Source organism: Leptonotus elevatus, chromosome 1 (assembly GCF_054856555.1).
Source record: "Leptonotus elevatus isolate MCC_2025b chromosome 1, RoL_Lele_1.0, whole genome shotgun sequence".
Classification (NCBI taxonomy): domain Eukaryota; kingdom Metazoa; phylum Chordata; class Actinopteri; order Syngnathiformes; family Syngnathidae; genus Leptonotus; species Leptonotus elevatus.
In genome coordinates this window covers 26,881,861-27,026,039 of record NC_141239.1, presented here as the reverse complement: position 1 = coordinate 27,026,039, position 144,179 = coordinate 26,881,861, and the positions used below count along the sequence as shown (strand labels likewise).

The window sequence follows — 144,179 nt, the reverse complement described above, 5'->3', positions numbered from 1 at the left end:
CTAAAAGTGAAAATAAAAACAGATAATATATATATATATATATATATATATATATATATATATATATATATATATATATATATATAGTTACACAAAGTTTTTAAAATTAATATATTACATGAATACTGTCCATGAATATGAAAGACAAATATTAAAAATATTTTTTTAAACTAAATAAATTACCTAATTTTTTTAGAATAAACAAATCTGTCACCTGTAACACAAAAAATGCAAACATTACATAAATAAATACCCTCCCTCCAAAAAAAAGTAGTAAAATGTAATATTCTCTATCATTTTTTATGAAAAAGATGACCTTGCCAAATATATTGGGAAAAATACAAGCATATTAAAAAATATATGAAACTATCATTCAAAAATTCTTGCAAAATGAATAAAAAGACTACTTTTGCCCGCTCTTCCATAAAGCGATGTTAATATGCCCTACACATGTCCAATTGGATTAAGTTCTGGGCTTCCAAGAATGTCCATTTTGTCCTTTATCAACAACTTGTCCCTTTCGCTGGAGTGTGATCGCTCTCTAAATATTGTAGGCACTGTACAGGTATAGCCGTTGAATTTGTAGCACAGCGCATGCATGCCATTTGCACAAATTAGCCTCTCCAACCATTTTGCCTCTTTGCGGTGTGAAAAAGATGACTATCAAAGCAAAGTTCATGTAAAAATGCTTGGAGATGCCACCTGCGCTGGCAGCCAGCCCGCAAACGTGGACGCGCAAACCCAACATGTGGCCACTGGAGTTTAAACCATTAGTGCAGGTGTGATTCCGTCAGATCAAACAAGAAGGGCTGCTCCGAAAGAGGCCCGGCAAGGCACAGGTGTGTGTGCGTGCGTAGGGCTCGGGGGCTGAGTTTAGCCTTTGGATGGCTTCCAGCGTCAGCCATCCACACTGAGCCAGCATGTGCATACACAGTAACGCATGCAGACTCACCAATGCCGCTGGATTACAGCAAGGATTAGGATATGTGGACTAAGATTACATTTAGATGTAGGGATTCAAGTATATTTTTCTTATACTATGGCTGTAATGTAACATTTACATACAGTATACAGTTGCATCGCAATAAATTATATATAACCATACAGTTGATTGACATTCATAAAAACAAAAAAAACCTCAGAAAATATTTTTTAGTAATCCAATTTCTGCCTACTTTTTTCAGTAAGAATCATTGAGATTTGTATGTCATGTTTAAATTTATTGAAATTGTGATTCATTAAATATCTCACTCTACGGGTAGTGAATCTATACTGTATAATAGTATTTAAAAAATACTTGCCTATCCAAGTACTGTGGTGCCTTAAAGATATGAGTTTAATTTGTTCCTTTACCACTCTCGTAACTCAAAACATTCCTATTACAAATCATTTTCCCCATTGAAATGTATGGAAATGCCAATCATCCATTCCTAATATTGTATATCCAAATTTTATATCTATAATTCTAAGTTACTCAGTAACTGTAGTGATATTTGTAATGTTTGGCCTGTCACTGTGAGTATTGTTATATTGTCTGTCTATGTCCGTTGCTTAAAGTGTATGATATTTTTTTATGACCACTTAAGGTCTCTTTATGCTTGCGCCGGGAACGACGGATGTCATGGTGGAGTGCAGCGCGGGGTTGTTGCTACGGCTGGTACTGACTAGGACGCCACAAAGTGGAGTTTCCACTGCATTTTATGGCCATTTTTCATTTTCCGGAACAAGGAACAAAGCTGCCATTTTTGTGTTTATGTTGCTTGCATCATACGCATGCATATTGTAACGTTTGAAAAATTATCAAGCCAGGCGACAAGCTAGAAACAATTCTTTAAGGCTAATTTGCAACGGTTACTGTCACCCGTAACCACGCCAAAACTTAACATCATGCTACCTGCTTAGCTTATGAGCAAAAAGTCTGTGTTGCCTTCACGGAAACTAGCCAGGGAAAGCTGAGTACGTCATCATAGCATGTGACTAAACAGACCAATCATGAGCGATGCTACGCCCAACCATCTACGGCGTACAAGAATTTGTGATGTGCGCGCAGCACGCGTAGCAGAGGGCCGCGAGCTACGGCGCTCATCGCGTGATGCACGGCGGCAGTTGAGTATAACGCAGGCTTTAGGCCTACAGGCTACAACTATATAAGGTTGGCCATGATGCTGGCGCTTGGAGAGATATTTTTGGAGGTGTAAAAGAGTTTGAGAACAACAGATCTAGCGTGGGTTAATAATGTACGTTTCGGAGTTGCTGTAATACACAAACTGAGCGACAGCAGCCTCCAAGATGTTTGATATACAGCGAAATTGAAAGCAGTTGAAAAATGTCTTCTCGATACTTTGAAGTGAGTGCGAGAAGCAACTCCGTCTGCTCCAACTGGAATGTGCTGTTGGCACTCTGCCTACAAACATCAAATAAGTTCGCTTTCCTTTTTTTTTTTTTTTTTTAGATGATTAGCCTCTGCATCTTTGTCATCAACGCAACAAAAAAGCCTCAGCGGGTTCTCCATAACACACTTAAAAAAAAAGAAGTTACATATGTACACACCGAGGGGTATTGTATGGAAAAGCTGGGTTTTCCCCCCATTTTTTCACAAGTGCTGTAGTGGAACTTTAAAAAAAAAAAAAAAAGAGCAGCTGAAAGGTGCATTGTGAACGATATTCTTCTGGGAGTTTTGGTCTAATAACGTTCCTTGCTTGTGTGGTTTATTTTTTAACAAGGAAATCAAGGGGCATTAATCACAGGGCCGTGTAACCCTGTTGCGCTGGAAAAACCTTACTTGTGGTCGCAAAAACGTTTTTCTTTTTTTTTTTCAGTTCAACGCTCATGTTTTGAAACCCCTCGTGGTCTCATGTGCACCGCTATGCAGGGACGCGTAAAAACATCAGCCTCTACATTTAGACCTCTGCGAGATAGCAACAGGTAGACTCACACAGGTCGATGTGTTCCCCAAAGGATTGAGGACTGGAGTTACCTAATCGCTGTGAATGGAGCTTTTGTGAGGATTTTGGGGGGAATTTTTTGTGTGGGGTGGGAGAGGCGTTACAAATGCCATCATCGAATAGTTGGAAGGTACAGTGGTAGGCCCACAAAAGTCATGTGATACTTCAACAATTCTCATGAGACATCACCCTCAAATATATATATATATAAAAATTTATCGTAATTGCATGACTTCAATAGTTAGTTTTCATACTCTCGTTAACATAAAAGTGGAAACAAATGTTAAACTAATAGAAATATGACTGCATCTTTTAGTCATTGATACAGTAATTTCATAATAATTCATAAAATTGAATTAAAATTAAAAAGATGTACTGTACTGTAAAAAACGAGTGTGATACTATTGATTTGTGTTGGTCATTTTTCTGCCACTAGATGGCATAATTGCATTTGTAAGACGTTGGTGACAGCTCAGTACATTTTTCTTTTCATGTCAAGAGCTATCTAATCTTTAACATGAAGTAACTTGTGAAATTCTGCAAATTTTTTAAATTGTAAAATACAACTTGACCCCGGTCTCCACAAATATATGCATTATTGTTAAATTTATTACTGCTAAATTTTGACTGCTGCGTTGCGACTGGAATTCCTCCAGTACAGGCTTTCCAAGTAAGGGTCGGTCATTAAGTGCGCGTTAAAAAATGAGTGGCATTAAAGGTACTTTAGATTAACTCAAAATGAACGCACTAATTTTGACACCACTAATATAAATATATATATATATATATATAAATAACCAGTGCTCTAGATGTTGAGGCATATATGCTAACCACTGGGGTACCGTGCTGAGGGTGCAGAGCTAAATTAACGAGTCGTGAAGGAACAAAGAAGCCGTATAATAAGTGATTTCCTTTTTGTGCAACCGTGTTCCAAAACATGACGCCGCATCAGCCTCTCGACTTTTTGTTTATCATCGAGCTGTGACGTTTCCGGCCGGCCCGAGCCAGACGTGTCAGCCGGGGCCGCAGGCTCCACGGCCGGACAAGAGGCCTGCAATTATAGCTCACTTCAAAGACGGCCGTCAGTCAAAGACGGCATTCATGCATTTATTTTGGCAACCCCCCCTCCTCCCTCGCCGCCTTCCCTTGCCTCATCACCTTTCGGCCCCCCTTTTTCCTCTTCTTCCTCCTTTTCCCACCAGCTTGTTTAGATGAGCCATTAAGGAGAGAAACAAGTGCAAAGCACGTTTAGCTTGGCTCCACTCGCTATTGACATAGCGCTCACCGAAATATCTGCTGCACGTAATTTTCCTCTCACCTAAATATGGATGCGGTGCGTGTCAGTGAAAGATGAGGGGAGGGAACAGAAAGGCTTTTGAGACCCCCGGGCTGTTTGAGGCGCAGTGTCATCAACATCATCATCATCATCATCATCATCATCATCAGGGCACCGGAGGAAGGAAAAAAATGTTTCACCGCAGGAGTGCAAGGTATTAGATGTTCAATTAACACGGTCAAGCATTTAGTTTTGCCCCCAAATATCCACCCCCGCCCCTTCACAGCAATTCTCAGTTAACCACAAAGTAGGCCAACTCTAACTGTCAAAAGACAAATTTAGGGTGTGCTTATTCGCTGTCCACTTCAATTTCTACCACTGAGGAAGGGGAGTGCAGTGTATTTCATAGGTCAGTTATGCTCAATTCCAGTGAAGTTGGGCCGAATGCAATCATTTGCAAATCCTTTTCAACATATAGTCAATTCAATACACACCTGATTCAAATGATCAGGCTCATTATCAGGCTTTTGCAGAGCTTGCTGATGAGCTGATAACATGAATCTGGTGTGTTGGAGGAGGGAAACATCCAAAACATGCTGGATAGGTGACCTCGAGGACCGGAGTTGGTGACCCCTGGTTTAATTGTATGTGAGTGGACAGACAGGTGCTGGCTGTTACATTCTTGTACCTATACTTGGATTTCATGGAATATGACAAATGACTTTGCATGTCTTCTTTTCTTTGCCATTTAAAAATGTACATCAGCGCCACCCGGTGGTCTGGTGTGGAACAATATCGAGTATGACTCAGTTCAACTTTACGATCAGCTGACTTCTTGGTTTCAGAAGGGAATGTTTATGTTCGATTCTTGTCCTACACAAGCTCCGCTTTGTGACAGTTATTGTTCCGCCAGTGTACAAGTGTCGCCAGGTGTGTATGACAAATGTGACAGGAGTGATTTAGCACTCTTTTAACGAGCCATAGGGCGCAAGTCGGACCCAAGGGAGACATGGGTGTCTGGACTGCTCCACTCTGGAACCCACAGATGGGGTAGCAACCGGGGGGAGCGTGGCCGGTTGTCGGTCCAGGTTCGGGCCGGTCTCCAGTGTGACGAATGAGACATCTGAGCCAAACTGTAACACCAGCAGCGCGGTGGGTCCCCCGAATCATTCCGTCGCTGCAGCCCCCAGGGTTAGGTTTCAGATTCTTTGGAGAGGTGATGAGGGGGTGTCGAGTTCGCTTTAACAACCAAACTCATGAACATAGCACTCAGGGACTGGCAACACACATACTAATATAAGCTAATAACGAACAGAGTTGATAAGCAAGATTTGTTTTAAATGGTCGTGAGTGAGCCAAGATTTGAACACAGAAGATCCAAACTGTGAAGCAGACATGCTAAACATTTACTGAACGAAATGTAGGCAACTAATTCATTGTGGTGACCCCTAAAGGGAAAAGTTGAAAGGAAAAGAAGAATGTGCCAACTCATAACTACAAAGTGAAACCAATCAAAGGCCACATCTAGACGAGATTCAAACCCTGAATCCCAGCACTGTGAGTCAGATACGAAAAACCAGTAACCCACTATTCTGCCCATTTTTACAATATCTATTCTTTAGTCGGCAGAAGTGGCAAAAGTACTCTAACTCTGCACAATTAGAAGCACAGTTACCTAAAACAATCTACTTTGGTACAGCAGAATCTTGATTCAACACATGCTGGATTTAACAGACAGAAAAATGTATCCAGTTCGTTTACCCCCATTTTTATTTAGTCCATTTTTAGTCGACTATAAATCTAGCATTTTAGTCTTTATTTTTGTCCAAGAAAACAGAATTTTATTTGTCTAGTTTTTAGTCAACAAAAACTGTCCAGTTTTAGTCAGGACAATCATTTAACCCCCGTATTTGGGGGGCATCCGATTATGTTGAACATTTCGGATCTAAAACTATTTCACATAAAATGTTCTCATCTTTTTGATGAAAAACAACTTCACACACAATTACGGTATATCAACAAGTAGCTACTATGGCTCCATTCAATGAGCTACTAAATTAGCTAGCATTAGTTAGCGGTCGGATTAGCATTATTATTGGAACGTTATAGTCGTTGGATTAATATTACGTTATAACTATAATTTACTCTTTTTTTTTTCAACCTTTCACTGTGAATCCACCTCGTGTCTATCCCATGCACTCGCCAGCTGCAGGTTTGAAAGCGGGTGTGCCACTGTGTGTCACATGACAGTGTCACAGTGACAGATTAGCAGAGGCAAGATTTTACAAAATCATATCGTTTTCGTCTCATTTTTGTTCATGAACTAAAGTGTCCATAAATTTAAGTTTTTATCAGTACATTTTCGTCTTGTCTTTATTAGAACAATCGAAGGGCAGATGTGGCGTTTTGATTTTCAAATTGTTCACCAGTGTATTTAACGTGTTCTATGTTTTGTTTTTGTTTGTTTGTTTGTGGGGGGATACATACTACGACCTACTCTAAAAACTTAAAACTAACGGAATTTAAAAAAACAGGAGTCAAAATGGAATAAAAACTAACTGTAATGAAAAATACAAAACTACAAAACCTTTGCATCCCTTCCTGTCGCAGTTGTGCCATGAAGCTCAAGGCTGGTATGCAGAGAGCGTGTATGACACACACACAAAATAGAAGTAGAAGAAACATGATGCGGCGCGGCAGACACCTAGGTGGTCCGCGGAGATGGAAGGGAGACGCGGGAGTGGACGGGGAGGACAGGAGTTATGTGGGAGGGAGACTGTCAGCTTGTCTGTGTCAACAATAAGGGAATAATTGGCCTCTCAGAGCCGAAGGAGAGGTGCGGGGAGGTGAGGTGAGGGGGGCTGGGATGGATGGGGGGAGAGGGTGGGGCATGACACTGGCATTACATACAATTAGGCCAACAAGGGGGTCAAATGGGAAGGCAGGGAAGGGAGGTCCCAGCCTTGTCATTCACGAAAGGGAGGAGTGGCGGTGGAGGGGTGTTCGGCGTGCCTCCAGGCGTGGCCCAAGCAGATCACAGGGCCTCAACTCGGCCTCAAGTGAGGCTGCAGATTAAAGAGGAGGAGAGCCGCTACTGGACATAAACTTAACGGAGGCGCTCATAATAAAGCGCCGTTGACTCGTTGCCGAAATTTACAGCTGGACAGGTTCCTGCGCCTGTGGTCAGGTTCTGGATAGCATCACTGGTCAGACCCCCCTCTCATGAGACCACCCCTCCTCCTCCTTTGACCTCTCCCTAATGTGATAAACATTCCCAATCAATGGAGGAAACAGGGTGGAAGTGTGGCCTGGGATGTGAACGTGACCTGGTGGTGAGCTTCAAACAAGCCGCTGATTCTGTTTACACCCACGCCGCGCCTTGATCTTGTCATCTCAAACACCCCCAATTCCAAAAAAGAAACATTGGAAAAATGTAAGCACAAATGTAAAAATATATTCATATATATGCACATACTATGTACTAATATATTGTGTTACTAATAAACTTTATAAAAATCTTTATGAAAGTAATACTGATTTTTATTGGGGGGGGGGGGGGGTTAACTATACTATAAAACTGTTAACAACTAACAGAAATTTTAATATACACATGACACAATACAAAAATGAATAAAATATAGATTATATATTTTATTAATTTCTATTTTTACGTACCACATTTTGCTTATATAATTCACTTTTGGGGGTTTATAATATGTTATAGTATATACCATTTTAATGTGATATTAATCACAATATATTAAAATATTACAAAAGGTATAAATATATCAAATAAATACATTTGATCTGCTTCATTTCTTGGACTGAAGATGACTAAACTCGAATGCCATATGTATATATATATATATATATATATATATATAAATATATATATATATATATATATATATATATATATATATATATATATATATATATATATATATATACATACATACAAACAAGTGTTGCTGTACAAGTGTTTCAAAAGAAGGTAGCCATGTAAGTCACCCTGTCGCCTCGCAGGAATTCACGACTGGATGTAATAGAATATATGTCAGGCCCTTTTACGCCCTTTCTCTTCATCGTCTCACAGCGTGTATGGATCCTACAGCCCGGGGGCCACATACAGCCCATAATAACATTTGATGTGGCCCACCATGTAATCCTAAAAGCAAATACCCTCGGAGGAATTGATAAACTCCCCTCCAACATAAAGAAACTGTGGACCCTGATAGAAAAAAGCTGCCGTCAACATTGGGGTCTCAGGGGACAAGACGGGGTTGGGGCCCCTGAGGAGCGGTCAGGGCCGCTGCCGAGACGAAGAGGGGCTCGGATTTTGTCAACGAGCATCAATCTCTCATGTCTGTCAGCCCCTTTAAGCTCAAACTCCTGACCCTTGCCCCGCCCTGCTGAACCTGCACCCCCCCCCCCCCCTTCCCATCCAAATGAATCCTCAATTAACACATTTTGCCTCTTTCATCCTCTCTAATATGCTTTTTATTGCTTTTCTTGTAGCCTCTTGCCTGCATTCTCTCTTATCTCCGGCTCCTATCAGTTCACTTCCCCTCCCTCTCTTTCTTTCTGTCTCTCTTGAAGGTACAAAGTGTCTTCATCCGTCTCTCTCGTGGTGACTGAGTGCTCTGTCAGTGAGCGACCTTTCTGAAATGAAGGATGGATTGGTCGTCGAACAAAGAGGCCCACTTGTTGCCCACCACATGTGTCGCACCTCCAGTCATGCTAAAAAGAGATCGAAGCCAGTCAGTCAGACGTACTCTATGGCTCACATTGGCTTGCGTTACTCCCTGCGCTAGGACAAATGAAGAATATCGGAAACTGTTGTCACATGTAGGGCACATCCAATTGATGTAGACCTCTTTGCAAACTCCCTCACAAGTTTGATTCTCATCTTTTTGGAGGGACGTCCCATAATTTTTTTACCACACTGCCCGTAGCATAGACATAAGACGGAAAATTGTTGTCAGGTGTTGGACACACCCACTTCTTGCAAGAAAACCTTTACAGCTCCTTTCATTTTGCTCCGGGACAGTTTTCTTCATGACACACACAGACACAGCTTACCATCCTAAGCCATAAACTGCTTTTGGAGATTGTTGTCACATGTAGGACGTAACCACTACTTGCCACAAATTCCTGATGCTGCTCTTATGTTGCCTCATTACATGACCAGTTTTCTCCTTGTCTTTTCATCAATTCTGCAGGTTTTAAATTGTATTTTTACCTTAGAAACGTACCTTGTGGCATTTTTGTCAGGGAGGTCCAAACAGAAGGCAAGCAGGGGTACATCGGGCACACTGGGGGGTAGGGGGGGCATGCTGATGCACACCAGCTGGAGTGCTCTCCTTCAAGGTATTCCGCTCTATCTTGTGTCCCCTCCCACTTCCTCCCATCATCCTTCACTGTCCCTTGTCCGTCAGCGTCCTGCGGCTTTCCGATTAAAAGGAATATCTCTTTTAGCTCCCTCTCTCATCCCGTCTCACTCCATCTTCATCTATCCTTTTTTTGTTTGTCATCAGAATCCGGTATGCACCACAACATCCTCAACTTTAGTTTTAGTAGACCATTTTGGATTTTACCATGGATGGGTCATACATTTGGTACCACCATTATTAGTATGTTGCAATAACAGGAACCATCATTACTATACAGAGAGGCAATATAATAGTATGCAATTGTGCTACGTTCATCATGTGGAGCAATTCAGAGTTTTTTTTTAAAGTTTTTTTTTAAATCCATCATATTCACCAGAGATGGTGATTTTTGAATGTATCAATGCATACAAATGATGTGCTTTGCTAGTCTAAGTTGGGTGCAACAAGTTTGACTCTAACCAACCAAGCAAAGGATGTAAAAATGCTGATGTCATCAAGTTACACAAGCGCTACTGGTTCTGAAGGCCCTGGGTAGTTTAAGCAACGGATGGAGGCCCAAATCTGATTGTATTAAGCAACGAAGCCAAGAGAGACACTACGAAATAAAGACAATCGACCTTCCTCTTCTTTTCTCAGTTGACACCTGTTTAACCCAACCTTTTTGTGTCTTGAGAATGTGCAGCTGACATCAGCGCCACCGCGGCACTTAACCAAATACGCCAATCAGAAGCGGGGTTAAACCTCTGCAGCGGTGCTTTGAAGCAGGAGGAGGCCCTAGCCCCTACCCTCATGCAGGGCAAATCATCCCATCACTCAATCAACGCGGCAGCTTTGATGTGCCATCATTTAAAGGCCTATTGTGGCGATGGGGCCCATTCAACGGCACCTGGGCCAACGGGCACTGCTGGTTCATCAAAAACAAGAATGTGAATGTCAACAAGCGGCTCAAATGCATTTCTGACAGAGCACAATCAAAATACAGTGAACCCTCGCTATAGCAAAAATTCCCAAACAATGGACAACTCCCTTCCTACACACAGTCACATCCAACATGAACCCGAAGCGATGGGAAAAATGCTTGAGTGCAACCGTGGGCAGGCAGTGGGCAAGACATGCTGGCACCGCAGCTTTGAGAGCAGCCTCGCCAGGCAGGGTCTCGTTGTCGGCCATGTGAACGCAGCCTCAGACGCCAGCCGCCGTGTCCCCTGAGTGCCTCCTCACCTCTGTGTGGCTCATGAAGGACACAACCTCCCTTCATCACCTCCGTGTGAGGACGGGATCAGTGCCCGTAGAGGCCATGCCCGGCCAAATCAGTCCTATGCGGAGGCGCACCGCCAATGGGCCGGCTTCTGTATGTGATAAGATACTGATGCAAGTTCAAGTGTAAAAATTTGTTTGGGCCTGGAAAACAGTAGTAGTTTTCTAGGTTGAATGTGTAGTAGCAAGAGTGGAAAAAGTTTTTACGAGTAAGAGGGTTCTTAGTTGTTCTACTAGTTCAGTGAATTGTAGGACAAAGAGGACGCGGAGGATTCACACCAACTTGGAGACTTTTCTGTTTGCCTTCACATCGCTCCGTCTAAAAATGGGGCAAGCACGAGAGGAGCTCTTCACCTCTGCGTCTTTGATGCTCCGTTGTTCCGCCGCTTTCCTCAATGGCCGCGGGTCACGGCTGCCCAATGTAACCACCGCAGTCTTTAGCCCGCGTCAATATTGGTTTGGGGATTATTTCTGGAAGGATAAAATCCCTTATGGGATTACCGAGAGAGGTGACATAAAATAATGAGGAAGAATGTGAGGAACTGTGGAGGAGACATTAATGAATATTTAGTATTTGCTGGGTAAATAATGGTGATTTAACTCGGGCATGGTGCGGAACAGCTAAATTGGGAGCAAACCTCAGCCCGGAATAGCACAGTGGTCCTTTTTTTTCTTCCATCCGGAAGGAAGGCTTTTGGATTTGTCAGCCAAGAATGAACCAGGGGGTCCCAATGCTGGCTGGGTGGTCAAAAGAAGACATGGGTTGGGGGGTAAACGCTGTAGCGGTAATTCCACGATCTCTCAATTATTATTCCCAGGTGGAAGGACCTGGCTCGAAGCTGGGGACTTTCTGATTGCTTTGAAGCACTCACAGATTAGTCACGCTCTTTTTTTTCTTCTGGATAAATTACAACCATGGGGATCTCAAGCATATCTTCTTTTTCCGACTATGGAATGCCCCCCCCCCCACACACACACACACCCCGAACCCCTCTCCACACCCCACCGCCTTTTTTTAACCTGTCCTGTTCAGCTTCTTGGTCATGCAGAATGGAGGATCTGTATGCCTTGATATACCCAAATAGTTTTTCCTATGCAACAGGGGAGTTTGATATACTCCAGGGATGTCCAAACTATGGCCTGGGAGCCATCTGCAGCCCACATACAGTTTACTAAAATTAGCATTTTGTCATGACCTGTGTCATAATCCAGTATTTTACTTAGTTTCTAGCCTGCATGGCAAGGCAGGAGAAGGGAGATTCTTCCTCACGTCTTTGCTTGCCGCTAATCACAATTCATTAGCGCCTTGACTATTCTTGACTACGACTTTCTAATCGTTGTCAAGAGTAGTCAAGGCAAGTGAGGCTGTTGCTATAAGGATTGTGCATAGATTGATTAGGACAAGATCTGAGGACCGCTTCCCTGTCGACATTGCTGTAGAGGATTCTTCATTTCTGCATCGGCTAACCGGGACAGGTTTTGAGGAGAAGCACATCCCCGGAGGGACCTACAGTGCTTCCTTTCATTAATGGACTTCGTGCTGTTTAAACTAAGATTGGACATTATCAAAATATGTGATAAATGTTGACCACTGTGCATGAATTGCAGCCTCTTCATTCTGAAAGAGTTTTTATCCTTCAATTTTTTTTTTTTTTTTTGGGGGGGTAAGTTTTCCTTGCTTGGATGGTGAGTTTAGACCAGGTGTCGAGCTTTGTGAAACGTGGGTCTATGAAGCCCTTTGAGATTCTTCTTTTTAATGGCTACAGAAATAAATTAGATATGACTTGAAATACTTGTCATTGACACAATGCACACACATAAATCTTGAATCTCAAGACGAACCAAACCAAAGCTCCAGAAATAAGTCAAACTGAAGTCTTGAACCTTGGATTAGATCCCTTGGCAAGTGCAACAAGGTTGTGTTAATGAACAGAAATATGGATGCTTCAAAGTATTTTGACCTGATCTTTGAACTGATGAATGTAATTATACTTTTTCAGAGGAATTTACGTATGCATACGGTATCAGATGACACACGTGCAAATAAAGTGAAGCGTCCATCTGAAAAATTCACACATTGAGCTAGGCAACAATTAATCTATATAACCTGGACTGGGTCACAACGAGAAAATAGGGGGGGGGGGGGGGGGTCACAGGACAGTGATAGTAAGCCAGGGCTATGAAACTTAAACGTCAGAACAACTTGAGCACAAATGTATCGCCTGCAGGCCACTCAGCTTCGTTTCCTCATTGCGGAGCAATAAGTTAAATGAAGAAGAATGGACAAAAAGCGTCTGGGGATTCGCTCGGTGTTGACTCTGGCTGTGTCAGAGTCTTTGACATGGGATCAGGGCTGTAATTAATGGACTTCTTCCTGTGTAAATCCATTAATATTACAGTTACTAAAGTGCATCTTCCTTTGAAATCCTTCGGGAGGACGTGCTGATGAATCACTGTTTGCCAAAGCCAATGAATGAAAGAGTGGAAGAATGAATGAAGTAGTGATGCAACAAACTCAACTTTTCAGGTAAGGCGTTGCAGGGGAATGGAATGCATCATTCAAGTTCAAAAGTTCATGTGACATTTAGTCCTGTCAATCAGCGCAGTGGCCTAGTGGTTAGCACATCTTCCTCACTGTTCTGAGGTTCTGGGTTGGAGTTTTTAGCCCACCGTGAGTTTTTACTCCAGATACTCTAGCGTCAAGCACAATCTTGAGCATTCCAATCCACTATTAATTTCTAATGTTGCTCAGTGAAAAAGTGGTGAGCACATCTGCCTTACAGTCAAGAGGTTCTGGGTTAAAATTGTGTTTGCTCTTTGCTCGTGGGTTTTCTCTGATGTCCTACCACGTGCCAAAAAACACGCAAGGTTCATTAGCATTCCAGTAGACGCTTATGTGGCGCTGCATCCATTTTTAAGTAGTGGGGAGTCACACAACTATGTAAAAATGACCTCTGTTTAATTATTTTAAGGAAAAACTTTCCAGGTGACTACAGTGTGGCCGCTCCACAATGTTGTGTGCAATCATGTGTATGTTTTGGGGTGCCTCACAACTATATTCAGTTCAATTATCTCACATGAGGCCATGGAATCTCTGATGCCAATTAACATTCCAGTAGACTCTTGCATGTGGTCACTACACAATGTTGTGGCATCCTTGTTTATATTGCGGAAAGCCTCACAACCACATAACGATCACCTCAGTTCAAATATCTCATATAGAGGCAAGAGATGGCGTCTTTAATGCCAATGAGCATTATTGTAGACTCTGACATGGTGCTTGCTCCACAATGTTATGTCTAGTTATCATCCTTTCCAACCAGAGAAAGGGAGAAGATATGACAATGGCACCTGGACTCCTTAAGGACATTCCAGCGTGTGTGTCTGCACTATTATTACAGCACCTCGGTGCCAACGCTTGTCCTTTTACACTGTGCGGTAGTGTGGAAAAGTCCAAATGGAGAAGTTGGAAAGTACAACCACAAGGATCCGATGCACAGGACACTTATTCATAGACTTTGTCTCTCACACACATGTGGAGGTGGTGGTGGTGGGTTGGTGATGGGTGGGGGGGATTGGGGGTACAAGAGAGGCAGTAGTGGCAGTAGCAGTAAATTGGTACAGGCGTCCGTCAGAAGCCCCATGAGTCACCGCTTGGAAAACTCTCACAAGCCAAAGTCGATATCCATCAAATGTGATTGCGGCAGGGCGCAAGGCCCATTCCAAAACACAAAGAGATACACACACACACACGCATGAACATGCACACTCACACACATTGTAATTACAGTTTGCATGCGCGCCAAGAGCGAAAACCAGTGTGCGTGTGTGTGCGTGTGCGCGTGTGTGTGTGTGTGCGCGCGGCGGATAACGGCGTGCAATGCGGAGAGCCTCAACGAGCCGTGCGTGACCATCCATGGGATTTTTTTTCTTCTTTTTTTGTCACCTGACAGGGGAAAATACGACCGCTTAAATCTCTACTCTAATCTTTCAATAATCTCTTTGTCAATTCCAAACCGCATGGAGCTGACACCTGCGTAGCAACAGTCGCCGCACATGGAAAAAAATGGCCAACTGCTTCCTCGCAGCAAAGACTAACTCCGCTGGGGTCAGTTTGGCACCTCTCCTTGCCCACATGCGAGGGCATTACAGTATCGTAATTGCGCCGTTTAGTATTTCACTTCACTTGAGCGGCGACATATCGTTAGCTTGGCAACAGAAATCAAAAACTTGACCAAGCAACGGCTTGCAACTCAAAAACTTGTAAATCGGCGCATACGCAAGTCAAGTAGCTTCTGTAATAAGTATAATGTTCAATGTATATTCCAATTTATATCAAGTGACAGTGGAATTTTAAAGAGCCAATATGGAGAAACAACACTTTAATTCACCTGGAGCTGGGAATTTGTTAACTCGGTAGGTGCTGCTGTTTTGGTTAGCAACCGTGTTCAAATAGGCTTTTTATAATGTTGTGACCAAAGATATCATAGTTTATGAAAACTAAAATTTAAAAAATTAATTCATGAACGAAATAAAAAACAGGAGTGTTTTTCGTTTTTGTTTTGTTTTTACAAACAAACTAGGGAAAAAAGCTAACTAAAACTAACCCTAAATAATAAAACTGCCCTTTCCTTTCCTCTGCCAGTTAAGTTCATATATGAGCTTTCAGTGTTGATTTCAAATGTACTTCGGCTGTTTTTAAGACATTCGTTACAAGATCCTGCATATACAATACTTTTTGTGACCTTTTTGTCATTATGAACCGGTGGCGGCGGTGGCTCAGGGTGTAGAGACGGTCGTTCAGTAACCGGAAGGTCGACTGTTTGATCCCCGATCTCCCCAAGTCATGTGTTGTTGTATCCTCGGGCAAGACACTTCACACACATTACCATATGAATGGTGCGAATGTTTTGGTGGTGGTAGCCACGCTTCCGTCAGCCTGCCCCAGGGCAGCTGTGGCTACTTAAGTAAATTACCGCCACCAGAGTGAGAATGTGTGAGTGCATAAATAATGTATCCATTCCATTGTAAAACGTCTTTGAGTGTCTAGAAAAGCGCTAAATATATGTAATAAAACTAATAATGACGACAAACTCGCTGTAAAAACGTATACAAACTCACTAAAATGAAAAATCCCCAACTATTGCAACCATGGTTACTAGAGTAAACATTAGGTTCACTGAGGACTCGAAAAAGGTCACAGGGGTGAACGGTTGTCAATCTAGGGTGGAGGCTAGAACTCCTTGACGTGATGAAAGTAAGTACCGGAATTTGACTTTCAGTGTGTGTGATGTGTTTTTGCACGCGTAGGGTGTGCTGCATTGAATTGTGTGCGTGAAAAGAAAACGCACGTAAGAGTGAATGTGATGAATCACTGGTGTCGTCAAACCCCAAACCGCACTGTGTAATCTTCATTTGGAGTTGTTAGGGTGTCTTCCCCGACAACTTATTCTTTTTCACAACGCTAAGCTTCTCTCCGTTTGCAGGCGTTGGCAGGTGGCTTCCTACTTATGAAGTTTTGCAGTCGTAAGCGAGTACAATTTGTCCCCGAAGGCCCACACACACACACACACACACACACACACACACACACACCCCCCCCCCCACACACACACACACACACACACACACACACACACACACACACACACACACACACACACACACACCTGCAGCAGATCTGCAGAGAGCATCTGGAGAGGTGATAACACGGACAAAGAAGAAAGAAGGCGAGATGAAACGGAAAACAGGAGGCTCTCCCTCGGCCTGCAGCCCTTGTTGTTTCATGCTTTTCCCATCATGTTGAGGAGGAGGGAACAATACGCTCGCAGGGAGAACGGCACCGTCAGCTCTTTTAGCGGGCCGACAAGGGAAGGGAGTGGGAGAGAAATATCAGTGAAAGATATTTCACGAGTATGATGCAAAACATGCGTCGACATGATCTGAGCATGAGGCTGCTTTTTCAACTTGCTCATTAGGTCCCCCCACCCACCGCCCCCTGCTTTGGAAGCCGCCCAGACGCTAGCGTGCAAAAAAAAGTATTAGGACATAACTCTTCTTCAGTGTTAAGCCAATTCAGGTGGACTCGTTACGATGAGGAAAAAAGTCATAGCTTCCACATCCCATGGTATGTTAATTGGACACGCTAAATTGTTCCTAGGTGTGATTGTGAGTGTGTGTGGTTGTTTGTCTGTGTGCCCTGAGATTGGCTGGCGACCAGCTCAGGGAGTACCCCGCCTACCGCCCGAAGACACCTAGAATACGCTTCAGCATGCCCGCGACCCTAATGAGGATAAGCGGTGAGGATAATGGATGGATGGATGGAAAAGGGCCAGTTTGTTGCAATAAATTAATCACATTTTTATTATGTTAGTACAAGATTTTCTTATGGTTTCTACAGTCTTTTTTTTTTTTTTTTTTTTTACTTGTACTTTTATGCAGCATTTTGTCTACTGGAAATATTTTTGACATTTTGTCTTAACTCATTCACTGCCATTGACGGCTATAGACGTAAAACATTCATTTGTTTCACATTTTTTTCCCACTTTTGTTAACAAGAGTATGAAAACCTAGGGGGGGGGAAATTATTGTACATTTAGAACAGATATACAATTTGTGATTAATCTTGAGTTAACTAGTTGTCATGTGATTAATTACAATTTTAAAAAATGATCGCCTGATGCCCCTAATTCAAAAAAAGAAAAGATTAAAGATTAGGGACGTCAGACAATTTAATTTTTTAATTGTAATTAATCACATGACTTCAATAGTTAACTCACAATTAATCACAAATTGTATACCTGTTCTAAATGACCAATATTTTTTTATACTCTTTTTAACAAAAGTGGGGGGAAATGTGAAACTAATGTAAATAGTTTAAATTAATTTTTGACGTCTATAGCCGTCAATGGCAGTGAATGAGTTAATGTCAAATAATTGAGTTTTTTCCTTCTTCTTTCTAATACTTTTTAAATATGTTTGTATTTTTCAGCCAATCTTTTTTCTAATATCTGGATTTTTTTTAAATAGATATTTGTGTATTATTTTCTAATATTTTCACACGTTTGAATATTTCACATCTACTTTTTTCCAGTGTCCTTATATTGCATTTATCAATTAATTTTATTCAAATTTTTGTTTTTCTTGAAATGTTCATTTTGACAATTTTTACTAAAATGTGTGTACTTTGTTCAATTTTATTTTTGTATTCAACATTCTATTAGTTTTTTCTTTATTTCAAATAATGCGATGTGTATTTTTTGACACTTTTCCTTAATTTCCAAAATTTGTCCTTAATTTTGCATTTTTCAGTCAATCTCTTTTACTGATATCTGTGTATTTTTAAGAACATACTTTCATTATTTTTTTTTCTATTACCCCCCCTAAAAAATATTTGTGTATTTATCATCTAATATTTTTCTATGTATAATTGTCCGTGTAATAATAGTACTACAATTGTTTTTGTTTTGTGTAGTTTTCTTCATATTTGCTTTTATTTGTTTATTTATTTATTTCCGCTGATATCAACGAGTGATGGGAATAGCCAAATCTAGTTATTATTTTCGCACTCTCTGATCCATGCAGACGTGTGAAGACTTGTGACACCTGGCTGGAGCTGAAGTCTTCCTTAAATTGGCCAATGAGAAAACAAGATTTCAAAAACGTGTGATTATGACTTTATAAATTAAACGTTGATGCACAGTAATGTTGACTCATCAACTAGCTGCCGAATCGGTTCAACCACTATGACAGACTGTTGCAAATCCTCTCCACCACACTTATCTTACTTTTTATGCTTGACCAATGAGCACCCATCTGGTATTGTTTAGCCAATAATAATGCACCAATAAAGTGGTCCAACACATTTGTACCATACGTTCTTGGTACATATTTGTGTACCAGTTACAGTATATGTGTGTGTGGCTCCACAGCAATGGAGACACCGGGACACATGGCACCAAACTGATGTGACCCCCCCACACACACATGACCCCGCGAGTGACAGTGGCATGAAAGATGATGCACAGAGCCAGACGTCAACTTGGGGGGCACCAGACCAGTTTAGCTCATTGCTGTCCTGGCACAACAGAATACGCCGTTATAAAAGAAAAAAAGAGGTGATTTGATGTTAATTAAAGCCAGTAGCAACAGATGAATGGAGGTAATAGTGCAACAGACAAGAAAGAACTTGATACATGTCTCTATCAAAACTATGTATTGGCACTGGGGATGATAGGCAAGAAGCCATTGATTGGCTTGTGTGGCGTTTGCACGCCCCCTACAGGAGAAAAACGTATTGCAACCAAACCTCTCCTCTCCAAACCTCCTCTTCCCAGGACAAACTCACCCTTTCCAAGACTTTTGAGGATACACACCCCCTTCAGAGTAGGAATATAGTGGTTTGTCCTTTGAAAATCATATTTTTTATGAGTAAAAAAAAATACTTTGAGAATTTCTTTTTACATTAATAACATTTACATTTTACAATAAAAATATTATGAGAACTTAACAATTATCATTTCATGGGACAAAATATTAAAAAATTGCAATTTTCCAAGACAAAATTATTTTATTTATTATTTTTTATAACTATTATATTATGTGAAAACAAGCATGTAATTTTGACTGACTAAAATTCCAATTTGAAAAGAAAAAATTATTACAATATGACAAAAAAACTACCTTTTTTTTTATACACCAGTATCTGTACCGATTCATGATGAAAAAAAGGTCACCAATATGGTGCCCACGGGATTCAGGTGGCCCCCAAGGTCGACACAAGCAGCCTACAGGCCTATTCTAAAAATAGCTCAGCATGATGGGTCATTGGGATTTTCTAGAAATATTGAAAATGCAAACACTGGGATTTATAGAAATTAAGTGTCGTTATGAGAAATCGTTTACATAATCAGTGTTGAAGTAGCTCTCAGTTTCAAAAAGGTTTGCGACCCCTGGTTTAGTGACATTGTTTAACGTAAAATTGTCCAAATAATCGGAATGTTAGCCTCTCAACAGTAAGTATCCTCAGATTTATCTAGTTCGTCTCAGATTTATATAGTCCGCCATGATAGCAGACAGTGTGTTTTTTCCCAAAATAAAATAAATAATAAAATAAAACATTAGCAAACATTTGTTTTTACTTTGCCTATTTTCTGACGTTACAGACAAAACCAATGACTGAATCGGTCAGTTTATGTTTGTGCATTTTCTGTATGAATGGAATTGTCTTTACTCAAAAAAAATGTTATCGATAGATGAATCAATTATTCAAATAATCATTCGTTTCTTCTAAGTTCAGTGTGTGAGTACTTTTCCCACTTGGGCTAATTTGTGCATTGAGTGGTGGATCCTGTCTTAAAAAGGCTTATTTAACGATGCAGGAACTGAGGTCAGGTAGAGGGAGGCAGCTCAGCCACATGTTAACAAGTCGGGTGGGCCGCACCAGTACAGCAAATATTGACGCTAACCTGCGGGCTCTCCTTTTTGGACTGAGGACCTTCTACGCGCACGCACTAACGAAAGACAGCGTCTCTCTGCTTTGACCGACGGTGCCATACCTGTTTAGTTTTCCGCGAGGTTCCCATGCAACTGCCCTGCAGGGGGATAAACAAAAAAAGGAAGCGTGGAAAGCGGTTCGAGTCAGCTGCTCTTCCTCAAAGTCTTGTTCTGTTTGTGAGGAAACCTTGAAGGAGGATCCCAAACACTGCCGCTCTTTAGTGCCACAGTCCGATATAGCTTTATTATGTTTGCACTTGTCAGAAGAGTGAAAATTATTTAGCAGACATCCAAGCCTGGAAATAGAGAAGGGATTGAGCCTCGTGTGCAAGCTATACAGGCTGTAGGGGAAAATGAATATTTTGCCTCATTCTGTAAAGTCAAATGATACATTTGTTTCTAAATACATGATAAAAGATGACCGTTTCAGCTTTCGTTATATTTAAAAAAAAAAATAATAATAATAATAAATACAAAAAAACTGTATTTTCAGGGGGAAAAGAAATAGGGCCCATCATTCCCACAATAAAGCTGTAATAATGAAACCCTAGGAAAGATACATCAAAGCATATTACAAGAAATTAATTAATTAATTAAATTAAATAAAAACTGTGCCCAGTGACACACTTAGGCATCCGCATGAGTTGCAATGAGATTAAAACAAACAAAACAAAAATTATACAAAAACAAAACAACAAAAAGGCTAAGACTGAGAAAAAAAAATAACTCAATAAAAATGTTACTAGAAAGATAAGTTTTTTACACAGAAATTTTACATAAAAAAAAAAAAGGTTGCAATATTTTGAGGATTAACATTAATTCGAGAAAAAAGATTACATTTTACAAGAACAAGTTAATATTCGGAGGGGGGAAAAGAAATAGGGCCCATCATTCCCACAATAAAGTTGTAATAATGAAACCCTAGGAAAGATACATCAAAGCATTAAATTACAAGAAATTAATCGTTAAAATTGATTTCAAATCCCCATTAAATCAGATGAATGAGTCCAAATGTGAGAAATTCAGTGAAAACACACAAAACATTCAATGACTTGTAATCTTGCACCCCCTGTAGGTCACACAAGTTGCTAAACTGCTACGTTCCCCTTTGAAGTCTTCAATGAGCACTCTATATACTTCCAATCGGAGCAGCCGTTGAAAATAGCACTAAACGATGGTACGTTGCAAATGTAGCGTGTATGTTTGTGTTTGGCGTGTCAATGAGGAAAAGGGTGGCGTCACGCTTAAATTTAATAGTTCCTGAACATACGCACGGAAAGTTGGAAATAAACATAAACACGGCCCATTAAAGGAGGATTTCTATGAAGTTCTTTTCCATATGCCATCCTTTTACAACCTCCCCCTACACAAGTGTGAATGAATTCAGATTGGTTTTCAGTGTAAATGACAAGAGAGGCATGAATGGGCTTGGCAAATATTTGGCTAATTTGAAAACGTCTTCCACGGCCCTTTAAGAATGTTTGGACATCCGTGGATTGGCCTGCTTTGAATAGCTTTCAATGATGCATCACATAACAGGAGGGGAGGGGTGGGGAGGGGGGGGGGGGGCTGTGTTACCTTCCATTCATCCATTCCAACTTCATACTGTATATCATCTGAGGTTAATGCTGTATGCCAGAGGTGTCCAAACTATGGCCCTGGGGCCATTTTTGGCCTACCATCCATTTTTCAGCGACCCGCGTCATATACTAAAAAATTATATTTGATGCGGCCAACAAGGCTAGTTTAAAAAAAAAAAAAGGTGGAAGTTGGCAGAGTGACAAGAGAGTGTTTTGAAGAAAAAAAATGGGTTCACATACTACACAGGTTTTCGATATGCATTAGTATTGTACAAATAAAGTACTTACGACTGTGATAATTCATAATTAATTGCATTTTAGAAGCAAACCCCGTTTCTTCCACTTTCTGCTCTGTGTAAAGGTCCGATTTATGAACATTAATAATCTTCAAGTAACTGCTCTTGTTTTGGTTACGATACGATACGATATACTTTTATTTTCCCCGTGGGGAACTTTTTCCTGGACTCCATCCAGCTGCAGTTACAGTAAGGAAGAAACAACAGAATAGAAAGAGATAAAATTAAAGTTAAATAAGAAGTGCAGCAATAAGAAATCTTCACAAAAGTATACATGTGTAGAGAAGTACATACATGAGGACTGCACACACCCATGGTTGTCAGTGTGGAGTTGAGATTTGGTCGCTGTTCAGTGCAGGGGTGGATCTAGTCTAGTAGGATACAGGACTGACGATGCCGCACCAAAATCAAGAAAATCCGTAACGATTTGCTTTATCATCTTTAACAAAAAGTTGTAAGCAGCATTTTTTTTAAATAATAACTCAAAAATATAAACAATAAATAATTGCATGTAGTTGTTGTGTTTTGTGTTTTTACTAAAATGCTTTAATTTTTACAAGAACAAAGAATATGACAAGAAAATAAATTGTTAAATAATGAGGAATAAATTTTGCAACGTAAAATTTTTATATTATGAAAGAAAAGCTGCAATATTGCAAGAAAAAAACTCATGTCATTAGATTACTTATTTATGAGGGGCAAAATTACAATAGTACCAGAGAATTACCATTATTTTAGGAGAAAAAACATGAATACAATAATAGCAAAGAGTATTAATTGTAATTTTGCATGAATAAAATTAAAAAACAGTATTAATATGCATTTTTATGAGGAAAAGAGATTTGTAATACATTGCAATACGATACACAAGGAAACAGGTGTAATTTTACATCAATAAAACAATCATATTAAAAGTAAAAAAGTACAGTTTAAAAGAAAAAACTATTTTCTACCGATGAATGACGTTGAGAAAAAAATCAAAATGTTATGAGATTAAATTTGAGTCCAGAATGTTTCAAAAACCCTACTGCCTGGAATACAATGAAAAGATAACATTTAATGTGCACTATTAATAGCTACAGTCTTATTAATGGACATACACAGTTGATGGTTAAACAAATGTGTGACACACTATTTTGTTTCCAAAACTCCCAGGAAGGAACTCGAACCACTGCACCTGTTCCTCTCCTTGTTTTACCTTTCACACTCTGAAGCTCAGAATTAAAATTGAGTGCCAATTATAAAAAAAAAAGAAAAGAAAGAAAACGAGAACCAGAAAAGAGACGGCTGGTATCATAAGACTCCCCCCACCACCCTAAAATTCCATGCAATTAATCAGGTATATTATGAGAACTAAGTCAAGTTTGGAGGGGTGACCTAAAGCGACACCTACTCTAGATACATCATCATCATCATCATCATCATCGTGGGCGGCGTAATGCGACATCACGGATGAGAGCTGACGTCCTGCCAAACACGGGAAGTCTTGCAGAAATAATCCAACGCTAATCCATTCCACATTTCCTTCCGCCATATACAAACGTCATGTGGGAAAGCCGTCCCCTGAGGAGGGACAGCTAATGGTTCCCCCAAAAGTCATACAATTTGCACTTTAAAAACAACATTTCAAAACTCAAAAGTCAATCAGGAAATGAAATGCACCACAACAAAGAGTCTGGGTGCTCAATGCAACATGAGAAATATATGATAGGCAGTTAAATAGTTACAGAAATCCCCCCTCCGTCGCAGGATATACATTCCAAATTTTAACCATGCACCACTCCTGCAACAAGTGAAATCTGCAATACAAAAATACACTTGTGATGTTTTTATGGCACTTATTTTTTTAAGCCTATGGAAACACATTTTAAAACGTATTGAGATGTAATATATTGACAGGGGTGCAGTGCACTGATCCCGTGTTTACAGTAAACGAATCGCGACTTTTTTCCAAAACTAACAAACTTCTGTTTTCATCTCACAGCATACATCAATAATCTTGCCCAAAGATGTACAGTCCATCATAAAATGAGCCCAGTGCGGTCACTTTCCGTAGGCATAAAAAGCATAGCCTAGCAAGCCACACCCACTTTCTTGAAAGACAAAAAGTGGGTCTGAACATTTGCTGCTCTTCAGAACTTCAAAACGAACCGCGCAATCAAAGTAGTTTATTTGCTGTGAGTGACATCTTCAACGTCACTCTTCGGAGTTTGCCCATTCTGCTTGGCTGTGGCTCAAATAGAAAAGTCCCTCCATTTATGTCTGGTGTGAAAACAAGAGCTCTGTATTCATGAGGCGGTGGGGTGTCACGTTGAGAGGGAAGAAGAGAGCAGAAGAAGGTTTGATGTGGGAATAGAGGGAGGGAGAGAGAGAGGGGATAGAAGAAGAGCTGCAAGAAAAGGCGGCAGTGTTTTCTTTCCCAGAATCCCACGGGATGCAGTCGTGAGAGCGCTTCGGCCAGCGCCGTCGACATTAGGGAAAAGAGAGCTCACCCTTTTCAAAGTGGTTGATACTTAGTTTCCTATTCAACAAATGAATGAAACACAAGCTAGCACGAGGCAGACTGAACTAATAAAGGAAAACTTGGCTCACAAGTACATCAATGTGGATTTTCTTTAGTGTTTACCGCATTTTCTGTTGCTTAAAAAGTTATTTAAATGGTTGAGCATGTAAAATAGATCCATTAAAGTTACCACTCTGTCTGTCCGTCCATAATAAAATAAAATATCTAGAAAATGTTATGCTCAATAAATAAAACTTAATTACAAAGTAGCCTAATTTTTATCTAGATAAACATAACCCTGGTGAGGATAAGCGGTTCAGAGAGTGGATGGATAGATGTTGACAGGTGGATATTGCATATATATTTTTTAAATCCATCTAGATTCTAGATGGATTTAAAAAATATATATTAAGAATATTTTTTTTAAGTTCTAGATTCTAGAACTTTAAAAAAATATTCTTAATGGAAGATCCAATCTAACATCAATTTTTATCACGAAAATAAGACTGGTATGATGACTTTTTTTCTCCAACACTGACATTTATCTTGAAAATAAGAGACTAATATTAGACTATCTTGAAAAAATGAGACTAATATTACAATTTGCATCTAATAAATTAAGACTTTTGTAGAAAACTACTGTGCAATTTTGTATTATAAAATGTACATTTATCTAGAATTTAAAAATAAATTAGTTACAAAATAGAATGTAATCTAGAAGACGTGCAGTGCAACCTTTTATCTAGAAAAAAAGACTAGAATGAATATTTTTATGTAATTTTCCCATGTTTGTCTTGAAAACTATTTAGAAAATTATGATTATTTCTTTTTTTTCCCTCAAAAATCATTACTTTTTGTCTGAAAAATAATACAATTTCAAAAATTACTTTTTATTCACAAAAATAAGACTAACACAACATTTTCAAATACCCAATCATTTCCAAATACACTAAAATTTTGCATATATAAATATTTGCTTCCTATTCATTTAATTATTCTTTTTTCTTCTTTTTTTTTGCTTAACTGTTATATGGTAATAGAGATTTGATTTTGAAAACAAAATTCACAATGTAAAACTAAAAGTTTGTTTTAGGCCTTTGGTCTTGTTGCTAGGAAGCAGTTTGTGTTAAAAAAATAAAAATACAGCAGCGTTACTAGGCCTGGAAGGAGAGGGGATGATGTGGGGGGGATCGCCCGGCGGCGCCGTCCCCCGGAAGTCCGAAACCCCATAACGCATCGCCGAAGCCTGGCAACCTACAAACAACCAAACTCTATACGACTCTTAGCGGTGGATCACTCGGCTCGTGCGTCGATGAAGAACGCAGCTATCTGTGAGAGTTAATGCAGAAACTGCAGGGACGAGGTGGAGCGGCACCTTGTGCCATCTATCACTTAGCATCACAGCCTTTTATGGTCCACAAGTGGAGGGCGAGACAAAAGGAGGGAAGAGTCACGGGAGAACACAGAGGGTGTCAGGTTGGTTGTGTTTGGTTACCGGGTAACAAATGAAGATCACAATCTCCTGGATAGTCAAACATCACAAGCGCCGCTCATTTATTCGGCAAGAGGCAGTGTTGAAGAAAAAGACGTTCAATTACAAACTTGAAGCAAAAGGATGATACTAAAAGTCATATAATGTCAGCTTGTGGTAACTGCGCAATACGTTTAACTTATAATGAAACACGAAATCCCCAACAACTCAGCTCCAGGGCCCATCACCCCCATTAGTAGTTTTAGTCACATTCCACTACGTGTTCATCAGTAAATAATTTTTTTAATTGACTTTGCAGTTAATTTCATCATTTATTCTCGTTAGTTGAAATAAAAACATACACATTGGAAAAGCAATATCAGTAGGCGGACAACATCAACAGCACAAATATATGTTAGCTATATGGGATACATTTGTGTTTATGTCATTATTTGTTTGTATCTAAGAGTGGGGCCTGCAAACCTCCATTCATATCAAGACCCTGTTAAATGTTGGTGTGGATCTAAATAAAAGGTGCAGATCCCTTTACAAACACGTTTTCCTAATTTTTCCGTGAATTATGCTAAATCTCAATCCCAAAAATGAAGCATAGGCAGTAAGTGGGTATCGATGAGGCTACTTTATGTTTGTTTTCTTTTTGTCTTTTACTCTGTAAAGGGGCATAAGGCCACATGTTGCACTTCTGCAAAAAACACCATAAAATTATGAGAAAAGAACAACAGTTTATGAGAATAAAGTGGTTGAATACTTCATTTAATGTTTACATCCCCCATATTTCTACTCTATAACTGAATGACTCGACAGGACAGTGATGATGAAGCTGTAATAAAGTGAATTTGTGCCAGTGTGTAAACAAATACATTCAGATTTCGCTTGGTTTAAAATTTAAGACAAAATTTACACATCAATAAAAAGCTAATTCAATACCATTAAAAAAAGAAACGAAAAGACACTCAAAGCCCTTAAAAGCTGTGACAATATCAGTTGAAGTATCTCGAATTACAAATTGTGTGCTGTCACCATTAAACATCTGGATGATGGGAACACTCATTTCAGACGATGACAGATAATAAAGGCATTGTTGAATAGGCACATTTCCAACAGGATTTACATAGTAAGTCACTAGAACTGCTGCAAGTTTTGTTCAAAATCACACTTGTTGAAATATTTGGAAATGTAGTGAATACAGAAAATTTGTTCAGTATATTATTAAAAATGTGATGTGGATAACATACTTTTTTTTTCATTACATTTAACTAATTTTCATGATGCAAGCCGTCACTCGTATGATTTTTTTTTTGTTTTCAGTGGCAACAAATATTGACGTTTACCTTTTAACTAAACATGAAATCGAGAAAATTCCACAATGAAACTTACAAAAGTCCGCTAGCTTAATAACACACAATGCAAAATGCCACATATGGGCTAACAAAACGAGCATTGATATTGCGATACCCATATCGTGTTCTTTTTTTTTTTACGATTACTCAACTCTTGAGTAGTCACCGATACCGACACTGCTAGTACTTTTCATACATAAAATCGCCCCCCCCCAAAAAAAAAAATCAAAAAAACAATGACTGATACATTTAAAGAAACACAATTTCCAAATATAGTATTTTCCTTTCAAATGGCCTGAAATTAATAGCAATTTTATATTCTTCTAATATTTCATGTCTAGTTCCTGATCGTGAAACAGTCACAAGAGGGCCGCCGATAACAGTATCGGCCGCCATCACAAGTACCGATACAATAACACTTTAAGCATCTTGTATTTGAACAGAAACGGTGCAGCACATGTAGACAGATAATATATCAATACTAAGATGCATGTATTCTTTATCCTCTGGGAAAAACAAGTGTAATCATGGAACAAATTAAAATTGTAAGGCAAGGTACCACTGAATTCATCGCGTTCTACTTCCTTTTAGTGTCCATTTCAACAAAAGTTTTACTTACCAAATATAGTTCAACATCAGTTCTAAATCAACGTGGTGGTTTATGTGGTATTTCAGAATGATGTCAAGGGATGTGTTTGCCACCTGTTAGCCCAGAGAGTGTTGCTTCTTTAGGTTCTTCTGGTTGTCCGTGCGCTTCACTCTGGCTTCGGGGGTCTTTTTGTACCAGCTCCTGGCAGGAAACACCAGAAACCAAGAATCAGTGCTTTGATATCCATCCATCCATCCATGAATAAATGAAGTTGTAGATTGAGATACAACTGCAACATCACCAAAAATTACATTGAACTTTTTGATTTCTTCTTTGCGGTTTTGTCTAATATGCCATGGACTTTTAGTTCTTAGGTACTTGTTAGAACTAAAAGGTTCAAATGACAGACACTACAAACCTCACGCCAGCTTGGACCTCTTGAAAGCACTACCCTAGTTTTGCTGTGGTCCAAACACACAATGGTCCTTCTGGTGTTAAGTTCCTGCAGTCGAAAATGTGCTATTTGAAAAAATATAGGTTATACTGCCACTTGGCAACAATTTCAGTGGATATAAAATGGTTTGTGATGTCAAAAATGAGACCAAGATCAATACTTTTGCCACCTTTTAGTGACAATTATATATTTCCCCCCCAATATATTTGGGGGAAATGTTTATTACATGTAATTAATCACAATATTTTGTGAGTCTTGAAAGATCAATCAAAACGCTCGAAGAGATTTATATTTTATGCTGTATTGAAGTGTATTGTTATTATTAATTATTACAATTGAACACAATTAATATGGCAAACAAACTTGTGTTATTCCACAGAAAGCCTAAATCTGAAGGGGGGGGGGGGGCTGTGCGCAAAGGGATGTCTCCACAATCTGACACATTTCGATCTCTTTTGCACACAAATTAAATTACAAGTGTAAACAATATGAAATGATTAATGTGAGTCCCGTAGTATGACATCACTGAAAGCTGGCATTTATCATGGGATTCCCCGTCCACTGCACTACTTTTTATACCCACTGAGGCATGGAAGCCAAAAGTTAAGTACTGGACAGTGAATGAGACATGAACTCACCCCTGGCGGTTGAGCTGACTCGGGACACATTTTTGGACTTGGTTGGACTTTTGAACTCTAGGAAAGGAATAAATCAATACAGATTTCTAGGCATACGTAAATAATAATAAAGACGAAAACTGGGAAAGACAAAAGACAACAGTAAAAAGGCAGCATATACGCAAAGATTCTGGGCACATGGACTGAAAAAGCTCTGAGCGTAACCACACATTTCAAGTACCTGATGGGAGTGGGACTTTTTGGCTTCAGCATCACTTTTCGAGCCTGGCCCGGTGACTCCCCCTCCCTGAAAGAGAGCGTGCAGTGATGTCACCATGGTGGATCTCATTATTACTAACATAAACAGTTGGGAAAAATGTCCCATTCAGAGTAGATATTTTTTTTACTTTTTTTTTTGCTGCCCCTCCAACACCCACCCCTCCTCCGAACATTACCGCTTTTTTCGGTCCATAGATCTGTGCGTGGCAGCAGACAGCACCGCTTTCTCCTTTTCCTTCTTGGCTTTCTCCTTCACAATGGATACACCCAGTCACATAAACAAATCAAATTTTGAATGAGAAGTACTGATATTTATGGTTAAAGGCAACATTTGTGAATGTTTATTTGTGTACAGTTTTAAATTTATTTTCTCATATGCTTTTTAGGATTTGTATTTAAAAAAATAAAATAAAATCAAAAGGAACGTTCACATTCTATAACTTTGAGACATGAGAACAGTGTCAGCCAGTAGAAAAGTTTCATTTTTTTTTTTTCAAGGACATTAAGCTGCTGTGGTGTGATATTATTCAAGTAAATAGCAACACGTAGTCTTAGCTGATACCTGATTAACTACAGTAATTCCTGGACTATAAGTCGCAACTTTTTTCACTTGCATTCGACCCTACGGCTAATACAAAGGTACAGCTTATCCATCAGCTCACAAGGGGGCGCACTATAAAGTGCAAGAGCGTCAGGCAGAGCAAAACAAACCAAATGAGCCCAAATACAGTAGGAGAGACAGAACAAGAGCGAGACAATTTGCGCCCTCATTATGGAAAAGAAAGTAGCGGGAACCCAAAAGTACCACTATGTAGAAAACGTATACTCCATTAAGCTAGACATTTTCAAATCAGAAGCAACAAACTACCTTTGCTGATGATGTGTTATTTAATATTTGTGCCTGAATAAAAGTGCCACCGTTGAAGACTAGATAAATTGACTATTTTGGTCAAGCACCTTAAGATAGAAACATCAAAATGCACAAATGCAGTGAGGGCAACTTTAGGCTTAATAACAGCACCGCCGTGTGGCAAACTTGTATGGTTGAAGTTATATTTTTTAAATAGAAAAGTCAGCTAGACATGGCCTGACAAACTATTTTAACTTTAGGAATAATGTAGTGAAATGTACAGTAACTGCTATTAGCTACTAGGTTAACTAGAAACTTGCACAGACCCATGAGATCGTTTTGGTTACCATGTCTCTTTGCTTCTTCTCAGCACAGAGCTCCCTGTCCTGCTGCAGAAGTGCCAATCGATCCCCAAGAGGTATTTCAAAAAAGATTTCATGGAGGTCAAAGAGGGCTGCACGTAACTGAGAAAAAAAGTCAACAGCAACGTGTACAATGAAAGAGAACATAAAAGCAGTAGTGACTACTGTTGTTGCCAGCTGCTGGTTACGGTACATTCGTACCTGGGCTCGAACTCTGTCCTGCAAGGAGAAATCCTGTGCTGAGAACGTGCTTCTCTTCTGTGGACCTTCAGTCTGAAATGAACTAATGAACTCCTGAGTGTCCTGTAAGGAATTTTTTTTTGCCCCAGTTTAGTCCATGTTAGTTATATTTTAGAATTACAATAAACTGAACAAATTCCTGTTTCTGACTCTTTTTTTTTCTCTTTGATGTTTGTGAAATTTCAAGTCGGGCACACTGAAAGAAAATACTAAGAAGCTATTGTCTACAATACTTTGCAAAGCGATGGACCAAGATAAAAACGGAGTGATCTTGGATTGTCTTTTTTATAGTGGTACAGCAAATTGACTTGTCTTGTCAGCACTTAAAGCATCATAACCCAATTCTAGTGTTTGTGTGTAAAAGTGGTTTCCAACAAAATAAACATTTCTCTTTTTGAATACACTTGAGAAGAGCATGAGAAATGTCAAGGTAAATGACTACATGACTACTGAACTCATGGTCGTAACCGAAATCTGAATTCCAGTTCATGCTGCGAGCGTTTAGGCCTCACCATGACGGTCTGACGCAGATGTTGGACCTTGCGTGTTTTGAGAAGTCGACGCACGAGGAAGCCACGGGCGATGGCGCCGATTCGACACAATGCTCTCTGCTGTTCTGCTTTCAGAGCCTGCGAATAAAACATGGTGCTGAACAGATCGGAACATTGATGGAGTCCCGCTAATCATACACACGGGTCACCTGACTTAGCCTTGCTTGAGGTTTGTGAGCTGCCCAAGTGGGCCCTTGTACGGGGGACTGCACAGAGGGAGAGGTCACATTTGAACTAATGGGACTAGGAAAACCTGCAAAAAGAGAAAGAAGCGGTAAATCATCAAATTTAGTGTTAAAACTGAGTATGCTCATGTGGTACCTTTACTCTGACCTGGTGTTATGGCAGATGGACTAACAGCTGGAAGTCCGTCATTCCCAGACACACGCTTCCACTGACAAGAGTCTGAAGTCTGGAGCTTCATGCTCTTCTGCTCCCTCAGTCTTCTTTTAGTCTCTTCAAACTCCTTTCACAGTACAAACAAAGTAGTGAGTTGAGTCAGCACTGGCAATATTCTATTGCAGGAGATCCTCGTGGTTTTTGTACGTCATGCTTGTGAAGGTCAGGAATGAAGCACAATGAACTAGTTTGTGCATTCTGACTTGCAAACAAATTCGGGTCACATCATTGCCGAATCTATGTCGTAAACTAACAACTCCATGGACACAGTTCATTCATAAAATTAGTTGTGAAACATGTGCTCACCAGACAGAGGCGCTCTTGCTCTTTCTCCTGCTCGGCCAGGAGCAACGACATCTGTAACTCATGTTCCTCCTCCAAACGCCTTTGCATGTTGTCCAAAACCTGCACTCGTCTCTGGGTCTCCTCTGTGTGCCAAAACGTGGACTTAAATCTTTTATACAACTTTTGAAACTATTTGTATGATGTCATTCTTGATCAAATGATCACATACCCATGTTACTGGCATGTCTGAGGGAAGTTGGTGAGGTTTTGTCACAAGGCCCTTGAGGATCATCAGGCTCCTTCCTGAACTGCACTTCAGGGTAAATGTGAGGTCTCCGCAAATACGATGACGGATTCTCTACTTTGAATGAGTTGTTCAAGGGGGCAGCCGAGTTGCACCAGCTTGAGGGGCGCATCGTGACTCCCGCTACGAAGCGGGGTGCCCTTTCTTGACTGCGGTCAATGTGATCGGATCCAGTGTGATCAGTGTGCAGCTGACTGTCCATGGTTTGGCAACGCCGGCGGAATGTTGACGACAGATGGTCGTGTTGCCCAATTGGGCTGGGCAATGAGGGGCTCACGGGACTATGGGTTTCCCGCATTGGACTGATGGCGCAATGGCTCAACTGATGACTACCACGCCTGCTTAGACCACCTCCACCATTGCTCATTACTGGGCTCCAGTGATCCGGGGACCATGTGGCTCCATAGAGCGCTTCTTCCCTGTCCGACAGAATGACGCCTTCCCCTGGCATTCCTGGGAAGACGATGTGGATGTTCCCTGTGGAGAATGGGCGTGGCTTACGTCTCCAAACCTGAGGGCTAAAGTTGGACTCTGGGCTCGGCTGCCGAATGAACTGATTGGCTAGAGTTGGCGATACAGGCTGTTGAGACTTGGGATCATACAGATTTTCATGAAAGGGAATCTTAGGAGGGCCAACGGGACTGCGGTGCAAACTAAATCCAAACTCAACATTACTTTTTGGACTAAACATTTCTTTTTCTGAGACAGCCTCAGGTGAAGGTGTTGGGATGACAACTTTTGATGCCTCCTTACTCGGCTCCCTCTTTACATCCTCTTTTGCTTGCTTGAGAAGGCTGTCCATACTCATATCTTCCTCATCACTCTTCTCTTCCGTCTCCAGCTTCGCCTCATCCCCAGCGATAAGACCATTAAGGACAGGGGTAGTTGGCTGATTGCTAGGATGAAGTCCAATTCTAGGTTCTATGGGAAGTCCAGGCGAGTCAGTGATCAGTGTGTAACCATTGAGTGTTGTTGCTTTGGGACTTGGTGACTTTTCAGCCTCGCCACTTGGAACTTGAGGTTTCTGTTTTGGGATTAAAATTTTCAATGAACGACTAGTCAAGAGTTTACACAGGAAAAGCAATAGAAAAATAGCTGGTTGTAGCGATGGCCAAATGAAGCTTCATGAAGCACTGAAGATTTTCAGCCAATGGGTTGGCACATGGGTCAAAGCGTCATGGTACTTCATTTGCTCTATGGCGCCATCAAGTGGTCAAAAGACCAAACCGTAAAATATGCAGGATGAAAAAAGATTGTAGGCTAAACAGTGACAAGATGTCCATAAGTAGCAATATTGAAGTTTTAGCAGTGTAGGGCTAATATGACATACCGGTAAGTAATACATAGTACAATGTTTATGGGTGTAAATAACAATGAGTATGAGAAATGTCCAAATCTAAGAGAGGATCGAAACGAGGACCGAGTGAATAAAAGGGTAATGCTTTATCAACTGCGCCAAATGAACATGATGCATGACAACTTGCAACATGTGAAGATAATTTCATACAATGACTACACCGGTTGCATTTGAAAAGTGACTCCCTAACTCGCCAACTAATTTGAGGCTCACAACAAACGCTGACAACACCCGCAAAGCAGCACGAGGTCTCCAGTCTTATGAAGGATTGATACGTTGAATGAACCAATGACATCATCTGCACAAGCCGAGGCCTCGTTTGTCATCAATTCACGTGATTTTCATGTAAACGACACATGCTCCAAAACGGGCTTCTTTTGTCACGCCCACTCTTGCTCGATACACGCTCTGAAGCCTCGGAACATTTCGTCACATCACTAGCTAGATGGATTCTTTGAAACATAGCTGATACACAAACCCTGTGGAAGATAGTTTAAAACCATGTTCAGAGAAATCACTATCAGTAGCCAGAAACCAAACCAGCACATACTTAACAAAACTATAACTCACGTCACATCTGACTAGAAGTTGAATGTTAACCAAGACCTGAATTCCAACGTGTGTTTTACAGCCCTATGCATCATGTCTCTGTCAAACAACCAATGGCAGCGCAGTCTGATCTGAGAAAGGCTTAAAGTTTTCTACGAAAAGTATAACTTGCTGATAAACTGTATAAACTGGTGTTTACAAATGCTGTCTACATGTCCTGGTCATTATTTTGACATTTTACTACATGTTTGTTTAAAGCTTGAATTTGGGGCAAAAACCGTGTGTTTGATGCCATCTTAAGGTTAAACACTGAGATAAACACAATTTGGCTGTTTGTCCTCTCATTACACGAGACGATACGTTCTACGTCACTTGATCCGCAAGACGTAGCGCTCCCGCCAGGCTGCCACATTCTCGTACACGCCTCCTTACATGGCTTCTTCGTGAGTTGCTGCTGTCAATCACAGCCAGACCACGCCAAACCCTTTCCCCATTCGCAACCCAACGATCCTCCAAGCAACACCACCTTTGAGCGCTGATTTCAAATCTTAGTGAGGGGTGGAGCAAGTGTCTCACTTCCTGTTGAGTTATACTTTAAGGACCGATTGAAGTAACTGAACAGATATAGCAAGCAAATTAAACAGTTTTCGAAGAGTGGACAAAGCAGCGCCATCATCAGGTTGAGAATAGGCGAGTCTGTTGGGGAGAGTCTGGAGTCAGACAATCTGTAATTAAGTCTGCAAATGTCATCAGGGAAACCGGGATATACTGAGCTTGTACTATATTCTGTAGAAGAGTCTTCAAGGAGACAACTATACTTTAAAGTAAGATGTTTGAAATTCATCATCATTTGTTTTTGATTAATATACACATCCATCTACTTATAAACTAAATGTCTTGTTTAGCTGGAGCATACCTTGGGTGAATACATTTATGACAGTGTTGAAGTTAAGGACTGTTGAATATACATTGCAAACTAGTTTGTTGCATCCCTGCGACTGCACTATACAACTCACAGGTTTACTTTGAACTTGGGCCGAGGGTTTGTTCCTCTGCTGATTCTGCCGGTCTGTTTCCAGCTGGACCGCCCTCAGTCTGAGGTCACACATCTGTTGACGCTGCTCTGCATTCAACTGCAAAAAGAAAACACACAAGTCCAAAATTTGATTAATTGATCGTTGCGAATTTGGTCCATTGTAAAGACTTGATTGTTGATTAATCACATCTTGAAGTAATTGAGGCAAAGCAGAATGCACTAGCGGTACTTATTATTTCAACAAGAAGTAGTATTTTGTATGTTCTTTATATTGTCTGGGTGTTGTGTGTATGTAATGTTTGTTTCATGTAATGTTTTAAGGTATAGTTGGGAGTCAGCCAGGACTGATGTTACAGTTTCAGATGGGTCAAACATGGGTGAGTTTGATTATTTTTACTTTATTTTTTTTGGGGGGAGGGGCAGTTAAGCCGGTTAAGGTTTTGGGTTATGGTTTGGATTTATGGTATGATGAATGTTGCTGGTTAGGGTTAGTGTTGGGGATTTCAGGTTTTGATTTAGGATTTTGTTTAAAGTGACAGTATGTAATCTTTAGCGCCATCTAGTGGTGAATTAATAATTTATTCATTTTAAAAACACAGTATTGATTTCAATGATATGCAAAAAAAACAACAGTTCTATCACATCAACGTAAATTTTTTTCATATAATCGTAGGTAATCGGTAACAGTAATTTCTCGACGACAAGGCACACTTGACTATAAGCCACACTAGCTAAATTTGGGGAATACTACACATATAAGCCGCACCCGACTGTAAGCCGCATATGTTTTTAATGTTACTGCACCGGGTTCCGCCTACTTTATTTTCCATAATGAATTGTCTCACTCTCGTTCTTTCTCTTCTACTGTATTTGGGCTCACTTGGTTTGGTTTGCTCTGCTTGACACTCTTGCACTTCCTTTATAGTGCACCACATTGTGGTCTGATGGATAAGCCGCACCTTTGTATTAGCGCAGGGTTGAATGCAAGTGAAAAAAGAAATTACTGTATATTACATGGCTGGAGCCTCACCTTACAAGAGGCTGACATGTTTCGCCACCATTTACCGGCTACGGATACCCGAAGGGCAATTTCGCGAATGTAGTTAGCCCTGCAGGTGCTTGTACCTTTCACAGCTGGGGCCAGCAGGTGGTCGTCACTGAGTCCCATGATTCGGGCTCCTGCCGCTTGTCACCTTCTGCTTTGCCCTCTGAAGTGGTTACTAGCTTCTTCTTTTTTACCAGCTTCTCCCGCTAGCCACTCTTGTTAGCCACTCCGGCCGATGGCTCCGACTAACACACGCTAGCCGCTCTTTTTAGCTGCTCCAGCTAAATCCAGCTCGTTCGGTCTTTCGGCGTCGCTCGCTAGGGTTCACATCAGCTGCCAAGTCGCCGTCGCCTGCGAAATGGTCATTTGCTCACGCTAGTGTTGCACGTGATATCGGTACCAGTACCGTACCTCAATGTTTTGACGTCAAAAACGGCTTGGTATCAATTTTTCTTAGAACCGATACTTTAAAAAATAAATACGAGACAGCCCGCCAACTCTGTTTTAAAGGCAGGTATACATACACGCATGGCCACCTGTCTACCGATATGCGGAAAACGCCTTGATTAAGCGACACGCCTCTTTCAGCGTGTGTGCGAAAGGGCGCAGGAAGATGGCCGATGGGCGCTCACTGGCCGTCCACTCCTCGTTGAGAAGTATGACGCGCTAATTAAGGCTCCACGGGAGCGTGCAAGCAGTGTGGAAGCCACGCGACAGCATTGGCATTGCCTACACGTTTTTAATAAACACATGAAGAAGAACATGAGTGGTTTTCAATTTTTGAAACGTTTTGTAACAGGAGCAAATGTTTTTTGCGGAGAAGCAGAAGAAAAAGCAGCAATCATTCCGGCAGCGGACTCGAGGTGCGTTCAAGAACAGGCACACAGTAGGAAATCAAATTTATGCATAGAAAAAACTCAGACGATTGACAGAGCAACAGACAGAGGTTGTGACGCATTTTTAACACTTCCTTTCAAAATAAGTGGAGCGTGAATTATTTTGTTCCCAGTTTTTAGTATTTGATGACGCATTCGACTAATTGCGAGCGTAATGGAGAAGAGCAAAGACATGCACGCACACTCAAGCAACGTTACATTGAGTCATTGGAGTGCCATTGCATTGCCAATATTTAAAACAGATGACATCAAATGCAGTCAAATACAGTACTTCAAGAATATGGCATGCAATGTGAAAGCACATATATATACATAAATATATCGGTATCGAGGTATTATATGTAGGTATAGTATGGAAGTCAAAATAATGGTTTCGTGACAACACTAGTTCACGCAAAATAAGAATTGGTGGTTGGCTTGCGAAGTGTGGTCTCTCTGAACCACCGTGGTGTGCGTGCTTCGGAATGCATGTGCTTCGGTTTAATTCTATGATATAGCGACATCTAGTGGTGAACTTTTACACACTGTCACTTTAAGGTTTTTGGTGTGGTTTTGGTTTAGGATTCTGGGTTACGGTATTACTTTTGGTGAGAGTTAGGTGCCATGCTTTGAGGTTAGGGTTATGGGGATTTTGGGGTTAAGGTTCTGGAATCTGGGTTGAGTTTAGGGTTAAGTGTTGGATCAGTGTTTTTGCGATGGTTAAAGGTTTTGGGTTTGTTTTGAGTTATGGGTTTGCAATAGGGTTAGATTCATGTTACAGTTCTGTGTTATGGGTTGGAGCTTGGTTTTGGGATATGGGCTGGGATTTCAGTCAGGTTGATGGGCTAGGGTTCCTGATTAGAGTTGTAACTTAAGGATCAAGTTTAGGATTTTAGGTCAGAGTTCAAGGTTACTGCTCAGGTTTTTAATGAGGTTTTTGTACAATTTCCAGTTTTTCCCAAGCATCCATATCAAAAAATGACGGAGAGTGACACTTGATGACCATCTTTAACACTGATTTATGCCGTTTCCGTACTTTAAGTTGTGGTCAAAATAACACAAACTTGATGTTCCTCATCAATAGTTGCTCTTTCATTCCCTGCCAACTTCTGATCTGATTAAGGCTTCAGAGGTCACATGTCCAACAACATTTAGATGTGTTTTTATATGTTCAATTAATTTGGCTGCATATCAGATATACATTAACATAATAGCTGTTGAGGCCTCACAAGTGTACATTTGCTCCTTACCAGAGGTGACAGAGCAGCTTTCCCACAGTAGACGATGACAGATGAGTACGTCCCGATCGTCTCACATGTCGTTCTCTTGAATTTACCCTGCTCATGCAGCGTTGCCACACTTCGGAGGCAGAATTCCTCATAGCTTTCCATCCACATTGCCACTGTTGGATTGAATGGGCAGTTTAATGCACACTTTAGTCAATATGTGACTGCAGGGACAATGTAAAACAAAGGGAGGCTCTGTCTGGTTGTAGTCGTTTTCATCACATTCATCAAATTCCTGCCATTCCTAGCGTGACTCATCTCACATACAGAAACAATCTGCCAAAGACTATCTGATCCCCCCGCCCCATTAAAAAAAAGAAAGAAAGAGAGAGAGAGAGAGAGAGCATTACAGTGACCAAGGTCAATGGCACATGCAGTCAGTCAAGCAAACATGCAAGATGAAGTCCCACTGACCCACATTTATATGTGATCATATAAATTCGTTTAATTATGAAATGTGATATTTCTTAGTGTAGCTATTTCGGGATGCTGTACTACAGACGTTCACATGACACAGCTGATCCACCCAATGCCATCTCATTGCCTACCCACGCCACGAGGAAACCGCGACGCTTCTCCTCCTTTCCGCTCCTTTCCTCCTTATCCTTTCGTGATACCTACGGGGTGTGTCGGTGGGGGTTGGGGGGAGGATAAAGCAACAGCAGTCATCAGCACTCATCAAAAACCTCGCGTATGTCCTCGCAGTCCCGGCTTGCCCATCACCGCCGTCGAAGTCCCCTCTTCCGGGCTACAACAGCGCCTCCTAGCAACAGAGCGAGGGCTGCGTTCCATTACGTTTAACGCACTAACTGGTCGCCCCACGGCCCACAACATTGCTCGCTCATTGCGATGTAAATTGCTTAATAACAAAATACATTACAAAATAAGTTAAATAGATTATATTTTTGGGTCCAAATCACGAATTAAAGAAACATAGGGGAACTAGGAAAACAATAAGTGGTATAAGAGATAGAAATGGAACGAGGTCTTTTTGTTACCTTATCTACATGCCATTGAACACCAGCAAGTAGCTGAATTGGCTTCTCTAGATCAGACACATTTTATGCTAGTTTAACAATAATGCCTTAACAATAGGTATAACCTTAATTAGGAAAATGATGATGATGTCATAATCATTACAATAGCAATCTGTTTATCATATGTGGACTGTCAATGAAAAGCCTGGGCATATTATATTACATATTAGCGTATTATCAATATGAATCATATTAATATGGCTATGAAACTAACAACGTTCTTCCCTTATCATTTATTTATTTATTTTTATATTTTTGTTCCGATAAAGATTAAGGCAGCCAAAATGTAATATCCCGTTATTAGGCCTCTTGACACACACAATTAGATATTTGACTCAATGTAGGCCATTATATCACTGTGAGCATTCTACTTGCAGTGGCCTTATCTATGTCATTTTTGGCCCACTTAAAGTAGCACTAAGAAACTTTTAAACCTTACTAAAATATTTTCATAACTCTTCTGATGAAACATCGACTTAAAACTAATTGAATGGTACCTTTGCCTCAGGGGGTCTGTATCGTTTTTATTGGCACTAAGCAACTTTGAGGAGGATGATAGGAACACTGCCACACAAAAAACTACAAATGTGCTGAATGCTTTATGGTATACGTCACTTCCCCCTTTCCCCATTCGTCAAAAACGGAAGGCAATTTGAATGTCGATGCGCAATTACTGTTTTCCTGGCAGAAGCTACAAAACAACTGAAACGTTTTTGTGCTGAGAAAATAACAAAAAAAAGAAAAAGGGAAGCTACCCAAAAAAAAGGACAGTCAAGAATCAACATTGGCCCGGACTTCACTCGCTGGCGTGAGCTAAAAAAAAAACGATGCATTGCGGTTGTCCTCATAGGAAATATGGCCTTCCTTCAGACATAACAATACCGCTATTGTCCATATGGCGCCGCAATAATCAACGTAAACTGAAAGTTCCTTAGTGTTGCTTTAAATCAAGTGAAACTGTTGAGTCACACATTGTCACACGGGCTAGGCAAAGCCACCCTACAGCGTGGGCGCAGATAAAAACGACCATTTTGGATAGATTAGACCTTTTTCTTCATCTGGCAGAAAAGGCCACGGCCTTGTCTCTACCGCATCCAATAATTAGTTGGAATGACAATATACATTATTCTGGTATTGTTAATGTTGGGTTGGTATAAGTGACCATTGAAGAAAAACGGATCTGCGGAAGTTCCTTTAGAACTTTTCAATGACCAGATAAAAGGAGTCTTACCACATATTTTCACTAAAAACACTTTATTTATTCCACCACCAAAATCTTTAAAATATATCATATCTACAGAAGAAAAGAAAAAAGAAAAAAATATATATATATATCATATCCTAGTGAGAGGCGATCAATTGTTTCCATGACGACAGAGGTTGTAGTTTTCACAACTCATCTTTTGAGCTGGAATGTATAGGCTGAGTGATGCGTACGTTGTCCTTGTGGTTTCGGAGAAGATTCTCAATGTAGTCGTCTGTGAACGGGATTTTGGAATCCTGTGATAGGAATAAAGTCACATTGAAGTAGGAAAGTGGCAGAAAAAAAAATTGCCTTCAAAGTCAAAATAAAATTTTGTTAACCACCTCAAAAGAGTGTCGTTTTATCCCGACGCACGCTGTGGATTTCTCGTAGCAAAGCACGACGTCCAGTCGATCCGGTTCGTGACTCAGAAGAGCTGCATGGAACTGGTCGTAGTGAGAATCTGAACATGGGATCAATTGTACACGCATTAATGGTCAATATTTAAATGAATGACTGTCCAAACGGCGATCATACCAAAGAGTTGTATGCATGCAGTGTACAGCTTGTCTTTGGTAAACTGCTTGTGGGAGTTTAATCTGTTGCACACCTCACTGATCAGGTCGTCCACAAGCGCCTGTCGGCTTTCAACCGGAGCTTCCTGAATTTCTTTCTCAAACTCTAGAGAACAGAATATCAACATCGTGAAGAAATGCAAGGGGGGGAGGGGAAATCTGATACAATGGTACATCGACTTACAAGTGCACCAAGTCATGAGTTTTCCGTGCTATAAGTCGTCGCTTGGTCGATTTTTTTAAATTTATGGTCCAAGCAAGCTTCAGATACGCTGCCGCTCGATGGAACCAGTAAACCTCAAAACATCTGCCTAACATTACATGCCTTACTTACAATATTAGAAATTATAACCTATCCATTATTTTATTGTTATTTGTTAAAAACTCACCTGCAGTTATTTTCTTAATAAATCATAATAAAAGTATTGCTTTGGCACCAACTGGTGGCATCTTGGTGAGTTGAGGAGCTTCATTTAGATAAAATTATTGCCATCTGTACCAAAAGAAAGTGTTGAAGTGAGTTGAAAAGATTTATTTAGACAAAAGTATTGTTTTGGTGCCATGATGTTGCCAAACAACTATGTTGAGCCCTCTTGGTACTATAGAACTGTGCTGGAGTTAAGTAGCGTCATTTATAGAAAATTATTACTTTGAATCTACATGTGGCATCTAGGTGTCAAAGAGAGGGGAGGAGCCTTCTTTGCCGTAGACAAAGCAAAAGTATCATCTTGCCTTCTTGGTGCCAAAAAGCAATTTAAAGTGAGGTGAGCAGCTTCATTTACCTTTGTAGACAGCAGCAGCGTTTTTACGACTAACTTGTATCTATAAGCAATTATGAAGCTTTTAAGGCAGGTATCAATTACAGTAATCACATGTTTTTACTATTTGAGGCAAGGGTCAGAGCTAATATGGTTTTGGACTAAGTGAAAAGTAGTGTAAGGAAATACTTTTTCTAAAGGTGCAGAGAGTATGAATTATTGAGAAGCCTGATAACATATACTGTATAGACCAGGCCAAAGTGTTATCCATACAGTACCTTTGGCTGCTATTATGCAACTTTCGTAGTAGGCATCTGTGGAGGCACAAACAAATTACAATGAATCGGAAGGAATTAAAAATGTACTACAGTATTGCCTGTACTTACAGCGGTCTATGTTTTCAGTCTGGACATGCAGAAAGAAGCAGCTACACAGCGCAAAAAGAAGGATCTTCATGGTGTGTGGCTGCACAATAACCATGTTTACCGACAAGTGATCACGTAAAGGTATCATCTTGTGCATTGCGTGCAGTCACGTGATCTCACAAGACAATAGGGTCGCATCACCGTTGCGCCACACTTGACAGATTTCAGGTTTGTCTGGTTTTCTCCGAAAGAAATTACATGGAAGCCGAACCACCACTGGTATTTGTGGTCTATTGTGTCACTAAATGCATGCAAAACATTATTTATATGCATTGTTTTGTGTCTAATTCAAGTGTGTGCAAAGTACGACTTGCACATACACGACTCAACAATATATATATATATATATATATATATATATATATATATATATATATATATATATATATATATATATATATATACACACTCCTCTGTGAGTTATGCCCCTGGTAGGGTCACCCATGGCAAACAGGTCCTAGGTGAGGGACCAGACAAAGCATGGCTCAAAAGACCCCTATGATGAATGTAAATTTTGAAACGTGATTTCCCTTGCCCGGACACGGGTCACCGGGGCCCCCCTCTGGAGCCAGGCCTGGAGGTGGGGCTCGAAGGCGAGCGTCTGGTGGCCAGGCCTATACCCAAGGGGCCCGGTCGGGCACAGCCGAAAAGGCAACGTGGGTCCCCCTACCCATGGGCTCACCGGGTGCGCAGCCTTCGGGTGGGGGGGACGGTTTCCTGACTGTTGTTTGTATAGGCTGGCCAAGCGGAATGCAGCTTCGGCGGTCGCTAAGGCAAAACCTGGACATGGGAGAAGTTCGGTGAGGCCATGGAAAACGACTTCCGGACGGCTTCGAATAAATTCTTGTCCACCATCCGGCGTCTCAGGAGAGGAAAGCAGTGCGCCATTAACACTGTGTATAGTGGAGATGGGGTGCTGCTGACCTCGACTCGGGACGTCGTGAATCGGTGGGGAGAATACTTCGAAGACCTCCTCAATTCCACCGACACGTCTTCCTTTGAGGAAGCAGGGTCTGGGGACTCTGAGGTGGGCTCCCTATCTCTGGAGTCGAAGTCACTGAGCTGGTTGGAAAGATCCTCGGTGGCAGGGCCCCGGGGGTGAATGAAATCCGCCCGGAGTTCCTAAGGGCTCTGGATGTTGTGGGGCTTTGGTGGTTGACACGCCTCTACAACATCGTGTGGACATCGGGGACAGTGGCTCTGGATTGGCAGACTGGGGTTGTGGGGACCGGAGGGTGTGTTCCAACTATAGAGGAATCACACTCCTCAGCCTCCCTGGTAAGGTCTATTCAGGGGTGCTGGAGAGGAGGGTCCGCCTGGAAGTCGAATCTCGGATTCAGGAGGAGCAGTGTGGTTTTCGTCCCGGCCGTGGAACAGTGGACTAGGTCTACACCCTCGGCAGGGTCCTCGAGGGTGCATGGGAGTTCGCCCAACCAGTCCACATGTGCTTTGTGGACTTGGAGAAGGCGTTTGACCGTGTCCCTCGGGGAGTCCTGTGGGGGGTGTTTTGGGAGTGCGGGTTCCCCACTCTGATACGGGCTGTTCGGTCCCTGTACGACCGATGTTAGAGTTTGGTCCGTATTGCCGGCAGTAAGTCAAATTCATTTCCATTGAGGGTTGGACTCCGCCAAGGTTGCCCTTTGTCACCGATTCTGTTCAAAACTTTTATGGACAGAATTTCTAGGCGCAGCCGAGGCGTTGAGGGGGTCCGGTTTGGTGACCTCAACATTGCATTTCTGCTTTTTGCAGATCACGTGGCGCTGCTGGCTTCTTCAAGCCGTGATCTCCAACTATCACTGGAGCGGTTGTTTCGGTCACGAGCTGTGGGTCGTGACCAAAAGAACAAGATCCCGGATACAAGCGGCCAAAATTTGTTTCCTCCGTAGGGTATCCGGGCTCTCCCTTAGGGATAGGGTGAGAAGCTTGGTCATCCGGGAGGGACTCAGTGTCGAGCTGCTACTCCTCCGCTTTGAGAGGAACCAGTTGAGGTGGCTCGGGTATCTGGTTCAGATGCCTCCTGGACACCTCCCTGGAGAGGGGTTCCGGGCATGTCCCACCGGTGGGAGGCCCCGGGGACGACCCAGGAGACGCTGTAGAGACTATGTCCCTCGGCTGGCCTGGTAACGCCTTGGGGATGCCGTCGGAGGAGCTGGCTAAAGTGGCTGGGGAGAGGGAAGTCTGGGCTTCCCTGCTTAAGCTGCTGCCCCCGCGACCCGACCCTGGATAAGCGGTAGATGATGGATGGATATATATATATATATATATATAAAAAATTAATGACCTGGTCTACTTGTCTGTTTTAAAAAACCCAAATGTGGACGTTAAGCACAACACAAACCGACGTTTTAATGTGTACAAGTGTTGTATACAAATACAACTCATCAAAACCATTTATTTTGGTTTATTAAAAAATAAGAAACTCAAAAACTGGCTATGCTACTTATGTCGTTTCACCCAACCTTGACTCTATTGCGCCATTTTCATTCTGTTGGCAATTGGCATCTACGGTAGTGGAACCTCTAAATGTTTTGTGTGTTTTGCTTTTTCTTTGGAATGAGGGCACCAACAAATGCAAAGAGAGAAGGATTGCAATGACAACCATGCAAATGTAAACTTTCCACTGCACAGCAGTACGATGGGAAACTTGGGTAAAAAATGTGTAGCAGTGAACATCAGTTGGAATGTCAACAACAAACGACAAAAAGGCTCCCCTGTATTTACACCTCAGCATGTGGCTGCAGTCCGTGATGATGACAGTAGTGATGATGACAGTAAAAGGACTGCTACGTTAAAGTGGAGACTGCGGAGTCTGCAGCCTCCAGAGATAAGGCACAGCAACAGGATGCGCTACCATTAACATGCTTGCCTAAAAGTTTCGTGATTTCCTGCCATAACGGCTAAAGCGGGATACACTACACATACATTTTAAGCCAAATTTGAGCGTTTTACATTCCTTGCCACCAAAAGGCAGATGTTTCTAAAATATTATCCGGAGCAATTAGTTTGTGATGTTGAGGTATTGTTAGAAAAAAAAATATTTGCATTTATAACATGTATTCTGTTAATTATAAGCTCATACAAAGTTTTTTTTTTTAATTACCTTGTTCGCCTTTCTCTGATTTTGTATTATCACTTTGCCAAGAGACTCCTTGTTGAGAAAAGTGAAACCACCGGCGGCCATCTTACGTTGCCACTCCCAAAGACTGTCTAACTTGAATTCATTAATTTCTCCAAAGCGTTTTCATGTTATTTTCTGCGTCGACAGCGAAAAAGTCTGGGAGAAGCGCTACATGTACATTTCATTGCTAAGAAAGAGACTTTTAATTTTCTCTTATAAGATATACTATCTACGGGTGCTACTCAAAAGATTCGTCTGCATCATATTGTCAGAGCCATCAACAATCAAGTGAAAGTAAAGTCCATCAGAATTTTTTTTTTGCTGCGAAATTTAAACCTAACCTCTGTCCCTCACAATTCACAATATTGAGATAAACTCTGATCGATACAAACAGTAAAGTTCGCTCATTGCTAGGCTCTCATTATACCATAAAAGGATCCTAGCGTTCACCACACACAGTGTGTTTTTTTTTTAATAACAGAAGTTGTCAGTACAAGTGGTAACGTAAGAAGGTTGCCCTTTGGCTTCAGCCGCGAGGGTGACAGTCCAGCCATATTAAAGTCCATGGTAGTTATTACATAAGCTAACAGTTAGCCTAACTGCTTCTATTTCTTCATTTTTGTATTTTCAGGCAAACTTGATGACCTGTAGAGGCACACTGCCTTTCACAGCTTAGTACTAGTACTACAACGGCCATCTGTTTTGAGGAAGAGACTGGCAATTAACGGTGGAGATCAAAAATTATGTATGCGGTGGCACACTGCGTACACATGAAGAGCACATTGCACACTACAAAAAGTGTTGTTTTTTTCTCCTTGTCTTGTTGGGTGTCTCACCTTTCAGAAATTGGTTACGAAAAAAATCAGAAGGTTGTGTATCCCGCTTTAGTCGACATTTGTGGTCAAGGTTCAACTGTACTTAAGAAATAAATATGTTCTTTAAAAAACTACAATAAAAGCTGCAATACGCTAGAATCGGTCTAAGGTCCTTCGACTTTGATAATGTTGAGGTGTTGATCCTGCGTGGACACACTGCAGTCCTGAAGATTCCTCTCGGAGCAGCTCGTCTGGAAATCCGACGTCTTGCTTCGTGCCTCTCTAAACGCCTGAGGATGCGAGCGGTCATACGCGGGCACGTAAGATTGGGCATAGGGCGCCAAGAGATTCTGGCAGTTTTGCTGGGGGTATGCACCCGCGTACGTTTGTTGCGTCTGCGGGGGTGTGTGAGTGAGCGGGAGGTTCTCTGCGCTGCTACACGGTGGGAAGCCATTCATGCCATCAGGGCTCAGGGTGGGAAGTTTAAAGGCCTCGACGGGTTCCAGACTCTCGAGCGAGTCGTAGGCTGCTTGGGTTTGGCTGCACTGGTTGAAGGTGACTTGGTTAAAGTCGAAGGTGTCTTGGCTGAATGAGGAAGAGGAGGCGGGCAAACAGGAAGGGGACGGCGTTTTGTTTTGTGCTCGCTGAGTATTGCCGCAAGGTCCCGCTTTGAACGCGAGGCTCTGCAGGGTGCTGAGGATCTGCTTTTGGATGTGAGTCTGCTGCACCTGCTCCCTCTCCAAGCGGCTCTGCTGCTCCACTAGCATCTTCACAGCCAGGCCCAGGCTGCGTACCTCGCAGCCCAGTGTCTGGATCTGATCCTGAAGGCCGCCTCTCGTTCCGGCATCTTGGCTTGGCTCTCCTCCGAAAGTCTGCATGCGAAGGACGGCGCCCCCAGGAGCCGAGGATGCTAAAGGAGCCGCTGGACGATTGGGAAGCCGGATTCCAACTCGAGGCAGCGTGTGAAGGGAGCGCACGGACAGACCTGGTCTCTGTGGGAAAAAACGTCTGGTTGTGTTCGTGCCACCATCTTCCAATCTGGTCTGAGAAATTAGGAATTTATAGAATTCTCATTATTGAAGTCATACCACATTGTGACTAATTTAGCTATGGAATTGCTATATTTCTATGTATGGAAAGGAACAGCTCAGGACCCAAATCATACCACGTCATGCATCATCCATTTTCTCACCTTTTCTGTGGTCAGATCATAATGTGTTGGTACTGCTACTGCTGCTGATGGTGGTGGTTGTTGTGACATCGCAGCTAAATCGGATCTTTGGACGTTTGCGTGTTCTCTCCTCAAAAACGATGTCACCTGGTAGAACAAAACCACAATCTGTCAACTCAACTCAAACAACTGACAGGTAAGAATGCTAATAATCAGACCTTCATCCTGTGCGTCAGAGCTTTGTCCAAAATGCGTTTACGAGCCACCAGCATAGAGCTGATGGCGGGGGAGGGTGTCACTCTCTTCCTGGTGAAGGCCACAGATGCTGTTTCAGGAGATGAAGTCGCACTGGTCTCTGCTCTTTGCTGACTCTGCGCTAAAGAAGTGACGCTCACAATCTGGATGTCGTTATCATCCAAACACTGCTGCTGCTGGTCCACTTGACTCTCTGCGCTGCTTTCCCCATAGCCGGATGCTTTCACATTGCTGCCTGCTTCCATGGACGCCTGCTTGGCGAACTTGGTAAAGTTGGCGCGGTGGGACGAATCTCGTAGTAGGTGTTGCAGACGTATGTTGCTCCAGCTTTCCTGCAGCCCCCCGACGAGATTCTGCATAGGCATCTGTGCCGTGTTGCTCGCGGCCTCCAGGGGCCTAACCCTGCCCGGTCGCCTGCCTTGGAACTCCCTCAGGAACAGGTAGATGGCCTGCGCTGACACCTTGATGTTCTCTAGCTCCAGCACGGCCTTGATCTTGCGGAAACTCAGGCCGGCCTTCCTCAGCTCCACCACTTTGCGCTTGGCGGCGTCGTCCAGGCGACCCATGGCGTGGTTTGTATCTACGGAAAGGAACACATAATAATCCAAATAATATAGCCAAAATCCACAGAAGCTTTCACACAGGCAAAATATAAATTTACAGAGTTATAAGCGAGCACAGGGACACAACCACCCACCACGCACTGCCAAGCGATAGAACTATAAGTACAGTGTAAAACTCAATATGTGTACTGTAAAGCAATAGTCAACCATATTTATTTACTTTCATACGTACCTGTGGATAAACTAGTGAAGTTTGTGGTAATGTACACGAGCAGCGTACGTACCGCGCCGGTTCCATTCAAGCGAATGGGAGTGAGCCTCGCCTTTCATTAAATACCTTTTTTTATACCACATCTGGCACTTTCAAACTGTTTACACCAAATACTGTCTAAAAAAATACATACCAGTAGCTGTATTACATAGCTGTAGTACCTCAATCATGAGCATAATTAAAATAATTAAATTACATTAGTGTTGCAATCCCAAATGTTCATCAGAAATGAGGCAGAGGTTTTATTAAAAAAAAACCAAGTATATTTACTAAATAATTAAGAAAATGTTTTAATAAGTGTCTTTTATAAATTTTGAAACAAGCAGGTCTTACATTCAATGCAAATTGATTGTACAACTGAACTGTGCACTGTACTAAATTAAAAACAAGTTTAAGCATATTCAACAATGCATAGTTTTAACACTTAATTCAGCATCCGAGATCATCTGTACAGTGCAGTCAATCCACATGACAATGAACAGCTCTAACATCAGACCCAACCAAAATATACCATGTGCTATCATAATAGGACAGACACTGCACATTATAAAGAACACAAGAAATACATTTACTCCAACAACCATGAATCATAAAAGCAAATGTGTCTACTCAAGTGTTGGCTTATCCTCAAACAATGTTTTGATACACAATCATCGATACAAAACGATAGCTTTGCATCGACAAACACTAACAAAAAGTCGAGTGCTCACCTGGAGAAAGAAAAAAAAGACACTCGGTGACATTCGAGACACGCCTCGTTCGAAATCACTCAGTCGACAAGCTAACGTCTGTTTCTTTTTTTATGGAGGAGCGCATAAATAAACAAATGAGTCGTAAGTGGCGCTCAGGTAGTGACGCCACTTCCGGCTCTGTCGTCATCAGCCAGCGACTCTACTCGAGGCCCGTAGTCGCCCGGGACTCTACCACCTGTAACAAAAAACATGTAAGTTTGCTATTTATTTAAATAGTTACCGTTGAGATAATGATGTTATTTGGTAGTTTTTGTTGCATGCAACGATTTGCCATACAGCGTAAGGTTATATATGTTTCATATGTCGAGCATTTCACAATTTGACAAAAGCCCCGTGGTTTCCGTCTGCTTGAATGAAATTCAATGGCGGCGTGTTTTGTGTGTCCGTGTGTCCGTGTGTCCGTGTGTGTTTTTTTAAAACATATATATATAAATTGCTTTTGCATGTATTTAATTATATTGTTTTTCCGTAATGTCTCACTTGTATTTGTTTATAAATTCAGCTCGCTCGGATGTACAATATTTTCTTGCAATTTATACAGAAACCAAATAATGAAAAGATTTGCGGGCATTTTGGGAAGCTAACCAGCTAGCATGTACACCACTCGGCTACATTAATTCATATAAAGGCCATACGAAATTAATTTTATGAAAGCGCTGCGCGCGTAAACTGGAACAATCGCATTTGCTTGAGACTGCTGGCAATGTTTTTACGCAAGAACATGTTGTTAATTGTGTGCAGTACGTCATTCTGAGGTGGTCCTAATAATTTTGTTTTCTCACTTTCGATAGATGGATATTTTATTCAATCACAAAAACACGGTTCCTGTAGTCTCTACAATGAAAACAGATGATAAATTAGGGTTGCTGAGTAGCTAATAATATTAAAGAGTTAGAAATTATTAAATGTTCATTTGAAAATATTAAATAGTATCTAAAAATTCTTAAGATATTTATTACCATATTAATCATCTACACAAGTTCCAGTGCAGTCTGAAAGTCCGGAGTAACGTGCATGATGAGCACTTTGCCAGATGGTGATAGTACAGCACAGTTGTGGAAGTATAATTAGTGTTTCCCTCTCATAGTGCTTTCTATAAGCATGGAGGGGGATGCGAAAAACATTGAGATTATATTTCAAGACCTTATCGCCCAGCACTAATACCTTGTTTTTGTTTTTATTTTTATTTTATTTGTCTGTCTGTAGGGCACCATCTCCTACTAAGCGGAAGGAAGAGGAGAAAACTAAAGACCGAGCCAAGGACAAATCTGCCGCCAAGGACGGTGAAAAGGAGAGAGGGCGGGAGAAAACCAGGAAACGCCGTAGTGCATCCACCGGAAGCAGCAGCAGCAGGTCTGAAGCCCACAACTACAAATTATTGATGAACTAGGCATACAATATTACTTTTAAAAATGACAATGACATTGTCTTACAGCTGTGCAGCAAGTGCAAACATGCATGCTTGTCTGCCTTTGCCATTTGCCTTTGGCCGCACGCCACAGTAGGGAAACTTTAGTCCAGAAAGAAATTAGGCACCAAACATGTAATAAGCACATTCATAAACGAACTGCTACAACAGCAGCGGATGCCCACACACTCCGCTGACTGGCTGACGGTTACAGCTCTCAACTGTACGCTCGCACACGCCGATTCCCATTCACTCACCAGGGGCCAGGTCTCACTATTTAAATCCATACACACTCAGTCACAGATATTACAGTGTGGAACATTAGGATGGTGACCCAAAATGGACAACAATAGTACCCGCACCTTACATACATATTTTGATGTTGATGACTAGTCATTTGGATAATTGGTAGAATAATTTATTCCAAAAATATGCGATAGGTGGAACCCTACTTGCTGTACAAAGCAGTCAGCAGCATATGTTGCAATTCCTACATGTTTCCTCTTTGCCGTCCCTGGTACTTTTTCTATGGTGGCATCTAAAAAAAACTAAGACAAAGCAAAACGCACTTAAGAGATTTGCAAATGTCTCTAGCAGGTTGAGAAAATTCTGCTTCAAGTCCAAATTGTAGCAGTAGCGGGGCATCCCACGCTGGACATACCTGTTAAATGAGGCTAAAGCTGACCGGCACGTTTACAATCAGGTCCCGATCGAGCTCCTCTTCCAGCAGCAGCTCCGGTTCCAGCTCGGGTTCGTCCAGCGGCTCCAGCTCCTCCGGAAGCAGCCACTCGGGTTCCTCGAGCTCGCGATCCTCCTCCTCTTCCAGCTCCTCGGGCTCGCCCAGCCCAAGCCGCCGGCGCCACGACAACCGCCGGCGCTCCCGCTCGGCGTAAGTCCCTCTTGATATGCAGGCATAAATCGTACTTGTTTGTAATGATGATCAATGTTGTTGTTGTTGTTGTTGTGCAGGTCCAAAACACAGAAGAGGGGAGACGAAAAGGAAAAAGAGAAAGATAAGGAGAGGAGGAAAAGAACCCCCAGCCCTAAACCTACCAAGGTTCACTTGGGACGGCTGACAAGGAATGTCACTAAGGTCTGCCCTTTTGACACTAACAGTTCCTCTGAAGTTTTACATTGGTACTCGACTTGCAAGTGCCTCGAATTGCTAATTTTCTTTAGTTGAGAGTTTTGTGGATTAAGAATCTTGATGACCATGTTTTTCAGAACAGTCTCGTCATCTTGATCCATCTCACTGTGCCATCCTGTCGCGCTGAAGTTCACACCAATTCATTCTGCAATATTATCCCCCCTTTTGGGGGGTACTCAACCCCCAAATCAAACAAAAATGTTCCTTTTTAAAGGGGAAGTCAATTCAAATGTTTTAACTTTTTTTAAATTGTACAATATGTACCAATATTACAATAATACCATTGTGAGGCTAAGCAGTTCAGATAATGGATGGATTTTGTATGTGCCACCAGTCTAAACATAATGTTGAATTCGTGGCAAATCAATTGAGCAGAAAAATCCGCCCAAATGTTGTCACTTAGTGCCACTTGGTGTCAACTGAAAATGACATCACAGTGCCTGATGGATCAGCCCAGAAAATATGTGAGCCGTGACGGTCATTACTAGAGCCCTCGGCACGTGGTGTCACTTTCATTCGACAGCAAATCGCAGTACAGAGCAAAATGGCAGCCTCCTTAAATGGATAAAACGGGTGGGTTTCTCTGCTTAATTCCTATTTCACAAATGCAATATTAATCACAGTCAATTAATCAGTTAAGACTAGTGGGGGCGCATAGAACATACTATTGTAAAGATTTTTTTTCACATGACTTCCCCTTTAAGTCTACAGTGTCTAAATACAAGAAGACTAACATACACATCTGGTTGAGGATGTACAGTAGTAGCTACTGTACTTTGTCCTTTTATTTTAGTGCCTGACTTATATGGATTTTTTGGGGGGGGGGGCTGTTGAGCAGGTGGGACTCCTGATAAGGGGCTTCTTTCATTTTGATGACTTGGTGGCGGAATTAAACTCGGAATAATCTTTATTGGCCTAGTATGTTAAATACACAAAATTACTTTGTCTTCAGTAGTCCGAGCTACTCTAGTATTACAGCAACAAGCAACTTTAACAAGATAGGACCTAATTATTTGTTTTAAATATTGGCAAGTTTCTCCCATTTTTCTTCTTGCAAACAGGACCACATCCAAGAGATCTTTGCCACGTATGGGAAAATCAAAACGGTGGAGATGCCGATGGAGAGGCAGGTTCCGCACATGTCCAAGGGCTTCGCTTATGTGGAATATGAAAGCCCTGAGGAGGCACAGAAGGCCCTGAAGTACATGGATGGAGGTAGGGTAATGTTTAGTACAGTGTGCAAAATTATAAACTCATGTACAAGGGGTCTTCAGTTTAGTTTTGTCCATTTATAGTTTGTGTAGCAGCATTTTGTCATGCGGCTCAAAAAAGTACAACACTTTTTTTGGGGGGGGGGTGTAAGATTGTATTATTTGAAGAATACAATTTGTCTAGAAATATCCTTGTAAGATTTGTAATAATAAAAAAAAGGGGAGGGGATTTTATAGTTCTCATGATTATAATTCTTTTTCTCAAATACATCTTAAATGTAATCGTTTTTTGTTTTTTTTAGATTCAAACTCTTATTTATTTTTTTTGATTTTTTTTTTTCAGCTTTATTTTTTAGTTTACATTTGTTTTCTTGTAAATATTGTTAAAGTACAACTGATTGACTGTTTCAACATGTGTTCACAGGTCAGATTGATGGACAGGAGATCACAGCGGCTGCTGTGCTGCCCCAGAGGGTCCGTCCACCGCCTCGTCGACTGTCTCCCCCTCGCAGAATGCCCCCTCCGCCGCCCATGTGGCGACGCAGCCCGCCCCGCATGAGGAGAAGGTCCGTGTTCCATACTTTATCTTCCTTTCCTATTTCTTTCCACTCAAGGACCATTTTGTTAATAACCTTGCCAGCAAGCTGAATTCTCGCGGTATTTGTGAGTTCACAAACTCTGGAGAATACATCTTGTACCGCTCCCGCTGATACGTTTTCAGCTGACCTTTTTTAGATTGGAACAATCGGGCGTTGTTTAGGGCGGGACAAAACCAGTAAGCAAACCTAACAGATAGACGCTGCAATTAATTCTGTTCTTGCAGAATTACTCACCTTTCCTTGTTGAATTTGAACAGCGAGAGACGCTTCGTGCATTTTTATCTGGTAAAGATGTCCCCCCCCCCCCCCCCCCCAAAAGATGAGACGGAAGATGACATTTTTATTCGTTGTCTTGATTGGTGAAAACAAACGTGCAAAGATGCCGCATCATCCAATCCGCTCGAAATATTGTACAGCAAGCCCGACCTTTCCCGAACGGGTCTGCCGAGTGAAGAACTCCCTTGAGTGAATGACAATTATCAATCTGGTTTGTGAGGTTATTTTGTTAAGTCCTATGAGAGCCACACAGCGGATAAAAAATGCCGCACCTCGCTGTTTAGCCGTAACAACTTAATTGAGGGGAAAATGTAAAAATAAACACCTGAGATAATGTGGTTTCACAAATGTGCACACACTCTTATAGCTAGCTGGCTGCGTTCAGAATTAATCGCATGTAAAATTGCGGTAAGCACACAACTGTAAGCATTTCGTGCTTTTAATATACCTTCAAGCCCAGCTGTTCTCGTAGGCTTTTCCTGACATTTTCATTTTTCCAATGTCCTTTCAGGTCCCGCTCCCCAAGGAGGCGTTCACCAGTACGCCGCCGCTCTCGCTCCAGATCTGCCGGCCGCAGGCGCCACCGTTCTCGTTCCAGCTCTAACTCGTCCAGATAAACTAGTTTTCTGATTTGAGCCAGTTTCAACTTACTTTTTATTATTACACATTTCCAAAAAAAGGTTTTGTTGCCCTCATGTAGGATTTTTTTTTTTTTATGTCAGTGTAAGTTTTTTGTTTGTTCGGACGAGTCCACGCTGAAATTGTGACCCTTTTTACTCTATTGACTTGTAGAGAGTTAAAAAAAATAAAAAGAAAACTTGTGAAACATTATCACTGTCAAGTTTGTTTTGTTGAATAATGAGTATAACACAGAAGGTTGTTTTTAACTTTCTCCTAGCACCATCATACTGTAGTTGGGAGGCATAATACTGAATTCCTCAATTTTCTATAAGGGCTTATCGTGACCAGAGACAAGATTTGAACTGCGTTGAACCTCAGAACTGAGGCAGATGTGCTGCCAACCACTCCTGACTGCTGCTAATATTAAACCTAAATTTTGTTTTTACTAAAAGGGGAAAACTGTTTTATTACGACTCATATTTAGCATACATGTCATGTTTGCTTGTGCCATTCAATTTCAAAGTATATTTTGTAATGGTCAATGTGAAAATTTTCAATCAAACTTTATAAGAGTGCTTTACCTACATGACAAAGTAACTCAAATTGCTTTACACTTCATTAAAATCAAGCCACCGCCACTCAACAAGGACTCGAACGCACAATGCAAACAAACAAAAAGGTAAGAGAGAAGTAGATCGGAGGCTTTTACTCCACTATTCTTATTTTTTTAATCGTTTTTCTCATAAAACAACCCTGATCGCTAAAAAGGTAACACGCTCAATTACAACTAGACTTAACGTTTTTCATTTGTCCATTGGTCTGCTTTATTCAAATGCTTTTCAAACAAACATTTACATCGGCTTTTCGGCTTGCATACAAATTCTCGTTACGCCGCCATCGTAGAAACTCGTAAAACGGAGACGCCTGCCGAGTCGATGCAATACACGACAATGACGCTAGGGGTCTCTCCACCCACTCACTCTCGCCATTCTCTCCAAACTGACAATAAAACCTTTCATAGCTGTCGCTGCTTGTCGTCGCACTTCCCTTTCTCCGTGCATCGTGTGCGGCGACGTCTTCTTGTCGTTCGGGAGTTTGACATTGTAACCCGGCGGGCAGAGTCGTCGTGAGGATGTTTTCAGAGCGGGAAAACAGCAGAAAGAGGCTGATGGAACTTTTGGACAAACCCGGAAATAGAAACTGCGCCGACTGCGGAGCGGCAGGTAGACTGCAGTGGGAGATTATTAAGATGTTATTTTAACAATTTTGTTACTCTTTCTACATACTAACATAAAAAAATACACCTACAATATTATAGTATATTTTGCAAGAGATACCGGCAGTGTCATGATAAATTTACAAAGATGTAAGAAAAACCTAATATAGTGTATTTTTAAATAATTATGCCGTTTTAACAGTACTTTTCGTGTTAGTTACGTTCAGTTGTGCCATTTTAGGGTCATTTTTGACACAGTTCCTTCCAAATTCAGCTCAAAAATTGTGCTTGAACCTCATTTTCTATAAATTTCAATAAATTCGGTGAATGTGCGTAGAAGCAAAACGGGTGGGATTAGTACCTCCAACAAGGTAAAGAACCACTGGTATACAGTAGAGCAAGACTGCCATTTTGATTAGTGGCAATTTTGGTACTTTGCAGGGGTACTTCTAAGATCAACTGATTTTGCCATATTGATATTAAATCGGAATAATCTAGACTAGATGACACAAAATTGTGGTGTGTGTGTGTGTTGTAGATCCAGAGTGGGCATCGTATACGCTGGGTGTGTTTGTGTGCCACAGCTGCTCAGGCCTTCACAGGAACATCGCGCAAATCAGCAAAGTCAAGTCTCTCCTGCTGGATCCATGGACCACAGCACAGTTGGAGGTGAATGCTTATGTTTTTGTTTTGTTTTTTATTATTGTGTGTGTGTGTGTTTAAAATAAATAACAGCTCCTCTGCAAGTGTGTCACCACAAAGCAGCATGCATACACATTGATAACATATCACTGACAAACATCACATTTCTCTTCCTTCCCTTTTGCAGTTGATGGACACGTTGGGGAACCACGTGGCCAAGGCTAAATACGAGCAGACGGTTCCCACTTTCTACTACCAGCCAACTCACAAAGACTGTGCGTAAGTGACAGCCCACACTTTTGGCAATGGCAGGTAGACTTATGCATACAAAAGCACTCTGTTGCTAGAGACAAACACGCATATTGACAAATTTGAGGTGCAGATACTGCAAGACACTGTAAAATTGAACATTTTAAAGAAATTTTACTGAGATATATTTATTTGTATTTATAATAAATGGTGCTTTGAGATATAAGTTTATTTGTTGCCCAGACCAGACTTATGTGCGCGTTTTGGCCACCTGGGGTCAGTATAATACAAATATAGAGCCACAGATGAAGAAGAGTCTCACAACGGACCCAGTTATATTAGTCTTTTTTTTGTGTGTAAAAGATAAAGAGTATATGTCTGTGAGTATTGTTAAATTGTCTGTCTACATGTGCACTATACTCCAAAAATCAAACAATTTGTATCTTGAAAAACTCACAAGTTGGCACCACTACATGTAATAAGTACAGAGTAAAGTCAAAGCTTTGAATGAAATTACAATCCTTATCTGTTGTTAGAAACAAAACAATTGTTGTTCGGCAGGCTCTTGCGGGAGCAGTGGATTCGCGCCAAGTACGAGAGGAAGGAGTTCATGCCTCGGGGGACGCAGGAGTCCTACTCAGCAGGTAAGTACTCAACATGCCACTCACAGTATACACATGCCGCAAAATCATCCTCTTCAATCGCCCCGTTATTTAAAGACGTACACTTTTGTGTGTGTGTGTTTTTGCTTATGTGGACCAGAAATGGTTAGAGAAATGCAAATCATTATGTTGAAGCAAAATCAAAGTACTGCCCGCTTGTTTTTACTCAGTGATGATAATCAAGTCATAATGACACGTGTAGATTCAGGTTTCAGGAATTGAAATTAAAGTTTATTAATTTGTTTTTGGGTCAAAGTCATTCATGCCATTATACCATTAATTTGTTTTAACCTCCCCAAAAAACATGAATGTGTACACACATAATATAGACACACAAATATACATGTAGAAGGTCACTCCGAGTCCTCATTAAGCCGTACTACTAGTTTTTCTTCACAGAGGATAAAGAATATAGTATACAATAGCAGTACGCATGTGAGTATCTTTATCTGCATACATGTGTTTGTGTTTAAATAACCCTTGCTTCAAGTGTAACATAACGTGTTTTGTTAGCCAGTCGTGATGTTTTGCATTGTTTGTTAGCATTAAGCTAAATGAACTTGTCTAAAGCAAAGTTACGTGGTTGTATAAAATATACAGTGTTTCCCACACCGTGTTAACACTTGGGCGGGCCACCCAAGTAAACTGGCCACCACCCAAGAAGTTTTCAAGGAAGGAAGGAAATAAAATTATATATATATATATATATATATATATATAAATAACATATATATAACAGGATTGAGAACCTCCCATCCTGGAGCTGGAAAAAACATATCGGTCTATCTCTAGAGTTGAATTGATTTCATTGCCATTTGCCAGCATACAGCACTCAAATTACTGCTTGCAAGTCAAAGCAAAAACAGACGTCTCAAAAGAGAATCTGCATATATCTAGGCTTTATTTTCTTCCATGTACACTTCCAGTATGTGTCATGGCCGGGTGTCCCAATACTTTTGTACCTTGCAGCAATCTGAACCAGTCTGTGCATAACGATCAGCACTCTTCCTCAGAGTGGGTGTCCCCCTGTCAATAGCGCCTTGTGTTGTTGTGCTGTTCAGCAATGTGGCTGCGAGGAAGAACGGACCGCTTTTGTATTCGCATTGTTGAATAATTCGACATCCCACTACTAGGCTATAGCACCATTTTGTATGCTGTATTTCAGTGGTTCAAATGCTAAATCCTCCACTGTTTGCTGCATGTTGCCTTAAAAGACTCTCGATGAAAAGGCTTCCTTTATATATGCACTTTCAGGGGAAGTACGTTATAATTTCTGACTAATATTGTGATCACTTGCAGCATTGCATTGCAGCCATGACAGCGTTGGTTTTGTCTTTTTATTCCGTTGTGCGTGGGTGTGCGTGTCTGTGTGTGCATTTATGGTGTAAGCGTGTGTGTTTGGCAATGATAAACCACATCTTCCTGCAGTGCAATTTCTAGTTTGTTCACACTGACTGTTGGAAACAAATAGGAGAATAACAAGTGTACGGTTAATTTCATTGAGGACATACAATGAGTTGAAGCTCAATTGTTAATATGAAGGGGAAAGAAAGTGTCTTTGTATAAAAAGTTGATCCGATAATTTGGTCTGTCTTGTCATCATGTGGCAGGCTACCGGGAAGGGTTTCTATGGAAACGAGGCCGAGACAACGAGCAGTACCTCAGCCGAAAATTCATCCTGTCCGAACAAGAGGGTGTGCTCAAGTATTTCAACAAGCAGGATGTGAGTGCTGACAATACACAATATGGCTTTCTTGTATTAGATTATTTGATAAGACAAGAAGGGACAAATATTGGAAATACATCTCGGTATTGTACCCGAACCACGTAATAAACATATTTGTATCAAAACTGAGCATTATGCGATTAGAATAGATTTTATTTTTAAATACAGCTCTTGTATTGGATGTCAGAGTGTAAATCGTGTACGTGTGTTTGTTGAGACACACAGCGCTGCTGGTTTAGCGAATGAACTCCACCCAAAGAGTACAAATTCGGCTATGGTATAAATTCAATTATTAGTTGCGCATCAATCGATTGGCCACTGATTGTGATCGACTCACTTCCAGGGAAAAGTACACGATCGGCATATGTCGTACTTTCATTGCTGATCACAAAACAGATCACCAGCAGCTTGTGTTTTGTAACCTGCAGCCAACTAGAGACTAGCCTGAGTCCCCTCTTCCTTTCCTAAATGCTGCACATGTTACAGGCCAAACCAGTAATTGAATCATAATATATGTTTGCGCATGTGATAGATTGAAAAAAAACAGATGAATCGATTATTAAAATGCTAGCTAGTGGCGAGCAGCTCTAAAACTGAAAACTGTGTCGCTATATGATCTATATTAAAATTGGTACCCACTGATATCACTCATGGATGATTGTATCGGAATAGGCAGCATAAAATCAGAACACTCCTAATAACTATGCATTCATGTTCAACAAATGCAATTTTTAAAAATGATTTCTTTGTACAGGGGAAAGAGCCGAAAGCAATAATGAGCATCGGTACGGTGAACGCTACCTTCCAGCCAGCTAAAATTGGCACAGCTCACAGCCTTCAGATAACCTACTTGAAGGACAACAGCACTCGCAATATCTTTGTTTACCACGAGGATGGCAAGGTGTGTGATGATGTAGAACTCAATGCGATTTTATGGTCATTGTTGCCAGGGTTGGCGCATATAAATGACTTTGATCAAGTTTTGCATTTTATAGCAAGTTACCAAACTGGAGTACGTAATTCAAATTTGGTAACAATGGAACAAAATGACTCTGAAAATGGCCATAATGGATGCTTCGAATCAAAATGGCAGGCTAAAAAAAAAAAAGAAGCAAAAAAAGAGAGCAATGATGATGACATGTCAAATCGGTGAAGTTACCGAATGAAGCTCTCTGAGCTCTCTTCAAAAAACAAAAAACAAAAAACAACATGGCAGGCTTACAGTGTGTAGAGTTGATCAACTTTTGAGAGCACCTGGAAAATGACTGTAGAATGGGCGCTTCAAATTGAAATGGCCGACTTCCTTGTGTCTATTCGGGAATCAGTTTGCTAGACTTGTAGGTCTACTCATGATTTACACAATTTAATTTTGCTAAGTGAAATTGGCTTCATGCCTTTATCCAGCAGGTATGATTGAATTGCACAACCATTGTGTCCTTTTCTGAAGGAAATGGTGGACTGGTTCAATGCCATCCGAGCAGCCAGATTACACTACCTGCAGGTGGCCTTCCCTGGAGCTCCCACAGCTGATGTAAGTCACTACCGCAACACAAACACTTTGTGTTATTAAAAACATCAATCCCATGCCGTCAAACGCTCTAAACGCTGTACAAGTTTGGAGCATCTAAAGGATTAACTTGCTTGCTGTTTTTCCAGTTGTTGCCCAAGGTAACGAGGAACTATGTAAAACAGGGCTACATGGAGAAGACGGGTCCCAAGGTGATGTCAGTCTAGTCCAAAGTATGGAGTTGACATTGACGAGTCATCATGCTTATCTCATGACAGCACACAGAGGGTTTTAAGAAGAGATGGTTCTCCATGGATGATAGGAGGCTCATGTACTTCAAAGATCCACTGGTGGGTCCTCGACAATGGGCTTCCTGTCAGCTGCATGTCCGGTAATGTGACTCCCTGCTTTACAAGGATGCCTACGCACGAGGCGAAGTGTTCATCGGCAGTAAGGAAAATGGCTACAGCGTCCTACCGGGCCTTCCGTTGGGCGTTCAGAGCTCCCACTGGCAGTTTGGGATCACCATAGCCACGCCAGACAGGGAGTTCCTTTTTGTGTGCGAGAGCGAACAGGATCGAACGGACTGGATCGCGGCGTTTCAGACGGTCGTCAACCAACCTATGCTACCTCAAGAGTATGCAGGTACGTTCAATCTCCAGCTGCACCGTCGCCTCATTCTTAAGTTCTTCTGAATACATTAACTTTATTTTAGATTGATTTAGGTTTATTAGGCAATCGTTAATTTCTCTTGCGGAGTTATGAGAGTTTTGTGTGCTATGCTCTGCTCACATGCAATTATCATAAGAAAATGACGGACATGAGATCTTGAAGTTGGTCTACTTATGATCAACATACAGGACTTTCACCTGGCTAAGTAAAACTTGCTTTGGGAGCTACATTTTCAAAACATTCTGAGCTAAACTGAACTTGTGAAGTTGATTTAATTCAGTCATTTCGGGAATACCTTCTTCAGACTTATAGATCTTCTCATGATTCTCAAACCTAACAAATGTCATGTTCCCGTGCCTTGAGTTGAAGAATGTTCAGTTTGGGAGCAGCGTTTCTGTGTCAGATGTCACATCCAATAGGAAAGCGGTCGGCAGAGTGCTTTCAGAGTGCTAAATGCAATAGACCAACCACGGAAAAAAGCATCAATGCATCCTGGTAGGCAGCTAAGCAATCCAAATATAGGCAAGCTTGCACCGGAACGCCGTTGTCCCTGCACTGAACACCAAAACCAAGTGCAGTGTGAAAAGGCCTTTCGTGTTATGTTTACAGCAAGGAGAACTGCTGCCATGCTCCACTTGCATGCAGTGAAAAAAAACGCTTAAACATTCTCACCCGTCTGTCTCCTATATAATAAATGTAGTAGCAATCATTAAGTTCATCTTTGAAGTGTGCCCATTGTTTTGTCAACATTATGCATGTATTTTCCTCTTTGTGTGACCCCCCCTCTATTTTGCAGTGGAGGCCTATTTTAAGCACAAACCGTGACTATGTAGCTGTTTGAAGAAGGACCTGTGAACCTCTAGTTCTCATGAGGATGAGAACTAGAGGATGTGCCAAACAAGCAATTTTTCTCTGTCATACTTGACTCACACTACAGTATGAGCAAGAGGAATGCGCAAGTGAGAACAAGCGGTTTCACATTTCTGGCAAGTTCAATGCAACACGTCATGCACAAGGTCATTACTGTTTACTTACTTGCTACTTGGATTCTACTATCTAATGCCAGGATAATTACTAAAAAATTATAAATCTTGTAATCAGTGTAACAGTTTTGTACTGCATGTCATGTATTCATTTTTTTCCAGTAGGGGGAGACAACGGACAGGTTTCAAATGTTCTCAGACTTTGGCAAGTTATGGTCATGGTGGTAAATGATTTACTCTATTTGTGTAAATCTATTAACGCTAATGTCGTTATCATGCACTCATTAATGAGTGCTTTTGAACTAAACGGAGCTATATTACAGTTGCTAGCAGTTTCTTTTACCCGATGGGAAGAAGGAAGGCACATAATTGGTTATGTTTATTTGTTGTGGTGGGGTGGTAAGAGAAAGGATAATTTAATAATTTGGGTCCCAATTTATCCAAATGAGTTCTCCAACCCTTATAAAAACGACTGTACACAATGTTTCAAAGTTCTCCATTAACTCATTCACTGCCATTGACGGCTATAGATGTCAAAAATTCATTAGAACTATTTCTATTAGTTTAACTTTTTTCCCCACTTTTGTTAAGTTTTTGTTGTTGTTTAGTATGAAAACCTTAATTAACATTAATTACAAAAAAATTGAATCGCCTGACGCTCCTAATTTTTAATAATCTTTTCTTTTTTTAAAGAAAAGATTATTAAAAATTCGGGGCGTCAGGCGATTACATTTTTTTGTAATTAATGTTTATGTTTAATTTTTATTAATGATTATCGCATGACTTCACTAGTTAACTCACAATTAATCACACATTTTATATCTCTTCTAAATGTACAATAAAAACAAATCTAGGTTTTCATACTGTTGTTAACAAAAGTAGTAAAAAATGTTAAACGAATAGAAATAGTTCAAATGAATTTTTGACGTCTATAGCCGTCAATGGCAGTGAATGAGTTAAGAATAATACATAATACAATTACAGTCTTGTCTTCTGATTTTTATTGTACAACCTTAGTTACACACTGAAAAAAACCCACTCCAAAACACCAGAGTGAACAGCAAACACTAACAGAAACTGAAATGGACTATTATTATATTCATATTTTGTATGATGCAGGCAAACATTATACAGAAGTCTTGACACTGCCAAATAATTCAACAGAATATTATTGCAAATGTGGTTCACACTACTACTCAATTTACATTATGAAAAACACGACCAATTAAATACATAAATGAACACAACCCACCAACGAGATATGAAATACAACATTTACACAGAAATATACACAACCTTGTTGTTTTAATACTCAACATTGTAAACATTCAGTAGTCTGTCTTCATTATCGGAATACTGCATTTTTTCATGCAGTATTTACACCCTTTGCCAAATATATGTATAAAGATGTCATACATGATAGTAATATAAATCATATCCTTCTAAAGTCTGTTTTTCTCTGTTAACGTAAAATACATCATTTCAGGGCTTAGATGCTTTTAGGATCTGCAGCAGCTAGCGCTCTTAACCTCATTGTTCACAAATTCCTGTAACTTGAAGTTCTCACAGGGATCCTTCCCAGAACGATGCTTCAACTCCCTGCGACAGAAGAAAAATATAAACATTATGGATATTTTGCAATTTACATTTAATAAGGATGCATGTATGACACATTACTTGGCCGCAGCAGTGAAGGCCAACTCAACATTGAGACCAGACCTGGCACTGGTCTCCATGAAGGGAACCCCAAACTCCTGCATCATAAAGCAAACACACACATATAAAAAAAGTAAAACACAGTTTTAATTGGTTGTCTAGCTACGCCATGCAGGTAGAACATGCGGAGATGAAAAAAAAAAAAAGAGTTTATTTGCAGAAGTTAAGGTATCTATTGGGGGCGGGGGACTCTTTTCAATTCAATTCAATAAATTTCAGTCATTTGTAAAAGAAAAAAGACATTATAAAGCAATATTCAAATTCAAAGTAAAGTAAAAGAAAAGAAAAGGGACAGAAAGAAGTAACACTTGTTTTGTCTGCCCCTGATCAACACAAAAAAGAAAGAAAAAAAACAACACAAAATGAGTGACAGCAAGCGGTCAAGACACTTTCAGTATAACAATTCTACAAAATATTTCAAAATTATTCAACTGTGTGTCCTTGTGCTATATTTATTTTTTCTATAATTGTGCTTTTATACATTTAAAAAAAATACAAATAGACTGAGAAGATTTAGTTTTACAATCCAGATTGTTCCACAGACTGACACCTTGAGTTGAAATACATCGTTCTTTTTGTTTTGTTCTATGTTTAGGTTTGGAAAAAATGTCTGTTCCTCTTAATTTCTACTCACTTTCCTTTTTTATAAATTTGGTTTCTATATTGACTGGTAAAATTTCACGATAGGCTTTGTACAATATTTTAGGTGGTTAAACTCCATCAATTTATTGCATTTGAAAGTTTTTAGTTGTATAAATCATGGATTTGATGGATTTAAAAGTATATTTTACAATATGTAAACATATTCTAGTATATTTTTACATCTTTATTCCAAAGAAATAAAAGAAAGCAATCATTGTTTACGGGCTGGCAACCAGTTCAGGGTGTTCCCCGCGTACCGCCCGAACACAGCTGGGATCGGTTCCAGCACTGCCGCGACCCGCAACCCTTATGAGGATAAGTAGTTTAGTTAAAGGATGGATGGAATAGTGTTAAGGTGTCTATTCGAAAGGAAAACTTTAATTATACATATTTATATTGTATAATTTCTCATCGCATTTTATATTTTATTATCTTGTTTCATTTAAAATGTAAAAAACATGATTAACAATTAGGGATGTTTGATTCCACTTTTTTTCACACCGTTACCAGTATGAGTACTCACACCGATACGGATACCACTAATACTTTTGATACTTAACATTTCACACAAAAAACAATAAGGCATATTTTTAAAGAAAGACCAATATATCCAAATCTAGCATTTTTCCTTAAGACTACATGAAATTTATTGCAAACAACTAAAAGAGGCCAGCTGGTACCGATACTTTGAAGTAAGGCCGGGTACGGGCTGTATACGATACCACCCATTCGCCCATCGCTATTACAGTAACTGTAGTATGTTTATTCGAGGTCGTCTGTTATAGGTGACCCTTGTCCTATCTTAAAATCCTGACCACCAAAAAATGCATACCGTAAGCCTTAATTGGAACCCCAACCCTAACTTGCTGATAATTGAAGACCAGTGTGTATTATATAAAACTCAAACTTTAACTTGAAATCCCAACTCCAAATTGAAACACTAACCTTTTAATTGGAACCCTAATCTTTGAAGCCTTAACCCTTATTTGGAATTCTAGCCCAAACTTTAACCCCCTGTGTAACTCATTCACTGCCATTGACGGTTAAAGACGTAAAAAAATCATTTGAACTATTTCTATTAGTTAAAAAAAAAAAACTACTTTTGTTAACAAGAGTATGAAAACCTTGATTTTATTTATTGTACATTTAGAACAGATATAAAATGTGTGATTAATTGTGAGTTAACTATTAAAGTCATGCGATTAATTACGAGTAAAAAATGTAATCGCCTGACACCCCTAATTTGTAATAATCATCTCGTCAGGCGATTATTTTTTTCAAATTATAATTAATTGCATGACTTCACTAGTTAACGCACGATTAATCACAAATGTTATATCTGTTCTAAATGTCCATTTTCATACTCTTGTTAACAGAAGTGGATTTTTTTTTTAACTAATAGAAATAGTTCAAATGAATTTTTGAGGTTTATAGCCGTCAATGGCAGTGAATGAGTTAATTGAGTCATGACTTTTTAGGGAAGATGGCTAGCAAATCCCTCACCTTTGCAAGCCTCTCGCCGTCCTCTCTCTTCACCACCCGCTCATGAGTGGCATCCGCCTGGCGAAGACAACACGGACGTCACTAGCGAGTCCACATATGCGCACCCGCCAGCTGTGCAGAGCCGCTTGCTCTTTTGTCCACAGTTTACATCGCGGCTGCTGTTGGCATCCAGGTAATAGTGAGTTTAAGTAGTTGTCGGGATGCTAATTTAAGGGCCGACAGGGAGGTTGGTCAACCATCTGTTCTGCTCTGCTGTGAGGGAGGCATGCAAAATAACAACGTGATGTGTAATCAGTGATATTTGCAAATGAGTTGGTGCGCTGACAGAGTTGGTGGGAGGTGTGTGTCTGTGCTAGAAATGGATAAAACATTTGGGAATACAGTAATCCCACACGGATAAGATAAAATCGAATAAGAATGAGTAACGCACACATTCTAAAAATATAAACAATTGCCTATACTAATATACGGCGGTGTATTAGGGCCATGTATAAATATAGAGTTTTTAGAGGATGGGGGCAATATTCCGAGAATAAAAACTTGTACATTTGCGTACATTATAAAGTGGCAAATTTGTGAGAAAAAAACTCTTAATTTACGACTTTATAAAGTGGCAACTTTATAAAATGGTAGATTTGCGGAAAAAAACCTTGGAAACTTATGAGAAATACACGTAGCGTAGCTATAGTCTAATGTGAGGATTCATTGGTGGTTAATGGAACACTGTTTATAAAATGAAAAGGCAGGATGGAGACGGATTCATTCTTAATTTAAACTTTACTCGTCATACATGGCAGCTAGAGCGACCACACTTCCTGATCCCCTATCAGCTGACAAACACTGACCAATCAGAAGCTAGCATACATTAGGTAAATGCAAGTGAATGACGGAGAGCAGCAGATTCGACACATCAATTTAGCTACTTGTACAAAAAAAAATACCCCATGTGTAAATAATAATTCTGAAAACATAAATGTACAAGTAAATATACATTTTAACAAATTAACTTAAATGCTTGATCTCAGGGTGTGGACCTTCGCAGTGCGAGGCGTCTTTCGTCGCTGACGGTACCCAAACACTTGCAAATTTAACATCATATAGTTCATCTCTGCTAGAGCAATTACTATCTCCTTATTTGAAAACCCGACCGAAAAGTATTGGCACAAAGATCCGAGTAGTATGCTATGTGTATTTCTCGTAAGTTTTTTTTCTCACAAATGTACGCGTTTTTTCTCTCTCAAAATATTGCCCCCACTCTCTAGAAAATATATATTTATACGTGGCCCCAATACGCCGTCGTACTAATAGATTGTAAATACTTTATTCCACAATCACTGAAAAAAAAAATGTTTAATGTCATTTCATAGAGTCATTGAGGTAGCTCAAGTCATGTATGTTTAGATTCTTGCCTTGTTCCCGAGCAGCATGAGCACCACATCCTGTTGTGCGTACTCGTGGATCTCAGTCAGCCAAGCCTGGAGAGGAAACAAAAGAGTACGGTACATGTATGTCACCGTCTTTATGTGCCTTTTTTGAAAAGTTTCAGAAAGAAAACATGTTTGGAAAAAACGACCCCAACCCTGGCTTAAAACCATATCCATAACTTAGAACCCTGCCTTGAATTGACCCATTAATTAAATGCCTCTCATAACAGCATCATTCTTATTATGTCCATTCCAAACAGGCGGGCCAGCGATCAATCTGGCTTGTGTTTGGCAGTGCTTGCAGAGCCGTTTGTGCACCTCGACAAAAACTCTAAGCTTAATTAAACCCGGCGATGCCGTGCTGTCTGGATTCTGCACAGGTCACCTCCGGCCAAAGGGCATGTTAAATGAACAGGTGAGATGACACTGCCGCCAGTGCAGGGCAAAGGTTTACAATGGATGGTTGATCAGGGGAGCATAAAAAACACCAACAACTTAATTGGAGATCTTTGTTTGTGAGTCAAAAAAAAAAAGCTAAATCAAAAGTAGGGTTGGAATTAGAGGCAGTGGGAGGAGCTAACCGAGGCCTGGGGGCTGATTGGCTGTGATATTGGCTCCTCCCCAACCTTCCATTTAGCATCACGGCATCTCCTCAGCGTGAACCGAATCTCTTTGAATTGACAGCTTCTCTCATCTATGCTGATGCCACGTGGCTTGTAATGAGATCATTGAGCTGTTTATAGCACACGCTCGCATCTTCCTCGGCTCACTTCATATATATGCCGCCATTGATTCCATGATAACTATTATCAAGCTGTTGTGGGTGAGTGATGATGTTTGCTTTAATGTAAGTTAAATGAAAACAAATAGCACTCCGAGTGCATAGTGTCAGCAGAACAGAATGACTTTTTGCAAGAGAAATGTATTGAATATAAATGACACGGAAATACACGATACGATTACGACGAGCTAAAATGGTAATTGGGAATTAAAATGATGTTTCCAAGTAATTACAATATTTATCTGTGACTTGGCTCAAGTGACTAGCTTGAGCTCATGTTTTATTCAAGAGCAACACTGTTGACAAATGTTCAGTTAAACGAACCAAAAAGAGCAAATAATAGAAATATCCAAAAGGAAGTGGGTTGAAAATTGATTCTGTTAAAGACTACAAGGACCACAGAGGAGTTCTCGTATCGTTTGCCTAATTACATCATTGCCCAGGTCATTTTTAGCGTACTGTCACAAGTTTAATAAATATACCAATGTGTTTGCTAAAAATTGTGTTTAGTCTTAATGTTTGAGCAGATAATCCGCAAACATTTTATTGAGGCAATTGGACTCTTTGTTGGATTTGCTATGTTTCCCATTTTAAACACCCAAGCTTCTCTAAAGCATTTGGCATCTTATTTTGTAAAAAAAAAAAGAACATTTTGTAAAACTAAAAAAAACCCAACCTGAAATCAGAACATTAGCTGAGTATCGTGTCACGTCACCTGTGTTCCACATCTATCTAAGGGATTGGCTGAGAATGACTGAAAGCTTTGATCACAGTATTAGAGGGAGGAAGACACGAGAGACGTTTGCTTCTGGGGAAGAAAAAGGCTGATGTCACCCACAGGAGCTGGAAGAAAAAGTAGGACTTCTCCCATGAGAGGAGTTTGAAGCGCCGCGACAGAGTGACGCTATTTGATAGACAAAATATTCACACTGTGGCCTGGCTGGAACAAAATGTGCAGTCCAATCTATAAACATTATACTTATGTGGGGTAGGACACATACTGATGGATTTGAGAATTTTCCTTCCCATCCAATCAAAGCCAGCAAAGGCCAGAATGTTGGATCTTTTTAAAAGATGATTCTGAGGGAATATCCTATGGTGTGGAGTATGCCCACAGTGACTTTTCATCCCTGATCTGCTCGTAAAGGTCTAACAATTGTAAATGGTAAACCTGTTCAGTAGTCGGCTACGATAGCAAATTGTTAGATTGCAGTTGGTTGCGTTTGTTGTTAAATATAACCTGCCTCTCAAGTCATTTACCGCAGTAAAAATGACACGAAGGGTTTGAAACTAGGGATGTCCCGATCCGATCACGTGATCGGAAATCGGGCTCGATCACGTGGTTGCTGACTCGGAATCGGACGTTGTCTCCCGATTCAGGACTCGGATAAATATATGAGGTTATTTTTATAACTTTTTATTAAATATGGAGTGAAACTTCATTTTTCCACACAGTTTAGCGTGCGGCATGGCGTCACTTTGCTACGGTGATACTATTAATGCCATCGAGCAGCGGCGCTAAACTAGAATATAGCACTGAGGTATTTGGAAGTAAATGATAAGTTATCTTTAATGTGGAAAGCGGTGCAAAGTGAGTATTTCGTGTGGCGGAAAGGATATACAGTAGATGTGTAGCTTCCCCACTGCTGCGCTGCACTTCACTGACGGGCAGCTGGTCAGCCCCGCCGCCATTAGGCCCTGGCGACTGCACGTGCTTCGTGCCATCCCCGAGGATCCAGCAGTGGGCGCGCTTCGTTTCCTCCCTGCGAATTCAGCTGCGGCGCCCGCGCCAACGACTCCGGATGCCCTTCGAAGGGAGCCCGGCGCCTCACCTAGCCTATCCTATCGCAATCCCGCCCGGGCCGGCAGTGTAGCCTGGTGCAAGTCCAGACCCAATGTCAGGATATGGTAAGATTAAATACATTTCGCTTGCTCACTCTTCAAATGCAGCCTTTTGTTTGTTGTGAAATTGGCTTTTTTTCACGCACATATATTTTCTTCCTAAAGTAAAACAACATTAGGTTAACCCATCAATTTGTGTTACGTAGCATGCTTTAAAATGGCTACAGTAGGTTCTCAAAAACAAAGCTCTTGTGCAAAATTAATACACTGGTTAATAATAGCCCTTTGAGTAACTCATAAATGTGCCAATAAAAGAGGGTTTAAATGTTTTACTTAGTTTAACCACTGTCCACTCACTATATAAAAGGTGTTGGGGTAGTTTTGTTTATTTAATTTTTTTATATATTAATTTAAAAAATTCTTCTTCACAAAATGCCGAGCTATCGGATCGGCACTCTGAATCAGCCGATCTCAAAATGAGGTGACTCGGACTCCAAGAAAGTGTGATCGGGACGTATTCCTATTTGAAACTACCATCTAAAAACTATGGCGTATATGCTAAGGACTTCCGACTTCTGTAAGTGGTGGATTTCTGTGGAATGTGTTGCCTTCTTTTGTGGCGCTAAGCAGCATTTTATGTATTAAAAAGTTCATTAACTAGGGCTGGGTATTCACTCAGATTTCCAAAATCGATTTGACTCTATTCACGATTCACATTGATTTTAGATTCAGTTAAGGATTTCATGCAGTACCAATTTTACGTAAGACATTCTCAGAAGTACCAATGCCGCAAATAGTAGAAACTTCTTGCTCTTACTTGGTGCATTAGTATGACCCCCCCCCCCCCCCATATATACATTTAAAATCCAATGCAGTTACATTAAACATGTATGTTTTACTGAACATGACCTAATCAAAACAATAAAGAATAATTGAAATCGATTACAACCACAGCACTGTGTAAATAAAGTGGCAAAAACACTGGCCTCCTCATATTGGGCTATGAAAAGGAATATCGATTTGATATCGATATATCGATTTTTTAAAACCCAGGCCTATCATTAACGTTTTCTTGTGCAAGGCATCATCAAAAAGAACAACAAAAAGAACACTGACAGCTTTGTAAGCAGATTTGCAGGCGCTGGCAAAGTGTGTGACGCGTGTCTGGATGACTGATGGGCTTTGAAAATCTGCACTCGTGCATAATAAGAGTTCACTCGCAGTCTTCCTTCATTTTTCTACAGAATCCAATTAATTTTAGGCTAGAAAAGGTAAATAAAGTTTTAGAAGGTTATTAAAAAGGCCGTTTGGATTTAGGTTTTTGCTTTCTACTATTTCAGCAGTGTACATTACGGTAGCTGTTAACTCTTTGACTGCCAAGCATTTTCAGAAAAGAGAACATGTGGGTGCCAGCTGATTTAAGCATTTTGACTGATCTTTCAAGGTCCACAGAACATTTTACCAAATGAAAGATTGAACTCTCATCTTTCATCAGAAAAAAAAAGTTAGTTTCTACCTTATTCCATTTTTCAGTAATCAACAATAGAAAATAGGTTAGTTTCACCCAAATGCTCTGTTTTGGACCAAAATACGGAGAAATCAAGCTTTTAGCGAAACGATATTATTTCATGCACTCTAGTGAATTTGACACCTTTTTTTTCCCATGAATGATGCCACAAACATCTAAACAGTGCTTTACTTTTGTAAAACACTACCGCCAACAATGAAAAAGTGTTTTTGATAGCAAAATAAATGTATTTACATTCAACAGTGTAACAATTTGACAAAACAATTTGGCAAACGATTTACAAATGTGTGCAACTGTGGTACTATTTACAATTGTGTGGATGTTTCAACTACACAGTTTTTCTTTTTGTGTGGTTTATTGTGTAAAACTCCCCTGCGTGCAAGGGGACGCAGCAGGATTTGCACCACAGATTAGTTTCACTGCGATTGCCCCTTCGCGTGCACTTTCTTGCCGGCCTTTTTTTCCGGGGAGTAGCAGGTATATACTGCAGTGTGTGTTTGGCCATGTTGTCATCAAGTCTACTCTCAGGATCATGATACGGTGACCTGGTGTTACGTCTGGCTTCCTCATGTCCTTCGGTTCCTATATCGGGTGGTAAGAGATGTTCTGATCCATCTTATCCACTCCATTCATGGTTGCATCGTAGTCCAGAACCAGTGTCTTCTCCGTGATCAGACTGTACCCACTCCTCCGATGAATATGCATTGGACTCGGGGTACTCTTCATCGTCCGCCTGTGCAGAAGTGCTCGTTTTCTGCCGTTAGCATCGCTAGCCGGTGAGGCTTTACGACGTGATCGAAGCCGCCGCGTCAACGCTTCCAACTTCGGCGTCAACCTCGGAGTCACCATCATCATCATCAATGTGCTCTTTAGCATTGGTCGATGCTTTTCGTCTTTGAAAAAAATGCTCAAGCGTGAGCTGCTTGCAACCGGTCGCCATTATCGCCTCCTCAGCCATTCTCCCCTCAACACTCTAGCTCCGCCTCACGTCTTCTACTGACGCCTACCCGAACTTGTCCAAAGAGAGTCATCGCTGCCATCTAGTGCCCAAAAATAGTCATTATACTAACTCGATCTGCTTGATACTTTCAGCACATCTTGCCAAGGCTTTCCTCCACCCGTTTCCCCCCAAAAAACAAAAAAAAACATAGTGAACGTCTTTTAACGTCTTTGGCGGCACTCATTTGGATTTTACTAAACGTTATTAAACGTTTTTGGCGGTCAAGGAGTTAACAAGAGTTAGTAGACTCTTCAAACCAAAATGGAAGACTTCCTGTGTCTTTTCGGGCATGGCTTCTTGAAATGTTTAGGCGGGTCGGCTCATAATAGACGTGACTACCAAATTTCACGTTGCTAAGTGAAACTGGACTCGGGGGCTGAACTTTCAAAAAAGCAGTTTTGAGTGCAGGAAATCTCTCAAAATGGCCGAAGAATAATAAGAACAAAGCGTAATCATCTACATAGGAATCTCGATGCCTTCTGTCACAAAAGAATAATAAGAAAATACTGAATAGTTCATAATTCATTGATCGTCCGCATTGATACAAAGAGGGCATGAGGGAAGAAGATGACTGTAGTGGTATTTGAGAGTCGCTGCTTGTTGCTCCTCACTGTTGCACACTGAATGTGTGCCCAAAAGAATGATGAATAGCCAATCTGCGCCTCCCACGGTCTCTTTTATACTGTATTTTGAGGGACATTGCTATATACAGTGCCCATTCAAATGTTTTAGCCCACCACAGCCTATTTGTTCCAGAGACCATCCAGGATTATAAAGTGCGATAATGACTCCGATTTTGGTTTGCTCTCACTGTTTGGACATTTTCAACTGCAAGGAGGAATTTTAAACTGAATTCACCTTTTACAGTGTGAAGAAGAAGAAAGTGGTTGCGTTTCCTTGTTTTATTCAGCCTCGTGAACAACGAAAAATGTAATTATTAAAAATAAAATTGACGTTCATCATAGCGGTCTTTTTGAGCCATGTTCTGTCTGATCCCTCACCTAGGACCTGTTTGCCATGGGTGACCCTACCAGGGGCATGAAGCCCCAGACAACTTAGCTCCTAGGTTCATTGGGACACACAAACCCCTCTACCACGATAAGGTGATGACTCACGGAGGAGAAGACCAATTCAGTTTTCGTTTTTTCATCCAGTCTCTTCCAATAAGGCTGGACCATTTCCCTTGGCCACGAGCAGTTTAAGTACCCGGGAGACTCCATTGCATTTCACCATAACAGAGATACTCCGTCTCAGTTGTAGTGACTGCTTACTGTAGGTTCTCAACACACAGTTAGTAGGCATTCATTTCTGCTTCCTGAATCTGCGTTTGTACAACCTTTCCAAAAATACTGACACAACTGCTCCTGCATCAACTTCCATTTTTATACGTTTTTCATTGACCCTTAGATATACAAAATAAAGTTGTACATCTGAGTCGATGTCGGGAGGGCGAAGAACCGACGTCCTGGTGCTCCTGGTCCCGGTCTTGCTCCCTTTTTCTTCATCACGCGGCTTCTCTCCAACATATAGGTCAGGGGTGCTCAAGTTCGGTCCTCGAGAGCCCCTATCCAGCCTGTTTTCCATGTTTCTCTCCACTAACACACCTGATTCATGATCAGGATCGTTATCAGGCTTCTGCAAAGCTTGCTGATTAGCTGATCATTAGATTCAGCTGTGCTGCAGGAGGGAAACATGGAAACGAGGCTGGATAGGGGTTCTCGAGGACCGAACTTGAGCACCCCTGATCTAGGTGTTTCGTCCATTTGGTCTGTGGATCCTTTTTCTTTTTGCTTCCCTGTTTGTACAACTTTTCTGAAATTACTGACACAGCTGCTTCGGTCCCGGTCTTGCTCCCTTTTTCTTTACCACGCGGCTTGTCTCCAACATCTAGGTGTTTCGTCCATTTGGTCTGTGGATCTTTTCCTTTTTGCTTCCCTGTGAGGATCGGCAAACTGTCCCTTCTTTTTGCATGTGTGACACTCTGTATCTTTGAATCGACAATTGGCTGGTCCATGTCCGTGTCGCCACCCCCCCCCCCCCCTGGGGCTGGGGGTCGGGGGTTGGGGGGGTGCCGGTTGGTCGGGGGGGGCGGCTTTGTTGGGGGGGGGGGGCGGTGGTGGGGGTTGCGGGTGGGGGGTGTCTGGGGGATTGGGGGCGGCTGGGGCTGGGTTGGGGTGGGTGGCGGGGGTGGATGGGGGGCGGGGGGTCGTGGGGGGGCGGGGGTTGGGGGCCGGTGGGGTGCCTGGTGGGCCTGCAGTGCCCCGTCCTGCTGCGTTGGGCCGGGGGCGCGGGCCGTGTTGGGGCGGGGGGCGCTCCTGCTCCTGGGTTTGCTCTCCGGCCGGTGGCCCTGGCGGGGCCCGGGGGTCGTCCTTTGGCGCTGCCGCGGCCTGGGGGGCCCTGAGGTGTTGCGCTTGCTCTGTTCCGGCGGTGGTCGACGGCTCCCCTCTTTGGTGGAGATTTTCATGCATGCCAGATCCACCACACCAGCATCTACCGAAACTCAGACACAATCTGTTTCCTCCTCAGGTTATTGAATCGGTGGAGGCTGGTGTCTGCGGATCTCACGCGGCTTCGTCTGTCCTTCCTTCCTTTTCTCGGTCTCTCCTTTGGTCTCTTGAGGCCTCCCTGATTTTATGTTTTTTGGATTTGTTGGGGTCTGGATGTTTCTTGGGCTGGGGAGGAGTTCTGGTGGGGGGTGTCTGGTCGGTGCTGGATTTCACCTTCCTTGGTTTTCTTCGGTCCCCTCGGGTCTCCTGGTGTTCGATTTAGGTGAACGGTATGAGATTTTTTTCTAATAGGTTTTCTGGTGAGCTAACAAATACACACACGCACGCACGCACGCACGCACATACACATACTCACCCACACACACAAAAAAAAATGTATATATGTATGTATATGTGTATATATATATATATATATATATATATATATATATATATATATGTATGTATGTATATATATATATATATATATATATATATATATATTAAAAAAAAAAAAAAAAAAAAAAAAAAAAGAGCAATGATGATGACATTTCCGAATGAACAATACTGAGCTCTTAAAAAAAAAAAAAAAAAAATTGGCTGGTCCATGTCCGTGACCAGCACACCTATAACATGGTCTCCCTCGCTCCTTTTTTTTTTTTTTGTAGCCTTCGTCTTGGAGATGACATTAGCTTTGAATGGCTTTTGTGACCACTGCTGCGCATTTTGTTTAGCTACTTCATAAGCGAGCCCCATGTCATATGATGTAGCCAGTGTCAGGTTGCTGCTAGCTTCCTTAAGTTAGCCATATACGCACTCGTAGACGGATTATCTCGCTGATTTCTTGTTTTGAACTTGTATCTTTCTGCAATTAAGTTTGTCTTGCAGGAGCTTGATGAGGCCAGGCAATTTCTTTTCGGTGGGCTTCTCGGGTGCACGCAGGTCCATTAGCAGTGTGTGATTCTTCTTACTAACCACTGTCAAAAACACTGCCTTCGACCTTTCATCTCTAATAGCCGAGTCCATTTGCCACGAAAAACTGTTCTAACCTTTTGTTGTTTTAATTTGAGTTGTTTTTGTTTCTCTTTGTCTTGCTGCTCCCATTCAATATCTTACGCGCCTTTCTCGCAAACAGTACGTTCAAGGTGCAGCGATTCTACCGTCTAGGCTTCTGACACACCCACCCATGAGCCCTCACATATATGTCACGCTTTAAATGTGAACCTAACGTGCATATGGATCTGTAAGTTACATACTGATCGTCCCCAGTGACGTGTGCGGCTCATCTAACGAGCTACGTACTTTGAAGGAGTATGTGTAGATTTGCATTCAAATACGATAAAAGTAGTTTAAGCAGAAAACTGTGCTAAGTCTGAAAGAAATAGAAGAAAGGTCAAAAAATAAAAAATGAAGGAAATCTAAAGAAAGGATAAGATAAAGGAACCTGAGCTTGAAGAACTACGACTCAAGTTGATCCAACCACTTGGGTCCAAAGAGTTTGAGCTCGCTCGTAATAGCAGAAAGGAACCACAAAGAGGTGGATGAATATTTTGTACTTATCGAGCGGGCGGTTGAAACATTAAAATGGTCTGTGGAGTTAAGCCTGTTGTTTCTCCGAAGTGTGTTGGTAGGAAAAGCTCAGAGTGTTAAGCTTCTTTGTCTGTTGCGGAATGTAAACATTATGATGAAATGATGCCAGAGGCTTATAAACAGCAGTTTATAAGGGTTAGAAAATGTCATGTAGAGTTTGCACAAAAGCAACAGAGTTTGTTTGAACGTTGGTGTAAATCTCGGCATGTAAAGGATTTTGATGACTGGACGAATCAGAGCTGTTGGGAGTAACTCAAACGTATGCATGAGAGCTGCTACGTACCTCAATGAAAGTGGAAAGTGATCGGGCATGAAAAGTCACTCTGGACACACCGCAAGATAATCACTCAGGATAATCGATTACAAAGATTCAATATTCTTGCCTTTGTTGACTTTGATCGAAAGGAAGGGACATAGCGATTCTCTTGAATGAGTTTAAGAGTATTTTAGATGTTCTGTCCAAGATAAACGTTCTGGGACATATTGATCAGGGATGCAAATCCATTGAAACGTGCAAAAAGGGTCAACCCTGCGAAATGGTCTTTGATAAGAAAAGTGGACAAGATGATAAAAATAAATAAAATGGCCGAGCCCAACAAATCCCAGTTCTGTTTCATTGTCTGCAAAATAACCAAACCAGACTCCCACTCTTTGCAGAGCGTGGATGTTATAATTTATTTAAGTAACCACTTGAGATGCAACATCTTGTCTGCGAGGAGTCCCACATACAAAATACAACAAAAAAGGGAAATCCATAATGCCACACTAGACAAAAAATATATAAAAAAACAAGGACAACAATTAACAACCTCAGGTTCCACACAGTAAAAAAAAAGAAAAAGACTGAAAACGTATATACGGACCACAACCCTTTGATGTTTCCGCAAAGTTCTCAGGAATACCCCTGACAGTCCAGTGAGGGAGCAATTGAGTCTTTGTATTTAGAATATATGTTTTTGTGCTAGAAAAATATTTAAGAAAAGCTGCACATAAAGTAAAAAAAACCCAAAACAACAGACAGATTGCAGCATTGACTCATTTGCTTCAGTTGGTAATTGACAACATTGCTGTTAGAGTTGTTGTTTTTTCTTAGAGTTAGTCACATGTAATTTGCATTTTTTTGTTTTGTTTGGAAACCGATGGAGTTGGTGCTGCTCATTTAGAGAATGAGTGCCACCTCTGTGGAGACGAGCATCTGAGGGGGCAGGCTAATTAATGCATGTGTTTATCAGTGACGTGCAGTGAGTTCTAGGTTTGGGTAGGCAGGCAGTCGCAAATTGAGACGCACACACCAATTACAAATTTGTGTGTCGGCAGGCGCTTGTACAACGTATCGCAGGGTGATCATATTTTAATTTCCTAAAAAAGAGGACACTCAGCCCGACCTCAAGATACTTGATACTCAGATACAAGATGCCATACATTCAAACTATTTTAACATGTGCCTCCTCTGTATGGGTAGACGTACATGGTTTAATTTGAGAAAACTATGACCAATCGTAAACAAACCAATCATATTGCTATTTTAAGAGGGTGATGTGACGTTAGAGATGTGCATGTCAATTTTGGTGGCGATTGGTCCTAGTTTAGCGTCTATGGGGAGGAAGGCTGAATGCCAATATAATCCAAAATACTGTGGCGATTAATTGTTTTTATATTTTCAGAAGTTGAATTGGACACAAGACGTAGAGATGTGCGGGTGAATTTCGCTGACTGTAATGTTCTTGTGTTCAAAGAAGAAGCGTTCACTTGCCTTATTATGCTAGCTTCCAATCGTAGCTCCTTTTAGCACACACTACAGTGGCCATTCATGAAAGTTTTCTGACCTTTGGCGACATACACGCACACGAAGCGTTTCAGACGGCCCCCTTTTTGATGAGTTTGTCATGGAAAAATGTGTATGTACCCTTTCTTCATTCTTTTTTTCATGATGGAGTTTTCTTGTACAATGCTAGTTTCCACATTGGCAAAGGTGAAGGACTGAACACACAACGATCACTTATACCTTACGGGTTTTGTGAAAAAAGGTATATTGATTGTGTGTGTGTGACCAGTGAAACACAAAAAGTTTGAAAAGTGTGGATCGTTTGGAACTTATAGCGTCAAATAAGTATTGTTGGAAGTATCTTGCAACTACGTTTGTCTTCCAGCACCGTCAGTGCCACGTGAATGATATTTTCTCTAAAATAATACATCCCTGTGTTCTTTTGTTGGTCCTGTTCTCCCATAGTCCTGTTGTAATGCACACATCTACTGATATTTTATATATGGAAAGTCGTTGCACCAACTCTTCATTGCTGATTCCTCTTCTTCTTTTATGATATGGCTTCTTCTTCTGTTTTCCGGTGAATTCCTGTGGCTGCACTACAGCGCCACCTCAGACGTGGCAGATACATTACAGCCATTTTCTTGTGGACACACGCATGTCTTGGAACGTTTCCGTGTGTACGAGATTTTTGGGAGGAAAGAAGCTATTTTTGTGTGGACATGGTTTCAGATTTCCTCAGTTCAATGTGGTTTGTTTTGACAGTGATAGCACATCATAGGTAAGCAAACCTTTTGGAATTATGAGCAAACGGTTCAACCTTGGTTTCATAGAGCCATAACAATATTTCCTAAACAAACACGTGGGAGAATGTACACTACATTCATAGTGGCGAAGTGCTGTTAAAGATCTCGGAATCTGCAGTTGCATTTCTCCTTCTTCGATTGTCCTTGACTTTCCCATTATTTTTGAGTATTTGTCAGTGCCTTAGAGAGATGGACCCAAAAGTCGAACAGTTCATTACTCCTTGATTGATTTATATGCTCATTCCATAAGAGAGACTAATAACTAGAGTCTGTACTAATATTGTTACGGGTCTGTCACGGTGCGTAGTGGAGGACCCAAATGCAGGGAGGCAGGAGAACCACGGCAGGAATGCAGGTTATACTGACATACTTTATTTGACAAAAAACACTAACCGGGGTACTGGTTAGTATTAAATAAACAAAGATCTGAAAGGATCCAAAATCAAAGTAACAGACAGAACAATGATCCCACAACGACTGACCACAACCAGGGAACTAAATACACACACACTAACGAGGTGACTAGACACACCTGGGGCCAGGCACAAGTGGCTGAGGGCCCGGATTGGTCAACCCGAGGAAGGGCAGGACCACACCCAGGACCAATCGAGACCCCCAACCAAAACCAGAGCCCCAAACATGACAAATATAGACTGTGTAGATGATGATGTGACACAAGGTTTAACAGCTTTTAGTGCAATTTATATGATAGATATAAATGTAATGACAAAAATCCAAAGGGCAAAACAGTCCAAAAAGTCCAAAGGTTCGATACAGTCATTCTGTTGTATATGCACCCAATCTGTCTTCTTATTATGAAGGAAATCAAATACCCGGCCGTAATGAATGCTTTTGGCTCTTATTACTTCATTGTTCATCATGGAATGCGTTTGTCACCCGCCTCACGAACGGAATGAACACATGCTAAATTTCAGTGGTAACAGTATGTGTAATCTTATACAATGTATTTTCAAAATGTTTTTACTTTTGTTGTAATATTTTTCCAATATTTTGTTATTTTGTCAAATACTTTTCACATTTTTTCCATTTGTTTTTAGATTTAAAAAAAGTAATCCAAATATTTTATTTTCAGTCACAGTCACAATAAACGTTGTAATAAAATGTTCTTTTTGAAGTATTTGACAAAACTGTAATTGAGAATAGTATTGAAAATAATTTCATATTTATTTATTTTCAGTATTTATTTATTTATATTCTATTAATTATTTTTTGTATTATGTATTCATGCTTTTTTCCTTTCATATGTTTGTATTTGTTTAGTATTTTATCCAATAATTTTTTTAAATCGTTCATATTTGTTGTCATCTAATGTCATTTTTGTATGTTTTATTTTTATTTTAGTTCGATTTTTGTGTATTATAGACTTTTTCCAATATTTTGCCAAGATTTTGTCATTTTTGTCAACCACTGTAGTTCAAATATTTTTGTTACAATAAATTAATTTTTTTCATATTTGTGTAACTTTTCTGCCACTCACATGAGCAAATCCTGGACATACTTCTTTGAGCAATATCACAAGTGTTTAGAGCGGCGTGATCACTGTCATGGTGATAGAAAATCAACTCACCTGAATGTTGTCAAAGGATGTTTTGTTGGTGACGTCATAGAGCAGAAGCAAAGCTAAAACACAGATGTGCCAATAAAATAGAGATGATTAATAATAAAGTCCCTTTACATTTAAATAAAATATATATGTGCTATTATTGGAAACATGAACCTTATAGTCACTATAAAATGCTTTGAAATGGAAAATTCCAAATAGTATTAATATTAACAGATCAGGGAATTAACTTTTATGTAACTTTTCTACTTTATTTGGGCACCAGGACGAAAATGAGGAATTCATTACAGAATGTCTCAAAGTCTATCAAAACCAAACACACGGCAATTTCGTCTCACCGTGGGCGTCTCGGTAGTAAGCGTGGGTGACACTGCGGAACCTCTCCTGGCCGGCCGTGTCCCAAATCTGCAGAGACAGTGAGGAGAATGATAAGGAAGCTTTCTGTCGACCCTAAATGGACTTTTCTGTTGGTGCAGTCTGCATTGAGATTCAATTGATGATAAGCATACGAAAAGTGCAGCGAGTGAAATTGCTCATTTGCCGTTGAAATTGGTGAAAATGCTCAAATCTACAGTGACGTCATTTAGTTGCTAGATTGTGTAGCAGCGATTATTATTATTATTTTTTTCATTATGTTACTGTACCAAAAGTGAATGAAATGTCCAGTGTCACAGAAGTGAATCAAAAAAATGTGTATTAGAAAGTGTCAGAGTTAGACTAATGTTCCTTCCCTCTGCTGTAATCATACATACAGTACAGTATTTATTTGTATTTGTTCGCTCCCTATTCAAGGTTGTCCACGCCCACGGGACGTGCTGTTAACACGACGGAAAATTAAAACGAGGGGGTGAAAAAAACAACAACTCTCTTTCTGAAGTGATGGAGAGCCAATTAAAGTGCATAACAGAGCGCTCGCCCACACACACATCATGTACAGTCCTGCTTCAGCCACCAAACAATATAATTCAGTTAATGACTTGCTGCTGAAAATGTTGAGCATGTACAACAATGGCGTGAAGTCATCCGAAAGAGTGGCAGTGTGCTATAAAAGAGGGGAAATTAACCCCATTAATTATCTTTAGGGAACTTTGAGTAAAGAGCAATGACCGAGATACGCTAGCTTAATACTAACGCTTAATGGGAAACAGCATGGAGCGGCTAACGAGTAGCATCTACAGTATGTGACGTGTTATAACACTTGAAACAGCAAATATTGGATCACAAAGACCTCATGTACACTGGCAATATTCACATGCATATATGATTTATCCTAAATGAAAAATGACTAATATTACTGAAGCCTTCTGGGTCTCTTACAGTAGTTGTGAAACTCTTCTTTTTTGTCTGCATGACTGTATTATACTGGTGCTTAAAAATAAAAATTAAGTGCTTTTTTAGAAAGCGTCTGGAACAGATTACTGACATTCCATTAATTTCCATGGGTGGATATGGATCTCAAGGTACGACTGTATAAAACCTTGCACAGTGAGCCACATGCTGCTTCACCAAATTATGTTTCCTATTTGACTGACAATTCTCTATTAGCCTAATGTAATGATGTCATGTTTCAGATGATTGTCCAAATTAAAAGGTCGTACCTGCAGCTTCACCTTGAGTCCGTCAATACTGAGGACTTTGTTCTGGAAATGAGAGCAAAAGAAATCATTAATATGAGTCGGAGCTCTCCTGCTCCTAATGAATAATTCATGACTTCTTTTCACGTTGGCTCAGCTTGATGAGGCCTTCCCCTACTCGACCCTCCCAGGAGGATTGACCCGATCTCAGAAGTGGAGGAGACAATCCTCTAATGTGAGCGAAGGCTTATATGAGCTACAGATTCCAAAAATACGGGTCGGAGGTGAGCCCAGTCCCGAGAGGAGACTACTCAAAGGTTAAAGCAACTGACAGCAAATTGACTTGATACACAACACGCGAGCTGGACCAAAGAGTTACTGTTTCTGACTTTGTGTTTTTCTGGGCAAATTCCCTTGTTAGAGTCTGTCAATGTACGAGCCCTAAAAATTGCTCCCAAATAGCTGCTTCAAACCAAAATGGTTGACTTTCTTTTCAATTTCAGGCATGGGGCTTTGCAACTTTTTTTTGTCATGATAGAATATTGTGTCAATTGAGAAAAGTGATTTTGCAGATTTTTTTTTCCCAACTGATTTTTTTCCCCCCAACATCAAAATGTGGCGCTCGTATTAGACAGACAGCATGAGCAAGAAAGCTTGGCAATTTAGCATCATCTGTCTAGTATGCTTTCATCCGACTGTTGCTCATTTGGTGAAATTCCTTAGGAGGAGTTTGTCAAAGGAGAAGCTACCCCAAAATAGCTGCCTCAAACCAAAATGGCCGACTTCCAGCATCAGTCTTTCTGACTTTTTTTGCATGTCCTGTCATGATAGACATGCATAACCAATTATGTTTCCTCTGTGAAACTGGTTTCAACGGATTTTGTGTTGCATAATGAGTTTTAGGGAGTTGTGTTCTGAACCCCTAAAATACATTCCAGGATACGCACGCTTACAAAAATTGGCCAGCTTTCAGCCATGTTGCAGCACCGCAAAATGTGATCCATTTATCGAAAGAATAATAAAACCCCAACGACTAAACTCAATGTACCCATATGAAATAATGTAGTGAATTAACTTGTTCCAAGTAATCAAACTGTCCTTTATAAACTGTAGTGGGAATGTTAAAAAAAAAAAAACACTTTAAATGGAGCTCGTGTGCTCTGGGGCTCCACTGCAGCATCCAGACTTGAGAAAATTGATTTGTAAATCAATTCAGAAGAGAATAATTCTTGAGTTTCCCCCCCAAGACACTATTCTCTTGATATATTTTTTAATAAATCTTCCAAAAGAGGCTGCCTTATGCCTATTAAACAGGCTCGTGTAACAAAAATGAGGAATGACTACACCAAAGGCTACAGCAAGGGTGCTATTATTCAGTGCTGAAGCACCCTCAAAAATGGTCTAAATACTATCTATCTATCTATCTATCTATCTATCTATCTATCTATCTATCTATCTATCTATCTATCTATCTATCTATCTATCTATCTATCTATCTATCTATCTATCTATCTATCTATCTATCTATCTATCTATCATGTCTAGCGCTACTAGCTAGCGCTACTAGCTAGCTAGCGATGTAGTTCTAACTATACATATGTAAATGTCTGGTATTCCATTTTTCTTATAGGGAAAAGTCATTATAAATTGCAACAAATCAAATGTTGACCAGCCTCCTGGAACATTAAGATGGTAAACAAGGTCTAAAGGTCTGGTAGTGACTACTACAGGTCAATGTAGACCTTTCAACGCGGCTTACGTCACCTGCTGCCACGGCAACAAGCTTGCTCTCCAAGGCGCTCTTCTTCCCTCATGTGATGCTCAACCTTGATAAGAGGCAGCTAAAAAGCGAAAAAGCCTCATGCTTGCACTTGTCCATGTGGCGCATGTGATTACAGTCAGACCGCAAGCTAGTTGAGCTCTCATAGGAAGTCTCCAAAAACGGCTGCTGTTCTTCTTCTTTTCCTTTCAGCTTTTCCCTTCAGGGTTCGCCACTGTTGCCGTCACTAAGATAAAACTCACACTGTGAACACGGGTGCCTGATGAATATGGACAAGCACAGCTTAGAGAGGCTCCCTCGCAATGTTGCTAACACAAAAGGAAATTTCAGCGATTACTGACTTAACATGACAAACTGCAAAGGAAACATGGCATGTCTACTTAGAGAGGATGGTGTAAAAGAATGGGTGGGCTGTAGCATTTTTTCATTCTGGTAGGGGGTCTGTGGTGATATAAACATACTGTGTATAGCCTAATTGGGGGGGGGGGGCTGCTGGAACAAAGCTCAGTTCAACTTTTTCGGCTACTTTTTATATAGACTAAAATATTCACGAAAAAATCTCGATGCACGCAGTGATTAGGGCGTAGGGAATGATTGAATAATTCAGAACCGAGTTGCTGCGTTTGTAATCATTCACTGGTCATTATTCATTCTCAGTATTATTATAACTTCTGTTTTCTTAGAAATAGTGCAGCTCTTCTTGGAATAGTATAAATTTGTTACTGTTATAAAATAAAAACTTTTTTTCTCAGAAATTGGGCTTCGCCATTTTCGATTTGATAATGCTGTTGTTTTTTTCAAAATATTTTTTTTTACTTCAATCTTCATAATACAAAACAAAAACTGGATTTCCCCCCATGACATTTATATGCCATTTGTCACAAAATAAAGCAACTATGGGCTTTCAAGTGCTCCAGTGTGCGTTAAAAACAAAGTATTTTGTTGTTAGTTTGAGTGTTTGAAAGGTGCTGTGATGATTTGTATGATTAAAAATGAGTTATTTAAAATTATATAAATTTTGAATAATGCATGGCTTCTCTCTCATTAGAACATGACGTCATACAATATACACATGTGATGCCGGGTCACATGTCCATTAGAAAGCTTGGAGGAGGGCCCTCATAGACGTGCTGGCACAACGTTGGCGGTGTGGCGCTACATTGTGACCATGAGCGGCACTGACTCATGTCGCAGACTGCACTACAAGCTGTTGAAAGGAACTCTAACATTTATTCTTGCTGGGGTTTTTTTATTTTTACAATTTCCATGCACTGTGTGTGTCCCAATAAGACCTTTTACCACAACTACAGTATGTGCAGAGCATAATTGAAACATTATTTAAAGCTTATTTGAATGCCTGGTTATTTAGAAATATGACTTTATCTAGTCAATTCCTCCATATTGTCTTCTCTCTCACAAAGTGGAGGTGGGACTACATCAGGGATCAGCTCTGAGCCTCTTCTTGTTTGCTATGGTAATTGACAGAATGGACAGAATGACAGATGAGGTTAGACAGGAATCTCCACGGACTATGATGTTTGCAGATGACATTGTGATCTGCAGTGAGAGAAGGGTTTGAGGAGAAGCTAGAGGCGTGGAGGTATGCCCTGGAAAGGAGGGGAATAAAAGTTAGCCGTAGCAAGACGGAGTATCTGTGTGTGAATGGGAGGGACCCAAGTGGAATAGTGAGGTTACAGGGAGAAGAGACCAAGAAGGTGGAGGAGTTGAAGTATTTAGGGTCAACAGTCCAGAGCAATGGAGAGTGTGGAAAATAAGTGATGAAGCGTGTGCAGGCAGGCTGGAACGGGTGGAGAAAAGTGACAGGTGTGATGTGTGATAGAAGAGTTTCAGCTAAAATGAAAGGGAAGATTTATAAAACTGTGGTGAGACCAGCCATGTTGTTTGGTCTGGAGACAGTGCCACTGAGGAAAAGACAGGAGGCAGAGCTGGAGGTGGCAGAGATGAAGATGCTGAGGTTCTCTTTGGGAGTGACCAGGATGGATAGAATCAGGAATGAGTACATCAGAAGGACAGCACATGTTAGAGGCTTTAGAGATAAAGTCAGAGAGGCCAGACTGAGATTGTTTGGACATGTCCAGAGGAGAGATAGTGAGTATATTGGCAGAAGGATGCTGAGTTTCCAAATGCCAGGCAGGAGGTCTAGAGGAAGACCAAAGAGGAGGTTTATGTGCGCATCGTTTATAATCACTCTCCGTTTGTGTGCTTTACAAGGATTTACTTAGCCACCCTTTCCACACCTTGCTAAAATATTAATGCTCGGTGACATTAAGCTAGCAGGGCGCCAACTGCTTTCCATTAATTACACACAAATGAGCACCTGTTGGACACACATTAGTAAAACACAAACGCATTTTTTTCCCCACATTGACAGGAACTAAATAAGTCAAGATGACTGTAATTAATATTTATCATTATTAATTTAGTACTCTATAGCGCCTGACTGACATGACATAATTTACCATAATACAATTGTATTTTATTTCCACTTGTGGCATGTTTATAATTTAATTGCATGCTCGTGTATACAGTTGGCAGGAAGGCAGGCTGGCAAGCGGATAAGAGAGAAATCGGAAAGGATCAAGCTTCCATTCACAAATTGTGGCGTAACTCAATTAAGCAAATGGACCATGACATCCATCTGTAGATACAGGAAATCCATCCCTGTTGATAAGGCGTGATGAGAAAAAGATGACAACATCTTTCAGTTCAGAGTCTTTCGGGTTCTCATCATGCTTGGCACAACTAAGACCGCATTTCCTGTATATAAGCAATGTGTCGGCTTACTGAAGTCGCACACAACATTTACAGATTTTGGAACTCGGTGCAAAAGGTGCACCTCATTAATCGGCGCGGCGTGGATTTTTGAGAAAATATAAGACTTTTAGATGTGCCTTGTGGTCGTGAAAATACGGTATGTGACAAAATTTGAAAAATAGAATCTATTTGAATTCAAAGTGAAATATCTTCAACAAAACAAAAACAGTCCTCCATTCTATCTTTTGTGGCTTTGATTCAGTGTACTTTCCTGGATGTTAACACATGCAAGTAGTTCATCATTCATCGATGACTAACATGCACTTGCTTTAGAACATCAAATATCAGCCACCATCGTTTACGTACACAGACGAGAGGGCGGCAAAGGAGATCTAACAGCGAGCGATGGTGGGCGTAAAGCTCAACAAGCGCATGTCAAGAGGTGATTCATCGCCAAGGACCGACTGGCTCGTGACTAATGCGAAGGGAAACACACTCATTTGGTTTACATGTGTTTCAACACAAAGATCGTACTGATTTCAAGCTCATTTGGCACACTGAGCTGCCGTCAACGCAGACCGACCCACCACAGCGAGAAGTCGTCGTCAAGAGTCCAATCGCGAAACACTCGGACCACATGGGATGTGGGGCTCGTTGATGGAGTGCACGTCTTTCCAGGGGCTGTGATTGGCTCCTCATTATAATACAAAGGTTTTATATATATATATATATATATATATATATATATATATATATATATATGGTCCCCAAATATATTAATATAGGAGATTCTAAACATTTTGAGGGATGTTAGTTTATTGTAATATATTCTATGTACAAAGCACATGATGCTTGAAAATAAATGCAGTTTGACCATACTGTCAAACATTTTGTGCTTTTTTTTGCAGAACTAAAATTTGTAATCTTATGAGATTTTGTTTTCTAACATCCATCCAATCAGCATTACTAAGTTTTTCGACATTAATTAGTAGGGGTGTTCGAAAAAATCGAATCGGTAATATATCGCAATATTACAGCGCGCAATTCTCGAATCGATTCGATATGCGGCCGAATCGATTTTTAAACATACATTTTTTAGGGGAATATTCAACAAAACGTCTTACTTAGGGGTAGGATTCACACATTAAGCATGGAAGAATGTTATATTAATAGAACAGACTGCAACCTGTTTGTTAAATGTAGTGGCTCAGTTATAAGCCTGAATTTGCAGATAAATAAATACATTTTCATACAAATCTTACAATGTACATGTACAAGTTTACTGATTAGTATTTTCTAAATTTGAGTTTAAAAAAAAAATCGCAATAATCAATTTATAGATTCGTATTGGGATTAATCGGTATCGAATCGAATCGTGACCTATGAATCGTGATACAAATTGAATCACCAGGTACTCGGCAATTCACACCACTATTAATTAGGATCAGCATGATCTTTGCTGGACATCCTCTGGAAAATCCGTCAGAGCCAAAATCCTTTCCATTTTCTTCCTAATACAATGATTATACAATTAGGTCAAAGAGTTCCAGGATGGACTTAATTATTCATTCCACACTCTCATTATGACTTCCCATATCTACAGAGACATTTTTGCATCAACTGTTTCCGATGGGTGGCCTTTGGGTGGATATCGGTTACTATCATGTCAAGGTAGTGATGGAGATGCTCGGCAGTCGGCATGAATCTGAAAGATAAGCCTTTGCCTGACTCACCCCCATATACAGTATATACTAAGTACACCCGAAAATAACTTCAGAAGAGAGGAAAATTTGCATAAAAGGGTCTGACTGTTATTCATGAAACTCTCTTTGCATGCGTATAATACGTTGGAAACTTGTTCATGCGTACTTGCCACTCCATTGCTGGTGTGTATGTCACCCTCAGCTGTTTTTTAAAATTATTTATTTATGATAACTGATTGAAAATTAGTTGTTTTGCTACATACAATGATGTTGACTATTCTTGCTACTGGCTGTAAAACAGCATATATATATTTTTTTCATGTACCATTTTCCAATTACAACTGCACATTTAGCATTTATTATTCATGTACGGGAGCCCCACCTACATGTTGGTGTACTCCTGCTGCTACCCACTCTGCGACTATAAAACCACAAGTTACCCATTGCGGCACTAATAAAGCTGATTCTATTCAATCCTGTAACCAAGTGAACGCATATATGCGTGGAGCGATTTCCCATTTTGCTCACATGTTTGAAAGTAGCGGTGGGAGGGGAGGCGGTCCCCTGGGTCAAAGCCGCTTGTGCATTTCAATGCGAGAGAGAGGCTGACGCTTACGTTCACTCACACTGTCAAGTATTGCAAGTGAAAGAAACTTCTTCCCTTGAGAAATTAGCGGGATTTTATGCAACAAAAAAAAGCTTACCTTGATGAGCATATTACTTTTAGACTATGACAATATAGGGTGCTTGTTAACCATTGAAGGGCTTGTCTTTCCTTGTTTCACATTGTCGACTGTCAAAACAAATCAAGGAGGAGGAGTCATACTCATTCCAGTCATATGTTGACTTGGAACGCTAATGCTACCAACAATGCTACAAAGAAATATTCTTCATTGTGGAAACAGAACGCTAATGCTAACAACGATGTGAAAACGCAGCAATCTTCTTAACTTACTTTTAGTACTTTGATCTTAGGTGAGAATGCTCTGCACATTTAATGATGTTCCAAATGAGATTTCTAACTGATTTCATCATTGTGAAGTCAGAATGCTAATGCTAACAGCCTTACTTGCACTGCTTTGACCTGAGAGACCGAATCCTACTATATTGAACTACATCGTCACTAAGACTTTCAACTAATTTCTTCATTTTGGAATCAAAATGCTCATGTTAACAGAGAAATGTACTAGTACTACCTTTCTCTTTTTTTTCTTCATTTTGTTTGCCCAAGAGGGAGAATTCTCTACAGTTTTTATGATGTCCTAAAGAAGTTTTTAACTGAATATTAAGGATGATGGTTTACATTTTGATCTCACTGATATCCAGGTATTGATTTGTAATTTGCAGATATGCTAACCATTAGGCCACTGTTTTTCCTCTACGGATTTTCAATATATCATTTTCACTGTCCAAATAATGTATTTTTTGGAACTAAAGATGATGATCAAGTCTTCAACAGATGATTGTTTTCACCATTTTGTCTTGAGTTTATGAAACTTGCTCAAATCAGTATGTCATAAGTCGTACTAAATTGTGTTATATGTTGTTGTGGCCTATGCTTAATTAAACAATGCTTTCGTTTATCATTAGATTATGCAGTGTGCCAAGAATCGTTTTGAAAAAACTTAAGATGAACGTGGATGGCTGTTTGCTTATTTGTGCCCCGCAATTGCCTGTTGAGCGGTCTGGGGTGTCCCCTTTTCCTCTGGCCTAAAGCATCTAGGATAGTCTCTACACCAGCAATCGTAACAAGGATCATCACTGAAGAGAAAAAAGGTGGCAAAGTATGGCCCGGGGGCCACCCACAGTCTCTGTACGGCCCTCACTGTGACCATAAATTCAAAGTAAAACTTTTATTTTGTATCGTTATACCTCACTGTCAATAACATTATACTTTTTAATTATCTTCTGTATATATTTGAGAGTTCTGATAAGAACAGCAAATACATTAGTTGTATGATAATGTAATAATTTGATTGATGTTTTTATAGTTTTTACTGTGTTTACTAATTATATGATTACATACCAACATTTATTGAAACAAGGCAAAGAATGTTTTTTCTTCTCAATACTATAATATGCCGTATTGTACTATACTATTCAAAATAAATGGAGATGAACATGTTGACTTGATTGCAGTTTTGCATGTGGCCCACCCCTGATATTGAAAATGGATGGATGCATTTTCTAGATTGTTTTCCCAAGACTAGCGGAGCAACATACCGACCAATGACTTGGCTTTGACATTGCTGGGTAAAAACTTGACGTCAATATCTATCACCAAGCATATTTGGGGTCGGTTGTGCTTGAATGTTTTCTTGCGAGAAATGTGTGCTTACATAAGAGTCTCCGCGGTCGACTGTCTGTGACTGGAGGTGAGAAGCGCTGCTCTTCACGATAACAGAGGAATGATCATCAATGCATCGGGGGAATCGGGATTCAAGTTTTTTGGAAAGAGCCTTTTGCCCTCATTCAGTTTTCATTTACTTCCTTAACCTTTCATTCCCGAGGTCATCGATTGTGAAACCCTGGTGGCAACGCAAAGCAAATCCCCACTTGAGCTGAAAGCAATATTCAGTTTTGTTGTTGTTTTTTTTTCCCATTAACTAACATTTGGGACTCATTAAGTTTATACAACCTTGCTCTCATTTTTAACTGCAGCGTTTTGTTGAAAGGGAGAGGCGAATCTTTGCCCCCGAGCAAATGACATTCAAAAGGATAAAAAACAAAAAAACACACTTTGAGTTTGGGAAAGGATGGCATGGTGATGTGTGTGCAGGGAGGGTGAGGCGGGGGGGACAGACGGAAGAATGACACACAAAAAGCAAAAATGATGGATGGGAACTCTTGTAGCGTTGAGAATGGAAACATCTCCTTACTTTTCTTGTGCAGCACACTGAAATGGTATGATTTCTTTATTGGGAGCCGAACTTAGCTTGTTATTCTGATGGTTTCTCCTCAGAAAACAAAGTTGCGTTTTAGATGACAAGTTGGTTTCCATCAGTAATGAATTAATCTTGCAGGGAAAGCCACCCGATCTCATTCAAATGATCTGAGATGGACAATGGAGCATCTAAAACCCAAAGCAAGCAATAGTAAGATTGTGAGAAGAAATGTTGTGAAGTTACATTAATAAACTTCAGCAAAATAAAGGTGTAAAAGTTACAGGAAGAAAATGGACATTTATGAGAACACAGTTAAGTTAATGACAAGAATAAAGTCAATGGAATAAGCTGCAATGTTATGTAAAAAGGTTGTGATTATGCGAGTAAAAGTTGGAAAAGAACAAAATCGTGAAGTGACAAGAATAGAATCATGAAGATACAACATTCATGTCAAAGTTATGAAAACAGATTCATCTTATGATTAACAGTAAAACGTTAAGAAAAATAGCCTTCAAGTTGTGAGAATAAGAGATGCAAAGTTGCAAGAACACATTTATTACAATGCAATCATGTTACTGCGATAAAGTCAAAAAGTTTATCAGAAAATTATCAGAAAAAAGTCGTAAAATGCCGAGAATTAAGTTATTTATGAGAATAATATTGGAGAGATAGAACGAAAAGTAATTAAGTCGTAAGGTTACGAGAATAAATTACAACAATAAAGTTGGAATGCTATGAAAATAAAGTTGTAAATTTAAGAGAATAAAGTCAATGTTAAAGGCACTGTCTACAAACAAAACACTTCTTAAATACATGATGTTTAAACATGAACTTCTCAATCTACACCTCTGGGCTTCTGTTAATGTGTGGTGGTGATTTCGTTCTCAGCCCCCCCCCCCCAAATATTGGCTTGGCATTTACCCGTTTCCGAGTTCTGAAGAGCGACGCAGAGTTGGCCTGCTTGCTATTCGACAGGTAAGTGCCAAACATGTTAGCTTGCTGATTTAGCGACATGCTAGGTTAAGTCACATTGACAAGGGTAACTCGGCAATATAGAACAAGGGTCCAACTTTTTTTATATCCTTATATTTACACCTGGCAATAAGTGAAGCTAAGCCAAAAGGCTGTAGCAACCATTGGGGGTGGGTCGCGGGTTGGGTAGTTTCCGACGCTCTGGAAGGGCCATGAAGGCATCACAGACTGTTTTTTGGGGAAGCTAAGCGCGCTATTGGCTGTTGTGTTGTGGTAGTTGAGCCTGCTCTTTTGTTCTTGAAAACTGTTGTTAGCTCCACACTTGTCCTGATTATTTCACCATCGTTACAAGGCGAATGTCCTTTTGAACTATTATCCCTGTCGGTGATCGTGGATCAGTAATGTGACCATTTGCAAGATACCTCGTCACTCACTCTCGCAGCCTGCTTGGCTGAGTGCGGTCAGAGGCGGGGGGCGTGAACGTTGAGCTCGTATGGGTTGAAGCATGGGAGGGGTTCGTTTTGAATTGTTTGTTGAACAACAGAATAGGTTTGATTACAAACAGTAATGGTCAAAACTCCGGACAGTGCCTTTAAAGAATAAAGTAGGAATTTCAGAAGAAAAATCGTAATGTTAACGAGAAGGTTGTAATAAGGTGATATAAATAGAAGTAAATAGAGTTCGAATGTGACGAGAATAAAGCTGTAAACTTATGAGAATGAAGCATAACGTTAAAAGAATAAAGTTTTTTGTTTTTTTTGTATGTGGGTGAGTATGTGTATGTGTATGTGCGCGTGTGTGCGTGCGTGCGTGCGAGTGTGTGTGTATTCGTTAGTTCACCAAAAACCTATTAAAAAAATCCCATACCGTTCACCGCCGTCAGGAGACCCGAGGAAGGACCAAAGAAAACAAAGGAAAGTGAAAAAAAAAAAAGAGCAATGGTGATGACATTACTGAATGAACAATACTGAGCTCTTTAAAAAAAAAAGAGAGAAAAAAAAAAGAATAAAGTCTGTAACGTTACGAGAATGACCTCGTAAAATTATGAGAAAGAAAAGTTGCTAAGTTACAGGAACAAGATCATAAATTACAAGGATAAAGTCGTAAAAATTATGAGAAGGATTGGGATAGTGCCTTCTCTGCCACAATTTGAACCATGAAATGCCCTGAAGCACTAATGGACTATTCGGGCTGCATTTGAGGTTGAAATGACAGAAAGGACTCTCCTCCACATGGGCTACATGATCCTTGCCTGCTATGACTCGTAAACATCTCCACTAAGTGAAATACTCTGATTGAATATGTGCACAGATGAAAAGAAGGCCCTGTCGTCACGATATCTGATTGACAGTAGACAAAAATAAAATGGAGCAAAAAGAATCCGTCGGCGTGCAACCACCCTCGACATAAAGCCTCTCATACGTGTCGTGACCTCGTGATTGAAGCACAAGAGAAGGCACGGGCGTGCTTCACAATCAGCTGTGGCCCCACGGTCAACCGACAGCACCTGCCTACCTGCGTCACCGTGGCAACCGGACACCTGGTCGCTCTGTTTGCCGACCTTTTCTGGATTACACGCGTGCCACTGAAATCGAAAGCGACGGCCTGCACATGGAGCATCCTGGATTACCTTTGCAGGGTTTTTTGCCCCTCCAAAATAGCAAGATTTTAAAAAAACAACAAATAAATAAAATATATTAGACTGGCAAATCATTTGTATAAACGTACTGCTTTTGAAAATATTACTAAAGCAAAGGAAACTATGGATTTTTTTGTTGTAAATGCTGTTGTTACAATCGAGTCACGTCGAAATCAATTCCTCGATGACGTCATTGCCCATTTTTTTTCCAGCGCAGCAGAGCGCCCGCCCCAAGTAGCGGTTTCATATACAGACTGACATATTGCTGTCACTGTTGAACTTTTTTACAATTGATTATCCTATAAGTTATTCTACAGACAGACATAGAAACAAATGATTAATAAAAACAATGGATGGGCAAGTACTGATACCAGTGGGCTGATACCAGGCCTTATCAATACTTGCAACAGAACATTGCCATTAATTCCATGCGATTTTTAAAGGTCTCATATTATTAAACTTTTCAACATACTAAAATAGTTTTCAAATGTGTCAAAATTTACTTTGGATCTAATATTTTTGCTGTCCCTAAATCAGCACAAAAAAAACGCTCTGTTCAAAACAGCCTGTTTCAGGGGTGTGTCACTTTTATGTAAATAGATGCACCAGGCCACGCCTAGGCCATACCCTTCTCTCCCGAAGGGGCAGTGATTTCGGTCATGGTAGCCATGTGCTAATGTTGTGAACGGAAACGACTGGCCATGGGAGCAGAAGAAAAGAAAAATACAGACATGTCTTTTACACATTTGAGAACAATTTTAATATTTGGCATAACAATTTACCATAAGAAAAAGCATAACGTTACTACAGAGATTATGTTGTAGCGTTAGTTTGTGGTTGTTTAGGCAATGGTTATTTTGCCATAACCGGCAAATCTCCCGCAAATGTTATTTAGCCGTGAATGTCTCAGATTTGCCGTGAATGCTTGAAGACATTTACAAGCGGTTATGAATAACACAAATGTGCACATTTAGGCCACTGCGCGGTCGCAACGTGCAAGCCGTCTCGTCGAGACCACTTAGGTGGCGAGTTGCCTGTCACGGCAAATTAACCACCGCAGATTGTATCTTGACAAAACAATACGGAACCGCTTCATATTATCCAACCACCATCTGCTTTATCATCTCTGACCTCTTGTAACCAAACAACCTCCACACAACAAATGTAGCTCCCACTTTAGGCACTAAAATTACACCAGTAATATGGTAGAAGGTGTACATCTCTTATTAGAAAGGATAGGAAGGAAGGCTAAATCAAAAATGGTAAACTTACATCTTTCCCGTTTGCAGTCGAGTCACACTGGAGGGAGCGATCCATTATGTTTAAACATGTTGCAAATCCAGCTCTGAACAGGCTTTCACTAACAAAACAGTCCTTTGAGAAATGACACGTCCTTCAAAAATAAAATTAATCCACCGTCTTTTCAAAGACTTGGGACGAAGGAAGCAACCACTTTTTCCTGATCATTGTTTCCCCTCTCCATGGAGCATTTGCAAGCAGCCAGCTTCTCGAATTTCAGTGGGCGTGACAAACCTTTACCAGAGGTGGTGCCACTAACCCGAGGGGGCTGGGTCGAGTGCACTTTCGTGTCTTTTTGACGTCACTAAGTCACGGAAATTTAATCTGCCCATTTGAAGCACACATTTTAGAAAGGAGGAAATAGCTAAAGAAGTCGCGGCCGGGCTTTTTTCATACCTGGTTGGATTGTAGACAGGCTGGGGATGCATATTATTGATAGAAAACCCCACTAAAGTGCATTTTCATACTATGGGACCTTTAAGGAAAATTCTATATTGTGATATATAATGTAGGTCTTTCTTTAATATTATGTCATTGTTGTTTTGGGATTTCTTTTTGTATCATGAGTACTAGTGGTATTAGTACTTGGTATCGGCACTGATGACTACTCGAGTCAAGTAATCGTAGCTTCTGGTATTGGTCTGTGGAGTGGTATCGAACATCCTTTATAAAAATACAATTTACCATTATGCTGCATGTAATAAGTAGGGATGTAACGATAGCCAAACATCACGATACGATAATGATCACGATATTGTGCAGACGTTGGCGATACAAAAAAAAACCCACGATAACGTGTAAAAACTCACGATATTGCCAAAATAAATAAAAGTACATACTGTATGGGAGGAGCACAATATTGTGTTTTTGTACATAATAACAGCAGTGACGGCGAAGCTTGGCCAAGTCATTGTCATGAGTATCATGGTCTATGTAGTTCATAATGTTGTGTTCGGCTGAGGTATGTAGACGTAGTACATATTTTTTTAATAGAGATGTTGAGAAATATTTGCTAGTGTGACTGATTTATATAAGAGATAACAGCTGCAGTGGCCAAAACATTCCTAATTAAAATCAAAGTGCATGAATAAACAAAGCACCAGAGGGTGCTAGAACTGCACAAATGGTTATCGTTACGTCCCTAGTAATTAGTGGCTCTCTTCAGCGAAGCAGTCGTAGCCAGGCTCCCAAAAATCAAGCGAAATTGGCCGATTGGAAAATGAGATGCTAAAAGATTCATGGTGAGCCGAGCATTAAATATCGATGTGGATTGTGGAGTGGTAACTTTGACTTGTCGACCAGTTGACTAATCGGTTGCAGCCTCCAGTCAGAACACCTACGAAGAGCCCCATGAGAGCCTGTCGGCGGCTTATTTATTTGCATTTGTCTGTGGTCCCACTGTGCCACGCGTCCTTCCGTGTATGGCGCTTCCACAGTACATTTCTTTGGTATTGCGTCTCGACAACTGCGAGACACCTCTCTTTGTCTGATTATTTACAAACAATTACAGGAACAAACTTCAAGCAGCTTCTGTTTGCCGTAATGCGGCGCACATGCCGAGGCTTTAACAAGAACAGAGGACAACACCCGAGCACGCTGCGGCTTTGAAGTGGCAAGCCAGACAAATCCCGAGAAGATGCTCACCTGCACGAAAAAAAAAAGAAGGAAAAAAAAAAGCTTGTTTTCCCCTTTTGAAAATAACCTCATCTGGCTTTCTCACTCCAGTAAAAAAGAGTGCTACAACAAAAAAAGTCTATGTCCACAGCGATTTAATTATCCTAATTAGCACAACGCCAATATTTACAAGCCTGCTAATTACTGTCACATGCACACGCAAAGAGTGCGTGTGGCTCAATCTGAGTTGTTATTCTGTCCCAAAAAACGGAAGGCAGGCAGAAACAAACGGGAGCCCAGAGGAGGGATGAAAATATTCATGTCACATCATGTTGAGTAATTGAATCATGGAGCAATCTGGCATAAAAGCAGCACAGAGTGGATGCACTTTTGTATTGTTGTTGTCATTAAGTTAAAAAAAAAAACTGAAGGAAAAGATAACAAAAGTCTGACTTGTTGAAGGTACATGGACACTGAATGCTGTTCCCAATATTTTCCTGACCTCAAGCAGTTACATTTGAGAGTTGAAAACAGACAATACAGTACTACTGACTACTTTTACAAGTAAAAAACATAAAATTACTGATTACTAGTTTGGATACTATTAAAAAAAGACTTCCGAATGAATAATTACCATTACACAAGTACCTTGACTTACAAGTGTAACTTGTTTTGTGACCAAGCTAGTAACTGGATTTACTTCGGCATCAAGTCAATATTTTCCATTGGAATTAATTGAAATGCCAGGAATTCTTTCCAGCCAACAAAAAAATACAATAAAATGTCGTTACCATCTTTCGACATTGAAATAAATGGAAATGCCACCATTTGCATTCAAAACTCCAGTTGTTATATAGCACTCATATTTCAAATTGATCCTCTTAGATCAAAGGAGAAAAAAAAGGATGTCCAAAAAGTTGCATATCAAGGCACCACTGTTCAAGGTTGATTAGCATTTAGGGTTGTCATCAGTAGGGCCCGACTGATATGCTTTTTTTTTTAGGCTGATGCAGATACCGATTTTTGGCAGCAAAAAATACAGATTACCGAATAATCTGCCGATTATTAAAAAATATATACAATGCATAAAATTACCCCCGCTCCCCAATTCCTTTTCAATGAGTGTCACTTACGCACAAACTTCCGCTGTTAAGATTCTCAGATTTGAATGACGAGTCCATAGTATGACCTTATCAAAAAAATTCAGGAAGTATACAAGGTTATTGTATATATTTATGTGTCAATAATAAAACCATTCTTACTTGTTTACAACTGCTGTAAAGCATTAACCTTTTCTTTTATCTATTTTTATCTTGTGTTATTTTCTTGGGACTTACTGGGCTAACCTGGGGCCTCGGGAATTGTATTTCGTGCCATGACAAAAATAATGAAAATCCTTGGATGTTTGCATGCTTGAATTTTGACAACATAAAGTCTTTGAATCCTTGAAATATCAACTTTAAATGTAACTCGAAAGGAAAACGACAATATAAAACAATAAGAAAGTAAAATAAGTATAGAATAAATTAAAATAATAGCGTCTGAAAAAACGGTAAGAACAAATATTGACTGTTCCTGTGCGTTGTGATTGAATTCTATAACAATACCTCGTTTTTTCACACATTGGGAAGAATGTGTGCCTTTGCGTAGTGTTATCTCATCTGTGGGTATGTGTTCCCACAAGATTTGTGTGTGGATATTCGTTATTTGAAGGAAAAACACTCCTGAAGTCATAGCTAAGTTCCTGTTAGCATTTGAATGGGATGGGATCCTCCCTTTGCTTTTAGCGTGAGCTAAGCTAGCAATGTTTTAAAAACGAAGCATGTTTTGTATTTTGTATGTCGTGTGTTTAGTTTTACACTTAACTCCAACTGGGTTGTCATTAAACAGCTTAAAGGACGCAGAATAACATACGCCACACACTTTTTTTTTCATAAGTTCATAAGCTACACACTTGCTAGTTGCTAATGCTATGCGAGCAAAATGGTGCCATCAGGGTACTTTCACAGCGTCAGAAACTTCCGTTTTCTTCGATAACGTTTCTAATGTTTTAAGGGGAAAATAATCGGCCAAATTAGCCGATTGTTTTGGCCGATGCTTGAATCTGTGTTTTAGTTTATGCGCCGCAGCGTTATGAGAATAAAGTGTTATTTTTGTTTGTTTTTTCCGAGCTATCTTAACTTAACCTCTCCAATTTTGGTAGACTGTATTGTGGTCAATGTATTTTGTAGTTACTGCATTGATATTCTGACTGAGCTAGCCTGGGCCAAAGCGGTAATGCCGCATGGGAGCATTAAACTGGCACATGAACGACATCAGGAGGAGCCTCAAATGTAAAGCATGTCAAACTAACTGAAGCAATCCATACGGACTGCTAATAGGGCTGCACAGGGACTTTGCATCCCAGTGGTGCATCTGGCCTTGTTTTATCAATCGTGAAGGCAGTCAGGTGTGCATGTACATGTGCAGAATATGGAGGTGTATGATGGGGGGGGGGGGGGGGGGGGCGTACCCGGAAGTCGATGCCCACTGTGGAGATGAAGCTGCCCGCCAAGAAAGCGCCGTCCTTGAAGCGCACCAGCAAGCAGGTTTTGCCCACACCGGAATCTCCGACCAGCATCACCTGCACACCACACAGGACGTCAAGAAGATGGAGTTTGGAATAAAAGGTCAAGGTTCACTGAGTCCTTCAAGGGAATTCGGTTTTAGATTTCCAGCATCTTGAGGCAATGCACAAAGCCGACTGAAGGGATGTAACGCTGTTTCCAAATTATTTGTATCTGCGCCTATAAATAGTTGACTTTGATGTGTGCAGATGATCATCGCTTGCCTTTAAGTCTGTGCTGGCGTCTCTCTAGTAGAGATGGGCCTAAAAATAAAATGAAGAACTCGACAGGCATCCATCCATTTTCTGAACCGCTTATCCTCAGGCAACGTTGTGGAATTGAGGTTTTTATATCAACTTAATTTATTCCATTTGAACTCATTCACTGCCATCGACGGTTATAGACGTCAAAAATTCATTTGAACTATTTCTATTAGTTTAACATTTTCCCCACTTTTGTTAACAAGAGTATGAATACCTAGAATTTGTTTTTATTGTATTAGAACAGATATAAAATGTGTGATTAATCGTGAGTTAACTAATGCAGTCATGCGATTAATTACGATTAAAAATTGTAATTGTCTGACGCCCCTAATTTAAAAAAAAATCAAACAAAAGATTATTAAAAATTAGGGGCATCAGGTGATTAAAATTTGTAATCGTAATTAATCGCATTACTTCACTAGTAACTCACGATTAATCACACATTTTATATCTGTTCAAAATGTACAAAAACATTTCTAGGCTTTCATACTTTTGTTAACAAAAATGGAAAAAAAAAATGTTAAACTAATAGAAATAGTTAAAATTAATTTTTGACGTCTATTGCTGTCAATGGCAGTGAATGAGTTAAAGGTGCATTGTGCCGTTTAAAAAGGTCGTATTAAAGCTTTTTCTACATCATGCATGCTCCACCAATGCCCAGATGAGTACGAAGAGCCCTGACTGTTTTACTCTAACTGCACCCATCAGCTTTTATCTCCCCTTTATAGTAGAGTGTGCGGACGCGCGCACTCCACAGCACAACAAATCTCCTCTACTCAGTTCAAAATTGTTCCTTGGCACCAAGTTGGCAGCAAAACACTACTTTTGTCTGAATGAAGCTCGTATACTGAGTTCAACCTAGTTTATTGGCTCCGTAACATACTTCAACTTACATAGTTTCATAGTACCATGATGCCACAACTCACTTCACCATAATTCCCTGCCCCAAAGATGCCAGCAAAGCACTACTTTTGTCTAAATAAAACCTCTCAACTTAACATAGTTCACTGGCACCAAAATGACACAAGATGACAGCAAAGCACTTTGTTGGTGTAAATGAAAGTCCTTCACTCAGTCCAATATAGTTCCTTGGCTACCCCCCACCCCCCGCCCAAAAATAACCACAAAGCAAACAAAAACAATGTATATTAGCAGCTAACTTAAATTGCTAAATTGGACCGGTTTCATTTGTTTGTTGGCGAATGTAAGGGGAACATTTGAGTTTTTCTTATACTCCCATCATACAGTAGCTTTAAACACGCGTCTAGGTGGTGCAGGTCCCTGCAGACCGTTTCACCACTGCTGGGAGAAGTTGGAATGTTTTCCGACGTAGAAGACGGTGACACCTTTTTCTGTGTGCGTTGCCCGCTCGGGCGATTGCACACGACGTCGGGGTCAAGGCACAGTTTGCGCTCACAAGCAGCCGTGGTGTGTTGCTCGTGTGTGTTATCTGGCGGCGTGCCTCGCTCCACGTTATCGATCGTCTATTGACACAGCTGGCCACAGGAGCGTGCTGCTGTGTAATGAATAAAAGGTGCTTGTTTAAAAAATAAAAAAATAAAAAATGGGAGGGAAGGCTTGCAAAACAAGAGTGGAGTAAAAGCGTGGAAAAAGTCACCGGATAATTACATGAATAATTACATAACTATCTAAAATAATCCATAAATGTATATGATGAACAAATAAATGACTGAATGGATAAATACATGAATACATACATTTTTATATATTATTGTGTGTATTTATTTTTAAGTAACAAATTATGACTGTTATAATAATAATAATAGAAAAAAATAAATGAGACTTTTTTTCTCATTTAAAAAAATGATGTTGAAGATGATTAGAAGGTGTGTATAAAATAATAATAATAATAATAATAATAATAATAATTAGGGGTGTGCCAAAAAAAGAATCGCGATTTTCATTTAGTACGATTCAGAATCGATTTTAAATGTCCCAAAATCGATTTTATTTAAATGATTTTATAGTGTCTTCAACTGTCTTGTCTTTGTCTGTGTGTGCCTATATTTGGAACGCTGTTCATGTTGTACCCAGTTTGGCCACTGAGGGGCAGTGTGGTTCCACACGGTCTGATACACTGTTAAGTTGTAACCACATTAGAGAGTAGAAGGAAAAAGTCACGATCAAGTTATTCCAATAAAAGTTTTTTTTTCCAGCGTGGAGCCGTTCTTTTGAGTGATAAAAGTGCATTAGCAATTAGCAATTAGCATTAGTGAGTCAGTCTGGAGTAGATCATTACAATTCCTTGCACATCTATAGATTGAAGCAAAAATCCTTGTCAATCAAATCATTTTGAATCAAAAATCGTTCTTAATAGAAAATCGGTTCTGAATCGAATTGCAGACCCAAACATCGGAATCGAATCGTGAGACATTCAAAAATTCCTACCCTTAATAAGAATAATAATAGCAATAATAATAATTATGCATTTTTGTCATAAATTACAGTTGCTGCATGAAAAACACAAATAAATATACATTTAAAACACATGAATTAAATTAGTGTGCAAACAGTGCATATTGTACAATATTACGATTAGTAAAGGTAGCAATGATGACAATATGGTCAAAAGAACCGACATAGAATCTGATGATGAGCAGCAAGTGATGTAGAAGTGCACTGCAAAGTCTTGTGAAGCGTTTCTGATATTCTGTCCCTCTGAAGTAAACTGAGTTTGTGTAGCTAAAATGTTAGAAACAGCTTTCAGCATTTTTGTTGTTGTTGTTGTACTCGTCCACCACAATAGTAAAGCTTCTTGTCATCTTCGTGACACTAAAATGCCAACACATCATCATCCAGTCTTTATGAAGATGTCGTACTGTGTGTTGTGATATAAAGTGTACCTTAAAGGCGATGTCGTAAAACTCGCTGCTGTTGCTGATGGGGGGTCCGCTGGGATGAACCACCCCGTTCAAGTGCACCATGGCCGGGCTGCTCCTCGCACCTTTGCCGCTGCCTTTCCCGGAGGGGCTGCCCGCGCCTTTGCCCCTGGCAGCCTTCTTGCGAGACATGGCCTCCAAATCAATCAAACAAACAAAAAACTTCAACAATCTCAAAAGGGATGCAAAAGTTGAATGGAGCACCAGAAAACAAGAGGCTTTCTGGCTGTAGTGGCTTTCAAATATCCAGCTGGCTGTACAAAATGTGTCTAGTTGTTCCTCGTCGCGGTAGCTTTTGCTCCTCTGTGGGCTGCACACACTAACACAAACACTCGCACACAACACACCGCTGATGCTAGTGAACGCACCTTCCGCACTGACAGCAATATCACGATAGAGGACGCTGTTTGTCCACGATGGGGAGACGTCATCGGCTCACATGCACGTGCCAGACATGTGATTTCAATGCAACTCCGCTAGAGGGCGACACAGGAACCTTATGAGTTCTGTTTTCGTTATATCAGTTTACCAATGTAAACTTTTTTCCCTAATTCACAAGGTTGGGGAATCCAGGGCCAGAAAATAAAAACCCTCCCACGGATTGGCTTCAGCCACAGGTGCTTCTACTCTACTGGCAGGTACTGTAAATGATGAGCTGGTCTCCACCTGTTGAGTAGAAGCACCTGCTTGAGGGTTTTTACTTTCTGGAGCTGGATTCCCCAACCCTGCTAATTCAGCATGCCCAACCCCCCATTTCTTCTCCTCATTCTCCTCATCCTCCCCTTCTTCTTCTTCTTCATTAACACTTACTTAAACTATATTTGTATTTTTCTGTTAACCAATTCACGTTTCTCTCTCTTGAATATGTATGTTATGTTATATTATATGTTTTAACCAAGCACCAGCAACCAAGCTTCTTTTAAAAATCCGTTTACCATGTAATCTATTTATTTATTCATATTTTTATTCATTTATTTATTTATTTGAACATGTGACATTTTTAATAAGTAATTTTTTTTTTTTTTTACTAGTTTACCATTTCGTTTTTGTTTTCTATATTACCAGACCATTTCCCCCACCACCAATAATGTTTTTTTTTCTCCTTGTTTTTTTACCAGTTTAGTAATTTAAAAAAAAAATCTGTCATGTTTTTTTTTTGCTACAACCCCGATTTGGTATTTTTTATATATATATATATATATTTTTTTTTACAGTTTATCTCTCCGTTATCAACTTTGTCATTTTAAAAATTAATAAACCATGTGTGTTATTTCTTACAGCTTATCTTTTTTTTCCCCAGTTGACGATAGTAACCATGTTGGGGTTACCTGTATCATCATGTATTCATTCACTAATAGAAGAAAATAATGTTCATCTTAATTGTTTTCAGAGTAACTGATGATATAGTGGTCCACTTTCCTGCCTTTGTTGCAGTTAGTGTGGGTTCAATTCCAACCCAGCGATGCTGTAAATGTGAGAGTGAATAGTTCTCTGTCTGACGAGCGACCTATCCAAGGTGTAGTTGGCCTTTGACCCGAAGTCACCCGGGCAAAGCTCCGGCTCACTGCACCCCTCAACAGGATAGGTAGTGTAGATGTTGATGTTAAAAGACAACATTATTTGCTAAATTGACAAGCCATCTTGCTTTTTTTTTTTTCTTGCTCGATGAAGCCCACAAATTGAAGGTTTGCATGAAGGCGACTGGCTTTATCGGCGCGGCAACGATATCCCGCCTTCCCTCCAAATCGTCCAGTAACCTCTGCAGCGCATTCCGGCTGACAGCTGAAATTGGTTCTGCTCGCCCAGGCAGCTGTCACCACGGCAACAGCTGGACGTTTAGGAGGGAATATGGCAACGACAATCCGCTGATATGCTTACAGCTCATTTAAGATGAACAACATTAGTTAGTCTTTTTTTGTTTGTTTGTTCCAAATGAAGGGCAACATTGGAAAGAAAAAAGTAGAACGAAAGTTTTAAAGTCTCACTCTCTCTCTCTCTGGACTTTGCAGCTTTACCGGTTCAATACGTTCTTTTACCAGTTCAGTTTTTCTTTGAACTGATTTTAGAAAAAATTGCCCATACATTTCAAAAGAAGGGCAATGTTGGAAGGGTAATGCAAAAATAAAATTCTGGCAAAAAAAAGAGAGCACAATTTAAAGAGAAATTAAGTCTTTTTTGTAATACATATTTCAAAAAAGTCACGCTGGAAAGAAAAAAACGTAAAATTGAGAGAGGAAAAATTCATAAAGTGATGAAGAAAAAAATAATTCTTATAAGAATGATGTTGATTTATTTATTTCTCTTTGGCTTTCTTTATGATGCATTTCAAAAATAAGGGCCTCATTGGAAAGAAAAACACTTTCAAGGAAAACAGTACACAAAAATTAGAAGAAGGAAAAGAAAAGTCATTTTATCATGAGAATAGAATCATTTTTGTTTTTTCCTCAGCATTTTGCATGATCTGGCAACATTTCTTTCAAAAGAAGGAAATAGAAAGTCAAATTATGAGGGAAGAAAAAAGTCAAAGTTAATTTTTAAAACTAAAATCAGGAAAGGGAAGCAAATGCAAAATCCAAGATTTTATCATTTATATTTTTAAAGTTTATTAAATGTGTAATTTTTTTGTATTATTAACATTTAAACAAAAGCTCCTCCTGTCTTCTAGCAGCTCAAGCTGAAAATGGGACTTTTGAAAATATAATATATCATTATTAGCCTAATAGCATCACTGCATAAGTCTGGTCAGTTGTCCATTGCAGAAAAACAAATGCACTCAATTCAACAATTCAATTAGAACATATAGCACTTGAAAGCTCAATCAGAATCCTACCGAAATAAATGACTTAAAACAAACTGTTGCGTCAGATCAAATGTATTGAACTCAAAAGCTAAATACAACAGAACTGTAATTAGGCAGTGATTATTTTTGCGTACCACTAGAGGGAGCCTGCGTTTCACACGTCGAGAACCACTGACTTCAGCAATTATGTTGTGCTTTTGGTTATGTCAAGCACATTGAGTCGCCTTGTGTATGAAAGGGGCTATATCAATAAAGTTGCTTTGCCTTATGCTATTAGGCTAACGCTATATAAAACAGTGCATCAATCTTACACTAAAATCATGTTTGAAAGTGTTGTTTTGGGCTGCCGTTTGTTGAAGAGTGCGTCCATGCGTTAAATGTGTGTGAGGCCATCAGTGTGCAGGCCTTCACTCGTCGGCATTTGTCAGTTTATGCGGGGTCAGGTGCAAAAAAATGTTGGACGTGGTGGCGTGCAGCCGTCTAACCACTCGCGCAAACCAAACCGGTCCCGCCAACTGTTGATCTATCGGCCGCCTTCACTCGCTCGTTCAGCTGCGTGTGTGTAAAGGGGGTGGGGGTGGGGGGGTGGGGGCATCCTGCCAGCCAGCCAGTTTGCAAGGCCCCTGTTTGCTGGGCCTTGGCAAGAGCAGCCATTGCTGGACTGGTACTGCCTGGCGCTTAGTCGCTCCCAGAGGCATCATAAAATGTGCGCGTGTGAGTGTGTGTGTGACTGAGAGAGAGACTGCACACTTAAAGACGGGGATACTCAAAGTGTGGTTGTCCAATACAGTTCAGTTGTATTGAACTTTATTAAAGGCCAGTATAGTTGCTGATCATATTTGACAACTGCTTCTTTCCATTTAGATATTTTATTTATATTTTTATTTTATTTTATTTATTTTATTATTTCAGTTATTTTTGCCCTTTTTTTTATTTTCCTGTATTTAACTCATTCACTGCTATTGACGGCTATAGACGTCAAAAATTCATGTTAACTATTTATTTTAGTTTTATATTTTTTCCACTTTTGTTTACAAGAGTATAAAAACCTAGAATATTTTTATTGTACATTTAGAACAGATATAAAATTTGTGATTAATCGTGAGTTAACTAGTGAAGTCATACGATTAATCACAATTAAAAAATGTAATTGCCTGTCGCCCCTAATTTTTTATAATTAAAAAAATTAATAATTTATGGCAGTGAATGAGTTAACTGGAGTGCTGTGTTCAAACAGTACTAGTATTTGTTTTGAGGCAGCGGTATTGGTGTTTAAGAACCACTTGGTAAGTAAAAAAAATAAATTGTAAGGAAAAATAGTTTAAAGTTCTTAGAAGAAAAACCAAATTTTTATAGAATGTTTTTAGTTGACTTCGTTGCTACACTTGTTTCAAGGGAACAATCTAACTAAAAAGAAAAAAACATGATTAATAAACTTCAGGAAAAAAAAAAAGGTGTATCTTGTATGAATGAAGTTGAAACATGTCCATGTCTGTCTGCATTTCTGTATCACGCTGCCCCCAGGTGGCCAATGTGCGCACATCAGAAAGAGCAGCACATTGAAACAAAATATAAAGTCATCCTTATTTATATAGCGCCGGGTTAGCCAATTCCAGTTCAGCAGGTTTTAGATGTTTCCGCCTACCAACACACCTGATACTAAAGATCAGCATCGTTATCAGGTATGCTGATGGGCTGATTATACGAATCAGGTGTGCTAGTGGGCGGTCACATCTAAAACCTGCAGGACTCCAGACCTCGAGGACCAGAATTGGTGAACCCTGATATCGCGTTTTCAAACAGCTGAAGATGTGGCAACATTTTTATTTAATTATGCTATTACTGTATGTTTTGAAAACGGAAATAAAATGGTGAACAAAACCCCACGGCGCACTACGGGCAAACATGGCTGACGCGGGCGCCGGGAAAATTGTGTAAATGTAGCCTTACTGGCAAATTGCTTTGGCATGCTCCATTTAGCCACATTTTAATGTGTTCCACCAACAAATCCAAGGCCTCAACATTTGTCATCGTGTTGAATTTTCTTTGCGCCGCGTTGTAAAAAGGTGACACGCTTTATTATTACCGAGTTTCCACATACGTCATGGCAGCATCGCAGCGTTTCACCTTCTCAACATGTTTAATGTCACTGTTCCCCAGCTGGGGGTCCGTCTGCAGTATTCTAAAGTGTTGCAAATAATAATACGTGCCCAAGTCTCCCTGGAGCCTTTAAACTATCCAGACGTATGCGTGTGTGCCAGGGCTCCACTACGGAAATAAGTCAAGCGCTGCCATAATCACCACCAAGAGTCCAATTTAAACCCCCAAACACCGCCTCCCAATATCTGCCCCATATTCCAGTCTCCGACTTTATGTCCGTGTAAAGCGCGTCGGTTCAATTTTGACTGGGCAAATTAGTTTGGCTCAGATGCTTTCTTTGCTGTGTTTTGAATTTCTGCTTCTTTTCTCCTTTGTTGGGCAAGAGCATTATCGGCCTCTAGAGTAGTGGAGTGGAACTGCACTTGATGGGAATCAATTATTTTGAAGAAAAATGAAAGATTTATTTTCCATCTATTGATCTATGCATCTAACTATATGATATACAATATATAATATGAAACAAAAAATATAAAAAAATTATGTAATTTTTTTTTGTATAAAGTAGGCTTGTTGTGTGTAATTTATAATTGTCTGAATAATATATCCTCTTTTCTCTCTTAATTAATCTCATTGTGTGTACTAGACTACAATATGACTGGAATTATCTCTCTAATCTGAAACGCTTCCCAAATGCATTGGTGACCTCTCTTTGAAAATTAAAATGAATATACATGTATAAAAAATAAAACTATCATAATGCGGATTATTATTTTCAAATAATCTCTCTAACCCTAACCCTAAAAAAACATGGAATAAAAATACTTTATTGTCGAGCGCAACTCGCATCACGACCACGACTAATCTGTCTAATCTGTGATGCTTCCTGTGGGCATCAGTGTCACCGGATTGTGTTGCCGTGGTGATCAGATTTATGACCTCACACATGGTGTTTGCGGGGCGAAAGGAGACATTTGTCCTCACTCGCTCGCTCGCTCACTCGCTCGCTCACTCACTCACTCACTCACTCACTCACTCACTCACTCACTCACTCACTCACTCACTCACTCACTCACTCACTCACTCACTCACTCACTCACTCACTCACGTGATACTATCTTTGTGGGGCCATCCTATTGACATCATGCCTTTCCTTACCCTAACCGTAACCATCACAACTGATTGCCTAACCCTAACGCCAACCATAACCCAATTCAAAACTAAACTCTAAAACCAAGTCTTGACACTCAAAAAGAGATCTAAAGGACAAGTGGGCCCCACAAGTCTGTAAAATTCTGGAATATGGGCCCGACCATGTAGCAAAAAGCCAAAAAAAACACACACACACACACACACACACCTATTAGGGTATATTAGTCACAGATCTCAGCAAAATGACTGACTGGCCACATGTGTCATTTTGCTGCAAGGAATGGATGCCGCATGTCAGATAGATCAACGACAAACACACACATACTGTACATACACACACACACACAAACACGCAAAGACACACGAACGTGTCGTCGCGAGTATGCACCAACTGGAGCCGGCCGTTGAGAGCGGGAAAAAGGTGTGAGCGGGAAAAGGGCTGTGCACGCGTGTATGTATGTGTGTGGGTGAGCGAGTGCGAATGTGCGTGTGTCGTGGAGTTGCGGAGTTGTTGCAGTTGTGACAGCTGGGATGAAGGAGTGGAGGCGGCGTGTGTGATGGGAGGAGGTGCCAACAAGAGCAAGTGTCTCTTTATTTTCACAGAGCACGCGCGCGTGTGTGTGTGTGTGTGCGTGTGTTTCTACTGTACGTTCACTTCCATGATGTGCATGTGTGTTTATCATCTCTTTAGGGTCTGATCTTATACAATATGGAGCTTTGTTATATAACGTATACAGTATGCAAATGATTGGGCTGTTTATATGACACATGCAGTTAATTGCTACTGTATGTTCACCAAAACAGTCAGCGATGACTCAATCCGTTTGGCTTTAACGTACATAAATAGGCCTAGCGCAATGCTTTTTCATGGCAAATTCTCCAAATGATAATTTTGATGCTATGCTTTGCCTAAATGCGACACAAAAAAAAAAGTACACACACATCAGGGTTATTTAGTAATGCTCTTAAATTTGGGCAAATCTCCAAGAAAGAGTGTGTCATATTGGGAACCTTGGAATTGCCCCAAAATGGCTGCTTTCATAACAAAATGGCTGACTTCCTGTTCCTGTTGAGACTTTTTCATGTGTCTTGTTATACTAAACATGTACACTCAATTTTGTGTGGAAGGGCTGATTGGTTTCTTTCTTTCTTTCTTTGGCTTCATACTTATAGCTCCATCCACATTTGATCCACAGTGGACACAAAACAATCTTGACAGTTTAACATTGCATCAAAAATCTGACAATTTAGCATCACGAGCCCTGGAATTTAGAGAATAGTTGCTTCAAACCCCAAAAGCTTTTAAGTCGCTAAAAGCAAAACGTGTGGTCACAAATGGGAAACATCATCGTAGCAAAGTGTCAAAAGTCATCATGATTGGCGCCCCATTATGAGGTTCTGCCTTGTGGTTCTCCTGAGGAACAATTTGTGGTTCCGTTGGCCCACTCAGCCCCATCCCCATCCCAAGCTCACTTGCATACAGGAATTTCTCATCATCCATTTTGTTGGTGTCCTATTTCCTCATCTGCACATGGAGAAAAAAATCCATTCTAGATGAAAACCCTGTCCTTCTTTCATTGCAATATGCATAGGTCTTTATTTAAAATGATCTGCCAGTTTTTTGGGGGGCAATTTTATACATAAAAAGTGCTAGTGATATCGGTGACTACTCAAGAGTTAATTATACTGATGAAAAAAAAAAGTGGTAGTGAACATCCCCACATGTTATCATATTGTTAAGTATGCGATGTGAGGTTGAGGGGAAGTGGACCTAAAGGGGTTTTCTTTAATTAAACAAAAACAAGGTGGTGACCATGGTACTGATCGGCAAAACCGTCCACAATGGGAAACAAAAAACAGAGAGAGACTTGACTTAACTTCGCTACGGCAGGACATGGGGGGAACATTACAACAACAGGAACAGCAGCAATGGATCGACAAGGACAGACAGGAAACTATTCGTCAAGACGGAAGCAAAGCAGGCTTCGTTCCTCAAACGAATCTCGTACACACAGAAGCATTTCAAGACTTGTCCAAAAGAAGACGCTGAGGACGTTTAACGGCTGTAGTGTATATGCCAAGCCTGGAGTGGCGCTGTAGCGCAGCCACAGGGAGTTAACGGAAAGAGTAGAAGAAGAATCAGCGAACAAGACGAACACTCTTTTCTATAACTTTATTGCAATCTACAGAACAAACATGGCTTTGCGTGTATCAAAACATGAAAAAGACGAACACAGGAGAAGTGACAATGGCGGGTGATTCAAGTACAACACCGCTTGTTGAACGTGGGAATAAAGAAGCAAAATATTTTTGCTGCAAAAGCATGAGCAAGCTAAGGAGGCTGCGCAAAATGAATACGACACGGCTATCCGCCATTGTTGTTGACAGACTGACGCTTCGCGCGCAGTCACGCGAGAATTGGCGACTTCGTCATCAATCTGCGTTAACGCGTCGTCATCGAGCGGCGACCATTACGTCATCACTGGAGGAGTATCCTGCATATGGCGTCCAGACGGACGCGCACGAGGCGCGTTTTGAAATCTTTCCACTCTGGAGCCCGGTTTCAAAAGTGATCTAGCTCCAAAACCGAGCCATCGTGTGGACGAACGGCCTAAACGCTAAGAAACTTGTGAGGATACATTGAAACTGGCTTTCGTGTGGACGGGGCCTAAATAAACAAACACTAATTGCCATAACGAGACACACATGGGCAAGACACAAGTGACTGAGGGCACTGATTGGTGGACACACGAGGAAGTGCAGGCAAACACAGATGGCTTTATAAGGCTTGACGAGACTGGGGCAGACACGCAAGGACAACGTAACAAAACACAGACCATGACAGACTAAAAGAACATGACACCAAATCAAAAACAACAAAAAACTAAATCCAAACCATGACACATACATGTTGCATTTTAATGTAGCAGGATTTCAGACAAAAAGTATGACAGAGTAGTAAATGTAAAAATAATCAGAATGAATTACAAAGTAATAATAATTAATTTTTCTGGTAAAAGAGTATCATTTTCTTGAATCAATGATTGTGGAGAAATTAGTGAAGAAAATGAATGTAAAAAAAAAAAATCAAATTGAGATATTCATATATTCAAATTCTACACTTAATTCCTTTTAAAATGATATATAATACGTGGACGTACCACAAAAATTACAGCAATTTTAATGTTGGCAGGTTGAAATCTTTTCAAATGTCCATAGAAACCAGTAGGCCTACTTTAAGAAAAACACATTAACCCCAAACTTCTCAGGAATTGTTAAAATATCACTGGGAAGTCAATTCCAATCGCAGGTAAGGACATCATCCGAGATTTGAACCTCTCAACAGATGAACTCAGCCTCAACTTTAAAGATCACATAATGTAATTTTGTGTGTTTTGCGTTTTCAGCAGAATTTTGTTTATTTTGTCATTTTTTGAGACGCACAAAATAAAAAAATACAGGAATACATGAACCCAACTACAGTGTGTATTAATGTGAGAAGCCTGGCGTTTTGGTTTGCTAGCCTATGGGACATTTACAGTTGAGCCCAATGAACCCTGCCTAGCAACAAGAAACATAACCAAGAGAAATTTGTAACTGAAAATCTGGCAAATATATGTCAAACTGTTCCAGTCATTTTTGCACAACTTTCTGTTCTTGTGTTTCTTGCTTCTGATTTTGAGTAGGTGAGGTCACCCCAGCCAGCCATCGAGGCGGCCTGGCTGTGATGAGGTCATCGCGCCAGCCGGATTAAGGCGGTGACAACTGGCGCTGAGGCCGCTGCCAAGGCCGACCGGGTCACTTGTGTCCAGGCCGTTCCTCCATCCCCTCCTCGTCCTTGTCTTCCTCCCGGCCGGCTTGGCTCGCACTGTTGTCTTTTCATTAGCCGCCCACTGGCTGCGCCCCAGCGTGAAGCTTGCCAGAACCGCAGCGGGAAGCCGCAGTTGTTGTCGGGATTTTTTCACGGGGGCCCTTTCACTCTTCGCCTCTCGGCTGGGAGCGCAGTAGAAGAAGAAGAAGAAGATGGGGAATAAAGCAGATCGGGTTGCCGCACAAACACACTCATTAACTCAATTATGTAACACTTTGATGATAAATTGAGATAAATTTGGGATTATTAGGCAGACAGATGCCATACGACCACTGACATGTTGCCACATGAGCAGATGGACTAGGCAGGCTCCGGACAAGGAACATGCAGACATGGAAGGTATTTCACAGGCGGGCCACAGCATTGCAATTTGTGCCTTCCAAAGTGCACCAAAACTTTGGGGTCTACAGGGGGGACACCTTCAAAGGCGGCCTTGAGATTTCCAGGAAAGCAGCAGCAGACGAATGAATTCTGAACACAGCCACCAAATAATTGATCTCAGCTCCTGAAGCAGATAGAAACATAATTCCAAAGCTACACACGTGGCGTTCACACAAACCTACGTTTATTTTGACAAGCCTTCAATATTAAAAAACAAAAACTGTCGCATCTGCGGGTGTGTTTTGAGACACAGTTGTCATGTTGCCTATGTGAATGTCAGTCTATGTTAGTCCATGAAAAGGCACCGTTTACTTTTGTTTTGTTTGTTTAATGTTGAGTGTTTTGAACAAATAAATGTGTATAAAAGATGATATAATAAAACAATTAATAAATAAGAACTACAGAAAACAATATAATAAAAACAAACCATTGGTTCTTTTTAACGTGTATTTCTTGTACAAAATGGTCCATTCGGATATTATGATTGTATTCAATTCTGAAATCAAATACACTTGTAAAAAGCTGTAACAATATCAAATAACATGAAACAAAGACCCTGACAGCCACATTGCCAGTTTGGAACCAAGTTACTGTAACTGTCAGTTACAGTAAGTAACTAAGAAACTGTATCCAAGTAATTGTAACTGTAACTCACTGCAACTATGTTACTACCTTGTAACTAACTGTAATGAACTAACTGTAACTCACTGTAACACAGTTAAAAAAAAAAGTAACTGTAACTACATAACTATAACTGAACGTAACTGAGTAATCGAAACAAAGTAATCAGGAAAATGTTATGACAAGTACCTATTAGAACAGCTGAAATTTATTTGGATTTAATCTGAGGCATTTGAAATGGTGGCAGATGTGGGCTGTCTCCCATTTCACACGAGTTTGACTTCTGAGCACATCCCCAGGAGGGTGTGCAGACTTATGCAACCACATGATCTCACTTTATTTGTGCTTCCCCTCGGAAAATTATTTCGTTTTTTTCCCCAATTAAGTTGTACAGTTTATGTGTTACATTTATGGATATAAAAAAAAAGGTCGCAGGTCCTAGTCAGTTAATGTCTTCCGGGAGAATAGCGTGGTCATGTCGAGTCTCATGTGTTGCAGGGTTGGGAGGGTTACTTTTAAAATGTAATCCATTACAGTTACAAGTTACCTGCAAAAAAAAAATGTAGTTAGTAATGTAATCCAAGTACCATAATATTAAAGTAATGTAGCTGGATTACTTTTGGATCACTCCAATATTGAGTATGCTCATGAAGACAAAATAAAAATAAATATCACCACAATATAGATTCTATACAATGTGCCCCTTGCTATTTGCGGGACCCGGGCAGCCTACAAATAGCAAAAATCCTTGTGTAATTAAAAAGCATGTAGGCTATTGATTGATTGATTGATTGAAGGCCATATGGTGTTTTCTGTCACTTAAAGCAACCATTCCTCACAGTTTGACAGATAGATAGCTAGATAGCTAGACAGATAGAGTCATCTTATCCCAGTCACAAGTTTAGCCGTGTATATGTTGTGTATGATGTTTAAATAGTGAATTGGTGGGAGGAAGATTTGTTTGGAAGGTGTAACTCACATTATGGTTGTAGGCTAGCGGGCTAGCTAGCAAGAAGCTACAGCGCGTAGCATGCCGCTGGACTCTCAGCTCAAACTTTCGCTCCGAGTAAGTTCCAGTGAATACCGGTCGCCATTTCCTCCTCCCGTCCGTGAAGCTTTTTTTAAACTGCCCACGTGTGGAGGACACGACTCGTCAGTTCGTTCGTTCCCACCTCCCCGACATGTAGCAACAGTCCCACTCGCGCAGGCGTGCACGTGCTCTCTCTCACACTGTCCCTCTCTCTCACACGCGCTGTCCTTCTCTCTCTCTCTCACTCACGTGCTCTGTCTCTCTCTCTGTCTCTCTCTTTTGCACTCTCATCATAGAAATTGTAATCCCTCGAAGTAATCCCCATTTTTAATAAATGTACCTGTCATCTGATTACATGTTTTTTCCTGTAACTGTAATGGAATAGTTACATTTTTGCTTGTAATCTGATTACGTAACGGCGGTACATGTATTCCGTTACTCCCCAAGCCTGGTTGCAGGTAAGTGCTAATTATTTACAAACGAGCTTCATGTAACTTTATTTTTCTACTTTTTTACTCATCCCTTGTTGTTTAAGCTAGTCGATGTTAGCAGTTGTAGCTAATTGATGCCTTCCAGGAGAATGGCGTGGTCATGTCGTGTCTCGCGTGTTGCAGTGCACGTGCGCAATTAAAGACAACAAAAGTACACTCTCTCTCTCAAGTGTCATCATCCAACCCCAAGTGCTACACTGACGACTGTATGTTTAGTGCTCAGTTCATGTATTTTATGTCAGGCATGTTGTTAGACAGCTAAGCAGCCCCAGGGAGTGAATAATGAGCAGTATTCGCGACACTTAAGATGGTATGCTCCTACTACACGGCAACATTAGTGAGGAAGGAATAGAAAAGGAATGTAACAGACAGTATCAGGTGGGCTGGGTGAGTTATTGAAGCTTGTAAATATGATTATGAAATATGAGTCACCATGATGGCAAAACGGTGGTTTTGTACTGTAGCGCTGTAACCACACTGCTTGTTGGAAACAACACCAAAGTGAATGAAAGCTTTTTGGGATGTGTGCAAAGCCTAAAACACGGCGAAACAAATGACTTCATTAAACATGTGTTGAAGGCGTAGCGCAGTGATTTCACTTTCCTTTCAAACATTTTCACCACTTTACACTCTCCTCCACTTTTTCGCATTAGCACGATGATGTAAATGCATACACACAAACGCACAGTCCTTCATTAAGTTTCCACTCATTCCTCAGTGACGCTCAGGCATAAACCTTAAAACCATTAGCTGCACCGTTGAGACCAATTAGCAAAAAACACCAGCAGACAAACTTTCCTTTTCTTTTACAGCATTTTCTTTTTTAAACTTTCTCTTGTTTGGTCTGAGACGTGGAGTGAAGTGTCTCTGCACTCTTCTGGCCCACAGATGAGACGATCATGACAAGATCATGTTGTAAGTCTCTGGAGCTGGTCTGTGGGTTGATTTTGACTGATGTCGCCATCCTTCCCTTCTGCTTACCTGTGGTTTTTCTTGGCCTGCCACTCTGGGCTTTAACTAGAACTGTGCCTGTGGTCTTCTATTTCCACACTATGTTCCTCACAATGTAACATGACAGCTGAAATGTCTGAGCTAGCTTTTTAGATTCTTCCCCCAAACCATAATGTTTAACAGTCTTTGTTTTGGGAGTTATTTTGAGGCTCCCATGTTGTCACTCTTCAGAGAAGATGCAAAGAGGAGAAACACTTTTCAATTGGCCACCTTTCTCATGATTGGTTTCACTTGTGTATGTAGGTCTATAACAGGCTTCACTTATTCCTGCAGGTTTTAGATGTTTCTGCCTACCAGCACACCTGATACTAAAGATCAGGATTGTTGTCAGGCATGCTGATTATATGAATCAGGTGTGCTAGTGGGCGGAAACATTTAAAACCTGAAGGACTCCCGACCTTGAGGACCGGATTTAGTGAACCCTGGTCTATTGGGTCAATAAGCTTACAAAATAAGTTTTGTGGTCCAATAATTAATGCCAAAAGATATTCAAATCAAATACATTTTTAATGGGTCGGGAAAAATGATTAAATAGCGCTTAAATATGGGGGATTTGTTGGGAAGTTTTACTGCGTGGACTTTTGTGAATGTAGGAATGTGGGTAGTAATAAAAAGTATGAACAGGTTAAAGCTACTCAACAAAAATATAAATGCAACACTTTTGTTTTTACTCCCATTTTTTTTAGATGACCTCAAAGATCTCAAACTTCTTCCATATACACAATATCACCATTTCTCTCAAATATTGTTCACAAACCAGTCTAAATCTGTGGAAGCCAGTTTCAATGTATCCTCACAAGTTTCTTAGCGTTTAGGCCGTTTGTCCACACGATGGCGCGGTTTTGGAGCTTGAAACCGATCACTTTTGAAACCGGGCTCCAGAGTGGAAAGATTTCAAAACGCGCCCCGTACGCGTCCGTCTGGACACCATATGCAGGATACTCCTCCAGCGATGACGTAATGGTCGCAGCTCGATGACGACGCGTTGTCGCAGATTGATGACGTAGTCGCCAATTCTCGCGTGACTGCGCGCGAAGCGTCAGTCTGTCAACAACAATGGCGGATAGCCGTGTCGTATTCGTTTTGCGCAGCCTCCTTAGCTTGCTCATGCTTTTGCAGCAAAAATATTTTGCTTCTTTATTCCCACGTTCAACAAGCGGTGTTGTACTTGAATCACCCGCCATTGTCACTTCTCCTGTGTTCGTCTTTTTCATGTTTTGATACACGCAAAGCCATGTTTGTTCTGTAGATTGCAATAAAGTTATAGAAAAGAGTGTTCGTCTTGTTCGCTGATTCTTCTTCTACTCTTTCCGTTAACTCCCTGTGGCTGCGCTACAGCGCCACTCCAGGCTTGGCATATACATTACAGCCGTTAAACGTCCTCAGCGTCTTCTTTTGGACAAGTCTTGAAATGCTTCTGTGTGTACGAGATTCGTTTGAGGAACGAAGCCGGCTTTGCTTCCGTCTTGACGAATAGTTTCCTGTCTGTCCTTGTCGATCCATTGCTGTTCCTGTTGTTGTAATGTTCCCCCCATGTCCTGCCGTAGCGAAGTTAAGTCAAGTCTCTCTCTGTTTTTTGTTTCCCATTGTGGACGGTTTTGCCGATCAGTACCATGGTCACCACCTTGTTTTTGTTTAATTAAAGAAAACTCCTTTTGGACTTCACCTCTGCCTGCTTGCTCTGCTTCCCTGCGTTTAGGTCTACTTCCCCTCAACCTCACATCGCATACTTGACAATATGATAACATGTGGGGATGTTCACTACCACTTTTTTTTTCATTAGTATAATTAACTCTTGAGTAGTCACCGATATCACTAGCACTTTTTATGTATAAAATTTCCCCCCAAAAAACAGTGGCAGATCATTTTAAATAAAGACCTATGCATATTGCAATGAAAGAAGGACAGGGGTTTCATCTAGAATGCACACACTTGCTTATGCTTTTGCAGCAAAATATTTTGCTTGTTTATTCCCACGTTCAACAAGCGCTGTCGTACTTAAATCAGCCGCCATTGTCACTTCTCCTGTGTTTGTCTTTTACTTGTTGTTTTAATACATGCAAAGCCGTGTTTGTTCTGTAGATTGCAATAAAGTTAGAAAAAATGTGTCCGTCTTCTTGGCTGATTCTTCTTCTACGCTTTCCGTTAACTCCCTGTGGCTGCGCTACAGCGCCACTCCAGACTTGGCATATACATTACAGCAGTTAAACGTCCTCAGCGTCTTCTTTTAGACACACGCAAGTCTTAAAATGCTTCTATGTGTACGAGATTTGTTTCGTGCAACACACACATGTGCACTAATCATGGTGTCTAATCAGCATCATGATATGGCACACCTGTGAGTTGGGATGGATTGTCACGGCAAAGGAGAAGTGCTCACTATCACAGATTTATACTGGTTTGTGAACAATATTTGAGAGAAATGGTGATATTGTGTGTGTTGAAGACACAAAAAATGGGAGCAAAAACAAAAGTGTTGCGTTTATATTTATGTTGAGTATATTTCTATTAATTTCAATGGGGAACGATGATTTGAGAAACAAATGTTCTGAGTCCTTGTACGTTGTATCTCAAGGTGCCAAGGTTATGTTAAAAGTGTACAAGGACACGCAAAAAGTGCACCACAACGGCTGCTCACATGTCCACAAGGCCATAGTGACCACCACCAGTGAATCACCTGCTCTGCTGTCCTCATTACACAAGAGAAAAATATTTGGTTTCCATCACACAGACAGAAACATGGACACATTCACGGGAAGCTTACATCTTCTATAACACTGCTGCCATCCCTGCTCAACATCTAAGCGCGCTTATGACATCTTCACCTTCTTCTTCCTTCACATTCCTTCCCTTAAAACTGCAGCCAAGCGCACAACAAAAGCTGTCTTTTCATAACCAGCCCCAAATGGTCGTCCTGTGAAATGCATTCAATTTCATGCAGACTGAACCCAGAAGCCTGATGTTGAGTTTCCTCCAGCAAAATGAAATCAGAGACATATTTAAACGACGGACTGTATGTAAATGTATCAACAGTCAAAGAAATGACAGTTATTTGGAAGGTGCTGAAACAAAGGGAGATAAAAGGAAGGGGCAAAAGGTGAGCCTGGAATCAATAGTCACATTTTTTTCTCTTTGGGTTTAAGCAGAGAGGGGGGGGGGCACACATCTTTTCTTCCTGGAAGGTATCATGGGGACAGGAATCGCCACTGGGAAGGGGGAGATGGGTTGGAGAGCAAGGTCACTTGGCAACTTCCTGTCAGGGTCACCAAGGATCATGGGATAAATACATCCAGGTCAAATGAGGAGCAACCTGCCTGTGATGGTCTCCCTCTGCTTTGGGTGACTTTGTTAACCTCAATGGCAGCCAGGTGGGATTGTGGGAGCTAACTAGAAGGAGGTGACACCTTGGGGGCTAGGACGGCGTCATCATTGTGTCAACCAGCCAGGCATTCGGCAAACAACAAAAATGACTGGGAATAATGCAATGATGGCTCGACCACTGGCATATCCCAGAATATACATAGATCAGAATACTGTGGCATACCTAAAAAAGTTTCTGCAAATTTCTTTAAAACAATATTTGATTACATTTGCAAAAAGTTGCAATAAGTGGTGGTTGTGCAGGTTTATAATAATAAGATATTTTGTAATAAGATCAACAAAACATTTGAAAAAAGTGAGATCTGCTGTGAATGCTTTTCAGATGCACCATATCGGCTTGTATACTGGACAGGATATACTCTAGGCCCAAAATAGTGTAACCCCCAATATAAAGTAGTCCCAGACTAGCCCTTAAAATACTCCAATGCTAAATCATAAACAGGATTTATACAGAAACACTAACAGTGTGCACATTGTGGACTATCACAGATCTCTGGGCTAACCTAGTAAACATCATAACCCCTGGAATTAAATAGACTATTGGGATATCCCAGTATACCGTAACTCAGGGAGTAAACTTTCAGGCATTAACCTAGAATTTATTCTACTCCAGACATACATCCAAACCATGAGGTATATATCGGACAATCACAGATAGTCCCAGACCATAAATCTGGGGCTTCTAAACCGGATTATTCCGGTATTGACCCTAACATTGAAATATATTTGACAAATCCAGAATGTCATAATCATGAGAACAAACCAGACTAATCCAAAATATACTTCAAGCGTAAGGTTGGGTTATGCACTGGACCATGACAAAATATCATAAACTGTGACAGGAAGAAGTGATCTGAGTTAAACTGATCAGTGTGAATGCATTTAGTGCATTTACGTAAGTGTGCGTTTGAGAACGTGCCAGTCCTTGTGAGTTTCTTTGAGATGAAGCGCCTCGCCACTATCCCGACGGGGGGACGGGGCCAAATAAACCTCAGATGTGCATCAGAATGTGCGACCCCACCTCCTTCGAACACACAAGGGGTTTTGGGGTGGGCGGGAAGACCAGGGCTGAGAGGAAAGGAAAAGTTGTCATCGCATTCAACACAGGGGAGGTTCGCAGATGTTTTGTAGTTCCAAAAAAGGACATCGGAAATTGTTCCATGATGCATCCTAGGTCAAAAGTTCAAACCCATCAAGTGCATGAATGACTTTGCTGTGAAGTGAACCCCAAAAGGCTCTTTTTTGGTCTGCTTTTCATTCGGTCGTTGCATCAATTTCCATTGTTTTCCGATTCAACAAACAGGTGGTTGGAATGGGTCAGCAAATTTGAAAGATTTGCTGTACGGTCAGCAATATACTGTCCTTGTCTCAAGAAATGTGCCAGAATATTCCCAATTATAACCAGTCACTGGACACTGGACTAGCAAAGAACATACTTAACCTCATAGAGTATATACTGGACTAGTCCCAAAATGGACTAGCCTATATTACCGTATTTTCATGACTATAAGGCGCACTTAAAAGTCTTAAATTTTCTCAAAAATCTACGGTGCGTCTAATAGTGAGGTGCGCCTTTTGTGTGCACCGAGTTCCAAAATCTGTAAATGTTGGTGTGTGACTTCGGTAAGCGCTCCAGTCTGTGTGGGAGCCTTTCTGCTTATATACAGGAAATCTGACCCTGGTTGAAGACTGGCAGGCATGATAACCCGAAAGACTCAACTGAAAGATGACGTGGGTCTTTTGTTTTCTCATGCCTGCCAGTCATCAACCAGGGCCGGGTTTCCTGTGTACAGTTGGACGTCTTGGTGCTCACTGCTTTCGCTTTATGGAACTGCTTGAGCGAGTTACGCCACAATTTGTGAATTGATTGTGCATGCTTGGGCTACTCGTGTCTGCTTGCACTAATTAAGCTTTCACAAAAGCTGTCATCATTTCTGAGAAGCCGCACAGGAACGAGACTGACTCTAATACTACAATGACAAGAGGGAACCTGGTGTGTTTGAAGGAGAACTAGCTCAGCTGTTCATTTCAGATACAGAAGATGAGGACTTTAAGGGATTTGTAGATAAGGATTGATCAAAACAATGTGAGCACATTGTTAAAAACTTCAATAAAGTACAACCAAACAAATTTTTTTCTCCACTGCCTTTTTAAAAACATATGCGTATGTTTTAGCGTGAAAGCACGCTATTACCATATGTTTAACCGTGCCTGCGCCAAACAGTGCAGTGCGCCTTATGTGTGTGTTAAATACAGAAATAGCACACATAACTGAGACTGCACCTTTTAATACGGTGCATCTTATGGTCGTGAAAATACGGTACACCCGATTTTGTGAGTAGTGAACACTGGACTAACCTATTGAAGTTAACCATTACACTTCAAATACTTATAGCCTGACCTTAATCAGGGGCTGTATACTGGACTATCCTAGTATATACCCACAAGACATCCTGGATCATTAGTCCCATTGGCATGAAGTTGAGCGATCAACGTTGACAGTCCACAGAATGCGCAGAAGGCATATGGTTCATCACCTGTTCATGTCGCCACTATATAACCACGGGGAGTCTGTCCTGTGCGCTGGCACGCATTCAGGGAATGCAGACACATTTCCTCTTTAAATCTAATACAATTGTGTTGTGTCAGATAATCAAATTGAATTGTCAGTTGGCGGACAAAAAAAAGTAGGGTGAAGCAGTGTTTTGGTTGAGTATTTGGACTTGGGTGTCTTTGCTTCATCCTCGGAGCATAATGATAAAAATTTTGCATTTTTGTTGGAGTTCCAGAAGACGCTAGACCAATGTACAAAATCGCAACAGCGCATACATCCATTATTTCCCCATACTTTCTCGGCTCTGTTTTTGCAATCATCATTTAAAGGACCAGCACCAACAGTAGGAAGAATATCCCTTACCAACTTACATGCCAAGGCTCGCTGTGGAAATTATCTGTGTCTCCTGCGTAACATGCCAAAAAGCTGCAGTGTTTCCATTATGCCTGTTACACTAGAAGTCTCAATTGAAGGATGGACTGAGTGACAGCATTGAGTGGTTTTCCACGGCATGAGCAGGTACAGCGGGTGTGAGGCGGACGCACAAAGTGTTCTATTGAACGCGAGTGAGTGCGATCGGGCGTTTTGCCAGACACCTTTTCGCACCTCACTCTTGAGGCTTTAGCAAGCGTACGAGCCGTGCCTGTCATTGCCTGCTGTGCTGATACCGCCATGTGCGTTTAGAGGTGCGTCTGTTTTTGCTTCTGTCTAAATCACTTTACACCATTACGAAATCACCTGCTTAGGGTTTCTCCGTGGAGCAGCAGCAAGGTCAACCAAAGCAGAGTACACACGTCGACAATCATACTGAATCTGAGCATTTTCCTTCTCTCATGGGCAATTATTTTTCAACTTCAATTACCGTATTTTCCACACAATAAGGAACATCGGATATAAGGCGCACCTTCAATGAATAGCCTATTTAAAACCTTTTTCCGTATATAAGGCACATAGAATAGAAGCTACTGTAGTGGCTGGGGTTGCGTTAAGCATACACTAAATGGAGCTGTGCTAAAGGGAATCTCAACAAAACATACAAGTCAGTCAATATTTTTTTTTTTTTTTTTTTTTCAAAATCAATATTTTGTCAATATTTATTACTGGTAATAGAATACAAACCAGCGTTCTGACAACTTCCGTATTAACAATATAACAATAACTCAACATTGTTCAAACGTTAATATCCATATTTACAATATCTCCCAGCCTTGTTCAGGTGTGGGACTACCGTTCTAACCACTGTTACTTTGGTGATGCCCCCTGACTACGGTAACCGTACTTAACCAATAGTGATCCACATATAAGGCGCATCGGATTATAAGGCACACTGCCAGATTTTGAGAAAATGAAAGGCTTTTAGGTGCGCCTTATAGTGCGGAGGATACGGTAATACTTTGTAATTTTTCAGATAATTTTACTTTCAATTTACTTCATAAGCATTCAGATTAGCATTCAGCTATTAGCTATCAGTTTTCCCACGTAATTTCTCCAGAAATTGCACGTCTAGTTCTTCTTGTAGTACTTCTCTTCTTTGTATTTTCCGGTGATGTGAATGCCCTTTGGAGGAGTCTTGGGACTACAACGGACATTGTGTTATAGATATATATATATTGTGTTGGTCATTTTGAGAACACTATAACACTATACAAGCAGTGAACAGACACAGAAATGTTTCTCCTGCTCTCTGTGTGCGGTCTCTGACATTCAAAATTGTTAAAAATCAGTACTTGTGAATTCTACATAAGATGGTGACAAGTTTCCGGTGCCCATGTGGCGGTGTCCGGCTGTGCCACATCACACACTAGCAAAAAGAGCAGTTGCCGTGGTGATACGGCCGCAGTGCAGACAATCGCCAACACTTGCAGACAAACCAACACCTGCGAGTATTCACAGGCAAAGCAGACTTGGCGGCAAGCGCAGTCCGACTGGACTGGTGGTGGTGATACTTCCCCGGCCGGGTGACACCATAACAATAGGGTCCATTCTGCGCTGTCCCCTCCCTTCCACACTTGTGACTAATGACCTCGGGACAGGGGTGATTTAGGGGTGAGGGTTGCCGGTGATAGTGTCACTGAAAGGGATTTTCACAAGTCACCGTTGTCGACTAAAATTGTATAAAAATCGTCCGTTCTTTTGAAAGGCAGACTTGGAAAGAGGGTTAGGCCTGTCTTGTGGTATCTACAGACAATTATAGTACAGTGTTATCATTTTTACGGTGGTGTCACCTACTCTCAGATTTTTGCTGTTTACAACAGTGCCTATACACTGTTGTGTTGGGTTACTGTATACATTTTAATCCCCCAAAAAGTTGAACATGCAAATGGTGAATATTTTTTTCTCAAAACTACGCATTTATTTTATGTGCACATGGTAGTTATGTTTAATTGTCCATGAGATTATCAAGGGGTCCTTGGAAAAAAGTTTGAGACGCACACATGATTGTCATCGTCTAATTCTTCTGTCGAGCACGGTTAATAACTCGTCAAGAGCCATCATATCAAAGCAACCGTATCACGTTTCCTTCAGGAATAGCCCAAAATAGGCCTGAGGCAAGAGTGTAATATAACTGTGTGAGGTTAGCGCATGTAGTGCACAGCTGAGGGTTGGCACAATGCCAAACAAGCGCAGTGGAGATATCTATGTGTGTGTGCGCAGTGCACAGATGTGGAGGCACTGACGGATGTATTATGGACAGATGTACACTGTGTTTAAGCATGTGCAGCTGTGTAGACATGCACATGTGTGTTCAGTGCGTGTTGGGTGTCCGTTGTCAGCTGTATTGTGTGTGTGTGTGTGTGTGTGTGTGTGTGTGTGTGTGTGTGTGCGTGTTAGTTTCACCCTCGCCTTCGCATAAGAGGCAACGTGAGTTCTCGTTATTTTATGGTAAGTTTTTGCTACTTTGCAGACATTAAACACAAACAGATGACAGAGAAAGTTGCAGGCACAAATACTGAGCCCAAAAACGAGTGATAAGAATTTAATAGGAAATAGAAAAAAAGTCAGTTTATTTAAGCCACATGTATATTGGCTTATCTAGTTATTATGTCATCATAGTGTGTGCGCTTACCATCAAAAAAGGGCATATTTACTTCCCATTTGTATATTGAAGCATAATTTAAAAAAAAAAAGTTTCCAAATGATTGTAAATGGAGACTAGTATGCGCCAGTAACAGTCATCTCGCCATGCAGCCTCCTTGTAAGTAGCGGGCTTCCCAGCCTCATGACAAGCTTCACTGCTAACAATTACAATTGGCACCGCAGCCTAATTAAGACCGCACATCCCCCACTAACAGCTTTATGGGCGAACGAAGTGTCACTGAGGAATGGCTCGGCCTCTAATGATGCTTAACAGGCTACATGTTTTACAGCTGCATATACAGATTTCAAAAATGTAATATGAATCACCTTTTTTTTTTTAAGATATTATATTAGGAAGAGGAGGAGCTTTACCTAGACAGGAAGTGATTTTACAGGGCAGGGGCACCCACAAGTAATTACCTGGAACACGGCTGGAGCTGTGCAAGAAACCATTATTGGGATTCCACCAGCGTAGAGCCTCATAAACGCTCTTAGAGGAGACTGCACCTGAAGTCTGTCTGCAGCCGCTACCTCAGCGGGCAACAATGTTGGGCAGATTTTGCCGCCGTGGACGTAACTGAGTACAAATACTTTGGTACTGCATTGAAGTACAATTCTTTACACATATACTTAAGTATTTATTTGGCACAGCTTTCCTTTGAAGGTATATGTCAGACTGCTGAAGCAGTATCTGTGTCAGAGTCTCGGAGCATTTTTACGATTATGAGTAATGTACAGAAATACCAGATAAATGCAAGTGAAATGTTTTTTTTCCCAATTTAGATTTTGTTTCCTATTGAGTCCAAGTAAGACAATAAAAGGATTGATAATTAATTACATAAATTGATAATTGACAGTAGTACCGGTAATTCTTTTTTTCTTTTGTATTTCAGAGTCAAAAAAGTACTATTTTTCTTTTTAACCTTAAATTAAGTAGAAAATCCGTAGTTGTACTCCACCCCCAACACCCCCACCCAACCCAAACATATCCCCGTCTTGTGTCTGTACTTCTACTTAAGTAGAAAGTCTGAGTAATTCTACCACATGTAAGCTTTTGGGCTATAGGAAGTTTCATCACCATAAGTGACTAAAGATAAGTAATACTTTTGTGGCGAGTTAAAATGTTGCTTAAAATAAATATAATTTTTTTTTGTCTTGACATAACAAAACACTTGTTTTCCATGCACCCACAAAGCACCAGCAGCAGTATCTTCGCCATCAGTCACTGCCCCGGAGGCTAATCGCTTCAAATAAATCCAATAACAAAACGCAGACGCTAGCATTTAATTACAGCAATTTGGGACGATTATTTTTTTTGTCTGCCAACGGGCATATAGTACCATCTTTATTGACAAGCATGCTCGGCTAATTGCAGCCTGTGTGCGATGATGTAATTTAACTGTATTTAACCACGTTAGCGGAATGGCGGCACTACCAGGAAAGAAGCATGTGTATGTAATTGGATCATCTCATGAGCTGATGAGGAGAAACAAGACGATCGGCATTATTAATCACATGGTTTCATGTGGAAAAGTTTGAATGAATTTGGAGTTTTTGACTGATGCTGTTTTTTAACCAGTTGCAATAGATATAAAAAATCAATATGTTTTGCAGCGAGAGATTTGACCCAAAATACTTGAGACAGTTACGTCCAGTATAAAACAAAATTAATACGTTTTTGCCTAAATTTCAAAGGGAATTACTGTACAGTATGTGAAAACAAAAATCCGCTATGCGCGGCCACGTAATGTGATACGTTTTTCTTGCGAATGTCTTGTATGTTTTTCCCCTATGCTCACAAAACAACTGAGTGTATCTTTTTTTGTTACTTATGTTATAGTCTACACGTTTTATATTACTGTCAATAATTAACCAATGAATGAAATGCAAATATTGTAAAACAAAACACACACTAAATCTGAAATGAAAAAACAGGTAACAATAAATCACATCAAATTATTCTTGAATGAGATATCATTTTACAATATAAAATATAGAACAAATAAAATACAAATATAAAATACACAAAAAAAAACAAGATCTATCATATAAATCATTAAATAAAAAAATAAATATTAAACAGGATTATTATTACATATGAAGTTTAAAAAAATTCATAATCAAATAAATGGAAAATATTTGCTTATTTGTAATCAATATTGTTGTTACTAATATTATTATAAGTAGTAGTGAAATTAGTAGAAACCAAGAAGCAACATACTACCGCTCCACTATTGCTACTTTCACTAGTTGATACAGAACCAATTGAAAATGACTGAGAGGTTTCAAAGAAGAGGAGATTGATGATGATGATGATGATGATGATGAAGACGCCTCAGAGGTCCAGAAGAGCAGCAGAGAGGCCACGAAGGAGGAAGTGTGGGTGAGCCGCGAGGAGACCAGGACATGTGGTCAGGGTCAAGGTTCATCTCACCCCCATTATGTGCCCCCCACACCCATCCCGCTCCATTGCACGCAGGAAGTCCCCCCCCCCCCACCACACACGATCATATCAGTGTAACATTCCATGTTGCTCTTCCAGGCTTGAGCCAGTAAGAGTCCCCCTGCAGCCCAGTGATGACCTGCAGCCCATAAACTGCAGCCCACCCACCCAGAGAGGGAGAGGAGGGGTCGGCGGTGGTGGTGGGGGATTTGAGCGGGTGTACTGGAGAAGCCTCTTCTCCTTACAGAGTGCACAACATCATAATAAAAGTGAGCCCACGTTCACATCCGTAGTGTGATCCTGTGTGCCAAATTCAACAAATCAACAGCAGGAGTGCTCTATTACCAGTAGAGGTATAGTAAAGCTGTCAGGCTTTTCAGTGTATCATCTCCTCATCATATTATTGCACAATTGTGTCTGTGATCAATGATTCATGGAAAAAAAGGACAAGTCTGGGTAAGCACGTATTTAATAATTTACTGTATAAATACAAAATAATTTAAGAATATAATATTAATAGGGCCTGACCAATAAATTGACGGATACTTTTGGTATCTTGTAATCTGCATAAAAAATATATTCATATACCGTATGTTCACAACCATAAGGCGCACCGTATTATAAACACACCCATAAGGCGCACCGCACTATTGGGCACACGCACGGTTAATCATACTCTAGCTCAAAACATATGGTAGCAAGCTATTTTGCTAAAACAAATACTAGTGCTAGCGCATTTTTTATAAAAAGGCAGCAAACGGAACAAAACTGAGTTCGGTTGAAGTAACAATGTAAACAGTGAGTTCAGTTGTACTTGAAGTATATAACAATGTACGCACGGTGCTTTTGATCAATCCTAATCCACAAATCAGTCATAGTCCTCATGATTTTCTGTATCAGAAACAAACAACAAGTTCTCCGTCAAACACGCCGACTCATTGTCAAGAGTCAGTCTCGTTGTCGTGTCCTCAGAAATGATGTCGGCTTTTGCGTTCGCCCAAGCATTCACGATCCAATGACAAATTGTGGCATAACTTGCACGGTGCTGCCCAGAGAAAAATGTTATTGCTCAAAGCTTGTTCGTCTATGTCTCGTGAGACAAATTTGAGAATCTCAACACAGTCTCATTTTACTCTCTCTTTTGTTTCAAACGTTTCTCATTTGTTTCTCCTAAAATTTACTAGGAGAAATAAGGGAGACATTGCAATTATAGAGGAGAGTCAAATGTGAGACTTACTGGAGATACCTTGGAGATCTCAAAGGAGAAAATGAGCAATACTGAAATACTATTGAGCAAAATCTTAGAAAAAAATGTTACTGCTCAAAGCTTATATTTAAAATCAATATCAAAGGCAAATGTATTAAATTAATAAATGAAGGACATTTTTCCTTGAATTATAGTTTCAGTAAGTTGTTGTTTTTGTCATTTTATATTGTTAATGAAAATGCTTTTTTAAATTTTAGTTTTACTTAACTAAAACAACGTAGGTAAGGACGCAGACATATAGTCATTTGGCTTTATAATTCTATAGATAATGACAGACAAATGAATTTCCCTTTTGGGGTGAATAAAATGTTCTGGATCCAACTTAATCATAATATTCTTTAGTGAATTCAACAAAGCACTGAACAAAAATAACTTGAAAAAGTCACATTTTATATACAATTACTGCAACTAAAATTATCATTATACAAACAACAACAATGAACAGTTCATCAAAAATGAAAATGTAACCTTTATTCAATCACCCTCATGCATGTGAAGTGTTAGGAGAGGTTTCTGTATCATCCGAAAACCTAGGGGAGCTGACGGTAGTTGTGTGTTGGGAAGATCCAAAAACCTCTCAGAACACTTCAACTACATGAGGGTGAATGGATAAAAGTTTCATTTTTGGCTAATTATGCTTTTAACTACAAAGTGAAACAGATACTGTATCTGCCTCCTAACATTAATAAGTCTATTTTAAAGTTTTTTTTTATTTTTTATATGAACAACAAATGCTGCATTTGTTAATGAAGGCTTTCTTAATCTTACTTTTTTCAACTGGTGTCCATCCTTCCATTATGCTACAGCGCATGATGCAAGTACAAATAAAAAAATTGCATAATTTGTAACAGCAGTTTGTATTAAGCATATTAAGAGCTCTTTAATTCCTGATATCACAAAATTCACATTGTAATATGATATATATATAATTAGTTTCATAAATACAAAATGTGTCTTTTAATAAATAAAGGCATGTATATATATTAGGGATGCACCGAAAAAAAATGTGGGGGCCGAAACCGAAAAACCGAAAATGAGAAATGCTTGGCCGAAAACCGAAACGCAGAATAAAAATTATGGCAATTTTTTTATTATCATTGCATTTATTATAATTAATTAAATTTATATTATTATTATAAAATATTTAGGCCTATTTAGCACGGGCATTTTAACAAAGCACAATATAAATTTAAATGGGTCCACACCACAGACATGTTGGCGAATGGTACATTAAACACCGAACGCGGGGTGAGCAACTGAGCATTTTCTGGCGGTGCAATTGCACTTTATAGTCGATGTACAGTACTATGCACTGGCGGGTACGAATGTGCGTGGTGCCTTGCGGATGACGCATTTGTAGCCTATTTGGAGCGGGACACGGTGCGGCGCACTTAAAATCGGCACATTCACATATTCACCAACGTTTAAAAATAAATACATTTCTTGGCACCAGCCAATCGGCTTTGGGAACGGACTCCAAAGTCACACACGGTGTCCTGTACAGATCTGTAGTCAACCGGAGATAGCGGTAAGTGTTTACTTGTTTAAAACTGTTGATAGCAATAGTGCTAACATTAGCTAAAGTATTTAGCACGGCCACCAGAATGCAAGTGAAAAAGTGGAAGTGCTCGAGGGGCTCTCATCAAAGAAAAAAAGTAAGGCGCTGCAGGAGCAAGAGCTGCTTACCTTTAGTGCAGTGCTCTCTTTTTTTACATCTGGGTGCGACCCTCTCCTTCTCCGGTGTGCACAATGAAGCTGCCGGTACTTACACACGCCAACGAGCAACAAGGCAGACACTCACTCCCGTGTTTGGTGCTTAATTCAAACAGACATTTGCTTGCAGCAGGGTTTTTATTTTTTATTTTTTTGCTTGCGTCACCACAACATCTTCTTTCGGCCATATTTTTTCGGCTTTAATTTTATTTCGGCCGAATGCCGAAAATGTGCTGTTTTGCAATTTTCATCGCCTTGTTAAGTATTAACTGTATTAGCAATTGAATCATATTGTATATATTAACTGGCCAAAATAACTATATTAGTTCCAGAAATCCAAAATGTGTCTTTTATTAAAGGCATGTAAAAGTGCAACATTACAATTGCTTTGATTTTTATTGAACATATGGCCCAAGTGAATCATAGTGTAGTGTGTACATTCCTCAGTGATGTCATGAAGGAAAAAAAAAATCAGGCTTACTGTTATCTTCCTCTTCTCGGTGGTGTGTGTTTCAGGTGCTCCCCAGCATGTTTGCAACCTTTCCGTTTACCTTTCGAGTTGAACGCTGCTGATCAGAAAACAATGTTGGAATATTTATGATGATTGGATCTTTAAACAACAGTGACATGAGGAAAACTTATCAACTACGGACATTTCCCTTTCCTCGTCTTCGACCCCAAGCTCCACTAAAAGGTTTAACTGTCATTGCCTGAAACAAGCAGAAGACCCTAATAAACATTTTTGGGGGAGGTGCATTTTGATTATTGTGTTCTTTGATTATTATAGTTAGCAGTTATTATTATTTTTTATTTTTAGAGAGAGCTCAGTATTGTTTATTCGGTAATCGTTATTATTACTCACAAGTTAAATTAACTATAGGTCTGGGTGCACTGTTGTTGAGCTGTAACTGTGTTTGTGGTTTTGGAAAAGGGAGTTGTGCACCTAAACAATATCAACAACACAGTATGTAAGTTTCAAACATACTGTAAAAGACAGCAATACAGCATTATCAAAATTAGGTAGTGTTCAGAATCATTTACCTGTTCTGCTCTCCTCCTCATATTGGATTTTGTGGCCAGAACATTTTGGGGAAGAAAAAAAAAACATTCACAGCCTGAAACCTGAGCACAATTGACATTCTCTTATTATGAACTTTGAAAACATACCAACGTTAAAATGTTCCTCTTTGCCACATTTGTCTTTATGGGTAAGCCCTGCACATCTTCTTCCTCCCCATTAAGCCTGTGCAAAGTTACATCCCTGTCACTAGTTTAAACACTTGGATGTGGTGGAAGTTAGTTTACCTCAGCTCTCTTTGGATTCTTCTAATACTTTGTGGGTGTTTGTTCACCTGACTGTTTCCTTTTCATGGAGTTGACATCAAGCTCAGGACAACGTACATCACGCCTTTCAAGTTTGGATAAGTAGTGAATTCATAATTAGCCATCTTGATTTGAAGACGCCGCGACCACCCGTACGCCATTTGGCTCGTCAAAACAGTACCAACAACCTGTACATGAACAGAAAATATATTAAAAGCAACAAAGTACATTTACATATTTGTTATATGACAGTGTGAAACTAATGCAATGTTCATCATTAGCTCAATAATTAATATAAAGGTTCTTACTTGCCTCACCAACTGAAAAACCTGCTGCATGACAGATGACACCTCTCTGTTTAGTTTGCTGATGAAAGGAGTTACAGTGATAAGAAAAACAAGTTACAGATCAACTTTATTAATACATTTCTACACTATTACACTTAATTTACGATAAAAACTAAACATAACAACATGTAACATATTCTACCATTGTTAGTCAATGTTTTGTCTTCAACAGTTATGTTAGCATGTTAAAAAAAATAACTTAAATAAGCTCCATTCATGTACTTAAGCACTCATGTCCCGTTTCAGTGCAGTTGGTTAGCTTACTAGCATATAATAGCAAAACAGCACACCTTGCTTTCATTGCTAACAGATGATTAGCAACTGAGCTTCAACGTTTAGGATGATTCGGAATAATTTCTTCAGTCAAACCACTTCTAAAGACCACGTATGCTAAGCTACAGGAGTGAAAAATGACAGAGTGATACACATTCTGTTTGTTTGATTTTAATGTACATTTTACCAACCTGAACGACTGCCACTTTTGCATTCCCGCTCACAGCCACAGATTCAAAAACAGTACACGGCTGTTGACAAATCGAGATTCTTCTTCTACGCAGTGTGTGTCTGTGTATGTCTGGTTAGAAACATGGCGCGCCTCCTGGTGGCGTAACTGTGAAACAGTGATCCAACTGAGATATTATTCATTCATTTGCTATTCATTTTATTGAATTGAAGCAAAACTCTGGTCGGATGGAAAAAGATTGCCTCGACAGCACCTAACAAAATATTATAGCATTAAAAAAATAACTACTGAGGAAAATTCTAGATAACCGCAAACAGCAATGTCTTTGTCAAATAGACAAGACCAAAATGTATATAAAGCTATAAAATATCAAATGTAAAACGAAAGGGAAATAATATACATACTCTTGAATCACTACAAAAATCGGACACTGCTGTTTACCTTTGAAGAACTTCTCACCGGCACGTGACATGCACATACTTTGCACATTTAAGTACAATAAATAAAAAGTCAGATTGTTTGAGCAGAAACTATTGATTGGACCTGAAAACAAAATTAACATAAAACTAACACTGTCAAATAGCAATAGTATTTGTAGTAGTGTAAAACAAACAAACCAGGAGCATGCAATTACAAAAAACACTCCTCCAGAAGATGAAAGTGAAACTATATCACACGGCTAATAATTGATTACCTTTTTCTGAATTAGGTTCAACTGTATTTTCATGATATGCAATTGCGAGTAGTGCAGTTCTGATTCAGCAAAACCATCCACAATTTGTTGTTTCCCAGAAACAAGTGTTTTTTCTTTACTTTCTTTAAAATCTTTTTTGCACTGTACATTATATAAGTAATATACAGTAAAATATATAAGATATACAAAATAAATATGATTTATATATCGCTATATATAAGGTATATAAGATATAAATTAGTGTTGTATAGTATAACTATAGAACTAATAGTACAAACAAATTGACGAGACGAAGTGGACAAGACACAAGCGGCGAGCTGAGAGACACTGAGAAATATGTGAGAATTTATCGAGATATCATCTAAAACTCCAAAGGAGACTAATTTGAGATTAAGTGCATGGTCTTGCTCCTGAGAAAAATATGAGACACAGGAGCAACACACCTTAGTCTCAGCCTGTGTTGAAATTCACAAGGAAGTCTGGTTCCTCCAAAGGCCGAATTTGTCGGCTACATGACGTCACTCATGGCGCGACTCGACAACACGCACAGACTGGCACATGAATGGAGAGTCGGTCAATGCGCTACCGATAAGCAGCAGTGACAATCCATTCATATGTAAGTCCGTGCGTGCTGTCGAGTCGCGTCGGGAGTGACGTCATGCAGCTGACAGATTCGGCCTAGATACAAGCTCAGTTTGGTCTCACACCAATCTCAATGTTGTCTAGGAGAAGTAAATGAGAGATGTTTGAGATCTCAAACATCTCTCATTTGTCCATTTCGTTTCCTCTGGGCGCCTCCCAGACTTGGTAAAGCTGTGTTCGCCAGTCTCCCGGAAGGATAGCAAGCTCTGCATTAATTTGCCGAACTTTATTTTTCAAAGCGTCTGAGAGATGTGCGCATTTGAGCACAGAGATAAGGAAGGAAAAGTGATGTGTGTGGGGTAAAACTAATCTGGTGTCTTGAGTATGTGGTGTGATCTGTTTAGCTACACTTTGTAGACTTGCACTACTTTAAAGTGACTTTTGCGATGTCTGTTGCTGTAAGTGCACGTTGTTCAATAAAGCATTTAAAAAAGAAAGAAAAAAAAAGCTAACAATACACTACTGTATGTAGTAGTGTAGCCTGGACACCCCTTTGCATTTGGTATGTTCCAACTCCCTCACTCCCTGCGCGACCAGACCGCTCTGTTTAGGAGTGAGCTGTCAATCAAACAGTTAACTTGTAAGTGGCTCGTTAAGCTCTGAAACAAGCTAAAAAGAAAAACAGAGGACACATGCTCACCGAACATGCATCTTTTAGCGCCATGGCATAAGTTTGAACACAACAAAGCGAACACGTGGGGGGTGGGGCAGAGGGAGAGGGAGAGGAGTTGACTCTTCCGGGGTTCGAGGTGGGGGAGTGGTACCGTCCCTTGCCTACATTGCAGGTTGGCGTGGGTTCGCTTCCCCGCCTCGGAATTGACTCTGCTGTGCTCAATTCAAAAAACACAAAACAAAACAACATAAAGTAATCATTAACAAAATATGAACAAAAATTAAAATATGAAAAAACACACAACAAAAAAAATGGGGTTTTGTGTTTGCACGCTTACCTTTTTGTGCTCGTTTTTGTTTTGTTTTTATTTGTGTTTCATATTTTGTGTTTGTGTTTTTTGATTTGTTTGCGATTATGTTTTGTTTGGTTTTGAATTTTGTTTTTTTAAATATGCGTTTGCGATAACATTTTTGTGTATTTGTGGTTTTTTATTTGTGTTTGCGATTACCTTTATGTTTTTGTGATAAAAAAAATGCTGTCGTGTTTTTGTGTTTTTTATTTAGTTTGTGTTTTTTGATTTGCAGTCCTGTTCACTTTTTTGTTTTTGCGTTTTGCACTTCAGGCCACCGTACACCTCACTATTAGGCGCACCGTCGATTTTTGAAAAAATGTAAGACTTTAAAGTGCGCCTTATAGTCGTAAAAATACGGTACATCTGAATGTAAAGATTGGAGAGTTTTGTCCACTTTTTTTGGGGGGGGGGGGGGTCACTGCACAGGTGCTGGCGTATGCACCTTGGCCTCTTGGTGGCAGCGTAATACAGACATAGTGACACACATGAAGAAGAATTTCACAACTGACTCAGTAAGCTGACGGAATGTTAGTTATTCTTGCAACCACATTGCTGTGGGTATTGTTATATTGTCTGTCTCCATGTGTGTTGTGTTTAAGTATTTGTTGCTTAAAGGGTCTTAACAGCGCAACACCCATGTTAGTTAGCATTACGCTAAATAGCCTTGTTGTTTGTTGTTGTTTTAAATACAAAATGTGCAGTTTTTCATTATTTCTTAAGGATCCCCATTAGTCTCTACCAGGGCAGAGATTATTCTCCCTGAGGTCCATTTGCAATTAATATAAAACCTCAACAATGACAATTAGCAGCTACATTAAATAACTATTCTCTTTGTTTTATATTTAGTTTGACAGTAAACTTCAACTGAGAGCGCTTGAAGTCTCTTTTTTGCCAAATTGGTCAATATCTGCCAAAGTGCACAATTTGTGAAATGCAGCCTGTTGAATCTGGATAACGTTACCACACTTGACATTGTTCTGAAGCTTTGGCTGGCCATAAAACTCGAATTTGGCAAAACCTGCAACGTGATCACAGCGGAGTGTTGCTTTGTGATGCATGTTAGCGGCTCGGATGTTTGTTCCTCCTTGGCAAGCTCATGCAAATATGCCGTCGGATGAAGGAGGAAGTGATCAACTGCTTTGCACGCCGTGACTTTGGTCGCACGCCAATCACGGCTCATGATGCATTTATATGCCTATTATTTGGACTGGCTTTAGTTTTTGTTTGCTCTTTCCTGTAAGAGATGTATTAATGTTTTTTCCAAACCTTTATTGAACAACGGCACATATTTTGCATTCAAAGAAAATCTTACGGGAGAACAAGTGTATACTGTAATTGTGAAATAATGATGCTCTTGTCTCGTTTTACTCACAAATGTCTGTGTGAAATCTGGGCCTGTTTTATTAACACTTGCTATAGAAAAACACTGTGGGTAATTAATCCCACCTCAATAAATGTTTCAATTTGTCTATATTAATAGTTTACACTAGGTGGGTTTCCATCCACCTATTTTCATAAACATTTTCAAGAATTGCAAAAAAGAAACTAAATGGAAACGCTAGAAATTCGAAAAAAGCCCCAAAATTCGCAAAATAGTTTTTACGCTTGGAGGGGGTGGTTTTTGAAGCCTATCGATAAAAGGAAAATTCGCATTTTGGCGATGGAAACAGTTTTTCTGCGAATAAGCGACTACAAAACCGGATATACGTCGCACGGTTGTAGTCACAATAAATGGTATGATAAAAAAGTAAAATATTGTTGGAAAGACGTAGAAACACGATTATTTTTCTAATTAATTAAAGAAAAAAAATATCAATGCAATTTTAGATGGCTTTATTAACATCAGCTCTCAATGTAGCGACACACTTCACTTACAAGCGGGAGGGAATCCAACAAGACAAACTACTTCCGTTCAGTCCGTCAAAACCAACATTCCCACCTGGAACTCCCCATTGTCCCAAAGTTCCGTCACTACAACGTCATCTCGCGGCGCATATTCGCAAAAGATGAGCGGATGGAAACGGGCATAAGTCGCATGTCCGTTTTGCGCATTTTCACAAAATTCGCATAAACATTTCGAAACATTTGGATGGAAACCTGACTACTGTAAATACTCCACATATTACGATACCAAATCACTTTAGGATAATTTCAACTAATCTTACAACATCATCGAAAAAATAAAAAAAAGGCTTACAGAGAATTTGATTTCGGGGGGGAAAAAGCTAAGCTAAAAAGATACACTTGGGGTGAATACACTCTGTAACTTCGTTTTACAACCCAGGTATAAAGATGTAGGCTATTGCTTCAATGTACGTATTAAATGAATAATAATTTTTAAGCCAACTAAGTGGCTTATTTTCAGATTACACACCACTGAATCACCACTTTACACAATCAACAAATGTTCCCTTAGCAAAGAAAAATGTTTCTAAATGGCCTCCTTTCAGACAAACAGTTTTTTTTTGTGGTTGCACTTTGCTATAACAGAGCTCGTCTTATCCGCGAGGATGTGTTTGGTACGGGAAGATGCCTGGCGGGTTGTTGTCGATGAAATAACAGTGTGACGACTGTTCCGAACTCCGACCCAGATGCAATTAATGACTGGGGGTCTGGTCATGAACTTGTGGCCTGCTCCCATAATGAATGTGCTGGTGGCCCATTTGGTGTGAAGGGCAACTTGTTAGGCTTGCCACTCTTTTCGCGTCTCCATAGGGCCTTCTTTTAGCTTATCAGTGCGTCCGCAGATGTTTGCGAAGGCCAGATGTGTCGGGCACCTGTAGCGAGCCGTCAATAGTGAGGAGAAGGTCGACGGGACAGTAGGGCCTGTCCGCGCAGATGGGTCACACAGGCTGGCCATTGTACATACACACACACCTGGAATGGAAGTGGTACGTGTTAAGGCAGCAGTTGTCTGTCTCGCTCTAACTGACCCATGTGTGTGTTTGGTTTTATCGCGGCTGGGGTTGGACCGCTGGCATTGTGCTGTCTGTCCACTTGCCTTCCCAAAAAGGCATCGATGAAATAATTTTTGTGCAATGAAATGTGGTCATTTTCCATATGAATGAGAAGCAAGTGGTAGCAGGTAGCAAATACAGCGCCTTGCAAAAGTATTCATCCCCCTTGAGTTTGTCAACATTTTGGCACGACACGACCACACGCATAATATATGTTATTAAAATTGTATGTGAAAGTTAAACACAAAGTAACACACAATCACAAAGTGAAACAAAGTGGATATCTTATTTCAAACTTGTTTTACAACAAAAAAAAAGTGTGGGCAAAACTTATTCAACCCCCTTTTCCTTCACTGTAGCCACTTGTCTCCAGAGGTTGCCTGGTGATGTCTTAATTGATCACCTGTTACCCTCATGACAAATTGCAATGTGTAATGTGTGTAATCAAGTCTCAGCATAAATACAGCTGTTCTGTGATGGTGTGAGACGGCACAGAAAACAGCAATATGAAGACTAAAGAACACACCAGGTTGGTCCGGGACAAATTTGTGTACAGATTTACAGCAGGAGAAGGACACAAAAAGATTTCAAAAGCGTTGCACATCACAGAGTACTATTCAATCAATCATCCATAAATCTACAAGACAAGGCCGTTCCTCCAAAGTTTCCGACCGAAGAGGGAGGGCACTCATCAGAGAAGTACCCGAGAGGCCTTTGATCACTCTAAATGAACTGCAAAGATCCACAGCAGAGGTACGGGAATCTGTCCATTAGAACAACCATCAGTCGAGTATTGCACAAATCTGGCCTGTATGGAAGGGTGGCAAGAAGAAAGCCATTTCGAAAAGCCAGCCACAAGGAGTCTCGTCTGCAGTTTGCCAGGAGCCATTGTAACAATCCGATGATGAGTAGAAGAAGGTCCTCTGGTCAGATGAGACCAAAATTGAGCGTTTTGGCCTACATGACAAACACCATATTTGGCGTAACGCAACACTGCTTATCATTCTCAACACACCATCCCCACTGTCAAACATGGCGGTTGGAGCATCATGCTCTGGGGGTGCTTCTCTTCTGCAGGGACAGGAAAGATGGTGTGAGTGGAAGGGAAGATATATGGCGCCAAATACAGGTCAACCTTGGAAGAGAACCTGCGTTCACAAATTACTCTCCATCTAACCTAGCTGAGCTGGAGCTATGAAAAGTGGGCAAAAATGTATGTTCTTAAAAGTGCAAAACTGACATACCCCAAAAGACTTGAAGCTGTAATTGCAGAAAAAGGGGGTTCGACAAAGTATTAATTCAGGGGGGATGAATACTTTTGCACATCCTACTTTTCAGTTTCTTGGTTGTAAAACAAGTTTGAAATAAGATAAAGACTTTGTTTCACTCCACAATTGTGTGCTACTTTGTGTTCAACTTTCACATAAAATTTCAATGAAATATATCTGTTTGTTGTCGTACCGTGCCAAAATGTTGAAAAACTCAAGGGGGGTGAATACTTTTGCAAGGCGCAGTATAATTTCCCAATATGTCTTGATGAAAAAGATTTAGGCTTAGAGTTAAGGGTTTGGGGTGAGGTTATAATTTTGGTTTTATCTTCAAGGATGGGCTAGGGTTTGGGTCTAGGTCCAGGGATAAGGGTTAGAAAAAGCCGCTAGGGCCTAGGGTCAGACAGTTATCCAAAAGGTTCAGGGACTACATTTTAGATTTTGGGGTTAAGATTTAGAGGCTATAGGATGGGTTGGCCGCAGCTGTTGAAAATGTCTTGGTATGATGAGGGCCTACGATTTAGGGTTAGGGTTTAGCTACTAGGTGTGTGTTAGTCACACAATAGTCCAAATGTTTAGGGTTTGGGTCTGCAGTTAGACCTTAAGAGGTTATATTGAGACATACAATATTCCAAAATGCCTTTCTAAGATGAATAATTATGATATAAGGCCATCTCCAAACTAGGATGGAAAAGTCCGATGTCCTCAGATCGTATATTTTGGACGTGTGAAAAAGGAAAACCTAAAATAAAATCACACTCAAAATGTGGTACATCATCGAATCTTGGATGTTTTCTTTTTCTATAACTTTTTGGGGCGAAAGTCATTCTATATAGACTCAGTAGAAATAGTTTTGTCTCCTTTGAGCGTCCACTGAATACTAACACATTTCTAAACAAATGCCATTAAGTTGTCCATCGGTGATTCAGGACTCAACCCAAATCCAAGTCAACAATCTTCAAGTTAAACCTCTTCCATAAATTCTTACAATCATAAATCCCCCCATTTTCAAATCCCCAGTGCTATTTCCTCCACCAGCTATGCGTCCATAGTGAAGGTCGACAAGGTAAACAGCCCATAATGGGATTCCTCACCCGAAACCTGACAACAAATAAATCAGCCAAGATACGTGTGAGGGCTGATTGTTGCGCTGGCAGCCGGGACAGAGATATAGACGAGATCTGATTAGAGGTCGCCTCACACCATAATTTAACATATAATTCTTTGGCCATTGTTGCGATGGCGAGTTGATCCCGAAAACACGCAGCCGTGAGGGCAGTAGTTTGGAAAATGCAGATGTCAGATCGCCCCCCGGCCCATCCTCGCCTCCACTCTTCATCTCTCCTCTTTTGATTTATTCATTTTCTGTGTGCAGGCCAGCCAGGCCGGACAATGGCGCCTTTCATAATCCAGGCTGTGTTCCCACTAGCTGTAGCCTGGCCCGCTGTCCCCTGACCCCCTCATTCATTGCACCCGTTTGATTGGACCAAGTCATGAGGACTAGCTCGAATGCAATCATGGCAGTGGAGTGGATCCTTTCCACATTCTGTTTGTTTGTTTGTTTGTTTTGGTTGCATGAGGTACAATCGACCAGACTCACCAGTTTTCCAGATACGACATTGTTGGTGCAATTTTTTGCTTTGACTTGATACGAGATACGAAACAATTCTTCAAAAAAGAGTCTTCAAGCTGTTTATTGCCACTTCCTGTTGATATTTATTGTCAATGTAAACAAAGAGAACTACATGTTGTGTATTTAAAACAACCACAAAGATTGCTACGTTTAATGCTAACAAACGATACAAAACGCAAAATCAATAGCATCGGTGTCGATGTGAATAACACTTTCAGGAACTTTGAAAGGGGAGACTTAACAGATGAATGGCATTTCTATTTATTTCAACCACCACAATTGAGAGCACTGTGTACAAAAACATGAAACATAAAAAAATAATAATAATAATGACTTAAATCCTGAGCGCAATCTCAATAGAGGAAACTTTTATTTTGTACTGTTTGCATTACTTTTTGTACAAATCCCAATCAATTGTGCAAGTGGTAATTACCGCTTTGGGACATGTTGAAAGTGATTATTTCTCTCGGTATTATTCACGAGGAAGATTAAATAGGCAGCAAAGTGATTTGAAGCGGACAATCGTAGTGGAGATCGCACAACAGGAAACAAGGCCGTGTTTTCAGCTGACATGAACTTGAAGCAACGGGTGTGGGAGGAAGATATGGAATGAGAAAAGAGGAATCTGGGCTGCAGGGAATGAAGGAGGAGTAAAGTGCAGAGGCAAATGAGGAAGGGGGGTGTTCAGGGGTCATGTTATCCCCCCACCACCTCCATGTATTCGCGCTCAGAGCTGCGGGGAGGCTGACCGCACATTGCCGCATCTTAGAAAGAAGCCCTTTCTTTCCTGCAGGCCCTCGGCTAATGCAATTGAGAGAAATTAGTATAATTATGCGTCATATTGCAGACTGAGGAGGCAATGTGGCCGGTGGGACGGCGAGCGGGGAGGGCGACGCTGGCGTGGGAATTTGCTGACGGGAATAACTAATTCATCGGCTACTTTTCCATTTATTAGAGTACATTCTTGCATTGATGACATTAGGGCTAATCGAATAAAGGGCTCCTGGAATGCAGAATCTTTCTCGAAATGTGATTCCGCTAATGCAAAAATGGCCCCTCCCCCACGGCAACCTGGTGCTTGACTCCTGTCTCAACCGAGGTCCACACACTTGTGTTTTTTCTCTCCAATATCAATTCCAGTGCCGATGTGTAATAAGAGAGAGAGAGAGAAAGAGAGAGAGAGAGAGAGAGAGAGAGAGAGAGAGAGAGAGAGAGAGAGAGAGAGAGAGAGGGAGAGAGAGAGAGAGAGAGAGAGGATCCCTGATTCATTAAATGAGTCCACACGGATGACATTTTTTTTTGAACGCATCATAATTAAAATAAATAAATAAATAAAAAGATTCAAAATGGAGAAAGGGCTGAAGAAGGTTGTTTTGGTGCAAAATAATGGAGGCAGGTGAACTCCAAATCTGCACTAATGCAAAAATATATTTATTGTGTTAAAATGCTTATTAAAAAATGTGCCCTTATAGAAACAGGCTGTCAATCACAAGCCAAAGCTACAGGTTAAAACCCCGGACTGTAAGTCTACATTTTATCAGACAGTCACAAAAGATTTGCGGAAATAGCAATGTAACAAAATGTCAAAATGTTAAAATTTAGTTACCAAAATAATTTAAAAATATATACGAAAAATACACAAAATTTATGCATACAAGTTGATTTGGCTTGATTTTTGTTTTAAAGTCTGTTTTAATGTCCCTTTAAAGTGGAAACAAGCATGTCTAAATTTGACACACGGATTGAGTTTTGCTTAGAAATTTGAGTGGCTATTGAAGAAAAAAAAAGAAGCTTCAAAATCATGAAAAATGGAGCCACTGTATCTCCCCCATGAACTTATATATGACTGGAATGGCTATAGATGGAATTCATTGACATCACGGGATGACGTGATCACGAAAGTCAGCTCCAAATGGTGTGGCGAGTTTACAGCATTCTCAGCCGCGCTCATTGGGTTGAAACCAAATGTTATTTTGTTATTGATAATGTCATCCTCAGCTTCCCATAACATTCTTGTGTAAAGAAGATGTATGCGGAAGGTTTAGATTCTTGGAGCGTTACACGTTGAAACGTTGTTTGATTAATGGAAACGATTGAAGTACAAACATTTGCCGGTGTTACTGTTCGGATTCCATGGCGACATTCACGTATGCTCTGAGGTAGGATGACTCGATCCCAAAACACGGATTTTCTTGTGTCTTCTGTACTTTCGGCTTTTATTAGTTGCCATGTGCATTTATACAAATCATTTGTGAATTAGAGACGAAGAATCTTGGGTTATTTTGAGACCAAGCTAGCTAGTTCCCCGACCGCACTAGCTACTAGCACTAGCATGTTACTGCAACAGCATTGTTGACTCATTACTTATTTTCCGTACACTTTCACTGGTGGGCTGATGGAAAAAAAAATAGAGACCTTGAGGAGGGTATTTGGAGAAATCTCAAAATCAAAACTTTTGACCACTCGATCTATTAGCCAGAGCTAGCCACGGCATCAAATTACGGTAAAATAGATTTTAACAATCAATCTATAATCTTACCTTAATCAAAATGGTCAGAACACACTTTGGTAGACTTTTCAATTTATTCTTGCGATTCTCTGTGGACACTCCTTTGTTAATTCAAATTCGACATTCAACCTTACGTGCGTCAGTGAAGGCACACAATGTGTGGCACATGACGTCATGTGAATATCCTTCTATAGCCATCTCCTCGCAGTTGAAGCTAGAGGGCAGCCATCTTACGTTGCCTCTTTCACTGACAACT

The 144,179-nt window shown here is 40.4% G+C and overlaps 6 protein-coding genes, 1 long non-coding RNA gene and 1 pseudogene across 18 annotated transcripts; 3 read left to right on the top strand and 5 right to left on the bottom strand.

Annotated features, from left to right (window-relative positions):
* Window positions 1–26,022: 26,022 nt before the first annotated feature.
* Window positions 26,023–26,146, top strand: LOC147181442 (5.8S ribosomal RNA; annotated as a pseudogene; the record flags this gene model as incomplete).
* An 828-nt stretch (window positions 26,147–26,974) lies between these two features.
* ccp110 (centriolar coiled-coil protein 110) lies at window positions 26,975–39,388 on the bottom strand. 3 transcript variants are annotated; one of them, XM_086096340.1, is made up of 15 exons: window positions 39,204–39,388; window positions 38,620–38,771; window positions 35,430–35,546; window positions 32,433–33,531; window positions 32,225–32,346; window positions 31,853–31,985; window positions 31,669–31,772; window positions 31,481–31,597; window positions 30,930–31,031; window positions 30,714–30,830; window positions 29,693–29,766; window positions 29,479–29,544; window positions 29,259–29,315; window positions 28,585–28,668; window positions 26,975–28,367 (listed from the first exon to the last, which is right to left on the bottom strand). In XM_086096340.1, the coding sequence occupies exons 2-14, from the start codon at window positions 38,764–38,766 to the stop codon at window positions 28,614–28,616; spliced, it is 2,310 nt and encodes a 769-aa protein (XP_085952466.1). In that variant the 5' UTR covers window positions 38,767–38,771; window positions 39,204–39,388; the 3' UTR covers window positions 26,975–28,367; window positions 28,585–28,613. The 3 variants fall into 3 exon arrangements, with proteins under 3 accessions (XP_085952466.1, XP_085952458.1, XP_085952475.1); XM_086096332.1 differs by lacking the exon at window positions 28,585–28,668; XM_086096349.1 differs by lacking the exons at window positions 28,585–28,668; window positions 39,204–39,388 and adding an exon at window positions 36,575–36,845 and having other exon boundaries at window positions 38,620–38,756.
* A 1,547-nt stretch (window positions 39,389–40,935) lies between these two features.
* On the bottom strand, window positions 40,936–42,856 carry LOC147181440 (uncharacterized). The gene is made up of 5 exons (XM_086086756.1): window positions 42,655–42,856; window positions 42,547–42,582; window positions 41,473–41,616; window positions 41,280–41,398; window positions 40,936–41,192 (listed from the first exon to the last, which is right to left on the bottom strand). The coding sequence occupies exons 1-5, from the start codon at window positions 42,788–42,790 to the stop codon at window positions 41,082–41,084; spliced, it is 546 nt and encodes a 181-aa protein (XP_085942882.1). The 5' UTR covers window positions 42,791–42,856; the 3' UTR covers window positions 40,936–41,081.
* Window positions 42,857–44,617: 1,761 nt separating this feature from the next.
* LOC147181439 (uncharacterized) lies at window positions 44,618–49,744 on the bottom strand. Of its 2 annotated transcripts, none has more exons than XM_086087795.1 (4): window positions 49,597–49,744; window positions 48,016–48,632; window positions 47,819–47,944; window positions 44,618–47,669 (listed from the first exon to the last, which is right to left on the bottom strand). In XM_086087795.1, exons 2-4 carry the CDS (start codon window positions 48,616–48,618, stop codon window positions 46,791–46,793), a joined length of 1,608 nt encoding a protein of 535 aa, XP_085943921.1. In that variant the 5' UTR covers window positions 48,619–48,632; window positions 49,597–49,744; the 3' UTR covers window positions 44,618–46,790. The 2 variants fall into 2 exon arrangements, with proteins under 2 accessions (XP_085943921.1, XP_085943930.1); XM_086087804.1 differs by having other exon boundaries at window positions 44,618–47,618.
* Window positions 49,745–49,749: 5 nt separating this feature from the next.
* rnps1 (RNA binding protein S1, serine-rich domain) lies at window positions 49,750–55,110 on the top strand. Of its 3 annotated transcripts, none has more exons than XM_086087835.1 (7): window positions 49,750–49,829; window positions 50,845–50,991; window positions 51,777–51,935; window positions 52,016–52,139; window positions 53,255–53,408; window positions 53,829–53,970; window positions 54,791–55,110. In XM_086087835.1, coding segments are annotated over exons 1-7 (834 nt in total). In that variant the 5' UTR covers window positions 49,750–49,827; the 3' UTR covers window positions 54,897–55,110. The 3 variants fall into 3 exon arrangements, with proteins under 3 accessions (XP_085943961.1, XP_085943951.1, XP_085943941.1); XM_086087825.1 differs by having other exon boundaries at window positions 51,774–51,935; XM_086087815.1 differs by having other exon boundaries at window positions 51,750–51,935.
* A 788-nt stretch (window positions 55,111–55,898) lies between these two features.
* On the top strand, window positions 55,899–63,100 carry LOC147181437 (arf-GAP with dual PH domain-containing protein 1-like). Its single transcript, XM_086074980.1, has 11 exons — window positions 55,899–56,123; window positions 56,655–56,785; window positions 56,946–57,037; window positions 57,569–57,651; window positions 59,280–59,392; window positions 60,150–60,296; window positions 60,843–60,926; window positions 61,052–61,114; window positions 61,181–61,252; window positions 61,319–61,547; window positions 62,371–63,100. Exons 1-11 carry the CDS (start codon window positions 56,033–56,035, stop codon window positions 62,397–62,399), a joined length of 1,134 nt encoding a protein of 377 aa, XP_085931106.1. The 5' UTR covers window positions 55,899–56,032; the 3' UTR covers window positions 62,400–63,100.
* Window positions 63,101–63,543: 443 nt separating this feature from the next.
* On the bottom strand, window positions 63,544–103,595 carry LOC147181436 (ras-related protein Rab-26-like). Of its 2 annotated transcripts, none has more exons than XM_086090674.1 (9): window positions 103,197–103,595; window positions 99,976–100,086; window positions 82,821–82,862; window positions 81,561–81,627; window positions 81,229–81,281; window positions 67,828–67,893; window positions 66,419–66,475; window positions 64,235–64,311; window positions 63,544–64,156 (listed from the first exon to the last, which is right to left on the bottom strand). In XM_086090674.1, the coding sequence occupies exons 1-9, from the start codon at window positions 103,362–103,364 to the stop codon at window positions 64,057–64,059; spliced, it is 741 nt and encodes a 246-aa protein (XP_085946800.1). In that variant the 5' UTR covers window positions 103,365–103,595; the 3' UTR covers window positions 63,544–64,056. The 2 variants fall into 2 exon arrangements, 1 of the variants encoding a protein (XP_085946800.1); XR_015096633.1 differs by having other exon boundaries at window positions 64,086–64,156; window positions 66,419–66,576.
* An 8,039-nt stretch (window positions 103,596–111,634) lies between these two features.
* LOC147181435 (uncharacterized) lies at window positions 111,635–133,332 on the bottom strand. Of its 6 annotated transcripts, none has more exons than XR_015090391.1 (6): window positions 133,257–133,332; window positions 132,758–132,811; window positions 132,475–132,633; window positions 132,164–132,365; window positions 131,604–131,688; window positions 111,635–114,701 (listed from the first exon to the last, which is right to left on the bottom strand). It is a non-coding gene; the product is annotated as an uncharacterized LOC147181435 (long non-coding RNA). The 6 variants fall into 6 exon arrangements; XR_015090396.1 differs by lacking the exon at window positions 111,635–114,701 and adding an exon at window positions 121,016–121,135; XR_015090395.1 differs by lacking the exon at window positions 111,635–114,701 and having other exon boundaries at window positions 131,445–131,688; window positions 132,164–132,179; window positions 132,290–132,365.
* Between the last annotated feature and the right edge of the window lie 10,847 nt (window positions 133,333–144,179).

Bases quoted from the DNA above. Each gene is read 5' to 3' on its own strand.
- ccp110 (XM_086096332.1), bottom strand. From the start codon at position 38,766: ATGTGGATGGAAAGCTATGAGGAATTCTGCCTCCGAAGTGTGGCAACG. The intron at 29,767-30,713 runs GTAACCAAAACG...TCCATTGTGAAG, and splicing joins AGAAGAAGCAAAGAGACATG to GAGAAAGCCAAGAAGGAAAA. The intron at 29,545-29,692 runs GTAATGTTCGGA...GCTCTCTTTCAG, and splicing joins TCTATGGACCGAAAAAAGCG to GGAGGGGGAGTCACCGGGCC.
- LOC147181440 (XM_086086756.1), bottom strand. From the start codon at position 42,790: ATGCACAAGATGATACCTTTACGTGATCACTTGTCGGTAAACATGGTT. The intron at 41,617-42,546 runs GTACTGTATGGA...TCTGTTCTCTAG, and splicing joins TTGCATAATAGCAGCCAAAG to AGTTTGAGAAAGAAATTCAG. The intron at 41,399-41,472 runs GTATGATCGCCG...TCCCATGTTCAG, and splicing joins TGCATGCATACAACTCTTTG to ATTCTCACTACGACCAGTTC.
- LOC147181439 (XM_086087795.1), bottom strand. From the start codon at position 48,618: ATGGGTCGCCTGGACGACGCCGCCAAGCGCAAAGTGGTGGAGCTGAGG. The intron at 47,945-48,015 runs GTCTGATTATTA...TTGTTCTACCAG, and splicing joins CTCTGACGCACAGGATGAAG to GTGACATCGTTTTTGAGGAG. The intron at 47,670-47,818 runs GTGAGAAAATGG...CTAATTTCTCAG, and splicing joins ATGATCTGACCACAGAAAAG to ACCAGATTGGAAGATGGTGG.
- rnps1 (XM_086087815.1), top strand. The intron at 50,992-51,749 runs GTCTGAAGCCCA...GTTTACAATCAG, and splicing joins ACCGGAAGCAGCAGCAGCAG to GTCCCGATCGAGCTCCTCTT. The intron at 52,140-53,254 runs GTCTGCCCTTTT...TCTTGCAAACAG, and splicing joins TGACAAGGAATGTCACTAAG to GACCACATCCAAGAGATCTT.
- LOC147181437 (XM_086074980.1), top strand. From the start codon at position 56,033: ATGTTTTCAGAGCGGGAAAACAGCAGAAAGAGGCTGATGGAACTTTTG. The intron at 57,038-57,568 runs GTAAGTGACAGC...GTTGTTCGGCAG, and splicing joins CCAACTCACAAAGACTGTGC to GCTCTTGCGGGAGCAGTGGA. The intron at 60,297-60,842 runs GTGTGTGATGAT...CCTTTTCTGAAG, and splicing joins TTTACCACGAGGATGGCAAG to GAAATGGTGGACTGGTTCAA.
- LOC147181436 (XM_086090674.1), bottom strand. From the start codon at position 103,364: ATGTCTCGCAAGAAGGCTGCCAGGGGCAAAGGCGCGGGCAGCCCCTCC. The intron at 81,282-81,560 runs GTGAGACGAAAT...TCTGTGTTTTAG, and splicing joins TTACTACCGAGACGCCCACG to CTTTGCTTCTGCTCTATGAC. The intron at 64,312-66,418 runs GTGAGGGATTTG...TTTATGATGCAG, and splicing joins ACGGCGAGAGGCTTGCAAAG to GAGTTTGGGGTTCCCTTCAT.